This window comes from Strix uralensis, chromosome 17 (genome assembly GCF_047716275.1).
Source record: "Strix uralensis isolate ZFMK-TIS-50842 chromosome 17, bStrUra1, whole genome shotgun sequence".
NCBI classification, from domain to species: domain Eukaryota; kingdom Metazoa; phylum Chordata; class Aves; order Strigiformes; family Strigidae; genus Strix; species Strix uralensis.
Genome location: NC_133988.1, coordinates 6,861,561 through 6,983,456, shown reverse-complemented (window position 1 = coordinate 6,983,456; position 121,896 = coordinate 6,861,561). Strand labels below are relative to the sequence as shown.

The 121,896-nt window shown below is 47.3% G+C and overlaps 5 protein-coding genes and 1 long non-coding RNA gene across 13 annotated transcripts in view; 4 read left to right on the top strand and 2 right to left on the bottom strand.

Moving 5' to 3' along the window:
* The first annotated feature begins 9,963 nt into the window (after positions 1 to 9,963).
* Positions 9,964 to 32,170, top strand: GGT5 (gamma-glutamyltransferase 5). Its single transcript, XM_074887391.1, has 12 exons — positions 9,964 to 10,542; positions 20,317 to 20,447; positions 22,085 to 22,174; positions 23,234 to 23,423; positions 24,007 to 24,164; positions 24,605 to 24,754; positions 25,170 to 25,303; positions 25,888 to 26,090; positions 26,497 to 26,588; positions 27,410 to 27,519; positions 28,625 to 28,732; positions 28,969 to 32,170. Exons 1-12 carry the CDS (start codon positions 10,382 to 10,384, stop codon positions 29,113 to 29,115), a joined length of 1,674 nt encoding a protein of 557 aa, XP_074743492.1. The 5' UTR covers positions 9,964 to 10,381; the 3' UTR covers positions 29,116 to 32,170.
* Positions 32,171 to 34,398: 2,228 nt separating this feature from the next.
* Positions 34,399 to 81,346, bottom strand: GGT1 (gamma-glutamyltransferase 1). 2 transcript variants are annotated; one of them, XM_074887364.1, is made up of 13 exons: positions 81,296 to 81,346; positions 45,773 to 45,940; positions 44,991 to 45,118; positions 44,665 to 44,754; positions 43,457 to 43,649; positions 42,125 to 42,282; positions 41,081 to 41,230; positions 40,445 to 40,581; positions 39,389 to 39,576; positions 38,445 to 38,572; positions 37,512 to 37,624; positions 36,319 to 36,432; positions 34,399 to 35,247 (listed from the first exon to the last, which is right to left on the bottom strand). In XM_074887364.1, the coding sequence occupies exons 2-13, from the start codon at positions 45,934 to 45,936 to the stop codon at positions 35,104 to 35,106; spliced, it is 1,707 nt and encodes a 568-aa protein (XP_074743465.1). In that variant the 5' UTR covers positions 45,937 to 45,940; positions 81,296 to 81,346; the 3' UTR covers positions 34,399 to 35,103. The 2 variants fall into 2 exon arrangements, with proteins under 2 accessions (XP_074743465.1, XP_074743464.1); XM_074887363.1 differs by lacking the exon at positions 81,296 to 81,346 and adding an exon at positions 61,396 to 61,497.
* Positions 64,163 to 67,531, top strand: LOC141951313 (uncharacterized). Its single transcript, XR_012631322.1, has 2 exons — positions 64,163 to 64,393; positions 66,934 to 67,531. It is a non-coding gene; the product is annotated as an uncharacterized LOC141951313 (long non-coding RNA).
* On the top strand, positions 78,720 to 99,988 carry LRRC75B (leucine rich repeat containing 75B). Its single transcript, XM_074887366.1, has 4 exons — positions 78,720 to 79,117; positions 83,907 to 84,035; positions 87,202 to 87,314; positions 98,775 to 99,988. Exons 1-4 carry the CDS (start codon positions 78,860 to 78,862, stop codon positions 99,295 to 99,297), a joined length of 1,023 nt encoding a protein of 340 aa, XP_074743467.1. The 5' UTR covers positions 78,720 to 78,859; the 3' UTR covers positions 99,298 to 99,988.
* Positions 99,989 to 115,729: 15,741 nt separating this feature from the next.
* SNRPD3 (small nuclear ribonucleoprotein D3 polypeptide) lies at positions 115,730 to 120,033 on the bottom strand. Of its 5 annotated transcripts, none has more exons than XM_074887569.1 (4): positions 119,961 to 120,033; positions 118,676 to 118,825; positions 117,766 to 117,958; positions 115,730 to 116,897 (listed from the first exon to the last, which is right to left on the bottom strand). In XM_074887569.1, exons 2-4 carry the CDS (start codon positions 118,799 to 118,801, stop codon positions 116,836 to 116,838), a joined length of 381 nt encoding a protein of 126 aa, XP_074743670.1. In that variant the 5' UTR covers positions 118,802 to 118,825; positions 119,961 to 120,033; the 3' UTR covers positions 115,730 to 116,835. The 5 variants fall into 5 exon arrangements, with proteins under 5 accessions (XP_074743670.1, XP_074743672.1, XP_074743668.1 ...); XM_074887571.1 differs by having other exon boundaries at positions 119,969 to 119,989; XM_074887567.1 differs by lacking the exon at positions 119,961 to 120,033 and adding an exon at positions 119,640 to 119,786.
* Positions 120,034 to 120,079: 46 nt separating this feature from the next.
* GUCD1 (guanylyl cyclase domain containing 1) overlaps positions 120,080 to 121,896 on the top strand; it is a 9,414-nt gene continuing 7,597 nt past the window's right edge. The window contains exons 1-2 of one of the 3 annotated variants that reach the window (XM_074887566.1): positions 120,080 to 120,215; positions 121,707 to 121,791. In XM_074887566.1, coding sequence (XP_074743667.1) covers positions 120,179 to 120,215; positions 121,707 to 121,791 — 122 coding nt within the window. In that variant the 5' untranslated portion in view covers positions 120,080 to 120,178. Of the gene's footprint in view, positions 120,216 to 120,345; positions 120,958 to 121,706; positions 121,792 to 121,896 lie in introns of those variants that run through there. The other 2 variants (XM_074887563.1, XM_074887565.1) reach the window with 2 other exon arrangements.

The following is a 121,896-nucleotide window of genomic DNA, read 5'->3' as shown; positions in this document are numbered from 1 at the left end:
GCCACACTAAATGTCTTTACATTTGAACATTGAACTATTTCAGTTTTTTAAAAAAAATATTTTTTCTCTTTCTAAGCAATGTCTGGAGACAGAGGAGTTTTCCAACTATAAACACTTTTGCTTTCACTGAGTTTATATTTTCAAAATGGCTGTTTGTTTGGCCTTGAATAAACAAGTCTCCACAACACTGTGTTGGGCAATCTTGGCCACTGATATGTGTGTGGTGTATGTGTTTACATGTGTCCAACCCTGTTCAGTCTGACTGAATTTCAGTGTCAGGCAAGGACATACAAAATGTGTACAGTCTGCAGGGAGTCTGGGCTTGGCAGGCTTCTGGAGGCCCGCACAGATCTGCCCTTGACTCTGCAGCAAGTGTCAGACTCTGAGGAGGAAGCAGAAGAGGGGAAGTCCGACCTGGCTCCGAGACTGATAAGTGGCACCTTTTTAGCACTTGAAAATAGAGACTGACATGCAGGAACTGAGTATCATTTGTCCCGTCTTAGTCACCCCAGGTTGTGGGGAGTGGGAACAGGCGAAGGAAGGAAAGGAAAGTGCAGATTGCCTTTTGGCAAGAGCATAGGGCCTGCTGAGGGCTGAGTCCAGAAGTGGTGTTTCTTTTGGACGTGGGGTACCCCTTGGTGATGGCTACCTGGCACTGAAGGACTAAGTTTCCTCATTCCAGGAGGTTGTAGATGCTGGGCAGAGCTGCTAAGAAAATTGTCCCTGTGGCAGAGGCATGGTTAGGCTCTGCCATGTCAGGAGAGAGTTACCAGGGAGAGAGTGGCCCCAGGCACCAACTGACCAAGAAAGAAGAGAGATGACACTTTAATAATAAGGCACTGCCCATGCTTTTGGGCAGTGCAGAGGATTTCTGTAACCAATTATGGATTCCACATGGTTTGGGGACCAAATGCTTTATGGTTATGCAGCACTCAAGAGGCTGCACCAGGGATTGCCAGCTGGGAAGGATATGTATACATGATGTGGATCTCAGGAAAGAAAGCAGCACAGAGGAGGACAGATACTGTCTATGTGATGGGAACACCTGCAGTCACCTGATGAGAGAGCTGTGGATCTCAACCCTCTGTAATTCATCCTGGAACCTGAACTGACAGAAAGGTTGGTCACTACTGGTGTACAGCATCCAAAACACTCTGCCTAAACTAAACACTGAAAGTGGAAGTATTGTGAAAGATGCTGGTGCAGACAGGGAAGAGGAAGAGGGCCAGAAAAGAAGCCAAGATGCAATCAGTCCCATGGCTGTGGCACCTGGAGTTGGGTTTTGGTTTCCAGAGAGGATGATGTGTGAGGCTGAAGGATCAAGTCCATTTCCTTTTTGTTTCAGCACCATTCTGGCTGCTAGCATGAAGCTCTGGAGATGCACACTGAGATCATCTTTCTGTGTTTCAAAAGCTTTCAAATTAATTTAATTTTCATTAAAATTGGACACACTGACCAGTCACTGCTGGAAGTCCTTTAATCTGTAGCAGACAAAAACCAGATGTTTCTGAGTGCATTATTTACTTATGTCCTTTCTGCACTGACCTTGGTGCACCATGTAGAAACTAGTCTGTTTCTCTTTATTAAATGCTGCTGTTTCCATCTGCCCTTTGATATGGAGGCCAGTAGCTCTGCTTTTTATGCAAAAAAAAAGAGAACATCTCAAGGTTTTCTTGAGTCAACTTTTTTCCTCATGCCACTACCTTTCTTTTGATGACTTCTGTGGAAGTCTGTGCATTAGGGTTTGAATCCAGAGAAGGCTTGTGGTGAATAAAGCAGAAGTAAATTAAAGCAAAGAGATTAAATGTACTGTGCTACTGCCACATGATTCAGAAAGGGACTATGTCATTGTTGGGAACTTTAAATTTCTTTACCCAGCAGGAGCCTTGCTTAATGTTTGCTGTTGCACTGTCCCACTCCCCAAGAGCTCTCTCACAGGATTTGCAGGAGGTGGCAGGCACCAAGTTATATTATTTTACTGCTCTAAATATTTCTATTTTCCATATTTCTGCTTTTTGCCTTTGTACTACCTGTTGTTAACAGGTGTATAGGATCTTGCTGTCTCTGAAAGAATACTCAATACATATTTGTCAGCTCAGGTATTTTTGGGCATGTTCCAACATTGCCTTGGCAATCCTGTAGTACTATGCATAGCATCCCATACAGCATTCACCAGCCTAAGTGCTGCTCTGAGTAGCCTGTCTAGATTTTGGATATAAAAAAAGGAAGGAAAAAAAAAGACTTGGTTATGAAAATTGTAACTGTCTAGAATTTAGTGCTGTCAATAACTTACTTGCATTTTCCAATTTGATAAGCTGAAAATCTCTTATCCAATATGACAAGAAACCTAACCAGCTGTTGTGCAAAGAAAGATCTTAAAATTAAATATACAATGTAGAAAAGAAGGGAAGTATATAAATAAAATTCTGAAAACAGCTTATTCTCTATTGAAATGAAAATATCTAGCACTCATCCGGCTCTGCTCAGATAGTCTTACACTACATATCTAATATCAACAAAGATTAATATTCTAATTCTGAATGTGGGGAAGCAGGGTTTTTTCCATTCCCATTGCTCATTCTCATGAATGAGCAACAGTTGAATTTTTGCAATTTCTACCCCATGTTCCAGCTGAGTAAATTTTGGGACTATAATATCAGTGTGTCCCTAGAGGAAAGAGTGTAAAATTTTGAAGGAAGAAAGGAGACATTTACAGCGATCACTGTGTGGGAAAGTAGTTAAGGATAAATAATACAACAGCTCCAGAGGGAATTGTGCAAGAGCCTGGAAACACCATTTCTTGAAAGGATTTGAACGCGGGGGAATTTCCACAGTAAAACGGCAGTGAAAGATGAGCAGGAAAAAAGAAAAGGACAGAAAACAAACTCCAGAAGACTGAATTTTTCCCTTCCTGCATGCTGCACCTCCACTTCCTGGTGAAGAAAGCAGGCACTTTCTTGTAAAAAGGCTGTTTCACACGAGCTCCCAGGGCCATTCAGAAGGCAGGGAAGTTATTATGAAGCAATGCTGTTATCCCTGGGGCAAAAACAGAGTTAGGAGCCTTCATCTGTAGTTGCACAATCAGCAATAACCCTCTTTATTTTGCACCAGGACATGGCAAGGGCTGTTTGTGGAGCTACTTTTTCTCCTTCTGTCAGCCTTGCCTTGCAGAGAAGCTCAGCTTACACTGTGTTTGCTTATGTTCTGGTTCTTGTCAGATCCTTACTGACTTGCAGCACTCGCACACCTGGCTTGTATTTCCAGGATTTACCCTTCCCAAAGAGCTGGAAGTGCAGCAGGGAGAGGGCAATGGTGCTGAGTGCTTAGGCTGTGTTTGAGCTGGGACTTATGAGAGGGGAGTCTAAGGCAAGTGTGAGTGAGTCCAGCAGCTTGTGGCTTCCCAGAGGCACATCCTGGCCTATTCCTACACTTTCTGCACCAGCTGCACATGTTCTCTCTCCCTCCCCCTTTCCGCTCCAGCACTGATGCTGGTGGATTTCACTGGATTCCAGTGAGATGGTAGGAAACTGCAAAACTGCAGTGGGGATGCTGTGTGTCTGCTCTTGTTTCCCAGAAAGAGCTGGAGGGATAGGCAGAGAAGGGGCCTGCTGTCTGCAGAGGAAAGTGGGATCTGTTGGCTCCATTTGTTCTCTGAGCATTCCTGCTCATTTTAGAGAGCAGATGAAATCCAGATGCTAGTCCTGGTCTTGAGTCCTGATTCAAAGATTTCAATGTGATTAAGCAGTTTGGAAAGGCTCGCTGTGCACAAGCAGTACAGCTTTGTCATTTACCTGGGAATCCCAGAAAAGCCTGGCCTCATTTTCTTTTCAGTTACCATTTAGGGGATTTTTAAAGAATATTTCCCCTCCTTGCTCCTCTTTCTGAGAGATGAGGTTGTTTTCAGATGGTCTCTTAAGACAAAAGTCCCTGTTGTTTCTGTATACCCTTAACTAACATCAAGAACTTTAAAAAAGAAAAAGTTATACCAGCTGCACAAACAGCTTAATGCGGACATAGCATCACAGTTGCTTGGGGCTCAGTACGTGCAGCCTACGGAGTGTTTGCCCTCTATCTGTTGCATGGTGTTAGCATGTATCATCTGACTGGGTGAGGCAGGAGCATGCACCAGGGACCCGCAGTGTGTGGGCATGGCAAGAAGGGGAGAGTCCCTGCTTTGTAGAGGTGGAGTTAGGAGCCAGGTGATAGAGGCTGGAGGAGCAGGTAGAGGACTTGGGAGAGGACACACAGTCAAGCCTGAGGCCTTTGCCAGCATTTAAATAGTCAGTTACATGTGTCCGTCTCCGCCAGGAAGAACAGCCCAGCCCAGCTCCAAGCCCGGGTCTTTCAACCTCCCCTGGCATGGGTGTACTGAAACCAGAGGAGTTTCCAAAGCCTCTGTGTGAGGTTAAAGCGGACAGCTCAATCTGACCTAAGGATTCACCACTGCTGGTACAGGGAGGTCCCTCTGTATTTCCCCTCTGGGCTTGTTGCACCTCTTCTCACCAGGAATTTGACCTTTAACAGGCTCCTTTTGTTCAATTCTTCACGAGATTCCAGGGCTCAGCTTTTACGGCAGATAGCAGTAGTTCAGATGTTGCCTGAAAAAGAGGAGAATAACTTCCCTTGATTTGCTGACCACACTCCTGAAGGAGTCCAGCATCTGCCAGCCAGGTTTGCAGAGTGAGCATGTTGTGGTGCATGGTCAGCCTGGCTCCTGCTGCAAACCCAGGCCCTGCACAAGAGAGGCTGTGCTGAGCATGGTGTTTTTCTGCCCAGATGCAGACCTTTGCCCTGCTCTTTACCAAACTTCATGAGGTTTCTGTTCACGTTCATCAAGGTCCCTGTGGATGATGCTCTGCTGCTCGTCCTGTCAGCCACTCACTTTAGTTTAGTTTTAGCCAGAGATGTGCTGAGAGTGCATTTTTGTCCTCATTGTTTTCCTTTTTGACTTGCCAACTGTATTTCAACCAGCACACCTTTTTCTGAACATCTTTCTAGGGCTTTTGGGTTAAAGGGTTTAGGATTTGGGCATGTTGCCTTCTTCACTCTGTAAAGATCCCTGGCAAAACGACGCATTGCCTTCCCCAGCTGTTCTGCTTCCCTTGTATACATTCAGAGTGGCTCGTGCCACTTGTGCTGTGCTCTGTGCAGACCAAGGGACCTCCAGGCTGCACAGGACCCAGTGAGCAAACCCCACTCAGGGCAGCTCTTGAACTGAGCATCACAGTGAACCATTATTCCACTGAGTGTGACTCACTGAGAGATCTTATAAAGCATATGATGGCAGGTGTATAGGTTGTTACATACAGGTACATGTGCATTTAGCTATAAGTATGTTATATTTAATGCTTTCAGTGAGTTTAGTACTTTCATTGAGTTAAAACCCTCCACAGATATCCTTTGGGGTTGCTACCATAATACTTTGGCCTAATTTAGTCAATACAGGGTTCAGACAGAGTTTACTGTTGGTGTCTTTGGATGCACACAAGGCTCCCTTTTGTTTTCTAGTGTCCATACTTTCAGCTGCTATAGTAATTGTACTAATGAGGTTTAGTCTTTAAGAAAACTGCTGGATTTGCTCCAGAAGAGCACTCAAGAGTTAAAGACTGAGTCGGAAGTTTCCACTGTTAATCTAGTCTCAAGCACAGCTGCACTTTTATAGAAAGAATAAAATGCTGATGCTGTGCAGTAAACTGCACATCCTGGATATACCCATCATATAAAGTTAATGGAGAACAGTTTCCCTTGGGCAGTGGTCTGTGCCATGTGTCCCAACAAGTACAGCCATGCAAATAATTGACTTTCAATATGTTGATTGAACTATAGAATAGAGGGTGTTTAGGTTTGGGTTTAGCAGAGCATTTCTTTCAGGCATTTCTTTGTAACCAGCTGGAAAGGAAGAAGGAGGCAGCAGCTCTGCCTTTAACCTAGGAAAATTCAGCAAATGTATGGGAGTCCCTGAGATTCTGCTGGATCGTTTTTTTTTTTTTTTTTTTTAAGTGATGTGAGAAATGGTGCATGTCCTGTGACTGTCCTGTTGAAGTACTTTCCCTTAGCTCATGCTTGCAGCCCACAAAGAGAGGTCCCTCAAAGTGGGAAACTGAAAGCTTGGGTGGCTGATGAAAATAGTGCCAGAGTAGTGTTGGACTGCTGATACATGTCCCCTTCAGCATGTGGGTTTGCCCCCACTCAGTCACCCATCTCAGCCCTGCTGCACTCCTAACACATGGACTGCTTGTGATCACCCTCAAACCCTGTCAGGGCTTGTAGGAGGAATCTGTTTACCCATTACAGCTGCAGCCAGAAGTGTGTTTTCAAGACTTGAGATGAAGTACCACCAAGTTTATCAGCTAGAACCAGGAGAGTTGTTCTCTGGCATGCTTTGAAATTAACAGAAAAACTGAAAAGCCATGAGTAATTCTAGAGCATGCTTCCCTTTTCTGATTTGGGTAACAAAATCAGAAACAAAAGACAGAGTTTGGTTTTTGTGAGTCAGAGGATTTCACAGGCTTAACTTTCATCATGAATTCTGAGAAATAACAGAGGAAAGAGACATGAATGTGAAGTTCTTCAATATCAGAATTTCCGGTTTCTGAGTATCTGTTTTTCCATATGTCTGAAAACTATACAAACTTGATTTTTGTGGGAGCAAACCCATAGCCCTCAATAGAGAAGGTTAGTGTTTCTCAGTTTCTGAAAAATTGTACTGAGACAAATGGATCATAAGCACCAATATCTGTGGAACTCACAGCCTTAGTCTCTTAGAAGATTTGAGCAATGAATTCCCAGCATGTTGCCTTTGTTTTTGTAATTTGATTGTTGTATAGAGACAACTGATATTCCTGGGTTATAAACATGACTGGTGGAGGAGGTGAATGGTGTATGCAATACATCCAGTTTGGCTTTTGGTTGCATGCTCTTGGAAACTTTCCTAGACTCTTGTTCAATGGTTTAAACTTAATTTAGAGTTGGGAAATGCAAAATGCACTTCTTATTTATTACAAAAAGAGCTTGGTGACTGTAGATAGTGCTCTGCAAGCAAACACCAGCAGAAAGAGGCATCCTTTTGGGTATGTTGCAATGTAATTTGGACAGTGTAAAGACAAAGGCAAAGGAGGATGTTTAGGATACTAACATGAGAATGCCATTGAGTTTGGTGTATATTTAGGGTTCTTTCAGTTTATAATTTTAAAAGATGAGATGAAGAGTGGTAAATTGAGGGTCAATATCTTAGTCAGCTTTTCTTTGCTGAGTAGAAATGTCTGGCTTTCTGTCCAATGATGTACTTTTCTTCCCCTCAAACAATGGAAAGCAGCACTGAAGAAAAGGAAGCCTGGAGAAAATGCAATGCTTGAAATGGTTGTTCATGCCACAAATCTACTCTCTTGCTGCAGACAAGGCAGCAACCTGGTTTTCTTTAGTCTGGCCATGGACTGTCATGAATCCTGCTTCAGCATTGAGGTCTCCATCTTCTCAGAAGATGGCTCCTTGACTTGCATCTCCAACTTTATTCTGCTGAATGAAAAGCACACATACAGCATATGTAGATGCTGGTGCTCTTTGGGATTGTCTCCTCACCTCCAGGATCCTGAGGCCAGTTATGAGGGCTGGCTTTCATCCAGCAACTAGTTTTCCTCAAACATGCCTGATACCAATCATCATCTGAAACCAGCTTCACTGTCAGAGAAGAGGCTCTACAGATGGTAGCTCAGTGTGTCAAGAACTTGTTGGAGCTTGAGGTAAAATTACACTGGCTTAGTGCAATATACTGCTGCCAAAACAAGCAAAGGTGCACTCTGTCCCCAGCAAGGCTGAAGGAGAAGCTCCTGGTGCCTCCAGAGCCCACCCTGGTCCCTTTTATCACTAGATGATGGGATTAGACTAACTGCCCCATCTACTCTCCCCACTAACTCAGCCCAATGGCCGAGACTTTTCAGTACCTCTGCAATAACCTACCTGCAAGGGGAATTTCTTCCCAACTCCTTCACTTAGTATTTAGGCTCTGCTCTTAATATCTGAGGATTTCTATCCCTTGATGATTTCTTACCCTCCATAAGGAAGCTGTGGTGTTCACATCAACCTTATCAATGCCTGTACTTCAGATGTTAAATAATTTTTGAATTTGGTCTCTTGGTTGAAGATTTGGAAAAAAAATGTAACAGGACCCAACAATGTAAAGGACAATTTAAAGATACTGTGCCTGTTTATTAGTTAATAAATGGTGATTCTGCTAATAATTCTAATTAATCTCCTTGAGTGTAGCTTGGCCTGTAAGGGTCTTTAAATACCTGAGCTGCTTTTCATGCAGCATACAAAGCCCTTCATGCTGGCAGTAGAGGACCAGAGAGTTCTTGCAGTGAAGTGCTATGTGTGGAGATTTAGGCCAAGGCAAACTGTGCTCCCAGACAATGATGACAAATGTGAAAGTTTTGAGAAACAAACAAAGAGATAAATAGAGGTCACAGTCCTGAGCCCCAGCATGTGAACAGCTAAGCAGCCTCTCACATGGGAGGGTCAGTGCAGACTTTGTAGCATAATATGGTCAAAGTTGAGTGTTGCACCAAGAAGACTGTAACGGTTACACATGGAAAGAGAGAAGGAGGCTCAGATTTCATTTTTGGATCTAAAAGACAAATGGGTTTGCCTATGGGAGGCAGCTGTTAGTTGTAGTAAATCATAACCCTGTCTTGGCTTTCCCAGACATGGTCTGGTAGATGACACTCTCTCTTACTGTTCTTGCCTCTTTCAGGTCTCCTCCTTGGCAGCACAAGGGCAATTTTCCAGATACAGATGTTTGATGTGCTGAGTTGAAAACCAAATTTGATGGAAATTTGGAGGCTGCAGCTGAATTCTCCATAGCATTTGATGAAAACAAATGGGCAAAATCTACTTGATCCTTGAGTCTATTAGTACTGAGTGGTCAGGGTTTCCAGCCCTGCTATGAATTTACAGGGAAGAGCTTTCCAGGAAAACACCAGAATGATGATTCTTTACGTTTTATAGAATAATTTGTCAAAAATGAAACGTGAAAGTCATGTAGGGATTGAGAAATTTTACAAGATCAGCAAGGTTTTGCAATGGGGTGAAATGAAGAGTCACATTAGAGCGGTGGAGGCCTGTTACGCATTCCAAGTATATTTGCCAAGTCAGACAGAGATGTGGAGACCAAGAAATTATTCCCTAGGGACCATGGTTTTGTCTTGGACAAAACCATATCTTTTTCTTGGACTACTGTCACTTCCCCAAGATAACCTTACGGGAAGATACAACTACAACTACAAAAAGCCAGTCTAGTCTATCCAATCCATTTCTTCAGATATGATACATGAAATAGTATTACTTAGCTATGAGATGAGTTCAAAGTCTGTAGTGAAATACAGGTGTAAATCTACACAGGTGAATTCCCCTTCTCCCAAATCTAGCTGGAAAAGGATCGCAGATAACATCTTTCAGAAAGACAGCAGACAGATGTGGAACCATATCTTTAATTTTTTAAGTGCAAGAAGAACTGTATAATTAAGAGGCTCTTAAAGAGCTAGCTGGAGCCTGGTGCACTGTGTAGCAATTCATGCTGTTCATCGCGGCTCTGTTAAGAATCAGGTTTGGCCTTAACAGCCGATCACTTCCTGGGTGCTGTGGTTACTGAGCGATACAGGCTGGATCCCAGGAGTTTTAGCTGTGATGTTTTGCAGAAGTACAGAGGTGTGCTGCTTTATTCAAGGTATTCCACTATGATCATTTGCAGAAGATGTATGGTGTGGACACTGGCAAGATTTAATGATGAAAAAAGTAAATAAGCAAGATTATAATAAACTATAAGGTAAAGTAAGAGCAAATATGAAGGTTCCAGCTTTGTATTTTGTATTTAGCTTTTGCTTCTTTGAGTAGTCTTATGGAAAGAAAATACCTCAAGCAATGTAGGATTTATGTTATAATTTTCCCAGTGATTCACCATGTAGGCTGCCTTTGTTTAGTAATTTCCTCTATGTGGCAAGAATGTGAAGACAGGGAGGTTGTGTGAAGCCAATAAGCAGCGTAGAGATTTCACTTTGAAGTACTTCAGCAGTGAATGTGTTAAATGTTTTCATCAGAGACCTTAAAAAAAAAAAAAAAAGGGCATATGCCAGAAAAAGTTTACTTTATAAAAGAGAGTGAAAAGCCTCTCGTGTAGGAGAGCAGGAAAGAAAGAGTACACCGTTTCCTTTTTAACAAATTTTAATCTTAAAAAGAATGTGATTCTCAGTCGCAGGGGGCAGCGCCCACTTCAGTGAGACCTCCCTCCCAAAACTGCCGGGATCCTGTACTTTCACCCTGAGCAAAGCAGGCGCCTTCGCAAAAGGAGTAAAAGCCGTCAGCTGCTTCCGACAGCGTAGGACTAGACATGTCCACAGGGAAGATCTGTTGTCTGGTGCTGCTGACCCTGGGGGTGCTGGCGGTGGTTGTTGCGCTCGTGGTCATCCTGACGCAACCCAAGTGCGGTCCTCAGCGCTACCTGCATGGTGCCGTGGCTGCTGACACCGAGACCTGCTCTGTCATCGGCCGGTATGTGCACGGACCTCTTGGTTTTTCAGGTTACATGTCGCATATGTCGTGGACTCGAACTGACAGACAGGACACATAACTACGGGAGTGAGCTGGGTTTCTGTCCTGTCCCCGCTTCTGGGGCTGAGCAGCAATGCTGCTCCCTGGGCGCTCTCCATCGGCAGTGGAGCAGCTCAGAGGGCTGCCCTGCCTCTGCAGTTGATTCTTATTATCATTATCCAATGTCACAAAAATTTGCAGCTCTGCAAACCCATGGCCTTTTGGAAGGTACAAATATTTATAGTATACAAATACAAGATTGTTTTTAAGTGGGAAAGCAGGAAATTAACTGTGTCATGGTGGTATGTCTGTCAGATAAGTAACTTAGAAATAAATTAAGGAAGAAGTGAGAGCAGCTAGCAGAGAGCTGCAGCTGGGCTTCAGCAGAGGCAAGGCAGGCAGGCTGGGAGGGTAAGGGGGTATGGGCATCCCAGCCTTTAGGGTGTGTGTTTCCAGACTGAAGCCTGCAGCCCATGTGTCTGATGTGAAGAAAGACACTCTACTGGAAAGCAAAGAGCAGATTTAACTGAAATTCAGCCAAGACAGTATAAGTACAAAAGGCATACTTACATCACTTGAAAGGAAAGATGTAGGTTTAAAAAGTTCTTTACCTGCCTGGTTTGTAACACTTCTGTTTGTGTAACAACTCGCTCAAAGATTTTGCCTCTTACGTTATTATTTTCTGTTACTTCAATTCTTAAACACTTGTATACATGAAAGTAGAAGGATGTAACTTCACAAGCTACATGCGATGCTGGCTGTGTGCTCTACCTTGTGGCTGGAAGAGTGACATAAGGTGTGGTGCCATGACACCATCCTTGCCATGCTGCACATGTGGTTCTTGCAGTGATGTGCGATGATGTGTGGCATTTGTGAGTAGCTGGAGGAGGTGTGTGGCTGCACATATGTCAAGGAATGAGATGGGTTTTTTATGCTAAGCAAGCCACATGTTAGTTCTTCAGAGGGCAAAAGAAGTATCTTTTAAATCAGTACTAATGGAAAGGGAGGAAAATATATTACTGGATTACCCAAATGATCTGCTGGGAAAACCACAGCACTTGTTTTGCAGCTATTGTAATTTTTAACTTGAAGTAGTGTAGAATGAGCTGGAAGGCGCTGAAGCGAGAGCCACAGAAATCTGTGATCAGGTTGACAACTGAGAAGCTTTGGCTAGCTGCTACTGCTGCTGGGCTGTCATCTGTTTCCTTCCCTTCTCTCCACAAGAAGCTCCACCTGCTTCCATAGCCTCAACCATTGCTGTAGCTGTTCCTCCAGCACACTTGCTGACAAGGTCTGTGGTGTCCCTCCAGCCTGACAGACTCCCTTAATTTCCTACAAATAGTTTGCCAATGATCCCCACAAAAATCTGCCTTTGCCCCAACTTCCCATCACACATTATCCCCCCTTTTCCCCAGCCTGGAGCATCTGCACATCACGTCCTGCTGCTCCAAATGTATCATCTCTCTCCCCCAGCCCTGCCAAGCCCCTGGATCTCCCCAGTCAAGACTATCCTCCTCCTTCTCCTTGGCTCTGCACCACTCACCTCTGCCCCATGGTTAGCTCTACTCTCCTACTGATGCATGCTGTCTGCTGCTTTTCCCAGTATCCTTTGCCTTCAGCCATTCTTGGAAACCTTTGTGCTCATTTTGTGCTGCCCTTACACTTGGAATGAAACAAACTCCTGTGTTGTTCTCCCAGCTTGAGCTATCTGCACATGTTCTAGCAGTTGATCGTAATAAAACTGTTTATAAAAATATTCCTCTGCAACAGAGCTTGTGATCAGAAGCTTTGTATAGTGTTTGCCCTTTTCTTTGTGGTTGTCGTATTTCTCTCTTTGTCCCCACAGGCCCACAGTTTGTAAGGAAGGGACATTTTTTCATTGGAGGAAGCTCACTGCATGCACTGTACTGCATGTGATCTTGTTCATTTTCTCCCAGACATTTCTGTGATGTTCTATCTGTATATTACATTCTAGCTCTTAGCTATTAACACGTGATAGTCACTACTAAATTAATTCTCAGTAATCTCCAAAGTGAGAAAATGATGTTATCTCACCAGTATAAATAAGGAAGTCTAGCATGGTGGTTACACTGTGTGGATGCCACATCAGAGCTGCTTTGACCAGGGTCTCTGCCTTTCAGAGCAATCTGCGCTGCTCGGGGTACATCTCGCACTGACCCCCTGTGTGGCTCTGCAGGGTGAGGGCTTCCTTAAGCCTGACCCAGAGGTCTTGATGGGAACACCCGGACCTGAGGAGCACACAGTGGGCTCCTGCTTGATCTTTGCTGAACAAGATTTTAGCGTCACATAGGGATTCTGTCACAACAGTAGCAATAAAGTCCAGTTTCTCAGAGTAGTCTTAGCCATTAGGCCCTGTTGTCCCCACCTGTGAGCTGCCACTTCATTTGCCGCTTACCTTCAGCAACAAAGCAAGAGTTGGGCAAAGCCAAGCATCCCTCGATGCACAACCCTAACTCATTCCCAGACACTGCCCAGCCAGTCAGCTGAGTGTTTTTGAGATTACAACAATGCTGTTGACTTCTGCTGTTCAAAAATAAATTCATGAGACTTGAGAGAGGAAACAAGAAGAAATAATTAATCTTGGTGTTTTCTGTATCTTACTAAGTACTGTATTTAGGTCTTCACTCTTTTTCTGCAGTTATGCAAATACTTGCAAATTTTTATGCTGGCTGTTTGGACTTGGGATACTGCAAAGAGTTGAGGAGTTAGGTGAGCAATCATGAATGGCAAGATCCCAGTGGTGCAAGAGCTGGGGCCTGTACTGCTGCTCCCTTGCTGGGCCCTTTGCTGCCCGTGCTGCTGCTCTCTCCCTTCTGCCTGATCGCTGCCTCACCCCCCAGCAATGTGACTGCTCCTTCCCACATGTACCCATCTCCCTGGGCTGGTGTTTGAACTTCTGGTCTTCTCATCCTACCAACACACCACCACCACCCACCCCCCTGCTCCCAAACTGCTCAGTCACCTCATTCCTCTCCCATCTCCTCTGTGTTTGAGGCAGGACATGGCCACTTTCCTTGCTTGTGATCCAGCCTGGGGAGCACTAAGGATAATAATTTCCTTGTTTTCTCTGTGCTGCAAAGCCATGGCTGTTACCAGATGCAGTTTTTTCGAGGAAGCTGCGCTCAGCCTCTGCAGCTCAGGGTTGGAACAGGCTCATTTCCACTATAATTGCTTAGAAATCACAGGAGAATTAATCTACCAAAACTGGTTAATTCACTGATGACCACACACATACGCATTTTTGTATATATAAAGATAAGTAAAAAAAAATACATGATCAATATGATCAAATTTTTTCATTATCAGCTTTAGGGTTTTTTTTTCCCCCGAAGCAAACAACTTGGCCAAATTAGAGTGAATTGCTTGAACTGGAGGCAGACTACATCTCTGGCTTTGTACTTGCATACTGCAAAGCCTCCTAACAAATTTTCTCGAGAAGTTTAAAACATGTGAAATAAGGTAAACCAACAAATTTCCTCAGTTTAATTTTTTGGTAATTGCTGAATGCTTTTATTGGAAACATACAAAAAGGAAAAGAATGACCTCCAGCACCATGGAAAAAAAAATTAGGCTTGGTGGCTTGAGTATAGTAAAGCTACAATCAAATGAAACCCACATGTTGTAATTGAACCTGTCAGCCTGCCAGTTCACCCCACTGGTGAGAGCAGGAGTCATTGCAGCCAGTCCCTAAAGGCACACCACAGAGATTCAACAGTGCAGGTTTGTCCCTGCTCTCCCCCACTGACCCTGCAGACCCTCTCTCTGAGGGGACCCTGCACTGCACCCTGGATTTCATCCTGCACATCCCCCCCTGAGCTCCTGGGAACCCATGCAGGGGACGCTGGGAGAACCTCCAGTGCAGGATGGCCATGAAACCAGTTGCACTGGTCTGGTACTAAAAGTCTTGGAAGCTAAAAGCAGCACCTAATCTCTGACCTATGTATTAATTCTATTATTTAATTTAAAAGTCTTGTTTCCTTTTAAAAAAAAAGAAACTCAAGCCACATGCTCTGTGAGTTGTCATTAGCAGTAATGAAATTCCTGGGGCATTACATGATACTGCACTGGTTTAAGATGCTGCTGTTTAAGACAGGGTCTTTGTGTGCTCCTAATAGAATTTTCAGTTGAACTTATTGAGAATAACTGAACTGAACCTCTTGCCCAAAGAGTAATCTTGTGTTTTAACAAGTGAGATGGTGGGTTGGGGAAAATACCTCAGGGCCCTTGTGTTTCCCTCACTGATAGCTCAGCGTCAGTGAAGGGTCAGTGAAGGAACCGTGTGGCTCTAATTCGTTAGTACAAACAGGAGGTGGGGGACAGACTCACAGCCCCTGTTTGCTGCTCTTTTTTTCCAGTTGTGCTCAACTGTTATTTTCAGGCTTGGGTTTTCCAGCTCTGGAGACGGTGTTCATATATTCTGGGGCTGTGTAAGGTTGGACTTTCTGAAATCTTTATGCAACTATTTGGCTTCCTGCAGAAAGTGAGCAACCTCGGCAAGCCTCCAGTGTGCTGTCATCCTTACTGGCAGGTCCTGTGCTAGACTCGCTCTTAGCCATCAGTGCCCGGATCTCAGTGCTGAAAAAGGTTGTGTCTTTCGCTGCGAATGATTTTACTGTTGAAGACTGGGGACTGAAAGCAGTATTGTGCAGATGTCTGGTCCAGACAGGGGCCCTGTGCTGGAAAAAAACTTGTCCCTGAATGAAGTGAAACACTTTAATAAAGAGGGACTGGAGGCTAAAAGGAGAGTCAAAGCAGTTTTTAACCCAGGGATTTGGATTTGGTACCAAAGTTCACCTCAGTAATTTGTCCTCATATCAAGAAGCCATGAGGAAACAGGAGGCGATTGCCCTGGCAGTGAGTGGTACACAAACCCACCTTCACTTCCAACTCTGATCCTCTTGTTCCCTCCTGGCAATGGAAGAGGCTTTTTCCATCAAGCATGGAAAAAGCTTTATATTCCCTGTCAATGTACTGTTTGAGCTCTGCCATCCACTGCTCTGCATCTGTTTGTTTCTCAAATTGCAGAAGCGAGAGCCAGCATAAAGCCAGGGAGAGATTTAGGAAAAGTGCTTGTTCCCAGCGATGGGATTCACTGCAGCAAGACGACCTGACCTGACCTGGCCCAGCAGCCATCACTGATCCCGATTCTCCAGTGTAGCCTAGCATAAATCCTGGGAACTGGCTTTTCTGAAACACCCGCCTGGGGTCAGGGTGGTGGGGAGGGTGAGAACGGTGAGAACTTAACAGTCAGAAATTGTCTGTGGTCCTGGGAAGCTCAGTTCTAGGCAGAGAATCTGCTGCAAAAACCTTTTTAGTGATAGCCCAACAGCATTTCTGATGAATGTTTCTATCCCAAAGGACTTGCCTTGCCTTCTTCTTGTATTTTGACAGTTTTAAATTTGGCAACTGGCCCTTTTTAACAGAAACAGCTGTTGCTTTTGTTCTTCATAAATCTTAAGCAGGCAGCTTTCTTTAGCAGAAAAAAAAAGTCAATATAATTTAATACCTTAACATTTCCAGTGTATTTAAAATGGCTTCAGGGCTCCTTCTAGCCCAGGGCAGAAGACCAGACTTGGTCTGCAGCCCAGCACAGCCCATCATTGTTGTGAGGACTGCATGAGCGAAGTGCTGTCATTCACCCTTCCTGGGAGGGTGAATCCCTGTTTTGCTGCTGCTGGAGTGGGACTTGGTTGTTAACATACTCTTCTGCTCCTGACTTTAAGGAGACGCCATTAATGGCCAAACCATAAAGCTGAAACTAAGTGACAGGAAGGATATAAGACAAAACATGTTGTTATCAGATCTTGTCAGCTGTAGCACTAAGATATCTCTAGAGACCTGGTAAGGTACCACACTTTGATTAAGGGGTCACATTTCTCTCCAGGGTTTTGCATTATACTTAAGCTAGTTGTAGGAGTGAGCCACGTAAAGGGAGCAACCCAGCAGGACAGGGTGTACTCTACCAGTCTAGCTAGATGAGAAAGAATAGCCCTAAATTCCTGAGGCATCGCTTCCAAGGAAATGGCAAAGCTCTGGCTAAAAGCAGGTGAGCCAGGCATGGGGACCCAAGTGTGATATACCAAGAGCCAGCTCAGGGAGTGTTTTTTGTTGTGTTTCAGTCTCCAGAGAGGCTGGAGGGAAAGCTGTCGAGACTGGGCCCACTCTGCAGATAGCACAGAATGGCTGTGGCCCTGGACCCCACGCTGATGGTGGGGGACACATATCAGGCCTCCTGGGTAAAAGAGCAAAGCAGCTCAAAAGAAATCTTGTTATTAACCCTGGTCAAGATTTGATTTTACCTTTGCTGGGTTCAGTTGTTTCTGAGCTGAGCTACAAGCCTAACTGTAAGGCTTGTTTTTCCTTAGCTACTGCTGTGCCTGTCCTGTGTCATGGGACACCCCCTGTGCTGGGGCGCAAGTGAAAAACTTGGCAGGCACGTGCACCCCCACAGAGCCAGGGAAACAACATCAGTGTGGTGTGCGAGCCCTCCAAGATGTGTTTGTGAGATCTGGGGCTGGGAGTGCTTCCTGCCAGGTTGGGAAGAGCCAAGATAATGCCCAGTTTTGGGAAGAAATCTCAGCTCCCCTTTCCCCTAACCTCTGTCCCCCAAAGAAGCAATAGGCAAAGGACTGTGCCCAGCATCACTCAGCCCATCCCATACTGAGATGGTCTCAGATGCCGTGCACCGTGCTAGTGGCTGGGAAGCCTCAGCTCTCCATCCCATGGTGCTTACTGAAAGGCAGCAGGCAACTGGAAAGCCCTCTTTCCCTTGAGCAAGAAACAGGTCTCACTGTGTGTTGTTAGATGTGGTGTTTGCCACCAGAGGTGACAGTGGCCACTGATATAGACACAATAGACAGGAATGGAAAGCGCTTTTGGATGATCTGGAAATTCTAGTTGTCTTGTAATCTTGTTTATATTGCAGAATGTGATTAGTGAGGGCTGGCGACCAAGAATAAAGCAAAACATGCTTTACTTTTCCTGTGAAAAGGTGTACCTGTGTTGGCTGCTGGTGTTACTTTTGCTCTGTATTGTGTTAACACCAAGGAGTTGCAGCCAAGAATCAGGGCACCACTGTGCTAGGCACAGAGCAGGAACAATAGACTATTTCTGGCTTTCCTGCCTTCCTGAGGCACACACAATGTCAGTGTGTGTGACATGACCCATCTGAAAACTACTGGGTGGACTAGCAGGCTGGAGTAATCAGTGCTCATAAATAAGCACTTGATTTACCTTGGCCATGCCAGGCAGGATGTGTCCACCCTGGCAGTGCTGCTGAAGGCCTGTCCAGTGAATGTCCTCCTCCCACTTGTTCCTGATGCTCTCAGGAAATCAGTGTCCCTTTTGCCAGTGGCAGTAACAGTCCAGGTCTCAGCTCCCTGGAGAAGTTTGCTGCTCTCTTTAGCAGTTAGACACACCTTTTCTGCTGAGACTGAGCCCTCATTTGTCCTCCCTGTTCTCAGTGGGAGCCAAGGGCACAGCTACAAACTGGAGTTTACATGGCTTGTGTTATGCTGGCTCTGTGTCTAACAGGGAATGTTGGAGGGAGGGAGCATGGATAAGGTCATGCTAAGAAGCTCTCAGGTTTCTATGCTTTGTGCATATGGCACTACATTTGCCATAGTTAAAGCGTATTTAGCTCACAATGTCACTTTTATAAACAAGTACATGGGAACACCAAAGAGTCTTAGCGTCATCCAGAATCAGGCCATGTAGGTGTACAAATATTAAATTAGTAAATTGAAAGCCTGTGGTCACCCTTTAGAGCATGCTAAGTTGATGCAGTTTGAGTGCAGAGCATGCTGGCTTGGTGCAGATCAGTGATGGTGGGGGAACAGCTCATCTTTTGGAGCAGGTAGACGACCACCACCAGATGACGTAAGAAGGGATGAGGATCTTCATCAGGGAGTGCTCCTCCAGGAACAAGTTGAGGGGTGTATGGCACTGGCTTCAGAAGGAGAGTGCAGGAGGGTCCAGGGACAAGAGGTGGTGCAAGATGTGCAATGACTTACACAACTGTGAATGTGCCTGGGAACCTGGGTGAGAATCTAGGGCTTTTCAGGCTTTGGGAAAATGTGTCTGATGTTCCCTGTTAAGGTCTTAATGCATTGCATACAATCTCAAAGTTTCTTTGCAAATTATCTCAGAACCACGGTTTTCCTTGGCACCAGGCTTTGTGCATGCGTTGCCCCATAGCCCATAATTCAGGGGCTCTGCAGAGCACTGTCCTGGGTCTGTAGTGGTCCTTCTCCCCTCTTTCCCCAACTTTATAATGCTCTCTCATGAAGCCCTTGTGTCCTTCCCTTCTATTCTTAACAAGTAAAAAGCTTCAGTTTCAGAAAAACACCACCCTGGGAGATTTGTGTGGTGCGAGTCTTACCCCCTGCTGCAAGATGAATGGGTGAGCCTGAGCCTCTGTCTCAATTTTCAGAGCTACAGTCAGGGAGCAGCTTGCTGCTAGGAGGCTAATAGTCATGCAGACTCCAAACAGAAAGCCCGGTGGTTCCCTACCCTTTCTTTTCTCCCCAGTTGCCCACATTCCATTTCCTTACAGGCAGTGGTTCCAAAGGCTCTTACAGAAACAAAGGAAAGCCACAATCAGTGTGCCTGCTGGCAGCATCCTGTTCCCAGCCCCAGCAGGTCCCAGTCACATCAGTGGATGTAAAATAAACAGCAGTCCCTATACGTGCTCTGTGTTCCTGTCGTAGCCTCTGGGAGCAGTTGCACTTCAATTAATAAATTATTCCACTTTCCCTTCTGGCTGTGCCTTATCTAAGCAATATCCCAATCCAAACAGTCAGAAACCTTCCTAGCAAATACCAGTGCTGGCTACTGACAGGCTGTGCAAGGAAATCCCCGCCCCACCGAGTTTGCACTGCAAGGAAAAGATTTTTCTGCGGCTGTGCTTGAGGGAAGCATTTGTTGAGACCCGTTTCTCTAGCAGAAACTCATTGCTGTCAACAGCACGAGGCTGCCTTAATACCTGTGTGTTCTTTGGTGTGGCTGTGCCGAGGTAGAAACAGTTGAAGGGTTTTTCTCCTGTTTGTTTTTGTTTGTTTGTTTTGCCTTTGGGGATACAGGGAGGGGGTGGGATTTTTGTGCCGATATCACACAAGACCAGGAAGTCACATTGTAGGAGCCATGAAGTAAGGCCTGAATTTTGTGCTAATTGACATGTTAAGTCTCAGGAGTTTGCTTCGCATGGACCCATCATTCCTGCTTCAGTGTCCCTGTCCTGTTGACCAGCATATGCCTTTTTATTGGGAATGGTAGGTGGGGAACTAGAAATCAGTTGTTTGGTTCCCAGCATGTGGAAAGCTCTATCCTCTGCCGAGAGCATCCTCCTCCATGTCTGGCAGCTCCTTGCTGTCCCTTTTTGTCAACAGCATTTACAAGCGGCTGCAGTTCTCTCTGTCCCATCACTCTTTGCCCAGAGGAAGACCAGCCTTGCACAGGTCTGGCCCCTGGCTGCTCTTTCCTCCTGCAGACTCTCCCTTCTTTTCTACTAATTTTTCTTTCTAACTCCCACAAAGGAATGTGCCTTTCTGTGGTCTCACACCCCACACTGCTGCCAGCAGCTTTCTCCAACTGCTAGCTGCTCTTGTCAAGCTGGGGCTGCCTTGCAAGTGACCCAGGGAGATATTTTCATGTGGCTCCTCCATTCTGTCATTCCTGGATTTTAACATTGTCTTTTTTCCTCCCTTTCCACCACAGGGACATCCTGAAAAGTGGAGGCACAGCTGTGGATGCTGCCATTGCTGGCTTGATCTGCACCTCGGTGATGAACCCTCAGAGTTCAGGCCTGGGTGGTGGGGTCATATTTACCATCTATAATGCCAGCACAGGTATGGGCCAGCCCTGGCCTCTCCATGGTGCCTCATCTCTTTCCAGACACCCAGCTGCCGAGGAGAAGTCAGAATCCTTCATGTTCTCTCAGAGCAATTTTTTGAACATGAAAGCCGCATCCTCTGATCACAAACCATGCTTTTGCTCTTAACCCAAAGCACCTGTTGCAGGGAGGGCATCTTTTCACAGCAAGAATGTGTTGGGGGGGGAGGGGGAGACGGGAAGGAGCTTTGGATTTAAAATGAACTGACTTTGCCTCTCCTTCCCCCTCCAAAGCAATCCAGATTTACATTTCAAAGTCACATAGCTGACAGTGCAGCAAGGTGGGAGCGGTGCTGTCTGAGCTGCCGCTGGGCTGCTGTGGAGGCAGATGGGAGCAGAGTGAGGTGTGTGTGGGCAAAGAGCACAGCAATATGGGGCTGTCGCTGGCTCAGCTGAGCCCCTGGGCTGGAACGGCAGGCGCTCGTCCTGCCCCGGCAGTCCAGGCAGTGCCTGCCGACATGGGGGCTGTGTCTCAGGCTGCCCTCGCTGGCACGGGTAGGGCTCCCCAAAGCGGCGGTGAGACTTCCTGTCCCAGGAGATGCATCTTCACTTCAGAAATCTAAATCTAACAATGTTCAGGGCCTGCTGGGAAGTCTTTCTGTATTTGGCCTAACCCCTAGTGTTGTGTTCTTGCTTTTATGTTTTTAATGGGTTTTTTTAAGTGTCTTGGCTCCCAAAAGCCCCCAGAGCTTATAATCTAAATAGTAAAATCAACAATGAACACAGTAACAATATTGTAGTTTTAAAACCCCTTCCAAGTAGTCTCACAGAGTCACGAGTCTGGAAATGCTTGGGTGTATCTTATGCAATAAGCATAATTTGGCAAAACACCTATATTTTTCTTTCTTCCCTTTTGGCAGAGCCATGCAACTTTGTCTCCTATCAACAGCCCTCTTCTGCTACCTTCTGCTGCACAGAGCCACATGGCTACCCTAGGTAGCACTGTGGGCTCCTGTAGCACAGCTGGCTCTGTGGTCTGGGATAGGAAAAGATAAATACAAGGCAGAGAAGGAGGCGAAATAATAGGCTAGACCTGAAATACAAGTGTGTACAAGTGGGGTTTTTGGTTTGATTTTGTTTTGTTGTTTTTTCCTTTCAAGCTTCCTGATATGTAAAGAGTCATTCTGCTTATAAACATGATAGACATGACTCACCATTACTTGGAAGATGGCCCACCAAGGAGCATGAGCCTCATGTTATGTCTCTGATGTGTCCTACCTGTAGAGGAAGTGCAGGAACCTGCCAATCAGATGTGAAGCAGCACGTCCCAGCCTATGTCCCAGGCCCAAGAGCCCTTGGGGGAGGACCTTAAGGGGCTGGAGACTGGCCCTGGCCTTGTCCCTGTACCTGTAGGCAGGCACTGCTTGGTTTGCTCTAAATAAAAGCATGGGAGCAAATGGCAGCGTGTGCCATGAGCCGAGTGCAGCCTGACCCTGCCAGTGTGCTTGACACAAAAGGCTTCAGGCAGTTCAGCACAGTGCCACTGGCTCCGGGTGAGCAGCCTTAGCCTGTGCGGGGCTCACAGCTGCCTGAAGTGTGATGTTCACCTGCTTCAGGAAGACAACGTTATGCATTTCCCCCTTCTCCTTTCTAGGAACAGTGGAGGTGATCAATGCCCGCGAGACAGTCCCACGAGTGTTTCCACACGATTTGCTGTCTGGCTGTTCTGCTCGTTTCCTCATTGGTAAGGACACAGACTGGGCCGTGAAGGCTGTGTGCCCTCCTGGCATGCTGTGCACAAAGCTCAGGATGGGGGAACTGAGGACCTTGTTGACTTTATCTGAAGTTCTATTTAATTGCTTGTGCTATTCCTGGATTGATTTTTGCAAAACTAAAAAAAAAAATGCTAAGTCCATGAAATTCCCGTTTTGACACCCTGACCAGTGAAGGGGTGAGTAGCACAGCATGAGGAGAAATCACTATGTAATTTCTCTTCATAGGAACACTGCATTTCAAGACCAGATTTCCCAAAACACTCATTTCCCAGTAGTTCTTACAGAAAAAAATAAGGTCAATAGCTGCTCAGACTTTCTGGAAATGAAGAAATCAATCTAGTGCGCTTGCCCATGTCCTTACACTGGGGAGGCAACATGACAGCATCAGGAGTTGAGTTGCTGGGCTCCAGCTTAGCTCAGCTACCACCTCACTCCCTAGGCGACTCCATATCCATTTGCTGTTACTGCTTCGGCAGCAGGCACTCTCGCTTTAGCAGCACATCTTGGATCTCTCCACATTTCTTGCTGCATTCATTCTCCTTCTTTTTGGGCATGTCCTAGTTCCTGGAGGACATGTTTTATCCTTGGGAGAAGAGTCTGAAAAGCAATCAGGAACAGCTCTGTTTGGAAGGGACAGTTGGAGGTCTCTGCTCCAACTCCTGCTCAAAGCAAAGTGATATCAGAGTTAGCTCAGCCTGCTTGGGACCTCACATTTTTTAACTTTTCCAAGGATGGAGAATTTCACAGCTTTGCTTGTTCTGGCATTTGACCAGGCTCCACATGAGTGCTTTTTCTCTTCTGTTGCTTCTTGTGCTTTCACCGTGCACCTCTGGCTCCAGCTTCTCTATACCTCTCCTATTAGGTAGTGGAAGAAATATATGAACAGATAAAGGAAAGAAAAAACAACAACCCTGCTTTCAGAAGCCTTAGTCCTGCCTGTACAAATCCACACTTCCATTGGAGTGCTTTCAGAGAGGTGGAACAGGCCGATGACTTACTGGGTGTGACACTGCCGTTCTGCCCTTCAGGTTCCCGCTGGATTGCTGTACCAGGAGAACTTCGTGGGTATGAAGAAGCCCATAAGCGATATGGCCGCTTACCATGGAAAGCCCTGTTTGAACCAACTATCAAGCTCCTTTCAGAGCCACTTGTCATTTCCCCAGTTTTGGACAAAATGATCCATCACCCAGCCTTCTCCAGCCCAGGAAAAAGCCTGTGGTAAGACCCAGGAGTTAAATTGCAGTGTGAGGACCACTGTTCCCTCAGCTTCAGACGTGTCCTCTGACATGCTGATATGGAGCACAGGCTGCTGCTGCAGCCTCTGCTCAGTAAATACTTGCTATGGAAAGGGAGGGAATAACAGAAGTATGTTTTTAAAAAAATGTTTTCTGTCAGCTACATTTTTTTTGTAATTTACCATGGCTTGGCACAGCAAAACTGTCTGCTAAGCACATCTGCTCATGAGGAGGAGTGGCTTTATGTGGCCTGCCTCCATCTGTGTGGAAATCATACCCTGACAGCAGGGCCCTACAGCAGACATTCATTTGAGAAGCCCCACTGACCTGAGCCAGAGTCAAAGAGTTAGGTCCCATGGAGGAAACTTTGTCTGGGGGAAGAGTGCCTGGTGCTATGGGTAGCAATTGGCTGAGAAGAACTTTTCTCCTTGCAGCCTGCAGTGTAGCACTGCCTTGGAAAGTAAACAACATGCATAAACTAAATCCGCTTTGGGCAGGAAAAAGAGATTGGCCCTGAGGACAGAATAAGCACATGCTGTAAACTGATGGATGTTCTTCTTTAACAGCCCACTGATATGTGATGGTCAAAGGTTTCTGAAGCATGGAGAGACTTTCAGGTGGCCAGCGCTGCAGCAAACACTGAGAGCTGTAGCAGAAAACGGAGCTGCAGCATTTTATGAGGGACAGATAGGAAAGGCCCTGGTGGATGACATTAAGAAGGCTGGTAGGTAACAGTTAATACTAATAGCCAGGACTTTTCCCAGGCCTGTCTATTGGCTAACAGTGAGTTGGTACCAGGGGAAGACCAACACATGCCATTTGCTTGCCACTTGGGCTGGTACCTGGCATGGGAAGGGGCCACCCTTCCCCAGTTCTTATAACTCAAGCCCGGAAGTAGGGCTGGCAGCCACCTACTGCTCTGGCAGTTGCCCACAGTGCTCACACACTGGCCTCTCTGACCCCCTCAGGCTTTGTAATGTCCTGGGGTTTGGCGGTAGATGAGGACACACGAAGACATTGCCGTGCTTGGTGGAAGAAATCTGGAATATACAGGGATGGCTCTTTACAAGCTTTACCAAGGCTCTGATATAGCCTTGATATAGCTCCTGATATAGTAGGAGTTAATGTGCTAATGTCAGCTATCCACCTGGTTTTCTGTTGAAGGGTCCAGTATCTCACTGGAGGACCTTCAGGCATACAAAGCAGAGGTGTCCTCAGCTCTGAACATCACCCTGAACAATCACACCACGGTGTTTTCTCCTGGACCGCCCATGGGAGGTGCTGTGCTCATGTTCATCCTCAAGATATTGGAAGGTAAATTCCTAAGGGGAAAGGGGGAGCAAGAGATATGCAGTGTTGCTCTAGAGCAGTAGAAAAATAATGGGCAGAAATGGAGTTGGCAAGCCAGAACGGGCCCCAGAGCAGCAGTGTGACCGTGCTATGCACCAGGATGATGAACTGGATCATTCTTACAGTGGATCAGCATCACCATGGCTGCTGCAAAGGCCAAAGGTTACACGATTCCTCAAGGCTTCAAGAGGAACTGAAATCACAGCAGAAATTAGTACTTGGTTGTTTCTGTGTCCACATCCTGCTAAAGCATAGGGGAAACTTGATAAGAACTGGGATGGGAAAAGGAGGTTCCTTTCAACTCTTTTTCTTTTTTTACAGTTCTTGAAAAAGCATTGCCTTGGGTCTATTAACAAAATTATTTAATCCTGCTCCATAGAATATAAACTCCGTGAAGCATCACTGGCAACACCTGAGGAGAAGGTAGAAACCTACCATCGTATTGCAGAGGCCCTGAAGTTTGGCAATATGCTAAAACCCCATATGAGTGACCCAGCCTTCTCCGAAGCTCAGGTGAGCTGGCGTGCTGTGCAGGGGCAGCCGCAGACACCCACAGCACCTACAGCTTCTTCTACATTGCTGCTTGACAGAGAAGGAGCAGGGACATCGATTTCCTGCTATCTTTTCCAAACCTGCATTGTCACCAACTCATTTTAGCCTATGTGCTAAGCCCTCAAGCGGGCTACCTATTGCCCAGACTAGCCTGCCTGCCAGCACAATGCTACAGTACCACGTGATGCTCTGATGACCTCTGCTTTGCAGCCACAGAAGGAAAGAAAATACTTAGAACAGTGGTGGCTCAGTTGGCCAAGGCAGAGGCAGGATCAGGCCATTTACTTTGTCGGCAGTTTCTGTTCAGCTGTAGGCGGGCGCTCACTTGCTTGACAAAGGATGTGCATGTGCTCATGCCAATGCTGAGATTCCTCAGTACTGACCTTGTTTCACTTTCTGTGATGAGTGGCCTGGGGATACACGCTGCCAATGCGGGTCCCCAGGCTCTGACTATTGGGGCTGAATCCCCTAGGCTTCCCTGTGCCCACAGACAGACATGCCTGTGCTTTGGTGACACAAGCTCAATGGTCTTGCTGTGACTGCAGGTGGCGGTGGGGACCATGCTGTCTGACAAGATTGCTGAGCTAGTCAGAAGCCGAATAGATACCCGTGGTGACCACCCACTCAACCATTACAACTTGTTCGAGTCCCTCTACAACAACAGCTACAAAAGCAAGGGCACAAGCCACATCTCTGTGCTCGCTGCAGATGGCAGTGCTGTGTCCGCCACCAGCACCATCAACTACCCGTGAGTAGCCAAGGGGTTGGTAACTGAGTCACACAGGCCACGTATCAGGTTCACAGGGCACCTGCAAGGGCTGTTTACCAGAAATACAAAACCCTTGGGCTTCAGATTTAGGCAGTCTCTTACTTGTGAATGCCTTTTTCATGTGAGAGCAAAGGTCTCTGAGCATCAGCCCAAAGGAACATCACAATTCATGAAGATGTAACAACTTGCTGAGCTCCTGTGAGCTGGGCAAATCCCCACACGCACTACTAACAGGGAGCTCACAGACACCTTTTGGACTCTCTAGCTGGGGCAGCTGTGGGCTGGGAGGAGACAGAGGTAACCCACAGGGTGCCATGCTCAGTTAATGGCATCTGCAGCAGGAGGGCACTGACCACTGAAAGGCTACTTCTTTCTCCCCCTGCAGGTTTGGCTCCTTTGTGTATTCTAACCAAACTGGGATCATTTTAAATAACGAACTCGCTGATTTCTGCATAGCAAACAGAAGCATTAAACCAGGTGAGCATTCTTACCCTCAAAATAAAACACAGGGCCAGGAGATGGATATGCAGGCCATGTACAAGTCGGCAGGGACTATCTGTAAACTGCAGGTACTCTTTCCTTTCCTAGGCCTGGGTGAGAGCAAGCTTGTTTTAGACTAACAGAGGACAAAGCCCTGTAGTGTCGCTTGTCTACTCACATATGCCCTTATGTGGAAACATGGGAGCTTTGGTTTCTGACCAGGGAAATCAGAGGTTAAAAAAAAAAAGCTGAAGCTGATCATTGATTGCATTGATTGATGGGGAGGGGAGGGGAGGGAAGAAGTGAAGAAACTACTGCTAAAACAAGCTTGCTGACTTTTTAGGCTTATCTATGAAAACATATATAGTTGCTGCACAACCAGTAATGCTGTAGGTTTACACAGAGTTCTGTAACTCAGCAGTGTTGATGCAGAGACATTGCTCTGTGAAATAAGCTGTTCCTGGTGCAATCTCCCTTGGGTCTGCTAAGGGAGAGGACACGAGTACTGCAATGGCAGGATTGCTGCTAATGGCTCCTTGGCTGGGCTGAATGAGCTGCAGCAAGGCCTGAATACTTGTAGGATGCCCTGCACCAAGAGATGCTTCCTAGTTAGCCTGTGCTGTAAAGGTCCAGTTCCTTGTGAGGTGGGGTCTCAGCACAAGGAAGCTAGTTTGCTGGAAGACCCAAGCTTCTTGAGGAATGAGCAGCAGCTTGGTTCTCCATGGGGAATGCAGAAAGGGTGAGGTAGATAAACTTGTGTCCCTCCAACCCCTGTAAGAGCCACATGGGAGGAATCACACTCTCTGCCTCTGCTCTAGGAGAGAAGCCTCCCTCAGCAATGGTGCCTTCCATTCTCATCTCCAAGACAGGAGACATGCTGGTGATCGGAGGAGCAGGCGGGGCCCGGATCATCAGTGCTACTACTATGGTGAGTGAACAGGTACCGCACAGTGACACCTGCCACTGAGCAAGGGGAGCACATGCTGTCCTGAACAGAAGGAATTCCTTTGCTGCTGCTAGTACTACTGTGTGGAAGGCAGCAGTGAAGGGGGCCTGCTGCAGACTCAGCCTAGCCTCACTTCTTGTCTCTGGCATTTCTGTGACAAGGGCAGGGGCCAGCTTCAGCTGTTGAACTGTACTTCCACCAGGAGGGACCAGGAATGGAGGAGGTGGGAATACCCACAGCAGTCGCCAGTTTTTTCAGCCCTCCCAGATTTCCAGCCATGGTCAGTCCTACTTGCTCTTTCTACTCAGCCCTCCTCAGGTCTTGACTCCTTGGTGCTTCATTTTATTTGCAATTTAGCAGTCACTAAAAGGCTGCAGGTTGGAAGCTAGAGCAAGTGCCAGCCACCTCAATTCTTTTTTGAAAGGGAAGACGTTAGAATAGTCAAATAGCAAGCTAAGGAATTTATTAGGAAGAGAGGCATTGCCCAAAACCTTGTCGCCCAAAAAATAAACTGATAAGCTATGTGATGGAAAGAAACCACCACCAGACATACACACAGAATAACAAATCTTAATGAAGAAGAGCTTGCTGTAGCATGAAGTCTAACAAACATCTTGTTCAGCAATCAAGAAGTAAAAGCAGATAAGGCCACAACAGGAAAAAAGAAGTTTTTTTTTTTTCTTCCCTTTCGTCTTTCTTCAACTGGAGAGAAGCATGGGAAAGAATCCGAAAACAAAAAGAACAACCATCAGTAGAAAAATATACGATCCATCAGTAGCTGTTGATTTCAAGGATACCACTTTGGCTCAGGGAAAGCATTCTGGGAAGTATCATTGTGTGCTCACCCTGTTCTTATACTTGCCCTGCGCATCTGCTATTTGTCACCATGAAGACAGGAGACTAGGCTAGTGGGACTTCTGGTCCGATTCAGTGCAGCCTCTCTTACAGTCCAGGTTTGCACCACCCTGCAGGCAGGATTTACAGTAGAGCTGGTCTGGCTTTACACCAGTGCCAAGGATGGCAGCATGTGACCCAGGTGTTTATTCAGTATCTCCAGTCAGTCACTGTGGGAATCGTTTCATTGCAGGCGATTATAAACAAGCTGTGGTTTGGCTATGACTTGGAACATGCCATTTCAGCTCCCATCATGCATACTGAAGATGACAATATCCTGTTTGAGGAACATTTCAGTGAGGTGAGTGGCTTGTTGAGATCCTTGCTTGGATCTTCTTGTCTTCTTTTGGTGAGAAGAAGCTTGCTTCTGTAACTATCCTGAATAATCCATGTTTTGCTTCTAGCTAACCTCCTTCTTGCTTAAATCTCACTTTCTCAACCTGACCCCACATACGCATCCTTCATTTTCACACCTGCCAACACAGACCTCAGGCCCCTGCCCCATTCACTCCATTTCCTCTTCTCTCCCTGCCACAGGATGTTAAGAACGGCCTGCTGGGAAGAGGACATAAAGAAAAGAAAACTAAATTTGCAATGAATGTTGTGCAGGGAATTTCCAAGGAAGGAAAATGCATCTCTGCTTACTCTGATAAAAGGAAGCTGGGCAAGTCAGCTGGATATTAGCAGAAAGTGCCATCACAACTCACAAAACCACAGGAGATAACTAGATTCAGAACATGCTTTGGCTTGGACATGCCAATATTGCCTGTTCCTATCAGGATGCCTCCTAGAGTATGGGCAAAATTTGTGATTACACCTAATTCCAGTAGACTGCAAGTCACCCTCAGGCAATACAAGGACAGGTCAGCCAGCCTTGTTTAGAGCTACACCCTCCATTACTTACGTGATAGATGGAGAAAACGTATTTCTTGAGCACATCAGCTATTCAGAATAAGAGAATACAAAGTGGGAAAGGAAAATTGGTCCAAAACCCACTGTGAACACTGTGAAATGACCCAGCTGTATCTTCCATTCCTGCTGGAGAGTCTCAAGAGCAGAAGTGGTTTCTTTCAGGCTGTTGCCACAAGAAGCTTATTATTACTGGGGCTCAGGGATGTGAAATCAGTAACTATTTTGGTTATGAGGATCACAAGAAGTGTCTGCAGGGTCAGGATTTTAAAATCTTGAGCATCCAGGCTTAGAGGGTGGGTTTGGAAAGGGAAGAGAGCAAAACTCCACACTCCCCCTCTTGGTTTTCCCATTCAGAGAAATGGATACTTTTCCCAAAGGTGACAGATGAAATCAGCACATCATAGCACAAGCTGCTGCCCCACTACTCTCTGCCTTGGGGATGCAAAGGACCCCACAAGCTCAGAGTAACTGTGCCAAAGCTTCCTTCAACCCTGCACACTGGTGACTTTGAGAATAAGCCGCCCATGGGGCGATGTGAATTCCCTGCTCCTGGGATGGGCAGGCTTCAGCTGAGTTCCCCAGGGGCACCTCTCCTGGTGGCAAGAGGAGTCCCAATCTGTGCCATTTCTCCCTCCTCCATGCTGGCAGAAGAGAAGTTGTTTGGGAAGGCAGGTGAGGATTGCAGTGGAAGAGCTGTTGGTTTTGGAAGCTTTATAACTTTCTTCAGTATATTCTTCTACAAAAGGATACATGATCAGAAGACTTCATCTGTAGCCATGAGCTCAGCCTGGCCAGGCAAACACCAGAACTGCTGAGAAGTGATGCAGCACTAGCAGGCATTAGCAGAACACTTTTCTCCCATAACCTAAGGACATGTTCCAACTCCCTGTTTACCACAACTAGTCTCTAGTGTTTCCCTAAGATCACAAGGAAGAACTATCACCGAGAGAGAAAACTTCTGGAGAAGAGACCCGAACCCATGCACCTGGACACAAAAGGTCTTTTGCAGTTGTTCCATAACCTTGCCCTGCTCAAAATGGCCAAGAGAATCAATTTAAGAAAAAAAAAGAAAACAACCCAAAGCTCTTCTCAAATACCCAGGGGCAAGTTCCCACAACCCTCAACAACTCAATTTTCTGAAGGCTTATGAGCTGTACTTCCCTACGGGCACAGACGGTATTGTGTGTTTCTGAATGTGAGGCCAAACCAGAGCAAGGCACTAGCGGAGCCCTCCCCTATGCATGTTAGTTCTTACCTGACACACAGCCCATGATATTCCTAGTACACAAACAAATAAAACCCCTCTGTAAACACCATAACAAGTATTAGAGCACAAGCTATTAAAACAACAAACCAAAACAAGGCCATTACACACACACTTGAAAACAAGGCCAGATAGGTTTTAAGTCTATGTTCTTACCCACGAAGTCTGCTGAATGAAGTCACTGGTTGAAATCTCAGGCTTCACTTGCATTTTAATGATGGTCTGAGTGAAGCTGACTAGAGCCAGACATGTGTTTTCCTTCAGAAACTGTACACTAGGGACTGTAGTATGACTGCAGCTGGATCAGAGCTTAATAAAAAAGTATTCCTAAGTTACCAGATCATAACCACAAGCACTTAATCATGCATCTGGCAAGCCAGGTTACTTATGTATACAGCGAGCTCCATGCACTGCCCCCTCATTCCTTGTTCAAGTGGAATTTATCTTAAATCCCCTAGTTTGGGAAGGACTACTGGTTTCTCTATTAGAGCTGCTTACTCAAGCCATAGAAGTGGCACAGCACTCTGTTAGACAGCACTACAGTACTGCTGAATGTGAATAGAGAAAGGGAATAGGCTTAAAGTTTGAGAGGGGGCAGTATTTATGTTCATTTGGAAGGGGTTACGTTGGGGTTTTTTGGTAGTTATATTCAATCTACGTATCCTGAAGTTTTCCACTTTCATTAACTCCCTTACCTCAGCTACCAGTTCCTGGGTGCACTGGTTCTAACGTCAGAAATAACACCCCAACTGCAGAGTTGCCACAGGGGAAGCACCAGACACCATCTGTGGCTCACATTTCAGGACCAGACGGACTAACTAGAGCGGATGCTGGCTTTAGCAAGATCTGTAGTTATTTCTAGCTAGTCCAACTGAGCTTAGAGTTTACAAAAAGCAACCAAGGATGGCACTGGCTGGAGATGAGGGAGCAGTTCTTGCTTCCCTATTAGGCTTCAGGGCAGCCTTCAGCCACCATGTTTCGCTAGCACAAAAAACAAGTCACCAAGTAACCAAGCCTCCAATTACCTTCACTTCTGACATACCTTAGGGTAAAGCACACCTCAGTAATCCAGCCTATCGCCTTTCCAGTGCAGTATATCACAGCTACTTCCCACCGTGAAGACATGGGAATATTATCTAGTCCAGCGCTCACTGCAATTTACCTACTTTGCTACTAACATTGAAACTGAGCCAATTAAGCAGTTTTAAAACCCATCACAGCTTTAATTTACAAGACAGAAAGGAATGAGGGTGCAGATCTCTCACTGCAGCAGAGACTTCCAGTCCTGTAGTCATCACTAGCAAAACATCTGGTGAAGCTGAGGGATTCTACCTCCCTTTAGCACCTCTGATCTTGCCCTGCCATCTCCTCACTGCTGCTGTAATTTGCTTGGGTCAAAAGCCTCCCAGTGTGGTCTCCCCATTCATGCTCATGCCAACAGGAGAGCATTATTTTTGTATTTAGTCAACTTACACAGACTTGTAAAGCATCACTGTACAGAGGCTGCTCTATTTTCTAATGAAGTCTTTAAATTATATTTTTAATAAAGTGTTTTTAAAGCTATTTGGGAATTTCTCCTCTAAAACTGTTGCCTAGCCTAACACACAAGCAGTTGTTTGAGAGAGGACTTTCACGCAGGTATTTCCAGCAGTAACAGCTGTTCATTCTGGAGACTCAGTATGCTGCTGGAGAAACTGAGGAGCTGCGCTGAAGACTGCAGATGCCACTTGTCTCTCACAGCTTGGTTTTGGCACTTCCCTGTAGCCTTTCTAGAGGCTGGATGGTTCCCAAAAGAAAATTGTGGCAAAGTTAGTCTGAATAACAGGGGAAGGAGATGAATCCCCCAGTTCGTGATCCAAATTGCCTTTTAACAGTACAGCTGCCTTTCGAATCAGCTGGAATCAGTCATGGCAATGTGTCCTGTTCTCCGTGCCCTGCATTGTGTCAGGCAGCTTACACTAAGACATTACATCTCTGCTCAGAAGAGATGGTTTCATTCAAAGGGGTGGGACACGAGCAGGAAGAAGTCTTTTCTTGTAGCTGAAACATTCAGAGGAGCTGAATGGCCCACAGTGTAAAATCAGGAGGTTTTACAGTATGAACCACTGACTGACATTTGCCTATTGATACACAGACAGCCTCAATGGAGTGTGAGTAATGGAATGTGGTATCAAAGCAGAAGTGCATGTCCTATGTACAGATACGTCCAAATGAGGTGTAGATAATTACAGCATGCAGAAGTATCCATAGGTTGGGTTTTTTAAAAAATGTAGCATGTAAGTGCAAGCCTTAGCCCAGGTTAGTTTTAACAAAGCAGTCCTCTGTAGTGATACTGCTAAAACAAACAAACTAATCCATTTCTGCAGAGAGTCAAGAATTCAAACACATTTATAAGAACAGTTTTCAACAGAAGTGTTTTTAGCCATGGAAAAATCTGAGCTTTCCATAAGGGAACTTTTATAACATAGGTTATAAATAATAGGGGAGTTTTCTGACTAGCTAGAAGAAATTCGGGAACGTAAGGAAGACTGCTGTACCACGAACTGTTAGAAGCAGCCCCGCAGCAGTTACTCAGACTTGTTTCAGAAAGCATGTTTGTCCAGCAGTCATTTCCCAGAAAAGAGTTACCTTCCAGTTTCAGAACACAGGCTTTTTCTGTTGCAGTGACTGTAAGGTTTCAATAAGCTTATTTTGCTGTGCAATAATTTTGTTTATTTCTCAGATCACACTTGGCCAAGAAAGAGCTCAGCTAGTCCTAAGTCCAAAGGGCCAACAAATAGCAGCTGAAGCTCCATACACAAACTTGTATCAAAGCTTCCTAAAATGGCCTGCAAACTGGATTTAAACAGCAGCCTGCCACTGATTGGCATCTATTGTGGAATTATAAGGAGTAGAAAAGTCAAAGTCTCAGTTCAGCGATAAAAGGATACAGGTTTGGGCCCAAACCAATCTCATTCTTAAAGGAACACAATGACTCTAGGTTATTTATAAGGACTGCCTTGGCTGCATCTGACACATCATCAGTACCAGCTCGGGAAAAAAAAGAGCACAGAGCACATCCCAGGCAACTTTTGGTAAAAGCCACTCATTTAGTGGAAGTGATATAAGCGAATATATATGTCGAGTCACTGTTTTAAGCATGATCTAGCTATCACTTTATTCCTTGACGCTAGACTCTCCTCAATTCCAGAAACTGGTGGGAAAGAGAGAGTGCCGGATGTCTAAAATTTCAGCCTTTCAATTTTCTTTTCAATGCATTCTGTATTTTAAGGTTCTTACAAACTGACAGGAAGTTTCAACAAGCCAAATAGATGAGTTCAGTTACTGTTACTTGTGTTTCACAGATTTTATAAACATCCCTAGAACTTGACAACATCCCAGAACATTCAGTTTTGATCTTAGGCTAAGTTTCTCTGATGTGATGTATTAGTCCATTCTGGTAGGTAAACACCAAACCCCCCTCATGCATAGGTACAGAGACTCTTAGCCGTTCCATATCAGTACGGATTTCTGAGGGGTTATTAACTGTCTGATTAATGGTAACTTACCTTCAAAGGAGAGTAGCTGCAGCTCTTTTTTAGAGGTTTCATTTCCTCAGACTCTGGTATTTCAGGCCTGCAGTATAATGTGGTAAAAAGCAAACTGGAGAAAAAAAAAGCTTGGTTTGGATATTTAACTATTTTTCTTTTACTCATAGCTTTATCAAAGGAGTGAAGAGAAAAATCTCAGTGGAGCTTCTTTTGAGCAGACTCACCATCCGTTTTCGCAGTAGCAACTGTGCAGTCAAGAAAAACGTGTGACTCCATATTTATTTATTTTAGTTGTGCTCAGAGTTTTACAGGTAGCATCTTCCCTTTAGACCTTCTCAACAGAAATATAAAAAAGTTTGAAGCCATTTCCCTATTTACCCACTCATCTCCAATAATCAACTGAAGTGAAAAGCAGAAACATACTTTGTTAAAAGGAAGAGTGGTAAGTTTGTGAAGGCTTATCCCAGTCTAGAGCTGGGCTTCCTGCTATGGCACAGATCTACTAGTTTGTAACTTAGAAAACCCAGTCCCCAGAGTCCCGTAACTCCCACCTACTCAACAGGAAACAAATCTCTTCTCTAGCAGCGACAGGGACATTCCTGGTAGCTGACACTGTGCAGGGGAAACACTTCCTGCAGCTTGAGTGAGCTGGGCCTTCTTCAGAAACTCTGGATACCCAATCTGTCTTCATGGGATGGAGAGGAGGCAGGGAACAAACTCTTCAAGGCAGAACAGACTCTTCAAGTAAGTACTGCACGTCCTGGTGGACGTGCCTGTCTTAGCAGACTGCTGTGGCATGAGGCACTGCGGTCATGGCTGTAGAGAACTGACCCAGCTCTGTCAACAGAACCACAGGTAAATTCGTTCTCTTTCCTGTGAGAAGTCCCTGAGTTGCAGACCTAAAGGATCTTCCCCCCAAACACACCTCAGTGTCACTAGACCACTGAAAAAAGGAGCCGAGCCACGTCAGTAGCCTGCAGGGAAGCCACCTTTCCGGGAATCGGAGGCTGCAGCCCATCCTTCATCTGTTCGGAGAATGGCCTGCACAACCGCTCCGCCGCTCACCCGCGTGGTATCGTGTTTTCTCTTCTTCAGTTGTTCTTCTATACCCTGGAAGGCAGAAGTGAATGAGGACAGGACAGAGAAACTGCACACGTGCCGTAGTCTGCGACCTGCATCCTCCATGACTACCCAAGCGTTCAGTGTCTGTATTAGGTAGGTCTAAAACGACATGCTGTTTCTCCTCTTCTCTTTGCTTTCTGGGATGCCCTGCTTTTGAAGAGGTGGAATTGAGAAGATGTGGCATTTGTGGTGCTCAGTGTGGGTTACCAATCCTATTCCTGGTCACAGAGCATTCTGCCTCTGCTAGTCATATACCAACAGCCAGAACTGATGGATCCTGTTTGGGAATGGGGGGAAACATGGGACTCGTACAGAGCAGGGCATCTTCCCGGGGCAGGCAGTTATCTCAACTGTTGCCTTAACAAGAAGCTTATTAAAGGAGGATCTTCTGCATAGTTTGATGAAGAAAGCTGCCTTATGTAGGAGCATTTTCCCTAATATAGACAGGGGATGAGATATGTACAAAGACTGCATCTGTCTCGGGCCTCTGGGATGTGCAATTCCTCAGGGTGAATGAAGCTGCCAGCTCAGGCGAGTGATACGCAGAGCGAGGCAGATCTTGCCATCAGCTCACAGACTGACAGTGCTGCACAGAGACCTTTACTATGAAAATGTTTTCAAGTTCGTTCTTGGGTCCCTCTGTGCATCCTCCCTCGCTAGCTCTGTGCCAGGGCTTCAGGATTCATTGAGAGGTTGCACAATAGGTCAAGAGTTTCCTGAGGGTCACTGGATTTAGACTGCTCGATGGTTCGGGCCCTGATGAGTTTGCTATTTTGCACCTCCTTTGAGCCAAATCACACTGCAAGAAGATACATATCCTCAGTTTCAGATGCAGGCCACGCCTGAATGCACCAGGCCTTAAACCCATGTAACTGAGACTAAAGATACACTTCGAACAGCTTATTGTGAGCCAGTACTTGACCTGCACCAGCTTCAGTACTGCCCACCCAGGAACATTGGGCAAAGCTTCATGATTTTCCACAAGTGCATGCCTCCCCAACACTAGGAACCCAGCCCAACAAGGAGTTCGCATGCACCCCAGATTCTAGCTAGACAAACCTCCTCTATTTGCTGCTCAAGCTCCGTAATATTGGGAAACAGCTGATCGTGAATTCTGGGCTCTTCCACTGCTTTCTTCACATCAAAACCAAACCAGATGGAATTGATAATCGTCTATGAGAAGCAAAAAGCCTTAATGTTAGTTACTTGTCTTCAAAGAGGCCTGACTCTTGTAGCAACATAGGCAGAGGTGTCTGAAGGGTGTTCACAAGAGCACATAAAAGGCATAATTTCTGGTTCTTGCTGCTTTCAGTGGTCCCTCTCTTGGCTAAGCATAACACAGGTACATTGCAGCAAGTCAGCTTCTATATACTCAGAAGAATTCCCACGGAAAGAGACCATGACTCACTAACATAGTAAAAGGATCAGATCCTTAAGTTGTTGTAGTTGGGTTTATGCTGCTGTGATTAAGCTAGGGCTAGCTTAGTTAGACACACAGCAGTCGCCTCAGCAAACATACTGCTACAGCTTCCGGCTACTGTGCAACTAGTTTCCTTAAACCTGGCTCATCTCTACATGCTTAAACTGCAGGTTGGAGCTGCTGGCAAGTGAAAATAGCCTCAAGATCAAGGGCTTAGAAAGCTGCTTGTGGTAGTTTTTACAGAGACTTCTCCTCCACCTCAGCCAGAGGGCAGGATCCAGCTGTGTGTGCTGGCACAGGAGACAGCTTTCTCCTGCTGGTCTCTCTTTGGTCTAGCTGGGCATTTCAGTGGCTGCCACAGCAGGTCACAGAGAGCCTGCCTGTCAGATGGCCTGACACCATGCCTGACCCAAGTTCTTATTTAGCTTCTCCGCGTGACTTTCATCCAAAGTTTATGATGTCGAATGGGAAGGGCTCTAAACTAGATAAAGAGACTAGTTCGTGGAGATCCAGAGAACAGAAGTCAAAGCTAAACTGAAGTCACAAATCTTCTGCCAGTTGTAAGAACAGCTTGCCAAAGGAAAAGACCTGGAATCACTGAAGGAAGTAATTTAATATGAGACCCTTTGTAGCTCTGGTGGGAGTTGGCATTGGGGGTCTGGCTCTCAGAAGGCCAGGCAGGAACCTCCCTTTCAGGCCCCTGGCCCACAGCAGAGAGCCACAGCTGTGGTCACATCACAGGTGAAGACCTGAGCCCCTCACCCCAAACACTGTCTCTCCCCCACCTAGTTTTCCTCAGCCTTGTCCCCAGTTTGCTCATATCATCACATACCAGTGCTGTTGCTGTGGTTATTTTTGTTCCTCCAGAAGCACCAACCACCATCCTGACCTTTTTCGTTTTATCCACCAAGATGGAGGGGCACATAGAGGACATTGGCTGTTTACCTGTTGAGGACACAGATGCAACAGAGGCTCAGCTTTCCACCTGCAGCTTACAAACTGTCAGCTCCTGCTCCACGTCTAAACCCAGAGCCTCAGTATCCACCCTCCTGACTCAGCTGACGTGTCTTGTTCAGCCCTCGGGGATTCTACTATCCCCTGTACCCATCTCCTCCTTCCTTCTGCAATGCAAAGCTTAAGCCTGGTCCCTCATGCAGAGGCTGAAGGTGCCTCCCTCCGCAGTCCTGTCCCAGCTGGGGCTGTCTGTGATGCAGCTGCACCATGGAACTTCCCTTTCCGTCCTTTCACTTCCCTGTCCCTCTCCAAAGCGTGGGGTGCAGGAGCGCAGCAGAATCCCAGCCTGCTTTAGCAGCAGTGAGATGGCTCTGCAAGAAGTCGTGGTGGAGCAGGCAGGGTGCTTGGGTGAGGTACGTGAACTGGATCTATCCAGAGCTGCCCTACAGCCCCCAAGGCAGCACAGGGAGAAGGCTGGACAGTGCCATCTAACGCTCTGCAGTCAGCTCCTGCTGCTCCCTCCCTCCCCCTCTTAAATCCGTTCAAAGAAATCTTTTGCAGCCCCAGGTCATTTCATTTGACATGTACTGAGCTCCCTGGGAAAGGATTGCTGGTTGTTGGAAAGAGGAATACACAAGAGTTTCTCTTTAAACAGCCTCTTCTCCTTCAGGGTTGTGTGTTTTTGACAGGGATGCCAGGTGACTCGCTTTCATCTGCAGAAAGCCCCGGATCCATGCCTGGTTGCAGACACCACATGTTAGTATGCAAGACAGAGCCAAAAGACTGAGTCAGGAAGGTAGTTTACAGCTACCTGGTGCTATGAAATTTGCTGGAGAAGGAGGGATCCCAAATCCATTGATCAGGTAAGGTGAGCTGAAGTCATCCATCTCATCATTAAATATGATTCCACTCACGTTGGATCGTACATCAGAGCCGAAGCTAGACAAAACAAGTTGGCGCAGACATGTCAAAACCAGAGCAAATCCAGGAAGAGCTTCAGGTGAATTACTGCAATGTGAAACCTGGGATTTGATTGGAGTAACTTTCCACTCCCTCCTGTAGTAAAGGACATTCTGTCACCCCTTGGGGGAAGGAAGCAGTTTATACGGTGAGTACACAGCTACACAAAGAGGAAAGGCAGCCCAGAGCCCTGCTGTATAACTCCCCTGCAAGGACCCCAGGGAGAAAACCAGCACAGCAGCTAAGTCCAGCTATTCCCCCTTCCAGCTGGGCAGTACTGCACTCCGTTCAGCGGCAGCACAGCAAAAAGGCTGGCACATTTGGGAATGGTTGGGATTGTGCTTAGATGTGTCAAGCTGGAGACATTTTCTATGGACAAAAAGAACCTTCACCCCCCAGCTTCAGGCCATATGCACAGAACACAGCTCCTCCTGACAGCACTCAACACCAAACACTGCACTTCCAGGCCAGCTGTATTAGCTCAAATTCCTTCCAGAAGCCTGGGAAATCAGAGCCAGGAACGATACCACTGCTTATGAGAAGATCCAGATGCAGTGAATGTTTTCTTGGTGGTGGAACCCAACATGAGAGAGGACACATCTTGTCCTCTGACCCAGCCACACAAGCCTCAGTGTTAAGAACTGACCTGCAAGCTCAGCAGAAGGGCCCATGACCAGTGCTACCCATCACTACCCCGCTAGAGAGAGGACAGTTCAGTGATGTGTTATACCAACCACAGAACCGCCACTAGGGAGATGGCAAAGGCCTACACGGAAGTAATGTCTGAGCTCATACTATTGGTTGATGGTGCTGGTGGCGGACACAGCACTGCCATCATCAGCCACAATGGAGAGGTGGGATGTACCGGCATTATCTCCAGTGTAATATACTGGCTCATAGTAGTCAACGGGATGGGAGGTGTTGTCTGTGATTTTCCTCCGGAGACCATCCGCAAAGAACCCGGACGTCATGTTTCTGATCGCCTGTCAGAGAAATCCAAGGCGGTTACTCAGCAGGTTAAGTTTAAGAGACATGTAGTTATGAGGCTGATATCCAATACTTCAGACCACGGAAGAGTGGCAAATCCCAGCAGTGAGGCTATAGTTTTCCAGCAGGGGCTTTCCTCCTTCTTGAAAGATGGACATTGTACCAAAAGCATTTTAAGCAGCCACAGAAGCAGCTGTTACAATGCACCCCTTTATGTAGGAAGTTAAGCAGCATCCATTATTGCAGATCTATGGAAAGTTGTCCTCAACACTGCTGTAAGGTGTAGGCAAGCAGTGTTACATTTGCTTCAGAGATGAGAGGAGAGGGATCGGGTTGAGAGGACTAGACCAAGGCAAGCTCTGATCATTGCTCTGTAAGTTGCAAATTTGTGTCCATCAAGCTGGGCCGGGCTCAGATCATGCTGCTTTTGGAGAGTCACAGAAGTAAAAGAACAAAGTGTGAAGTTGGGAAAAGCGGGGTTCCTGCCTCACCCCTCCCCATCCGTTGGTCCATTTACTACAGGCAGGACTGTGGTTAGAGAGCCACAAGGATGCTGGAATGTCATCTAGTGAATAAGGCTTCAAACACTATGAAAACAGGGAGGGTTAGCCCTAAATATACTCAAACACTCCTGGTGAATTGAGGATTTTGTTTTTCCTTACAGCAGGAAGGTTTCCTCCCTTTATATCCCTCACAGCTCAGCCATGAATCACATAGGACTTCACGTTTTGATTCAGAGATATTTCAGTGCCTGTCAATAGGAGGTGGCACAGAGCATCCCTACAAAGTTTAGTCACACAAAAACTTTAAGCCATGATCCAGTCAACCTTGGTGTTGCAGAAAGAAAAGGTTTTTGCCAGATACCTCTGTGATGTTGACAAATTTTGGATCTCCCAGTAAAGTCCTCTTGGCGTAGGCAAAGCGAAAGGCCTCCAAAATGCGGTGGTAAGTCAGACCCTTCTCCTCCACGGTTTTGATGCTGTCAGCAGAGAAATTATATCCTGGCAACAGAAGAAAAATGATTGTGAACACAAAGGAAAATACATGGTCAATGGACTGCTAATAAATTGTGTCAAATGGTATAATCTTGAAGCCCAGTCTCTACAGAGATGCAGTCACTGGACTGTCCTCATCTCCCCACGGAGAACACAAGAGCTCTGGTAGTTTTGAGCGCTGTGGGAGTCATCAGCAGGATTTGTACTTGTAGAGAGGTTTTCCAAACAAGCCTCAAGTACAAGCTATTTTCCGTCTCATTTGGAAGTGCCCCAACCAGGAGCATATTTTTCCTCTCACACCTGTATTTCCAGTAGGAAGGTGACATCCCTGAGTTTACGGCAGAAGAGGAATGTTTCAGCATCTTTGATCCCTCCAGGGGTCTCAGACTTCTCACCTGCTGGAGGGCTATCAAGGGAGGCCCAGCTCCCAAAACAAAAAAGGCGTTGTCTTTGGAGTCCTCCCAGCTCCTGCTGCCCATGAGGCACTGCTCAGTGGCACTCTCACCTTTCAGGATGTTGAAAATGAGGGCTAGCACGGGGCCGCTTAGGGGGGCACTAGGCGTGTAGAGGGTAAACTCCCCAAGCGTGATCTGTATGGGGTCTTCGATCACTGTTGCATTGTAGTCCCGCAGGTCATCCAATGTGACAATGCCCCCTGGAAAAGAGAAGGAGACTACAGATGTGGGTTTATGTGATCTCTAGTGGGAAGAGGAGGTAATACTCCATCACCATGTATCACAGCAAGGACAGGAGGGAACACAGACAAATCCAAAAAGTTGCAAGGTAAAGAGAGCAAAGATGGGTGCACGGGAGATGAATTTATTCCTTGATAGATCCAGCTGAGGCTCAGATAGCCTAAGCTTGAAGCTGGGCTGATTTATGGCAGCCAAAAATCTGGTGATCCATCTTTTTTTACAAAGGACACCAGCAATGTCAGGTAACAAAACGTCCTTAAGAGTCCTGTTTATAGGAGGAGGATGCAGCTTTTGGGTGCAGATTCTTGGTGCTACCCCACAAGCAGAATAATTTGTATGTTCCATTGCCTTTCTTATCAGAAGGGGTAAGACAGTAATTAACCACCACAAATAAAGCCAGTGAATGACTTACGCATATGAGGTTCACTGAAGCTAGCCAAAGCTAGCTAGTAAGGACAGGATACTACCACCATCTAGTGGCATCGAGAGATTAAACAAGCTCAGAGTTTACAGGACCACGTATATAATGTTTTAGGTAGAAACTTGTTGGATTCAGGCTCTGTAAACAGCACGTATCTACTAAGCTATATCCAGAAACGCATAGACTTGCTAGACTATACGGTACAGAAATGCACAGTATATACTATCCATTTCTGACTGAGTTTCAAAGGCATCCATTAAAGCGCTAATGGCTTCTCTTGGGTGTCCTGTTGCCACAGATCTCAGAGGCAGCATTTCAGGCAGTAGGCTTGACCCGCTTCCAAGGCTTCTGCAGGTCACTGGCTCCTCCCTGGATGCTGAGCCGCAGCAGTAGGGTCACTCATGCTGTTTTGGACAGATGTCCTGTTTCTCACCTACACTGTGGATGTCATCGATGATCTGTTTTGCCAGGCTTCCTGTGTAAAAGGCATCTGCTCCTTCACTGGCTATAGTCTCGTATGTGTTGGCTAGTTTAGGCATCTTGATGATATCGCCCTCATGCAGAATTTTCCCTCCTCTGCAGAACACTTCGCTAACAGAGAAAGGAGATTGAGAAGATCAGATCTGAGAGACAAGTTCAACACTATGTGTACCTGTACCAGCTGACACAGTATTTGAGTGTTCATGCTAGAGGCTTCTTGGAGAGAAGAGAAACTGCCTGGGCCATGCCCCAGGGGTCCTGATATCTTGCACTGGGACATAAAAGTGAACAGTGGTTTCTGACCTGGGATTCCACATTGCTCAGAATTTGCTCAGTGAAGCCCGCAGGAGGGAGTGCTGATCTCTTTCACCAAGGCAGGCCACCCTCCCTACCTGCCCAAGGGGCCAACAACTGCCTCAAGATGCCCAGGAGGGGCCATAGTCCTTGAACTCAAGCAGTTCAGTTTAGAGCACAGACTATGAAGCTATGAGGCTCAGAGCTTCCAGTGAGTCCAGGAGAATGCGTTTCGATCCCTCTTTGTCAGAGCACTTTGAGGTAGACACTTTCCTCTCTAGCTCCCTCATCATGGATCATGAATGTGCTGCTGTGGACCCGCCAGATGGAAGTACAGGAGATAGGCCCAGGCTGTACATCCCAATTGGATTGGAAACCAACCTGCAGCTGGCAGAGATTTTAAGGAAAAGAGAGGATTAAGTATGATCTCCAGTAGGGCTGGACATAGTCACCAAGGGTTTGAAAGAGGAAGTGGAGGAGCATTTAAAACCCTTCATGTTCATAGTCATTGCCAGAAGTGGATGGTCAGAGGCATTGCTTGAGGAAGGCTGACTGCAGAGTAAGAGATGACCCAAATTCCCACTACCTGACAGCAGATGAGATGTTCAAGGAGACTCTGCAATTGCCCCAAATGCAGGTAAGATTAGCTTGGTGCACTTACAGCGTGAGGAAAAGCTGAGGATTCAGAAAATACATTGCTATCTCACAGATTAATCCCAGCATGTACTCTATTTCCACCTTTTCTCAGACAAATGGACCTTAAGAGCAGAATTTATCTCCCTTTAAAGGTCAGGACTGAACATTCCTAAAATTTGCCACATGATTTAGCACCTTCAGGTAGCTGGAATAACATCAGCAGGTACAGTGAGTACAGTCACTGGAGGGGAGGCACACTCCTCACAGACGCTACATTACACAAACACAGAGACTTTTCAGCTAGGATGCAGTTACCCCGAATTTCTCTGCACAGAACAGCAACTGCTCTACCTACCACAGTGAGGGATTTCTTTCAATTGACTCCTCTCTTGATTTGATGGCTGCTGCAAGGCCTTTCCCAATAGGGAATCCTTCTCTTGCCAACTTGATGCTGGGCAGAAACAGATCTTTCCATGCCAGTTTGCCATGACGTTTGTGAGCCAGTTCATACCCACGGATTTCTCCTGGAACAGCGATGGACAGTCCTCCTGGAGCAGATAAAGAATGTATTAGTCTTTCATAGCAAGAAAAGAAAGCAATTAATGGAGTAGGAGGTAGAGCAGGCTTCTCCATCAGCCCTGGTTTTAGGCAGGGATTACGTATGCTATGATCAGCTCAGTGTATGCATACAATGCTAAAAATTTTTCTGTCTGACATCTATGCCTACATATTCTGGACTGTTGAAACACCTCTGTCCTCTTGCTGATAACTCAGGTTTTTGGGTCATTTCCCCTCAGTCGGCTCTGTACCAGAGAAAAGCTGCTCAGAACACAGAAGCTATCATAGCTGCCTGCAGTTTCCAATCCTTCAGAGGAGAACACCCTACAGTAAGAGGACCCAGACTGTGTACATACTTAAGCCAAAAACTTTGTTGTAGCATTTTCATGACAATTGCAATAGATTGATTACTTGTAGTAATCAGTGGTGCAGAGTTTTGCCTTGATCCTGTTTTTATTGGCATCTCCCAGAAGCTCAACACACTTCTCAAACCCTCTCCAAGGTGCTGTTCCTCCTTGGTTACAGGAGTGACCATGAAGAGAACTAGTTAGTATTTCTTTCTATTTTTGATTAGAAAACACTTCCCTAAAAGGAAATTACTACTTCTTCTCTGGAGCCACTGAACCGTTAGTTGAAGCCACCCCAAAAGGTATTTAGGGAGAACACTTGAAATGACAAGAACTAAGCTGATCCACAAAGATTTATTCAAAGAGGTGGGAAGGAAAGATGGCAGATACGGAACAGGTCATACTCAGTGCTTTGGATTCACCTGCATTTTCATGACGTGAAAAGCAGAAAGTGCTGAGGTGACTGACTAGTTTGAAGGACATTATTTTTAGCTTCCTTGACAGGACAGAGTTTGCAGATTGTGTAAGTAGAGGACATTTCTAGGTGAGAAATCCTGTAGATCTGCAAGAACCTAACCATAAGAGATGTTCTTAATTTAGACATGTCAGTAGCAGCTAATGTTGGAGCTGTGTGGTCCCCCCAAAGCCTTTGCCGTACCTTTCAGAGAGAGCTGTGTGTTGTTCACAAACATGTCCTCCGATGCTCTTTTTGGAGCCACCTCTCTTGCATTAATGATTTCCACTTTTCCTTTAATGACAGAGCAAGGAAGATGATGTTTAGCTCTGGACTCAACACACAGGCATGGTCTCTGCTGAAGAAGTCTGATCAATGTGAGCCAGTTTCTTGGCAATTATTCTGAGGACAGCATGTTCTCCCAGAGGCTGTGAGAGTCAGTCTTTTACCTTCACTCAGGTAGGATAAATCACCTGCTTTAGATAAACAGTTCTCACACTGTTCCAGATGTGTATGGCCCTGTCCCTTACCTGTGCTGCTGTAGATGGTAAAGAAGAGGCCCCCTCCAATGCCCATGCTGTGAGCATTCATGAGTCCTACACAAAGCAGAGCTGCAATCGCAGCATCCACTGCTGATCCACCTTGCTGAAGGATGTCCCTGTGCAGCAGAAGAGAAGGCATCGTATGGTGACATGTTACAGTGTCTCAGCTACCTGTGAGCAGTGGAATCATCTTGTCAGAGCAGCTAGGACAGATCCTCTAATGCACATTTGTCCAAACCCAGTCTACAGGTTCCTCAGAAATAGGAAGTTTTGAGCTTTTGTCACCTTAGAGAACAGATCCTAATGGTCTAGGTGCAGACCAGAGCAGCCCTCACTAGAGACACTTCCAAACTAGCTTGGAAACAGAGATGTGTCCAAGTATGTGTGGGGACAGGCATCCCAGACACATTCATCACACATGAGAAATGACAACTCTCTGAGGAGCCTGAAATCTGCAGCACTTGCATCTAGAACTGGAGGACAGCTTGATAAATGCTTTTTAAAAGGAGCTTGAAAACCGTCTCTTGTTCCCATTGTTCATGCATCTAGGAAATCTCTGCCTGCTATATTGTCTTTGAGCAACTGCAGTAACATTGGTCAGGCACGGTAAAGACCAGGTTTTATTACAGCCTCCTCCTTCTATAGGGAGATTAGAGATTATCTGTGCTGGGCAACTGCCAGGCTTGCACCTGGACATCGGAGAAACAACAGTTTTGTCTTGTGCAAGAGCTGTCAGAGCTAATGAGAGTCACAGCACAATTAGCGGGTACCTTCCAATTATTGAGCACTGCCCTGCGTCTGTAGCCACAGCCGCCCTCTTATAAGTGTGTGTGTCCCCCGCGTCAGAGCGCAGCCCGAAGAAGAGTCCCAGGAACAAGACGAGCCCCAGCAGGGCTGCAGTGAGGACCCCGGCCACCACATAGCGCTTCTTCATCTTCCTGTGGGAAGAGACAGGATCGTCAACCTTGCTGCTTCTGGGGCACATGAAAACTAGGGAGCAGGTGATCAGGCACAAGAACAGTCTTTTCATATACCGTCTTTCAGATCCACTGTTTCCCCCTCTACGCCCAGCAGCCAACAGCTCTGCACATGGAAGGGTTTGGGAAGGAGTGGCCAGGGGAGGCTCAAGCCCAATTCTGGCCTCAGTTACATCAGGGCATGTCCTGTTTTGAAGTGAAGTAGAATACCAAGAGGGGAGGGGATGTTCAAGATGTCCTGCTACTGTTACCTTTCAGTGGCGAGAGGACAAATGATTGCTCTTTGTGACTTTATGCTCTGAGGATTTTAGACACTCCGCAAGCATTTAAATTACTGCTCTGCTTGGGAGGACAGGGGCCTGGTGTCAGACTGGATTTGATGTAGTTCCCAAATCAAGTCAGCAATACCAGAGACATTTTACCAGATTCCCCCCTCCAACACACACTGGCAGGCCCTTTGCCTCCTTTGTAATGTGACGGAGTCAAGGACTGCATCCTGCCCACGCCCTGGAGGCAGGCTGGCTTTGCCAGGTGAGCAGCCATCTGTGTTGACCTCTTCCTCCCTACTTCATAGCCACAGAGTGAGGCTATATAGATGACTTCTTCCCATTTTTCCAGCCCTCAGTTTTTATCAGGTTTCCATGAGTTCTGAGCTGTGGGCAGTGAACAGCTTCCTCCTCCCCTGAACCTCTCATGAAGAGGGTCTCCCGAAATATTTCCTCACTCAAATTCATATCAAGAGCTTTTCTATGGGCACTGCTGGTACCATTTCTCTATGTCCCTGCCATCTCCGTGCAGAACAACTGTTCTAACAACTCCAAAGCTTTTACCAGCTTCCCCTTTACCCATCACTGCCATACTATTTGCCAAGTGATCTACTTCAGTGAGCACCCCAGGGGCTCCTGGAAAGCCTTGGTAACAGCTCTGAAGTGTTACAGTACCAGCAATGAAAAGGCCTCAAACCAGCAACTATCACTTGGGTAAGAACCTGTCTTGTAACAGGCAGGTAACCTCATACAGCAATAGCAAATTCATAGATGAGAAGGGAAATCAAAGGAGCAGAATATAATTGGTGTTAGTCATGACTCACATCTTAAGAGGAAAATTTTTTTTAAATTTGACTTTTAAATTTAAACTATTTTAAATACCATGTCTGTGAAGGAGTCTCTGTCCAGAAGCTTGTCAGGGACCAGTGCAAAACACATCTTAGTCATTAGCCAGCAACCTCGGCCAAAGCTATTTGGCACACCCCAGTGTGAGCACAGCACCCCTTCCTGTTCAGGGCCCTTGGCCAGAGCACCTTTCCAATGAGCCCACCACTTCCAGAGAGCAATACCCAGTGTTCATGTCTCCATGTCTCCCAGCCCTGCACACAGTTGCTCTTGGGGTGCACAGGGTTACAGTCCATCTGTGAGCCATCACAGGACACCAAGATGCTCTCCAGCAAGCATATTGCAGATACACCTCAGGATGTGTCAAGAGCTACTGAGGGGATGCAGAGTCACTGCCACCTATGTTGGGACTGACAGTTATGAAATACAGCTTCAACAGCTTCTCTTTGACCCACTTCCTTTCCCATTACAGGATTGTTCCAGAAAAAAAGGACCGAAATTCATCATATTGCCTTTAGGGACTAACTTCCCCCTGTGTAGTGCAGCTTTGGTTTTTCACCGTGAGTACTGTACTTGTGCAATAGCCAAGATGCCCTTTACCTTACCGAAACATCTGACATCCTGCGAGACAAGCCAATCCATGGCATTCTGGGTGAAGAGTGGATCCACCATCCCCACCCCCTGTAGATATTCAACAGCCTAAAGTAGAGCAAACTCCAGCAGCGAGGGCAGCACTCAGTGCCTTGCAGCAGCAGCACACGCAGCATTAGGGAGCAGTGAGTGTGCCAGCACTGCGTGAACTAGAGGAAACAGGCCAGGCCAGCCAAACCGAAACTTTTCTCAGAGGGAGGAGATTAGCAAGCACTGTCCCCTCAACCTCGCCTTCACTTCTGTTATTTAAATTAGGAGATACACATTTGGTATCCAAGCCCCGTATCTGTGAGTCAGTCTGAGCACTAAAGATGTCCATCTCCGAGTAAAGCAGCTCAAACCAGAGTGTAAATCGACTGTATCTGCTGTTCTGTAAACAAATGTCAACTGAGGGTAGTAAAAGGTAAATGGATGAAACCTCCTTCCAGGTTCTAGAACTTGATTTACACTCAACTGCTTTTAAAAGAGATCAGTGGCGTTTGCAGAGCAATGACTGTGCAGGGAAACAGAGAAGCCATTGTGTCCCCAACAATAGCTCACACACAGCCTCAGAGTTTAAAGACAGTTTTGTTTGTTGGCAGAGAGAGTTCAGCTTCAGCACTGGCAGTCTCCTCCAGGCTTCACAAGAAATGCCATGGGATCTTTTATCTGTGCCCCAGCTAGGCAGAAGGTACTTTGTTTCATCTGAAGGCTGCTCTATGCTGGCTGTCCTGCAAGCCTGGGGTGACTCAAGCCCAAGGCTGATGTGTTAACCCATAGGCTCCTGGCTGGGGCTGTGCAGTTCTTCTCCACGACTGCTTGCCTCACTGCCAGGCTCCTGTAAAGATTTACTGCCTTGTCAGGCAAGTTATTCTGAGAGCAGGAGAGGAGAAGGGGAAACCTCAGATGGTACCTCTGCTCTCCCATCTTTCACCTCCTCTCTGGATTTGGATGACACTCATGAGCATCTCCTGTAGACCCCTAAGAGCTCCACGCGGAGTGCCCAGCTGTCCGGTGAGTGCACAGACCTTGAAAAGGGCCTCCAGCCCACTTCATATGCCTCAGGCACAGCTCTGGGCCTGCCACCAGCCCCCGGGGCGAGGATGAGACACGCACCGCTGGGGACAGGAACAAGCACACAGACTTCCGTGAAGAGACACCGATTGCTGGGCACTGCCCCTGCACTGCGTTGTGGTACTGGTTGCCCTCTGGGCTGGGCCTCTGGGACCCAAGTGGGGCCAGGAAGAGGGAATGCCCTTAATAAAAGTGCATCTGTACAATCTGTCAGATTGATCCTAAGGAAGAAGCAGATGTATGAGCTAAAGATCTGCAGCTTTCTCTTCTTCAACGGTACAGAGAGCAAACTCAGCTGAGGATAATCCTCTCCACCTTAACTGCCAGCTCAACTCCCATAAGCTCCTTAACCTGTTTCAGGCTGACCCTGGAGGGAAGCATCCCCTGCACAGTCCTTACTGCCTTCCTAACTGTGACACAGCAGAGAGCTGAACAGGCTTTTTGTTTGCGGTACAGTAATTGGGAGATGGATCAGGAGCCTGCAGATATCCATTCTCTAACCCACCTCTCCATACCTGCCCTGTGCCCTGGTAGGTGCACTGCAGGAACAGCTGAGTTTTTGCACCAATGGTCTTTTTGAGCCTCGGCTCTGAAGTCAAGTCCCCACAATGATTTATTGTTGGGAGTGGAGCAGCAGCTGTGGGCCACCACCTGAGCTGGCTTCCCAACTACTGTCTGCTGAGGCTGGCTTTAACCTCCAGCTCTCTGCCAAATTCAGCTGTTTGGAAGCTTGGCTAGCACTTCAGTCACACAGCACTGCTTGGCAGCAGCAATAGGTCTCCAGGAGAGAGGGGCTATAAAACCATTAAAAGCAATATGATTATTTCTCACTGTTATAAAGGTCCAACAGCCAATCCTAGTCATGGAATTTAAAATGTAGCCTGATAGTCTGTCTTAATTTATATTAGGAGAGGAGGAGGACCAGCAAGAAGCAGAGTTATGCTTATACGAGCAACCCCATTGAGCTGTATTCAGATATGTCACAACATTCACAACCTTATTTAAACATGGGGTTTTTGAATTAAAAGAACCCCAGTGCAACAGGCTAGCTAGCGTCAGGCAGGGCATACAGGGTCTGCCATCTCTGCCAAGAGGACTGGGGCACACTATAGAGGTGACCACACCATGGTCAGGGAAAGTGCCAGGAGAACCAAAAGAAGAGAAAGAGGAAATGTACAGCCAGAAAGCAGGGGAGAGAGAACAGTGGGATATCGGAGGATGACAGAGGAGTCCAGGTATGGTGAGGCACTGCCTTGTTCTTGAGTGAAGTAATAAAGGAAGCATCCACTGACAACGCCTAAAATTTTAACCACAAACTTTAACCCAACAGGCTTCTGCTTTAAACCCATCTTGCAACAGCTGCATACCTCAGCATCCACTCCTAAGAGTTCCTTGTGCTCCCACCCTCAGCCCAGGAGCCAATGCTTGACCATTAGCTTCGAGACATCCATCCTTACTTTCCCCAGGCAGCACATGTTATGCAAGGATAGATTGGACATCTTGTCACAGGACATAGGCTATGCTCTTCTGATAAAACTCAAACTCTAATCCAGATCAATAACATTTTCATATTTAAATAATTAATAACAAACAGTTGAAATAATGCTTTCACAATCTACTGTTGTATAGAGTGAACTGTCAGTGACTTTTGAGTGAGAACGTATGTAAAGTGAACAGCCACAAGACTGCCAAGGGGCCCCAGGAGTATAAGCCAACAGAGGCCTTGAAAGATCTTGGTAGCAGATGCCCAAGGGCTGTTCACACAAATGTCCCGTTACTGATCCAGCATTACGTGACAATCTAATGAAGGTGCCTACAACTGATCACACGGGTGGAGCCATCTCTAAAGTGTATATAAGACTGTAAGAGAGCTGCTTGCGCCGATGCCATACTTCAGGACTGAGTATGCAGAGTCGATCACTGACATCCTGTATTGCTACAGGTGTAGGCACTGTTTGACAGGACAGGCTACTCATTCCCAAGGGCTGTTCCCAGCATCCTGCCAGGGTCCCAGGCCATATTCAGAGGTCAAGAAAGAGTTATATCCATCCTTGTGCTAATGGCTGGGGGGGTCCATGTCAACTACCAAGCTGGTTCTTGTTCCCCGCACCATTATTGCCTTACTTTCCTCATCACTGGGAGCTCACTGAGAGGCAGCGTAAGGAAAAAAATTATTCCTTTATCTGTGGGAAGCCCTTGCACTCAGAGTCTGTGTGCACACCCAGTTAGCCAGAAGACAGTTTAAATTCCCAGGTATAATTGTGCTAACCATATCAGTAAGGACAACAGTCAGCAACTTCTGCTTTCATCTGCAAAAATATCCAGGGTCATCAGCCTCTGAGCAGCTAATTAGCTGGGGTTATCTGCTCCAAGAGAGCTTGCACTGAAGAAAATGAGGACAAAACCAATACAGAAAGTATACTGGGACTGTTCATGGCTATTTCTGGTGAGTTCAGCTTTTCTTCCACTTCCAAAAGGAGAAAAGTTTGCAAGATTTGTTTGCTGTTTCGAGTTATCCCGTTTGTATTTTGCTTACATACCTGTTTTCTAGCAGTTCTGTAAGATTTAGTATGACCCTTGCTAACTAAGTAGGGTCTTTGCCCCTTTCCTACTAAAACTGGTTGTTAAGCCTTCTGGGGCACGTTATGCCTTCTCACATGCCAGATCCAAAGCTTAGGCTGCCCATTCCCCATCAACCACTCCTCATTACACAATCTACAGTTCTTGGGTTCTGGCAGGCTAATATATGCCATGATTACCCAAAGGCCAGGGGATAAACAGCTTACACAACAAGGATTGTGTGAAGATTACTAACGTAGTTGTAACATTAAGCCTGCTTCCTGCCTACGAGGTGCAAGCTCTCCAATTGCAAATAGTCCCACAGTAGTGGTGGGTGAGCTGGTGCAGGCTGTACATATCTTTACTCTTGAGTTGAACTGGAATGGCTCAGATGCAATGTTTCTACCCACTAACATGTTTGTGTTAGCCCAGATGGCAGAAAACTTTGTAACTTTGTTAGCGATACGTTCACACTTGCTCTTCTATGGCATTGTTAGGAGAGACAAACTTCTTGAGCACTCTCTTTTTGAGAACAGTCCCAAAAGAAAAGGGTTTGTTTTCCTGGGCCTTCTGTCCTGTACTCACACACAAAGGTCTGGACCCATATAAGCCTTCCCATGCAGCCTTGCCCTGTAGTTACTACAGTAAGACATGAACTTAAGCCATTTGAGATTCTGCTCCACAAGTTTATGTGCTAAATATTTTTTTCCCCTCAGGCCTTTTACTATGACTGTCTCTGATCAGGACTCCGGTTCCACTACCAACCACGCAGGCAGACAGAATCTCCTATCAGGTACTGATCTTCATGGTGACTAGCAGGCATTTTTTCCGTAACTATTTCTACCTTATCCACACAATGCCTTCTAGAGACTTTAAACAAGTTATTAACAACCACCTCTTGTATCTAAGGAAATCATTTGCAACTCAAATCTCACACAGATTTCTGTAGAAAACTGTGACTCAAATATTGAAGTATCTGGCATTCAAAATGAGCAGATATTTTAAGTCTAGTCAATTCTAGGCCACACAATGAGACAGGAGATATGTTCTGGTATTAAGCTGGAACTCAAACCGATGAAGTTCTTGTACTTATCCATCACAAGATATTTAAGTTGAAAACTTATGTGATAAGGGAACTAAAGTAGAGTTCAGCCAAGCCATGAAGAAGCCCAAAGAGGCTTCCAAATTCAGATCTAGGCACTGGTCATGCCTGGAGCAGGGAGACAGAGCGGTCCCTGGAGAAGTACAGTAACTCCAGTCAACTCAGTTAAAAGCCTTCCTCATAGCTGGCGCCTCCATGTTGGTTCCTGTCCAACTGGCCTGTGCTCTCTGTGACTTGCTGCCTCCCTCCCCTCAGATGCAGGTTAAAAACCTTTAGCACATTGAGGGCTCATGTGCATACAGATGAATTTTAAGGAGACAGGCCTCAGTGCAGATCAGTGGTCCCTACTTATTGCTGTGATGTCAAGGCAGAGATAATTGGGCAAAAAGTCCCTGAATAAAGCAACCTGTTCCACCATGCTGTTCACAAAGAGAGCTACTGTAACCAAGATTTGCAACTCCTCCATAGGAGTTAGGTTTTCTGAAGCTTAATGGCATGTAGTGTTCTGTCCAATGTAAGATCCAAGTTCACTGAAAAAGAGACAATGATTTCCTCTTGAAGCAACTTTTTTCCCAAAAAAACTTTCATGTTTTCCTGCAAAAATTTTAGCATCAGATTCCACATTTTTTTATTTTAAGACACTTCAACATAAACTATGAAGTGAAAAAAGGCAGAAAGGCAAAATAAAGGCAGAATGGTTTTCACAGTGTATTCTAGTTGGGAACCTCCCAGAAATCCAGAACTGGAAAACTCAATCTCAAAAATGCAAATTATCAAAATAAAGTTTTATAAACTCATTCAGAACATCACTGTTACATTCACTCCCAATTTAAAATCAAAATGCTTCATTAAAATAGTTCTATTCTCCCAACTGTTGCAAAAGATGTTTTCAGATGCTCTCCTGCCATTAAACTACAAGTTGTTTATTAGACCTGAGCATATTCAGACTGGTTAGTCAGGTCCTATCATTCTCTTCTGGCAAGCTTTGATCTGATACATTAAAAAAAGTCACATTGTCCCATATTCTATTGAATAAGAAATCCCACACAGCACTTCCAGGCCAATGGAAATGGCTTAATGAAGGTAATTTCTAAATCCCCCTTACCTCTCGAGTATTTGCAAATCCATCCTGTCCTTCTGCACAGATCTTTATGTACCGATAGCCTTTGAATATCCTTTGTCAAGCAGTGAACCCCTTTCTAGGGACAATGTATCCTTGTAGCAGTAACCACTAATCTTCCCTTAAGAGCTTTTCAAAACATACCATACTATTTGATATTTGTACTACGCTGCTCATGAGATTAACCCGTTGAAACTCATTACGCTTGAATTCACAGTACCAGAGGAATGCAGAAGTAATCATTGACTAGGTGAAGAGTCAAGAACCCACACCTTTTAAAATGCATATTTTAGCATCCACAAAGGTTATGTACCACCAGCAGAATAATTCTATTGGGTTTGGTTGCTACGTGGTGCAAATGTGAGTTTTCCCATACCTCATTGCTAGCTCTTAAGTGCTGATTAAGCAGCTGAGCAAATATGTGGTCATCTTAAGTAGAAGCGCTCCCATCTCCCCATGGTCACGTACCCTCACACCCCTCTTGCCTAACCAGCTGGCACCCTGTGGGTCAAAAAGAGACTAGATTTTAAGTGTGTCTGTACCTTGCAGCTTAAACCCAGACACCCTGACAGATTCAGCTGTGCTTCTATTTGGTGGGAATAACCTCTCTGCCAAGTGTGAGCGACTGCCTGCAATGCAAGGGCACCTGATTGGCTCACATATCCGTTCTTCAGCAATCATGGTCACACACTACCTTAAATTGGTTTAGTTTGGATTAATACTCCAGCTGCATTAAGAAGACGCAATGCCTGTTCTGCCACCCTGCTCCCACAGCAGCACGCTCTGGCAGGAAAGATGGCAGAGCAGGAAGGTAGGGGTGAAGAAACCTGCCCTCCATCACTAAACCTCACTGAGGCTTTTAAGCAACAATCCTACATGTCCGCTTGTGCTAAGTCTAGAAGCACAGTTGCATCTCAAAGGCTGCAGCTCACTTGCTGTTGAACAGTGTAGCACAAACCCCCGTAGCAACCCAGACTCAAGGTAACAAGCTGCACGAACTGTCTTTGGACTCTAAGGACTCAGCTACTAAAGCTTACGCCACTGCTGCTGTCCATGGCTTGGTAGAAACCTCAGACCCAGCTCTGAACACAAGAGCTGAATGCCCATCCAGAATGCAGCACAGGAAAATCACAGCTTGCCTGTAACTTGGGCACAGCAAGAATTCAAGCCCGCATGTCCTAAGTCTGATTTTTAGCCAGAAGGCTGTCCTGCAAACGCAGGATGAAGCGAAGTCTGCCTGGATGCCAGTCAACACTGCTAGACGCTATCTTCTGACCTACCAGGATCAGTCAAGTGGTTAATGTCTCAATTCCAAACCTGTCCAGTCCCTCTGCCCCTCTCCAACCTTTGATACACTGGATCTTTACTTTCTTCAGAAGGATGGTAGCTATACTACAATGACTCATTAACAAACTTTGGCCTAGCTCCAAGAGTACAAATTTTTGAGAACACGAGCCATATTTCCTCTGCTTAAAAATACATCTTCTTTTCTGTAATAGCAACAAAATTGAGTTTGTTTAACATTTACATTTGGTAAAATCAGTATTATAAAACATGAGCATTCCAGCCTTGAGATATTTGGAAGGGATTTAGTATGTGCCCATCTTTCAAAGAGGACTTTTACATATCTCTTTCAAGACATTGCATCTAAAGGGCAGATTCCTTCAGTTATATTGCTATTGTTCAAGAAATCTTGAGCAAAATGAAAGCTTTCTGGAAAGTAGGTACTGGCACAGAAAATATTCTGCAGGCTCAGAAGGATTTGACGTATCAGCTGTTTCTACTGGCCAGTCTGAAGTACATATGCAGAGAGTCCAGGCCATATTCAGATAGTAACACATACCACTCTCACTGTATCTAATTTATTGATGGAAGACCCACGATGCTCCATGGAAAAGAGTGCAACAGGAGCTATTCCAAACCAACTATCCTCTGAAAAACCAGACACTGTGGAAAGGTATCTGCTTTCTGCCCCAAACAAACTGAACTGCATTTTCATTCTGTCACACCTTTAATATTAAATGATGAATATTTCATAGGGGAATTTAAGATGCAGTCTACTAAACTGAACCCTTTTCTTACTAAGCCCATAGGTGTGATGGTACCATGTTTTATGCTTAATAGCAACTTTAGAACTATAAAACTATGTCTTTGAAGTAAGTCTAGATCAGAAGAGTGTCTCCCTGTCACCACATTTGTCTCAGAGGGTGCAAGGTGACACAGAAAGGCTGCCAGCTGTAAGAAACCCCTGTTCTAAATCATAATTATCCAACTGTTACTCTTTGCCCCCACTGCTGAAAGGCAAGTTTTACAACAGTAAGCCACCAAAATTAAGCAAATTCCTACGTCCTTCTACAAGGACAATGCAGTCTCATCTGTGGCATGTTCTTACCAGCACAGAGCTGGAACAAGTTGGGTGCTCCTCAGCAAGTTACTCTTTCACTTATGCACAAGTAGAGTTAGGATGGGGTCATAGAAAGTTATGAAACCTGAAGTTAATGTTTCTGGTTCTGATAGGTTGCTATGTACAGGTTGTACTATGCACAACTACCTCATTTCAGTTGTACATAGTCTTTGGGAATTGTCAAGTATCTCTGTCTAGTCATTAATAGTCCTGTTATAACTCAGCCTTGCCTGTTTCAAGCAGCAAAGCCACACCTCAAACAGTAATACCATGTTGAACGCAGGTTGCTGCCTTGTTAATCTCAACATCTCAACCCATTACCAAAGAAAAAAGAAAGAAGTACTTCTTGCAGGGCTTGCCACCTCTTTCCGTTTGTGAGGTTCATGGCATGGTCATTTTTAACGTTCTCCAGAAATGAGCTTGCACTATCACATTGAAACATGAGCAACAGAGTGAAATCTCCATTTGTTCCATCTTCGAAAGGAGTGCATCCATCAGCGTGTGAACCAACGCCTTCACAGCTCTTGCAATAGAACTTGCAGATACTGAAAAGCATCAAGCAACCTGAAAGCACTTCCGGATAGCTTTTCTTTTTGCTTCTTCCTCCACCTCATATTGATTTTTTCCATAGGTATTTCACGAAGCAACACTAGCAACGACTCACATAATGCAGATTACACAACTACATCTATTGTTCAGACCCCTCCTTTTCATGTCAGAACATGAAATTCAAGGTCTCCATTTCCTGATGTTTTAACTAACGCATTATTAAAATAGAAGCTGTTACAAGATGTCCTCATTTTGCAGGTTAGTTATTTTTTCTATGAGGAAGTCTTTCCCCTCTAATAGAGCAATGTTGCAATCCAATACTACCTGAATGTAAGCATCAAATAGTATCGAGTGCCCAGTAACATAAAGATGTTAACAAGCATGTGAGGCTTCTTGCCACTAAATAAGAGTTTCTTTTCTGACCCCTTGTTCCACTCTTCCGCATTTAGGGCAACCAGTGAAAGTTAAGTACCAGCTGCACAGGTAGCAGGCAGTTCCAATTTAAGCTAAACACCACATAAAAACCACTGATACAAAAAAGATCACTGCTGAAAAAGCCCTGGGAAACAAGTTACTAGGTGAGACGCTTAAGAGAAAAGGTACTTTAGGAACTGGAAAAGTTGCCCAGAGTGCAACAGGTCAGATTGACTAAGAGCAGGGACACAACAGCTGACTTTCAGAGCTGAAACTAAATAAGCAGATGTTTGTCCACGGCCAAAGCACCTCCTTCCCCTCCAGTGAGAGTTGCTTCCACTGTAACACACCTGCTCGAAGAGGAGAAACCCACTAAACCCACATGCTCTCATTTTATGAAGTCTGGTTTCCCATAATCATCCACAGAGGTGCACACGCCTCCCTGGGGCAAAGGTAAGTGAAATGAAAGATAACTGGTAAATGGGGAGGTTTATTAACCATTTTTTGCCAGCCCAGGTCTGGTTATATTCTTCTACCCACACAGGTAACTTGTCATGGTTGAACCCCAGATGTCAACTAAGCTGCTCGCTCACTCCCCCACAGTGGGATGGGGGAGAGAATCCAGAGTGTAAAAGCAAGAAAACTTGTGGGTTGAGATAAAGACAGTTTAGTAAGTAAAGTAAAAGCCATGCAGGCAAGCAAAACAAAACAAGGAATTCATTCACCATTTCCAATTGGTGGGCAGGTGTTCAGCCATCTCCAGGAAAGCAGGGCTCCATCACACATAACAGTTACTTGGGAAGACAAAATGCCATCACTCCAAATGTCCCCCTCCCCTTCCTTCTTCTTCTCCCAGCTTTATATGCTGAGCATGACGTACTACAGTATGGAATATCCCTTGGGTCAGCTGGCGTCAGCTGTCCCAGCCGTGTCACCTCCCAACTTCTTGTGCACCCCCAGCCTCCTTGCTGGTGGGGTGAGGAGCAGAAAAGGCCTTGACTTTGTGTAAGCTCTGCTCAGCAACAGCTAAAGCACCCTTGTATTATCCAGCACAAATCCAAACCATAGCCCCATACTAGCTACTATGAAGAAAATTAACTCTATCCCAGCCAAAACCAGCACATAGCTGAAGTAGCGTTACTGGGACGGTGTTGTGGTGTGACAGCTGATGAGGCTCCTTGGTGGTTGGAGGCATTGCTTGATTGCTGTGCAGAAGGAACAGTGATTTATCTTTGACAAAGACCACTGGGATGTGTTCAAAGAGGGAAAGTTTCGATAAGGCCTTTTGAGGTTGTATTTTTCTGACATCAAGGATTCAGGCCACTGGCATATTAATAAAATTGTTATCATCCCAATGGATTCTGATTGTTGTAAAGCAATTATAATCCTAATGATATTCCAGATATAGAAGAGAGATAAATCCAAAAGAATATGATGATTAGACAGTGGTATAAGATACTCAAATGGATTAAGACAGGTACACTGATACGCAGATTATATAGCTTAGCTTATAAGAAGGGTCAGCGCAAAAAGCTATTTCCTGAGCTATTTCATAGAAATAAGCTCTTTTGTCGAACAGGTATTCCTACATCTTGTATTATCTTGTTCTGCCAGATAAAGAGGATGTATGCATGAAAGAAATAATGGCTTACTAGTGGTATTCTGGTTTGTAAGAGCACTTTCTTGATTTTGATAACAAAGGATGTTAAGCCTTATTTCCTATTTTCTATTCAAATTACTTTCTATAATAACTCAGTATGCCCAAGTGAGCATAATGACAGTAACAAGGACCAATTCATTAAACCTTATCTCATTTCAACTCCTATCTGACAATAAATGCAAGCCTTCCACTCCTCCCTTCCAGAAAAGGGTGACTGTCCTCTGTTCAAGGCCTGTTTTCTTTTATCCCTTTTCCTCAATTTATTATCTTTCTGCTACCTAGACTCGGTATTTACTCATAAATTTTATGTCAAGCTCCACAGTTTCCAAAACTGACACCAATCTGTACCATTTATTCATCAGCTTTATGAAGCCCTGTCATCTTTGCAAAGCCTTTCTGCCAGGCCACCAAAGGGACTGTGTTCTTGCAGCGAACAGACCCGCCTTTCCCCGCAGCAGCCAGCAATTGCCTCAGCACCACAGTCCCACACAGCTTCCCCTCAACCTCATCATCCTGGAATAAAAGAGGGAAGAGGGATACTGAAGGAAGAGGTGGGGAAAGAAGAGGGAATAATGTGGGTGAAAGAAGAAAACCTAAACTGGTAGAAGGGAAAAACAGAGGAGGCAGATAGGAGGAGAAAAAAGACTAAAGAGTAGGAAAGGGGGAAAAACTAAAGGGGAAAAAAACCAAATGATGCCCACTCTCAAGGCTAGAGGCTTTCTTTAGTTTAGCCTGACTGCTGCAGTTGGACCTATCCTTCACATGCATACTGAAGCTCCCAGATGAAGTTTGGACTTTCTTGGTGCTCTGCAGAAGGGTTTATTTAATGTTATTGCCATAGCAGGTAACTATTTATTTTATAGGCTGTAGAACATCTGGACAGGGGGAAAAAAACCACCATACCAAATGAAAAACCTAGATTCCAAAGTAATAAATGAACTTTAGATTGCATTCACTGAACACATTTCCACAGATTTCAGCAGAACTTGGACCTCAGTTTCCAACAGAAAAAAATTTGTAGCTACCTGCTTAAATTCACCTGCTTTTGCTAAACCAAGGCTCTAGAGATAGATGAGTGTCTTAATTGCCATGGAGCTGGTTTGAATAACTTTACCTCTCCTGGAGTAGCCATGGACTGACTCCTGCTTGTTGTGGACAGCTGGATCAGGAAACACAGCCCAGGACTCGGACCTTGTGCTGGATTAGAGAGAAGAGCCCTGGTCCCGGAGAGCCCACCTTTGACATGTTAGAAGGGCTTCAGCACAAACAAACAGCTATATGGGGACTGAGTGGATTTTCAGTGGGGGATGTTGTACCTCTTCCACTAGAGAGGTAACCAGAGCTGTTGGATTTAGCTTTAGTAATCAGCAGGAGATGGAGATACTGTAGCATAAGAAACAGCCAAGAGCAGGAGCAGGCCTTTGTTTTCCAAGCACGCATAGGAGAGGGCCATTGTTTTCGTTTGGGTAATGAGTACAGAGTCTCCTGGATGCTGTTCTGGTCCTTTATGTGTCTAAATATTCATTTTCCTGGGCTGAATTGGTTCCTTCTCACACAAATACAGTTGCCCTTAATAGTTCCTTGGAACAGAAATTTCTTTACAAAGAATTAAATGTGGCCTGCTTGGTTTATTTCAGGACTTTTTTTTCTGCTTCACAGGCCAGTTTCCCCATACATGATTAATCCCCTGACATGCGATTTGCTGAGTGCTCTCCCTGCTCTGCATCGTGAGCTCTGTTCTCTCCCACAGCATTGCCCTTTCACTTTGCTTCTGGAAGACACCCCCTGCATCATCCCACTGTCCCTGCAGCTTTTCTGGCTCTGCACCTGCCTCCTGGCCTTCCCCCTTGCTGCCAGGTAAGAAACCTGCCAGTGTTTGACCTCCCTTCCCAACAGGGTCTGCAATTTCCAGGTTACCACTCAGAAGCACAGAATGATGTAGAAAGAGGACCTATGCAAGGTCTGTGGATTTCAGCCCACTCCTTAGACCTAGCTTTCTCTGAAGAGGACTACTTGCCAGCAGGACATTGACTTACGTAAGAATTTCTCATCTCTAGGACCCCATGAAATCTGCCTTCCAGTGTTTGTATAACTCTGACCTCTCTGGTAGTTTTGAGAGTCTTTCCTCTGTCAGACTGCTAAAGCAGCACTTCTCTTATCAGCCTGCCATGTCACTCATACTACATGCAAAACCAGGGTCAGATTGTGACTCAGTCTTACGACCCTACGTACCAACCTTTCCATAGACCTTTTCAACCCAGTAAGGAGTGAAGACCAACATCAAGTTGGGTGGTAGATAGGATACCTTCAAAGGGTTGGATGGGCCACGCAGAGTGAAATATCTTACCCGATGACCTGATTGAGATCCCAGGTCACTAGAGTCCCAGTTCCTTTCTCTGATCTCAGTCTCTGTCAGAAAACCCAATTCCTTTTGAAGCCATGAGTTCACGTACTGCTGACCCTATCAAGCCACAGTGTTAAGCAGCTCCCCTAAGGGGTGAGTCAGTGGCTATTCAGATTGCCAGGACAGAGACCCTGCTGCCTGTGACCTGGCCTTCATTAACTGAGAGAGTTCAAAGTCAACACAGTAGATCAAGACCTGGCAATCCCTATAAAAGAGAAACACTTTCTTTTCAAACCTGAGCCTGAAGGCTTGTGAAACAAACTTTAATAAAGTATGATTAATGAGCTGGAAAAGTACGTGATAAAAGGAAAGAAACAACTCCTCTATTTCACACCCCAATCCAACCAAAATATGGAGATGATAAGATAAAATCATGCTGTTTACTCACTACTTTAAAAGCTCTGTTCTCTCTGGGTACAGTTCACCTTCAGCTATGACACCAAAAGAAGGCGCTTCTGCCTTGCTCTCTTGCCCCTTGTTCCCCAAGGGCTCCCAGAAGCAGGGATTTCAGAAGCAAGATCAGTCACACAGATCTGAGTGGCAGCAAGGCTTTATACATGGGAGTGGTCAGAAGGGGAGGGTGATGTAACGAAGTCGAAGTCGTATCTTTGAGCAGTAAAGGCATGCCACCCTTCCCCCTCCCCATCCCTGAAGAATTGCTGGCTCAGAGGGCAAGCTAAGAACAGAGTGGTCAGATGCTTTCCATCTCATACTTTCTCACGGTAAAGGGAACAGCATAGAGGGTGGAGAACAAGGAAAGATCAGACCTGAATGGAGACAATACTTTGATGTTGTGTAGTCCCAGGAGTGAATCTGTACTGGCAAAGTTGTTTCTTTCCTTTTCTTCATGCATCAAACAATACTCTGCCAGTTGCTGGTTTTGCCCGTGGCCCAAGCCCTGACAGCAAGGACACCCTCAGCATTAGAGCACTGTTGCCCCCATACCCACCCTGTTAGGGAAAATCCCATTCCTGCACTCTTCGAAGTTAGCTGATACTGGAGCACTGCCCAGCTCCGTGGCCACAGGGGCTGGCAGCAATGTGGAGGAGAAGGAACGTGCATCCCATAAAAGGTGGTGTCCTGGACACTGACCTGGGAAGCTCTTGATAGGCACATCCTGCCCTTCTCCACCAGAGGAAGTCTTGTAGCCTGTGAATGGAGAGGAAATCTCTCAAGGATGTACCATTGCTCTCCAAAGGGAAAATAATTCATTTTCAACTTCCTTCAGTACAGTTTTGTTGATCTTTCTCTGAAGGGTTTGTTTGACCATGAAAAGCCATGTCATGCATTAGAACAAGGTTTGACTGATTCAGAGCTTATAAATTATTGGTCGAGTCTCTCTAGAATAGCTGTATAAAGGAGATGCCAAGTCTAACAGAAGATGTGCGTGTCTTCCCAGCTGAGGCAACTAGAAAAGGCAGGAGCCAGCCCAGGCTTTCACAAAGTGGAATTCATAGAGTTACTGTCACCTACCAGCCACAGCACCAAGATCTGCAGTATCATGCAGCAGCAGCCAAATAAAATGCCACCAGCTCATAGCATCAAAATCCCGCACCAACAGGAACCTCCATGGCTAGTTCTTAGGTTTGGGCGTGGAAGGGAGATGTAGGAATGACTCTTGCAAGCAGAACTGCTTGTGCAATGCACAGTGAACCAGACTGGAGAACGATCTTACTTTTCCCCCTTCCCAGATTTTATTTTTCAGCCAGAGATCTCCCCTATCCTCTTCACATAACACTGTGCCAGCCTAAGTAAGGGAGCTATTTAAAACACTGTAAGGAGTGTTCCTGTACACCAAATCATGGTCTGAATCTCATTTACCCTAAGGAATGGGCCTGCTTCGATAGTGTCAGGGGACTCAAAAGCAGATACGTATCTGAGTCAGATCGCCTTCTAACTGCTAGGAAGGCTGCATAAGAGGTTTTTGTCAGATCTAGGACAAACTAGCTTTCTCTTACATATGTAAGATTTGCTCACTATATTTGCACTCCCCTGCAAATTACATAAACATGATCTCAGTAAACTACTGCCTCTTGTTCGGTTGCTTTGGAGGGGGCCTGGCTTTGGAGCCGTTGGGATCAAAACAGAAATAATTAAGATTGAATTGTTCTGATATCCTTATCCAAAGAAGAAATCTGCCCCCCTGGCAGGCATTTTTCAGTATGACCACAACTGCAGCAGACCCTGTCCATCCCAAGGAAAGCTCCCTATTTGCTCAAGGTGCTACATGTCCTTTACAGGATAGTTTGGAGACAGCCTAAATGTGCTAGGTGGGGGACAGAGTGAGCTCTAACCAAATTGTAAGCACAAAGAGGAAGAACAGAGTCGTAATAGGTCCCTTCCCCTATTTCTCCACTAATACTCATGGTAAGAGAAGGAGAGACACAGGGGAGACTGTGTAGAGCTGCCTGCCACATAACAGCCTTCAGTACTTGCCACACCTACAGGAAGATCCCCAAACTCCACAACTTGTCCAGATTGTCAAATTCTTATCATCATCACCACAAAAATTTTTACTGCTTAACAGCATTTTTAAGCTCCTGCCAGGGCCAGGGAGCCTTACAGGCCATCATGAGAAAAGCATTCATGTCCTCACTTTAGAGACAGGGCAACAGAGACAATCTTGCCCAGGGCTTCAGAGCAGGTCAGCGCCCAGGCTGCAATAAAGAATCTTCCCCCCAGATTCCTTTAAGCATGTTGCTAGACATCACTGCTCTTCCCTGTCTTGTGTCCGATATATACAGTAAATCCAGACGCAGCTGGAAGCGACAAGTGCAGAGGCTGACAATGATCTAACCGCACAGGGCCTGGAGCGATGTGGGCTGTTGTTTTTGCTGTTTCTTATGGCTTTGGTTTCTCCCCCTTGTAAACAGGAAATGAATAAAACATGAAGGTAACTCCATCTCCTTGTGAAAAATGACAGCCGATTAGATTGCTGCAGAAGGGCTGGGGAGAAGTTCAAAGTGTTTGCCACTTAATGGAAAACTTGTGGATTATTACAGAAAGTTGTTGGGTGACTAATTGCTGTTAAAGTCTAACCAAAGCAAGAGGGCCCTAAAACCAGAGGAACAAGGACTTTTCCCAGGAAGAGCCAAGGTCCACTATACAGACCTCCACAAATCTTTTTTCCATTCAGCCTAAGAATCAGTGGGACTCAAACGTGAGGCTCAGAAGTTATTCCTGGACATGAATGAACACTGACCCAAAGCTCAGCCCCACGGAGAACGGTGTGTGCAGCCCACTCAAACTTCGCCTCAGGAGAGCCACGCTTCTCAGGAAGCCTCACAACTTCTTGTCCCTTTCTCAGCAGTTTCTGCTGCAGGATCAGCTCTACTGCTCTTGGAGCAACAAATGAAACCTCTCAGCATAAAATCCAGCACATCCTGGTAAGCCAGAATCAGTCCTGAATTACCTTAGTATGGCAAGTTTTCAACCGGACTACTTAGCTCCTGCCGCACAGCGGGGTCAGGGTTGTAACCCTCTAGAGAGGGATGGGGTAAAGCAGCAGAGGCAAGAAGCAGTGCAGCCATCCCCAGATCTGCCATCCTCACCTATCAACCTGCACCCCCAGGCCTGTTGGTGCCTGCCTCCACCACTGCACACTGCAGGGCCACTCAGCTGACATGGCGGTGGGAAAACAACCCATCTCCAAGGGTGCTGCAGGAGCAAAGAGCTGCTGATGGCTGCTCAGGTGCTGCACGGGAGTCCCTGAGAAGGCTTTAGATAAAATGCTAATTTGCACTGAGCGTGCAGGGGCTATGTACTTTCTGCTTACACCTCCACCAGTCTTCAGAGGGCAAACCCATCTCTGGGATGAACACCCAGAAACAAAAGTTTCATGGGCTGCAGAGCTCTGATTTACACCAGGACCCTTTTCCCTGCTGTGGGCAGATGAGGAGGGTGCACAGCAGCCGTACAGATAATTCATATAGCACTACTCGGGAAGGTCACATACTGTGCCAGACAGCCATGCTGTAAGTGAGAATCTGGACTTAGGTCTGTTTTATTCCAGTGGCTCTCAGCCCCTCGCACTCTCTTTGCTCCCCAGAATGACAGCCTTGGGAAATAAATGGATTTTCCTTTCTAAAGATGTCATCCTGCAACTCTGAGTACTCCCCCCTAGTCCTTCAGGCTCCCAGTTAGTCCAGTTAAGACTTGGGTAATACAGGTCATCTCTGTTTGGCCATTTGCAACCCAACAGTTTTGACCTTAAGAGGGAAATGCATGTACAGATTTAATCTTGGTGAAAACATCCTTGAGCCATAGCCCATATGTGGGATGGGTGCTGCCGTGCAATGGGGCAGGCTCCTGTCACAGCCCATGCTTCAGCAAAGCAGTCAAGTATATTCATCTTCAACCAGCCCAAGGGTATACACTGAAATCACTGGATGATTCTGTGCTTTCCCAGGATGGTGGTCACAATGTTCATACAAAAGAAGACCCCAGAGACAGGAGCCTGTCTTGAACGGCCTCTGCATCTGAATGTGGGAACCTGGCAGGTTTGATGCTCGCAGCATCTCCTCCTCTGGGCAGAGCTTAACCTAGGCCTGTGAAAGGGATAAGTGCTCAAACACCAGCAGGTCTCCTGTTCTGAGAGGCAGCCTGCTGTCAGGAGAACAAGACTCAAGGACAGGTCCCAGAGCTCTAATTGGGAGAAAAGCGTCCCACTCTGGTTTATCTGCCCCCCTGCCCAGCCTTCTTTAGGCTTGTTTATTTTGGTGCTGCAAAGGGTACCAGAGATGGCCATTGCTTTTGAGGTATCACAATCACAAGCCTCTGCCTCAAAGTACTTGCAACCTACCTTGAAAATTGTGAATGGGCGAGCTGGGCTGGAGGCAGAGAGGCAGAGGCTGCACCAGCACGGCTCCTGGGAAGACCCACTTGCCACGGCTTTGTGAGGAGCGTGCATGCTGCAGAGGCTGGACACGCAGCACTGCACAGTGATCAAGCCTGCCCATGAGCTTGGCCCCATCAGCTCTCCCCCTCTATCCCACACGGATGGGCTGCTCTGCGTTTGTTCCACAGTCTCTCTGTGTTGGGATGGGGCAGATGCTGGATGTTTTCCAGCCTGCTGAGCCCACACCTGCTGCCATTTCCACCACCAGTGGGAATCACAGATCCCTTTACCACGTTTCAACCTGATCTCTGGGGAGGGCTTTGTTTGTTTTCCCAATGTGCCAGGGCTGCAATTAGCTGGCAGAGCAGGCAGCAGGCCAGTCACACCTGCACAGCCCAGCACAAAGGGATATGAGTGAGCAAGCTGCTTTTAACCCCCCCTTATCAACCTGGGACCCCTGACCACTGCTCCCAGGCAGGGAGAAACGGCAACGGATGGGAAATCACAGGCATTTCTCTGGCTCTGCACTCTCAAAGATCAGGGTGTCTCCCACAGGTCGAGAGGAGGGGTACTACTAACATAGGCACCCCCTAAATTACAAGAGCTGCAGTAGCCACTGCCATCAGGCACAAATGGCCACTTGCAGGGGGGGCAAGTGGCCTCCCCAGGGAAAGTCCCTCACCTTCCCCCGCAGATGGAGGCAAAGGGGCTTCCCACAGGCTGGGGTAATATTCCCACTCTCCTTCCTCTCCCCTATGTCAGGTGCACATCCCTGGCTCCAGCCCTCTGATGTCTGGGGAGATGATAGAACCATTTTCTGATAGCTGTTGTGCCTCCATTTCCCACCTTGTCCCCTGCACAGTTGCCTTGCAGCACTGGGGAAGAGGGATGATTTGCTGGTGAGGTCAGCCCTGGTGTGTAATGGGGATTTGGGGGAAAGACACCTTGGGGACTCCATGGGGCTGCTCCCCCATGAGAGCTCCCATGGCCAGAAATCAACTTTGAACTCCAGCAGGGCAGGGCAGGCCTGTGCAGAGACAGAAGACTATATGAGAGGCTTCTTTTTTTTTTTTTTTTTTTTTTTTTAAGAGAGCAGGAAGGAGCAGGGAAGAGACACCGAGTCCAGGGCTCGTTTCGGCTGTTCAGATCTGAGGCTACCAGAAGTGCTGGCTGCTCTTGAAAGGGCTTCCTGCCTCCCCTGACACCACCCCGGCTGCCTCGCTGGTCTCCGCCACAGAGATCCCACCAGCCTCGAGCTAATTTGGGCTCATGAGGGAGAGCACAGAAACACAATGGTGACAGGAATGAAAAGCAATGGGGAGGACAACACCCAGGAGACTTCTCCTTATCGAGGAACAACATTATATCAAAGGGGAGCTGTGAAGACTGGGAAGAGCCTTTTGTAAAACTCACAATTGAGCCAAATCCTGCAGTTTTTACACGTTGGTCCCCCAGGAACCCCATCATGAAGACTGCCCCAAAGGGGGACCCCTGTGCAAGGTCAGAGCATGTGCCAGACACGCTGCATGTACAGCAGTAACGCACCCACTGCACAGTTGCTGTTTGCCCTATTTGTGTGCTTTTTAATTACAGTTTTTGTTTGCAAAGCATCTCTTCTAGAAAAGACAAATTGCATTACTCTCAGCTTATTAAAATCACACTCAGAGTTTCTCAACTGCTAATTACACCCAGGCAGTAGTGTCACTGTAATTAAAGCTGGGACGCACGTTTGGGGAGCTGGGAGCCCAGCTGTCACACAACCCCTTCCCTGCACTGCTCTAACCAGACAGGCTGGCCAGAGCCAGGCTCAGCCACCGCAATGAGCTCAGCCCTGCCCAGGCCTCGACCCCCCATGATACCCAGGCACAGCCACGGCCGTGCCACAATGGAAGACGATGCATGTAAGGCCAAACACCTCCTCAGCACAGGGGAACGAGTCCCCTGCACTAAACCTCCCCAGGTTATAGCTGGGCACCCGCACTGGCTCTGCTGCATGGGCAGCAGCTGGGCAAAGGGAAATGTGTAGCCTTGGGGTTACAGTGCTAAGGCTTGGGGAGTGAAAGGGAGTTTACTCCTGTTTCTGCTGCTAAATGAGTGCAATATATCACATTGCCTCTCTGAGCCTCCATTTCCTTGTGTGTAAAACAGAGATTTTGGGCTTCCCTGATAATTAGGGGGCTCCAGGGACAAACCACAGAAAAGATTCTTGCTGGCACCCATCTCACACAAACACTTTAAAGCCTGCGTAGACTGTGGCACACCAACAGACTTGGGATTGAATTACATAAGGGAAGGTGTGAAGCCCTAGAGACTATGAGTCCTAAAGAACAGCAGTAAATGAGTTTACAGACCTGTGAGAATCCAGGAGCTTGCTGGAGAACCAACCCTGCCTCTCCACTGCTCGGTCTCAGGAGAAGAGCAACTGCAGGTGTGCAAACAGCCGGGTGGGCAGCACAGTGAAACACCTGCCCTGAGCTCAGGCACCTCAGAACTAAAGCTCTCCAGAGCACAGCTGGGACCAGTTAAGCTTCAGGCAAGTGGGGGCTTGACACCAGCACTGGCCTCCCGCTGCTGAGGGGATGCCTTGGAGAATACCACCTCCAGGAAAATGAAGCACTAATTAGGGAAAGCAGATAAACACTACATCTGTTTCAAGATGAGTTTCCTTCCCGCTGAAATCCTCACAGTTTCAGTGCTCAGCAGGATGCAAACACATCCTTAAATGACTTCCTGGAGCCCCAGTTTCAAAGATCAGTCCCTTCAAAAGCAATAACATGCCAAGATCAATAGCAACCGCAGGAGAGCTCTGAGCCTGCCAGCTCCAAAACCACTGAGCTATCACTACAGCCATTTACCTATCAGATGCTAAGGGGCAATTCTACCTCTTCACATTTGAAAAGGCTACTGAGACTTCCTAAGCACCAGGCTTACTTAAGTACCAAGAAAAAAGTAAATGACTAGAAAATTTACATTTCAGAAATAGCATAACATGCCTGTGTAACATAACCTGGAGAGGCAAATCTGCAGAACTTCATGGGGAGCAAACCAGCAGATACAGTTCACAAGCAAAGTGGAGCAGAGCTCAGAGACTCCTGGATGTGATCCTGAGAACAAGAATATGTTCATCTGCTCCTAGAACGATTTTACTACTAACTCTCTGAAGCTACTAATAAGAAGTTCTGGAAAGCAGATATCAGATAATGATTTTTAATCCAATACAAGTTGCAAGCAAAGAACGAATGATCAAAACTTCATGTGAAAAAAGCTGAGTGGGGTGCCCTATGGATGCTAGAGGCAGCATGTTCAATATATTTACTTGTGGCCCAGTAATGAAATGCAGAAGGTAACATATGGAGCTAGCAAAGGATATCAGGAAAATTTCAAAGAGCTTGTGGAAAACTTGAAAACATCTGTGAAACAGGGCAAATAAGAGCAGAAGAAACTCAATATAGAGAAATATGTCAAGCCTGGCTGTGATAAACTAATATGAAGGATAGTTATATACTGATGGGTTTGAGTTAGCAGCTCTTTTCACCACCATTAAATATCTTACACAGATTTGTAAAAAAAATGCAGCAAGAAGGAAGCAGGAATTTGTTAGCTCCCAATTCATCCCCTCTTATTTAGAGCTTATAAATGAAACTGGGTCTGTAAAGAGGAAAAGTATTCCTTTGAAAAGGATAAATAGGACAGAGGCAGAGTTAATCAAAGCTGGCAAATCAAGCTACAGCTATAGAAGCTTTTTGAAAAATAGTAACTTAGCACAAGGAACTTACCTAAGAAACGGCGTAACACAAAGATTATGCCCAACAACACATGCTTATATTAAAAACTAAAGTGTTTTACAGTTTAGTGCATTCACTTAAGTAAAGCTAACTGTAGCTCCCCTTGGAACAGCACTGAAATCTATCCAAATAGGAGAATTCCAGTTCTGACAGAGGTCGGTATTTTTGTCCCTTAAAACACGTGTGCAGCGTCAGAACATGCCACGGCAACGCAATGCCTGAAAAGCAAAGGCAGGATTCCCGAGAGCTTCAAGCCTTCCTGACCCTACCTGGAGCCTCTGGCAGAGTAATATCACGCAGCCTCATCTCACCTCCAGCCTCTGAACAGAGTCCCTCTCCCTGCTCCATCCGCCCCACAGACACACCTGCGCGCTGCGATCCTACCTGGAGCTAAGTGGGATTTTCCATGCAGGCGGTGCGGCATCTCAGGGGTCCTCCCAGCACATCCCTGCCTGGCCCAGGGCTTGGCGCCTGGCCCAGGGAGAGGAGAGCCTCTTCTCCAGAGCAGCCGGGCTGTTCCCCTGTGGGTGAGAGGCTGGGTCAGTCCCAGTTCTTGTACTGGGCACTAGATGGCACAGATGGGAGGAAATTCAAAGGTAGCCAGCCTGCAATCTGCGGCGCTTGGGACAAGGGGGTCTGCCAGTTGTCCGAAGGAGGTGGCTGCCATGGGGGATGCGCTGCCAGCAGCAGCAGCATCCCACGGGGTATCCCCTCCATGGGGTGCACCCCTTGCCACTGCCCTGAAGCATCCCCTCATCATCCCGTCTTGCCCTGTCGAGCCAAAGGGTCGCCTGTACCGCACCGAAGCGGGATGGCCCTGCAAGGGCCCTGGCCTGCAATCGTGCCCCTGACTCCTGGACACGATTCCTCACCAAGCACAGGCTCACTGCCTCAGGCACGCAAACACCTAGTTCACAGGGCAGCCCTGTATTTGGCTCAAACTGCATTAAAAAGAGGGGGGAAATCCTCCCTGTGATTTGCCCTGTTTCACTGTGAGGCTGCACCTTGGCCATCAGCCTGCAGGATAACAAATACTACCTGACACCACAGGGAGTGTGGGGAGAGACGCCGAGGGCTGGGTACCCCCTCAGCTGTCCCGCTGGGCTCAGGGTAGGTCTGGGAAATAGCACCCCAGCACCTTTCCTTTGCCCTGTGGGATGATGGTGCAAAGGAAGGAGGCACTTGGTCACTGCTCTTACAAGCATCTTTCACAAGGTAAGCTCCTCTAAAGCAGCTCACTTTTCCCTCTGGCTTGCTTTCTTTTTAGCACTGCTGCTTGCAAGCCCTGAGGCAGGACCTGTGCCCCGGAGCCTTCCCAACCTCATCTTCCTCAATTTCTTTAAGGTGTGGATGAAATTCCTTACAAGTGAATTGTGTGGACTGACGCGATGAGGCAAACATGGACTAAGCCATGCAAAACTGCTGTGGTAAGCACGGAAAAGGCCGAAGCATTATTTATGGTGAGAAAAAAAGTAGGGGAAGGTGGAAGGCTGTACGTTGGCCCCTGCTGTTCTGACATTAGAAATTCACTTTACTTTAAAGGTTAACACAGTTAATGCATCTGGTGAAGATCATAGGCTCTGACAGCCTGTCTGGAAAGGCTCCATCTGTAGCGCTGCACGAGGAACAGCGTGTGCAGGATGGCACTGAGGCGAGCAGCAAGCTTTGTGCACGAGGCAGAAGTGGCACACATGGGTGTTATCCAAACCAAACCTGAACCTGGCAAAGCCTAAAAGAGCTTTTGTGCTGAGCAGCTCAGTGGTGCCAGGTATTAATGACACACGCAAGACTCCTAGGAAAAGCCTGTTTGCTGAAGGGAGCAGCACTGGACAGGCTACGCTGCAGCCTCCTGGAAAAGATCAAGGTGGGCAGCACTACCCTTTCCTGTCTGTCTGCTCATGGCACTGCCCTGCAGACTGAAGTGGGTCTAGGGATCACCTAAGTTCAAACCCCACAGGTTGAATCCCTCAGGGTGTGTTAGGTGGGAGACAAAACATAAATCAGATGCCAGCAGTGTAAGATCCAAATTCATCAATGGTATAAACAGGGCAGTAGGTCAGTTTGGCTCAGTGGCTCTTATCTTTCAAAGGCTGGAGCGGTGCCACCACTGACCAGGGCACAAGCTGGTGGGAGGCTCAACGCTATCTCCTGAAGGCAGCTCCAATCCACTGTCCAGAGGCTGGCTGAGCAGTATGGAGGGGCCAGAGATGCCCCTTCAACATCAGGCTTTTCACCGACAGATTTAGAGACCTCATCACCTATTTAAGTCTAAATGCTGGGTCACTGGCATGTGACAGCCTGGCTCTGAAAGGTTCCTGGGCAGAGAAGGAAATGCTTCAGAGAAGGCTTTTATGCTCCAATTCCCACTTCGAGCCCTGCTTCTTGTAGTCTTCCACTGCTCTTTAAGTACTTGTGTTTTTTTAGCCGAGAGATGTCTTTTTATCTTTGAATATAGATGGAAAAAAACTAGTCAAGCTGGAAAGAAATAAAAACAGCTGGTCACTTTTCCAGGCCTGCGATGAACTGTAAACAAGTCTTCAAAAGTTTTTTAAAAAGTGCTGAGGTCTTTGGAGAACATGAAAGTCTTAGTCAGTGGTGTCATCCTCCTCAGCAGGAAGACACCTTATGTGTCATCCTGGTGGCTGGACTTGCTTCACTCTGGCAGAGCCAGCGATGGTGAGAGCACTGAGCTGCCCATGCAGACACCACTCAAACCAGCCACCAGCATTTTCATGCACTGTGCCTGCTCAGATCAGACCTCCACAGTCTGGCTGTCTGGCCTCCAGCACCTGGTCCACACACTCCCCTGGAGGTCTGTGGTTGCTCTCAGCAGTTTAGCACTGCTGCTAAGATGCTTAGAGACAATATAATCTGTGCACTTAGTGGTTTCAAACTCCAAAAGAAGCTTAGCAGCACTAGGCGCTGCCTTCAGCCTCTCCTGTACAGGCTTAAGTTGGTTTAATTCTTTTATGAAACTGTAACTCCAGCCCATACCCTTAAACTGTGGAGGTCCCTTCTAAGCCAGGTTTTCTAAAAGCTCTTTAGAAATACTTTAGTGAGACACAAAAAAAAAAAAAAAAAAAAGATCCCAGAGGGACATAGTACAAGAGCAGATGTTTCTGCCTCTTAAAGGCTGGAATTGTGAGAGCCCCAGGGCAAGGCGAATTTTAAATCCTTGCAGGGCTTTCCCCCACTGTTCCTCCTGTCTTAGATCAGCTTCTCAAATGATCTAATGTATGGTAATGCCCGGAGAGGTCCCAGGCCCTTCCCCTACACCTCCCATCAGCCTTGTGAAAACATCAGCAGGGAAGCCGCCACTGCTGTGCCCCAAAGGCAGGTGGCTGAACAGCAAAGCAGCCCCCTGGGACCACAGGCTGCCCCTGGAGGTGCCACTTCCCAGCGTTTGCTTCATTAACTGCATTTGCTCTGCTTTTCCTTACTTTACTGCCACCCTTTACAGACTGATCAAAAGCACAAGGTGTTACAAAGGGGACCTTGTGCTGTTGCCTTGAAAGGCCTCCTGTGGGTCCCAGTGCCTCTCCCTTCCCTTTCTGTAGGGACTCTTGTGGGTCTGCCAGGGGAAAGCAGGCAGGACCAGGCAGCAATGAAGAAGTGGAGAAGGTGGAGGGAGAGAGTGGGGAAATGGAAGCCTGGGGCAGAATGGGAGAAGCGTCAGGGCTTCCCACCACCTCCCTCTGAAAGCCCACACAGGGCTGGAAGAGATACCCCGCACTGGAGGTGTGTGACACACTTCCTGAGTGGGACAGGACAGGGCAGGAAGGGTAAGGCCTTTGTGCAGAGCCTGGCTAGCCCCAGTGCTTCCAGAGCTGTGACGGATGTCTCTGGTGGTGCGTTCAGAGCTGCTTGCTCTGCCTTTCTGCCAGGCACTACAGCTGCTGCAGCAGTTCAGCGCAAGACTCTGTGTCCAAACCTCACAGCATCCAGCCTCACAGTCCGGCTTAATTTAACCAAGATAAAATTAATCTAAATGAAATGGGTGCAGCATGCTCCCAGAATGGAGGTAACAGGAATCCTCCATGTACCTCAGATACCTAATTAATTCATCATGAAAGTAGTGGAAGCTCAGAATTCTCCTGTGCTAAGAAGTCAAGTTAATGTCATGCGTCACTGGAGCGGACTGGTGACCTTCCCTGTGCTTGCAGCAATGTTGTCCAATTTAACTGTGACCACAGATCACAAGTTGTTAAGATTCTCTATGCAGGCAATATACAGGCCAACAAATCTGTTTTTATGGGCCCTGCTAGAACTTGATTAATTTGCCCAATAATGACCAGACCAGTGTCCATAATTATTTAGCAGAACTCTGCCATTTTTAAAACCCATCACTGTACAGATGCATGCCTCAGACCCACAACACCACCAAGGGCCTCACCAGCTGCAAATAGAGCCTCAGCTGCAAGAATCAAAAGGCTTAAGACCTAATTAATATTACCTGGGCTATTGCTACCATTTCTCCATCAAGTGCAGAGTCTCTGCAGTGCCTGTCTGCATGCAGTTGCTACTGATGCTGCAGGACTCCCTAAGACCACAGCCCAACTGGTGCTGCGTTCATCTTTTATCTCCCCACCTCCATGTACTCTGCACAACCATTAAAGGGATTTATTCCCTGAAACTGCACTGTCATGGACAGGTGAACCTTCTCCAGGTCTCTGCTGCTTTGTTCAGTCAAGAGTTTACAGGTGTTTGGGCTACAAAGCTCCTCCCATACATTTCCCCTTGAACAGATCATGACCAAACAGCAAGTGCATTTGCCTCCCAGATATAACGGAATTAAATCTGGAGCCTGGACTAGCTCTTTGCATGTATCTCTCCAGGGCTACAGCTCCCTTCCCTGCAGGAGGCTTGGCTTTGCGGGATCTGCCAACAAGCTCAGAGCCATGTGAAATAACAACTTGGGAGCTCAGACAAGCTGGTTTGCAGGCAAACAAAAGCTGAAGCTGTGAAAGTGTGAGGCAGTCAATGCAGCGTCTGGCAGCACAGCCTCACCACCGCCTTAATCCTCTTTCCCTTCTTAAGCGCTAAATTAATCAATTACATTTCCAGCCCAGCAACAACAGTCAAAAATGTAACCTTCATCATATACAAGACAAACATAATTAGGATTGTCATTCGAATCCAGCTTGACCAGCATACAAATCAGCACAGCCTCAGTGAGCGCGCGGGTGTGTGAGTGCACGTCTGCGCGTGTGCGCCTGGGTCCTCCCATCCAGGGGCAATTGGAATTGCAGTCACACCGTGAGCACCACGGGGTATTTCAAGGAAAAGGGCAGAGGCACGAGCTCTGGTTGCAGCGATCCAGCTCTGCAGTCTCTGCAGGGAGTGCTGTGGTGCTGAGCGCTGCCCAGACAGGGCAGAGGCATGTTATACAGTGCAAACTCGAGGCAACCCTCCAGTTGTGTCTGGGGAGGAAGCCACAACCTTCCCAGTCACAGCACACGAGCCCGATCTCCCAGCCTAGTGCTGCATATGCCACAGACCCTATAGGGATGAGACAATACAAAAAAAAGAGGCCTTGGCAATCTCTGACCACAGTTGCCAGTGTGAATTCATAAGGGGTGAGCAATTACTATCCCCTCCCCAGTCTAATGATGGGTAAAAGTTGTGCGGGACTAAGTATGCTGTGCAATGGCAAGAGCAAGCCAGGAGTGCTCAATGAAAGCATCAGCCCAAGGCTCAAAACCAATCCAAAAAGCCAAGTGAGTGCTAGGAGACAAACAGCAAAACCACAAACCTTACTGTGCTATCAGGTAGCTCCAGGGCACATCTGCATGCCCATGGCTGTTGCACCAGTTCGCTAGAGGCTACAGCATGACTAGAGGAGGGGCAGGGAGCTACTTAAGGATGATCTAAGGTCTGAAATGGCTTCTGTACGAGACCAAGACTCTTCAGCCTGGGAAACAGAAACCTGAAAACCTGAGAGGAGACACAGCAGAGGTTTATCATTCGAGAGTGGCTTAGAGAAAATGAATAGGGAATGACTGCCTGCTGCCTCTTCCAATATTTAAGCTACAAAGCATCAAACGAAAACAGTAAGTGACAGATTCAGAACAAAGTAATTATTTCTTCAAACAACACACATTGAACAGTGGAACTCACTGCCATAAGATGCTGTGGATGACCAAAATTTGCTCAGGCTCAAAAAAGGTTTAGAAAAAACCTGTAAAGGACTATTAAATGCAGAGATCCCCACCCCAGGAAATTCCTGAACTACAGATGGCTGATGGTAAGGAGGGCACACCAACCTATGTCCCCCTGTTCTTTTGCTCCTCGCTAGGCATCCTCTATTAACCACTGCTAATCAGGATCCCAAGGGAAAGAGACCTGCGGTCTGATCCAGTACAGCCGCTCTTCTGTTCCCGGCACTGACCTGAGCTCTCCTTACTTGCCCTAAAGGCCAGGAGCTGGGAATGTTCCCATTACTGGACACTGGGATGACAATAAGGAGATGTGCTTACAGCAGAGAATTTGAGTGAATAGCGAGAGGATCTCTGCTTTCTATTTTTCCCATTTCTCATTTTAGGAGAGATTTTTGGTACAACTCTAACTCAGCCATGCTGCACCCAACTAGATGCAGTTGGCAGCACCGCATACACCTGTGTTCAAGTTAGAAGCAAGTTAATATCCTTCTGAGGGGTGCTAATATATCCACTGGGATGGGGTGGAGGAATTCTCTTTCCAAGCCTCAAAACCACAGCCTGTGGTTGCTGTGAGAGGCCCTGCAGTCCCCTCTCTGTCCTGCCCAACAAGCTCATGAACTGATCTATCTCCCTGTGGAGTTTTCAGGTGCCCTTGCCACTGCAGCAAAGAGGAAAGGGAAGGTGGGGACACTCCTGTAGATTGGTATTGCCCAGGTCTTGCATCCTCACCTACTGGCTCAGTCTCTCGTAGGGCTGCATAGGACCAGAGGATGCAGTCTCTAACAGAGTCTACTCTTCCCAAGCAAACTCCTGTCTCCTCCCCCTATATGCACCAAACCTTGTTGACTATTTTAGCTACAGAAATACACCCACTTGCTGTCATGTGCCCTTTGAAAGTGCACACACAGATAGGGCAGGATTATCTCTTAGTCTACAAAGAGCTGCCAGCCAGCCATTCTCCTTCAGTAAAACCAAGTGGAGCATTGGTGTGTTTCTTATTAGTTCCCATTATTCATGCTATTGTAGTGTTTCCAGTTTTAAAGCATACAGACGAGAGACAGCTGAACTGCTCCCTCAACTGTTTGTTTGTTAAGAGGATTTGATCCATGGTGGGATATTTTCAAGTCACACACAGGGGAGAAGGTATCCTGGTAACAGTGCTATCCTCTGAGCCGCTTGCTTGCCCTGGTTCTCCCACCACCTCGGAACAATGCACACGTCTCATCCCCGCCTAAGTGTAAACTGCAGATTATGTTTCCTTCTCCTGACTCTTGGAGATAAGGTGTGAGACAATTCAGCCATACAAAGCCATTCCGCTATTAAACTGATCCTTTGCTTACAAACCCTGCTATTGCTGCTTCTCCTTTCAGCCGCACCCACAGAACAGAGCAGGCAGAAGCACAGATCTAAGAGTGGGGAAAGGCCACTGCACAACCCTCCATTGACACCTTTACCATCGCTCTCAGCCAGGCGGATTTTGTCCGTCCCTTTGCTCCCAGTGACATTCCTGCAGCCATAATGCTGCACCCCATACAAGTGATTTTCTCTTGACATAGCCTCTCTCAAAGCTCTCCGACCAGATCCTGAAGTCCTTACTCAGCATCTACTCCCTCCAAATGGGATTAGCCTGAGTCAGGCTCAGCAATCTCTCAGGTTCTGTTGATGCTAATTTCTCTCTTGCAGGTGCTTAGCTAGAACAGGGAGGGGAATAACAGGGAGATGGACAGTCAGGGCTTTTTTCTGATCAAACACTGAATAAAACTCTGAGAAGGGCTGTCAGAATTTGGCCTATGGTGGTTAGAGACCTGTGTAAGCACTGTGACAAAATTGATGCATTGGCCAGGCTGTTTTACAGTCCAGCCTCATTTTGTCCCTGTTTCTTCAGGCCAGACTCAAGTCACCCGTAGAGTATTTGAAGGAGGCTGCAATGATGCAGACCACCCACATCTCCATCCCCGTTCACAGCTCTGAGGAATGCTGAGAAGGAAAATGAGCCTTGCTGGCTCTGCACAGCAAAGACCCATGGCCATCCCCGTTCCCCCCAAGTGAGGACCCCATGGCAAGAACAGATTCTTCTGCAGATGCATCAGATGATACTTATCTAGTGGATGCACAAGGCAATGAGTACCCCAGGCTGTTCTTACAGCTGTGTGCCCTCACATTACAGCGACCAGACACTCCTGCTCTGTGGGCAGGACTTGCGGTCCGTCCTGGGCACCTGACTTCAGTGTGGTGACAGTCCTGAACAGAAGTGAGCCCATGGCTCCAGTTCCAGAAAGGTCAGGTTGAGCCACTGGTTATACTGGGGACATGACTCCACTGCCTGCAAAATCTCAGTGGCTGGAGGTGGGATCCAGGCTTTGGTTTTTACCATCCTGTCGGATGGCAGTGATTCTGTCTGAGGAAAAGCATGTGCTAAACTTGCAGTGCACTGCTGGGGGAGGGAGGGATGCACACCAAGAAAACACTTCTACCCACAGCAGGTAAGGAACGGTGCCAGCATCGTACTATCAGTTGTGGACGACTGGTGGTGGGCAAAAATCCTGCCCACTTTCTAGATTCCTAAAAACACCTCCTCTGGGTCCAACAGCAGACTGATAGAAAACACAGCCCACAGAAGCAGTCCCAGCCAGATGGCGTTTGGAACCACTGTTAATCTTGACAACCTTTTGTAGTGTTCAAAGAGTTTACCCAGGAAAAAAAAAAAGCTCCCCAAAATGCCTGGATGCAAGGAGCGGTCCCGGCAGCATCCGCTTCTCTCTTTGTCTTCTCCACCAAGCATCTCCCGGCAGAACAAACCCGGGAGGAGGAGGAGGAGGAGGAGGAGGAGGCGCCTCCGGGAGAAGAGGCAGCGGGGGCTGCCCAGCCGCTGGGGAGGCGGGTGCTGGGGCAGGGACCCGACCAGATAAAATATCCCTGGGGCGTCGCTGCTCTGGGAGCGCCGGGAACCGCCAGTCGGGCAGCCCGGGGAGCCGGGGCGGAGCCGGCCGGGCGGGGCGGCCCGGACCCCCCCGCCTCCCCCGGCCCAGAGCCCGGTGCCTGCCCGGTCCGGAGCGCGGCGGCATCGCGGCCATGGGCTCCCGGCTGAGCCGGCAGAGCAGCCTGGAGGAGGAGGGCACCGAGGAGCCCTGCGCCGGCAGGCTGGAGGGCGGCCGGGGCGACTTCCACCTCTCCTCCCTGCTCCTCCACCCGCAGAAGCTGCCCGGGGTGCTGCGGAAAGCCTCGCCGGCACCCTACGTGCGGCGGGTGGGGTGGCTGCGGGAGATCCAGGCCACCATCCGGGAGCACAAGCGGGAGCACGCCGTGCACATCCTCCGGCTGCTGAGGAAGGTAAATGCTGCGGGCGAGCCGGGCCCGGGGCCGCCCCCTCCGGGCCGGCGGCGGGCAACAAAGGGCTGTGCGCGGCGCGGGCGGTGCCGGCCGGGCCGGGGTCTGCAGCCGTGTGCCCCCTCCCCCGGCGGCGTGGGGCAGGGGGACGGGGTTTACGACCCCCCCACCACCTTCTCCTCGGGGGTGCGGGTTTGCAGCCCCCCTGGGCGGGGCGGGGCGGGCGCTTTGTGCTGCCTTTGGCCGCTCCGTGCCCCGGCGCTGCGGGATCGCCTCGCTCGGTCCCCGCCGCGGCGGGCGGGAGCGGCTGCGGGAGGCGACACCCGCCCGGGCTCCCGGCCGCCTCCCCGTGTCCCCGCCCGGGCGAGGGGCACCTGGGCGGGCTGCCTGGGGGCAGGGAGCGAGGGGCTGGGAGGGAGGAGGGCTCTGCTGCGCGCAGCAAAAGGGGTGTCCGAGCCTCAGCTGTCCCCATCCACACCCCTCCCTGCCAGCCCCTGGGTGCGCTCGGGACCGATGCCCCCCAGAGAAAAGCCACTGCCGTCGCACTGCCACCGCATCCCATTATACCCACTCAGCCAGACTGGCCAAGGTCTGGCTTTGGAAGGACTCAAAATGGTTTTGGAGAGCACCTCTGGGACAGCCTAGGCTGAGAGGAGAGGTAAAAGGGGTCAGTGTATCAGTGGGAGCTTGTTTCTGTCTGCCGCCATTCAGGAACAGAAAAGCCAGTGTGCAGACAGCGTGGTGCCAAACTGATGCTGAGGACAGAGCCCTGCTGCTGGAACAGAGCCATCTCCTCCATCGCATAGGGCTACCATCACTTTCCAGGCAAACTCAGCTGCCCCAAACTGCGGGCAACTGTGCAATCATTAGCACGGGAGACAAATCCTCCCTCTGATTTGGACAGAAAACACCATCAGTTTTTAGCTTATGATGTTACTTCATTAGATAATGACCTACTTCATCTTGGGAACATACCGAGTTTCTCGCCATAGTGGCAAGTAACCTTTGGGTGTGAGTATGTTGGAGCAGGGACTGGCTTACTGGGGTGATTGTACAGCCATGCTGCCAGCTGCAGGGAGCTGCATTAACAGCCCCATCTCTGCTCTGAACTTCCTGCGTTTTACAACACATCCAACAGTGGTGGTCAATGCCCCAGGCTACCAGCAAGTTGCACACTCATGAGTAAGAATTTCCAGGACCAAAAATTAGATCTCTATTTCTCCTGTCCACTGCCTTAGCATGAGGATTGTTACCAGCACCACAAACCCTGTTCTTGCCAGGTGTGTAGACAGATAAACCCTGAGCAGAAAGCCTGTATCTGTGCACTAGTATGGCAGACAAGGGCTGAATAAGATTTCCAAGGCAGTTTCGGAAAGGCACTGTTACAAGAAGCTTGTGAAGAAAAAGAGGCAACCACTCACTTCATGAACATGGCGATGTAACGTGATCAGACTTCTGTAGGGTATGCCAGAGACCAGAACTACAGAACGTCATTTTCTATAGTGCTCAGCACCTCTCCTTGAGACTGAAGCACTGAAATCCTCCACAGACCTTGGAGGTCTCCAGAAGGTCCATCTGTGAACAGCCAGGGTTTGAATGCTAAGTCACGGGGCCATCTGGAATGGAGGGTCGTTTCTAAGCCCTCCTTTCAATGCAGCCTGCCAGCTCCTTTCAGGATCAGTTAGACACTTGGCTTCCCCTCATCTGCGCTGAGAATTACCATGTCCTGAACACTCACATTTTGTCCACTGCCTTTCCTGTTCCCCTTGTTATTCCTGGTCCCCATCTCTGCCTGTTCATGTCGAAATGGTGACCCTCTCTTCATCTATCTGCTCATGACAGAGCAGTGGGACATGCATCCCATAGTCACAACACAGCCTTCCTCTGCCAAGTAAGATGGGAGCCCATCCAACACCACCCCAAAGCCTCCAGTTCATTGTGTGCTCAGAGGTTTCAGAGACAGAGGGCTTCACCACTAACATACCACACCCTTCCACAACTCAACTGTCAGCCAGTCCGAGGTCATGTAATCAGAACCAGTCCTCCTCATATGTCCAGTGTCAGCTTCAAAGAGTACCAAGATCAGCCTTTTTTCTCATTTACAAATTTTCCTCACTCCTCAACTAAATTCAGCCCTTAGCTCGGTCCCCAGCATGTCCTTCCTTACACAGACTGGCTTACCTTGGCAGTAACACGCTCTCAGGAGTCACAGATTAATACGTCCCAGGTGAGGGTCTGTTTGTTACCTGTAAAAAGAGAGATACCTTGTTCACTCTAGTCAACAGTGAGGATATTTAACACCAGACCTCATCACTGTGCCTTGGGCCAGAGTGCAAACACCCCAGAGAAGGCAGCGCAATGGTGGGACCGGAATCCCAGCCTCCTCCAGTGAGCAGACACGCTCAGCCAGACCAGAGGACACGGGCTCCTGATGTGTGGCTCCTGCTGCAGACACAGACCTTGTCCAGCCCTGCAGATGTACCCGCAGGATGTAACCGTATCTGCCAGTGGTTTTTGACCTGTGGTCTGCAGGCTCCAAAGGCTGTGGGCTGCTCCTAGGATGTCGGGAGAGTTTAAAGCAAGCAAGCCATGCAGAAAGGGATCCAGTAACAGAGATGCAAGATCCCAGCATTTTAGAAGACTGCACAGAGAACTACAAACCACAGGTGTAGTCTTGTGCATGCTTGCTTTGTAAGGAACACTCGGACAGCTCCATTGTGCATCACCTTACCAGTCTCAGAAATACCCACCTACAAAAAACAGACCAGCTTCCCTGCTGGTCTAAGTGGGCATCGCTCAGCTGAGGCCAGGGGAGACATTAGACCCACACCAGCAAAAAGTCTGGTACAATCTGATTTCCCTGTGCTGAGACAGTGGCCAAGTGTCATTTTTAAGATAACAGCACTAAGCCAACTGAACTGGCAAGACTTATAATATTCTGCTGTCTTCAGCCACCCTTTAGGTGGTACAAAATTTTCCAAGAAATGAGAGAGAGAGGGAGGGAAATAAGATGAACCAGAAAATGCCCCTGGGCTAAGAATTTATATACTATCAATGTGAAGTGAATATTTACAGCTATATTATTTATAAAACCCTTGCAGGCAGGATTTATAATGGGAATGCAGATTCATCTTAATGGTATAGCTCCAATTGGGGGAGTTTAATTACTGCTTTGACATCCACTGCTGCATGCCCAGCCATGCCATCCTCTCGGCAGCTTTCTTCATCTCTGCATATTACACTTGGCGTAGGAGGCTCCACTTCCCTGAAGCCTTATGGTTAAGGGAGACATTGGCATGACGCCTTGGTACGCTCCTGGCCCACATCCAGCTGTGTGCTGTGTGTCCTTCAGGACTGATCCACTACTTGGGTTCCTTCGTTGCTTCTGGGTATCATCTGCGTACACAGAGTGATGGGGCTGTAAAGCATTTGATTTATTCTCCTCTTCTCCACCAGATGTGTAGCCAAGGTCTCTGGCATTGTGCTCTCTGCTCAATCCAAGTATATCCAGAGCAGGAAAGAGTGGATACAGTACTGGCTTTGATTGCTGCTTAGGGTTAAGATCCCACACCTCTGCCAGCTATGGCTCCATCCCTGCTGATGATGTATCTGTGTACACCCAGCTTTTTTTTCCCCTCTCTTTTTTTTAGCTCTCAGTGCATCTTTCACTGGGTGGTGCCTGAAGCACACATTCAGTGGAGCAGCACGAACATATGGGGCACCCATTTGCTTATTCATTTCTTCTGACAGCAGCATACAGAATGGGCATAGGACTTGTTTTCTTCCTCAGCTGAGCCCTCCATGTCAACTGAATCAAATCAGCACATCCCTGTTAGGGAGATATTTTCTTCTACATTTCTACTCCTGGGATATTTTTTTTCTGCCCTCAGGGTATTTTCATGTGAGTATGTGATTTCTCTTTCCCAGAGAAAGAGGCATTTTTTTTTCACAGCTCCATGGTACCTCCTGACTGTAGTAACTGTGTCATATATTGGGTCTTAGCTTTCCTCTTAGCAAGAAGTAGCTTAGTTCTTTGCAGTGTTGCCCATCTGGCCCCTGAGGAGGCTTTTTGTTCCCAAGGATGCTGAACTTTCTTCCAGCATGTCCAAAGGTGCCCCATACCTTGGTCCATGTAGGTAAGTTGCATGGACCACAGATGTTCCCCTAGCTCACACTGTGGAAGATGACTCCCCTTAACTGCTGTGTAGACCTACCTATACATTTACCATTACACCCAAAAGACAATACTGCCAGTGCTTAGTACTTACTGAGAAATTCAAAGCACAGCTAAACTCATACTCATGGGCAGGACTTGTGCTCAGCCAGCCACCACCAGGGTGTAGGGCAGTATCTAAATACCTGAGAAATGTTTGATTCTTCCAGAAAAGCTGAGGTTGGAGAAGCGGGTTTAGAGCCATTCCTGCTCAGCTTTTTCAGCAGATTCACACATAGAGGCTGACAAAACTGTGAGTTTCTCTGGAGCTAATTCTCTCTGGGCTCCAGCCAGCCTGGAAATGATACTGCTCTCACCTTCCTGTGGGAGGTGGAAACAGGGTGGTCAGCCCCGAGGCTGACTAGCTCAACTTAACACTGCATCTCATTCAGCTCTCTGCCTGTCCACACCCCCATCACAGTAATGCTGGGTCAGACACAGCTGCTTCACCTTTGTTGGATAGTTTCCTGTATTGAATAACTAGCTGGCACCTCATCAGATTTACTTTCTGGTTTCGAAACACATCATGATTATAGCTCCAGGGAAGTCCGTGTATCTGACTGACTGTTTTTCTTGTAGGACCTGGGACTGGAAGGAACATTCCTCAATGAAGTGCTCTACAAAAATGCAACTTTCCTCAACTTGGTCGATCCCATCTCCCATGACTTGCTGATGAGCCTCGCTAGAGATCTGCAGTGTCCCAAAAAGGTGAACCCTTTCGTCAGCTCAGTGAATACTTTCTGACTTAGCACTGATGTAAAGAGAGCCCTAATGGGTTGGCTGGTGCTGCGTGGTGCTCTGCAATCCTTCAGAACCAGCCAGTGTATGCCCTTGGAGTGGTAGCATATAGATTGTTGTGCATATTTCTGTAGAAATCAGTTAAAACTACTTCAGAACATGAACACAACTGAAGGAGGGGGCAGTTATGCGCACAGAAATCAGGAATTTACTTTTTGTGCCAACAGTAAACTTGATGACAGGTAAAAATATATGGTGTGGAAGGTGGTGCCATATTCACTGGTATGGCCCAGAGGTTCAAAGCAGCTAGCTTATGGGGCCGCAGTGGGGAACAGAGATCTCTGCCTCTGCAGGCAGAGGAGAGCTGCTCTCTTCCTGGGCCCTCTGCCACACATAACTACCCTAACCCGGCATTACATCCCCACTATAATCTCCCAGATCTCTGAGTAAAGAATGGGGCTGTAGGAATATATTGCAACTTGGGATTCAAGAAGCAAATGTGTTATGTGCACAGTATCCCTGCACTGCTCCAGCACTTTCCTTCAGAGAATGAGGAGAGCAGAGGCAAAGAAAGGCAAAGCTGAGTGCAGACAAACACCACAAATACCACACTCCCACTGCAACACCAGCATCCCCTTCTGTTACCCTTTGCCACCACAAACACTTGGATTTGCAATACATCCGTTTGCTCATCAGGTTTGGCAAGTGTCATGTTTGCTTTATAAGGAGAGCAATAGAGTGAATTTCTTTATTCAAAGAGAGATATTAAGTACACACAGCTCAGAGCAAACAGCAGCACCCTAGGGAATACACTGAATGCCTGGTGTAGATCAGTGGCATTTCTAAACTTGTTCTGCCATCTCCTGAGGCTCTCTGATAACAGTTAACCAGTCAGGTCTCAATAGACAAACTACATTTAGCCAAAGTTTAATCATCATCATTGGGCTGCAATGCAGCCTGAAAAAAAAAAGTATCTTCAAGTGTAAAAATTCTAGAAGCATCTAAAAAGGAAGGGGATGGGTTGCAGCAGTAGTACCTCTTAACAGTATTTCACTTGACTTCATCTCCACCTGTTCTACCAGACCGTCTCCAGCCTCACACTGTGCAGCACCCTTCAGGGGAGGCAGCATGAGGGGACATGACCCTACTCCAGTACCCAGGTGCCTAGCAGATAATACACTACAATTTTCATATACCTGCATATACCCCTCCTCCTCTGTTTTCATGTCTTACAGATGCACATGGTTATCTGCAGACACATGCACCATTATATAGATAAGATTTTCCTCATTCCCAAGGAAGATGTTGAGCACCTGAGCTGTCCTTCAAAGCCAACAGGAGTTTAATTAAGGGCTCGGAGAGACTCAGTACCCTACAGCACCAGCACCCTCCCCAGCACAAGCACTGGCAGACCACATCCCCTCTCCGACCCTGGCTGAGCAGCTGGTGGGTGTAACTGCCTTACTGGCAAGTAGGCTGAGTGCAATTCCCAGTCTGTCACTGGAAATTAAATCAGTGAGGACACGGGAAGGAACAGGAGAGTAATTCTCAGTTGTGAGCCAACAAACGTTTGCAGAGCATGGTGCCAGCTTCTGTGCTGAAGCCTGGTGTGCACGTGCACCCACTTGGAAAGGTTTGCTGTTGTAGGTGACAGCAGGGTGCCAGATGCAGCCTTGCCAGCACAGTAGTAGTCTAGAACAAGGCACCTAACCCAAGGGCACAGGCCAGTCCTGTGGGGTTCCTGGGGAAGCTGGGACGGGGATCAGGGGCGCCCAGCTGAGCACTGAGGCTGGGATCCCTCTCCACTTGGCACAGCAGGACGGCCACATGCTGGCAGCGCATCCCTGGGGAGTTCAGCTGATTCAGTGACTGCTTAGAAAAGTCACAGTGCAGCTGTTGGCCCACAGTACAGCACTTTAACCACTTCAAATAAAGAACAAATTAGCCTATTCCCTGACAGCTTTAGTATGTGTTTACCTATCAAATCCCTAAATGCACATGTTGCACCACAGCTGGAGGGCTGAGGAATGGGAATGCAGGTGTCTGTCAGCATTTGGAAAATATGATAGAGGGGGCAGAAATCCCAGCCTTGAGCAGCTGCCATTTGCCATTCTGCTTCACCAGAGGAAGAGAGGTGCTGTTCAAAGTCATGGTGATAGAGAACACATTCAAAAATAAACCCATGAAGGTAGCAACCACCTTGGTGCCATCTTTTCCGGATGGCAGGGGCTGGAGGGAACTGCTGGCATTGGGAAGCTCCCAAACTCAAACCTCCATGAGAAGAATGGACTGCAAGGAAGTAAGATGGAGTCTGGGGAATTCACTGGTTCCCTGTCCCAGCATCCCCCAGCTGGAGCACAGGAGGGAACAGAGTTGGGGTGCTGCTGCAGGAAGAGCAGGGATGTCCCAGGCACACCTCTCCCAGCAAGAAGCACCTTGGGGATGGGACAAAGGTGCTGACTGCTCAACTTTCCACATCAGGGTAACAGATAGTCCAAAGACAGTATGCAGTTAGAGTTTGGGAAGTATGGTAACAAGGTCATTGATAGAAGTTGAGCGTAGTCCTGTAACACAATGAGTTGGCAGCTCGTCTGCACAGCTGGGCCAGGTGCTGCTGAGAGTACAGCAGTGAGGAGCTAGGACCCTCATGCTATCCCTACACTGAGCTTCTTTGAAAGTGGAGATCTTTTGAAGAAAAGGGTGTAGGGGGTCCCTGCACAGAGCCCTTCTTGCATTGTCAGCCACCCCTGCTTTCCTGGGTGTTGCCTGGCCTAGAGCCAGACCCCCTGCCACAGCTCTTAGAAAATAATCCCCTCTTCTGAGCTCCACCTGCTCCTGGGTAGGGTGTGAAACTGTAGACCCATTCTGGGCAGGAACATGCCTGGCTGTGCTGGGGTGCTTCGTGGCAGTGCAGAGCTCCTACTGTTCCTTCTCCACCCCAGGAGGAGATGGCATGTGGCAGAGGCAACTCAGGCCTTCTCGCCATTCCCTCTTCATCTTCTCTTCACCTCCTCCCTTATATACATGCCCCTGCTCCACTACCATCTCTGTTCCTTTCTCATCTTCCTCTGTCCTCCCCCTTGCCTCCTGTTCTGCTGTGGTGCAGGCAGAGTCTAAGCTGTCCGTTTGCTTTCAGGAATATGACCCCTGGAAATCCTCGGACAGGATCTGCAGGCAGCTGATTTACCACCTAACCCCCCACTCAAAATGGCACCGACATGGCATGCCCCGGAGGAAGTCCCAAGTGTGGTAAGCAGCCTGGTGGGGACAATGTGGATGGGCACAGAGGGGCATCTGCCAGGAGAGGCTGTGCTGCAGCCAAGCACCATCCCAGTCTGCCACTACTGCCCTTCTCAGAGAAAGGCAGGGCTGAAAACCTGCATGGCAGCTGCTGCTCAGTCTCCTAGAAAGCCTCAGCCAAACAGCAAAGGGTCAGTACCAACATCCCTCTCCATCTGGTTTGCTATTTACTCCTTTTTATGTAGTCTTACATTTCCTCAATCTCTCCCAAGAGCATTGAAATCAATCCCACTGATTGCACAGCACAGACAACCCTCCTGGCAGGGCTTGCAGGGTGCTTGGCCCTAGGAGGATGACCAAAGCTGGCAGCCTTGCAGACACACACACCCATGTGCTGAGGGGAGCCGGCCCCCAGCTCTGCATCCCACTTTGTCCTTGTTTATCCCAGTAAAACTTCCCTGCTTGTGGGGAAGGTCTTCCATTACAAGGCACTACCACAAACTGATCACCCCATTCAGTAGGAACCACTCTGGGGTGGCTGGCAGAGGTGACCGTCCTTACTTACCTCCCGCTTCTCTGCCAGGACCAGGAGAGGGACCTGAGACAGCACAGAGCCTCGCACACAGGGAACCCAACTCAAAGCACATTGGCCACTGACAGCTACTGGGTGGCAGCTGCTTTCCACTACTACAAACATATTCAGACACCCACACTTGTTCTCTCCTTGACACTTGCTGGCTTTTCTAACCAGATAAAGAGCAATCCCTACTTCTTTTAAATCCACCCCTTCTCTCCTCATTTTCTCCGAGCAAAGCCTGTTCCTGTGACAGGGATCACCACTGCTGAAGAAAAGACAGAGAAGTGACTAAGAAAAGAGTTCATGTCAGCTCCATTAGCTTCACAGGAATAAATGCAGGATTTGGTAAAAAGAAATGCAAAATTGGCAGCACTCTGAGAATAGCCTTGGGCTTTCCTGAGACTTTCGGAGTCTTTGATGCATGTGCCAGCACCTTAAAATCCCCCATGGGAATTGACATTTCCATCATACCTTTCATTCTGACTCAGAGGCAGATCCCCACTGCATCTTAAGGAATAAAACCCCTAATACCACGATTTCCAGGCCATCTGCCTCTCATACCACAGCCCCACTTTGCCACCAAATCTAGGTGCTCTGTGAGTCTCGGTGCTCTCATCCCCAGCACCCCACAGGGCAGGACTGCTAGTGCCAGTTTGCAGGTGGGAACCACAGCACAGAACAAGACTGAGGGACCAGAGCTGAGCGAGTCCTTTTCCAGACCCACTCAGTTAGATGACATTTTCCATGTGGCATCCTGCAGAGCACTGGAGATGCAGGATGTAGAAAGCAGGTCTGACCTCGTCCCCATTCCCTTCCAAGATAGAGAGGCTTCAAGATAAGAAGTGCTGGAGACGGGGAGAGCTCTATGGAGGGTGGCTGTCTTCATTTCCAAGCTCCCTTTTGCTGAAACTCAGCCTCATTCTGGTTTTCCAAGTGAAAAATCCCTCCCTGCCGCTACCTAACTCAACCCTCTTCCCCCACACTCCTGTTTGCAAGCAGAACAAACCTCCAGTTGGACTCCAGACTGGAGAGTCAAACTGGAGGTGTTCCCTCTGATTGCACAGCCTGGGGAGAGCAGAGGACTGTCTGCTGCAAACTCATCTCTTAGTAACAACAGAGAGCAGGTCTGTGTCCAGAGGAAGATCTCTGGGCCCCATGAACCCAAATCCCACACAGAGGGGTCAGGCCCAAAGTACTGGCAAGGTACAGAGCATCTGTGAGCACAAGCAGGGAGAGGGCAGCAAGGCAGTGTGCGATGGAGGGAAATATAGGTCTAAAATGGGCGGCCCTACCTGGCAGCCAGGCCCAGCTGCAAGGTGTTACATAAGGCAGAAAGTAATTTTGATTAAATATTAAACAGCAGAGCTTCCTCTTTTAAGACTAGAGAGGAACTGGTTTGCAGTTTGCGGCAAAAGGTGCCTGCAGAGTTGGCATCTGAGGCCACTGCAAGAAAATGGATGTTGCCAGTAGCAGGAAGGCAAGAAATAGCTGCTTCATCAGGGCCTAATTTTGTCCAGCCAGGCTGTTTTTACCTGATCTGAATTCTCCACTTCCCTCTGTCTACTAGTGGGAGTATTTTATTATAATCTCTGTCCCTGAACCCATGCCCTTGGCTTGTATCCTTCCTGCCTTCAAGGTTCCATAAAAAGCATGGGTGCAGCAGCAATACTTTGAAGGCACTTCTAAAATCTAGTAGAGATTTGGGACAGCAGGGAGGAATCAGTGCATGGAGACCACATTCAGGAACTGAATTCTCCTCTTGCTTTTGCAGTCTCCTGGGTTTTGGCTTCTGGCTTTCATAGAGCTGATGCAGAACCCCCTTGATCTCTTCTGAAATGCGATTTCCGCTTTCTGGCAGCATGTCAGATGGGTCCAGGAGATAATTAACAAGCCCAGCCATACAGAGAGCTTAGAGCATCTGCCAGGTTTTAATTATGTTTGGGCTGTTATGGAGATGTGGTATGGGAGACAGAAAGGACCTGCTAGAGCTGATCCTAGTTCCTATACTGGAGCTAGATCACACATCAGATGTTCCTCTCCACTACTCAATAGCAAACCAGCGGGTTAGAAACTAACTGTAGTTACATCCCCATCTACTCTCAGTGGGACCCAAAACATCCAGTGAGTACAAACCTGAGCCAACCATGAACTGATACAGCAGAAAGGATAAGATACATTTCTTCAAGCACTCCTGTTTCAATACACAACAATGCCAGAACAGCTAGAACTGTAAACTCTAGTAAGAACCAATCACACTTCCACCAAGCAGGAACAGTATTATGCTATTCATGCTATAGAGCCCAACCAGATACTAAATATTAATAAATAGACTAAGTTAGCAAAGCATCAAACATGAGAACCTGCAGACACACACAGGTATGTTCCTCTAGACCTCCTTAACCACAAACCTGCTCCCCACTAAAACCAGAGGTCCCACCTGCTTCCACTACCACCTTAAATTCTGATGTATTCAGCCCAGCGCTATGACTGCAGCAAAGGTGCTGTGTGCCTTGCACAGGACACAGTGGGCTGCTGTTTATCCTGTTTAGCCATTCCTCTAAAGAGCTACTGACAGAAGTGACTGTAACGTGGCACCTGGCCCTGAGTCTGGGAGAGAAGTCAGGCTGCATGGTATTATCAGCTGAATGCCCCAGGCCAGAAGCAGAGTCATACAGAAACGTGGAAGGAGAAAGTTTACAGCAGCACAGTGGACTCAGTGCAACAGCAGCTGAAGCAAGTAGATGAGATCCAGCCCAGTGTGTGTCTGGTTTCTCTACTTGATTAAACTGTCAAAGGTGATGCTGGGAGGCAGTTTGCCCTCTGCATGCTAGTAGGTTCTTGACAGTGGCTGTCTGCCTTGTACAATGAAGGGTTAGCAGTGTCCCAGCTGTGCAGTCACCCAGAGAGATGATTTCAGCTGCCCAGGTGATAGATACCTGGGCAGGTTTGCACACTGAAAGCAAGGGGTTCAGTTCTTTCCTGAAAAATCCTGTCTCAGGTCTGCAGCTTCCAGCCATCAACCTGCACCCCACCTTGCAGCTGACCCTGCTTGGGTTGGCTGCCTAACCAAACAGGGAAGTCAAGCTTTTGGAAGATTTACTGGGGGTTTTAATTTTAAAAACTAAAAAGCTGGAGGATAAGATTTTCGCATCAGGGACCAGAATGACTACTGCACAACTGTCGGTCCCTTATATCCTAATAGGAATTCAGTTTTAGCACCATTTTACAGTTGTATAGATCACTCACACTTAATGAGGAGAATACATTCTAGAGTGTTGTATAACCCCAGCTTTGCTTTCTCATTAAATTGACGTTTATAGCATAAAGGGTAATGGATAAGAAATGCTGCTCTCCGCAGACATAGGCTTTTTAGGCTATCAACACCACTCTGTGGTATTTTGACAGATGCAGAATTTTTGGATGTTATTAATTTTTGTTTTCAGAAGTGTTGAGGCTTCCTCAATTCAGCATTACAGGAGAACTATGTGTTCTAGTACAAGTGCCACCATCTGCATCCCTGAATCCAGGGGGTTTATTACTTTTTGAGGGTAAAGCCATACTGGACTGCAATTCAGAGTGGAGAGGCAGAAGGGTACCAGGTGAAGGCAGCCTTTGTCTGGAGAGCTGGATTGCAGCCTTGTGCTGCGATCAAGAAGCTGTGGATTACAACTGAGCTGTCTTGGGAAAGCCATGTCAGGGAACCTTTTGTATCTTCCACTTGCATCATTCCCAGAGCTGGCTACTTCAGTGTAACTACTTCCTTTCTTGAGTGCAGAGGATCAAACCTGAATCCACAAAACCTGCAGGCAGTAAACACAGAATGATCTTTACAAGCCAGGTGTTCCTGACACAGAAGAAAACCCAGATTTTTCACAGTAACAGGTTATGGAAGAGCAAAGGCAGTTGTGTGCGTGGAGTGAACTCCCAAACTGCATGGATCTGGGCTTTCCTTTTCACAAGTCTCACCACAGTTTTACTTTGCTCATCTGAGCGAATTTCATCTTGGCTAATCCAAAACTGGGTGGAGAATAGAGTGTCCCTTCTGGGCTCATTGCTCTGTTTCCGTTATTGATGTGCATTGCTCAGACACTGCAGCATTAGGTGTACTTTTAAAATGCAGTCGAAGCGCTTGTGTCTAGAAGACTGCAAGGAAACAGCTCTAAAGGGCTTTGGATCTTTTTTTTTTTTTCTTGAAAACATCACTCAGGTCTGCAGATGACAGCTCTGGCAGATTAGATCCCAGCCTTCACATGACATGAGGTGAATATTAACTACAGCTTCGTGTCACCCTTATGCAACAGGGTAAATAGGCACCATCATTCCTGCTTTAGAGATAGGAAGCCAAGTCAGAGAATACCAGTCAGTTAACTAAAGCCACATGGTAATAGTCATATGGAAGTACAGGAACTGCCCCACACAATGTTTTCAAGAATCTCCTGCTCACAGAGATGTCAGCTGAACAGACATGAACTGGTGAACAAATTGTGGAGAGAGGCAGGAACTGTCCCCTCCCCTCATCTTTACAGTGCAGAGAGACCCAAACACTACCCACGATCAGGGTTCCCAGCAGCATCAAGAGGCAGGTACATCTGCAGATGCTGTTGGAGATGGCAGAAAGGGTCCAGCAGCTTGACACTGCCCTGTCACGGATCAGAAGAAAAAGTCCCAAGACTGAGAGGCAGGAGAAGCAGAACACTTTGATAGAGATAGACAATGAGTGAAATAATGGAGGCTGGGTGGCGGATGGTAGTGAAAAGGAATCAGCAGAGACCTTATATTTCATAACTCTTACACAGTTGAAGGTCTGACAAGGACATAGGCTGATACATGACATTTATAGTGAGGAAGTAGCATTATTCCCTGCTTTGCTAGGATAGATCTAAATAATGAGGGGAAAAAACAAGAGGTCTTGGATGGATCAGGTGGCAGCAGGAGGAAGGCCAAGGGTTCACAGCTCTCCTGAACACACCTTCAAGTAAAGATGACAGCAAAGCCAGGAGGAGGAGAGGCGCTTGGCTGCATCATCACCTAGAGATATCCATGTCCCACCCCAGCTGCAGAGGGAGGGTGGTAGGAGAAACACTGCCTTTGCACTCCCTTCTCTCCACAAGTGAGGGACCTCCCCACAGCTGATCAAAAGAACTTGGGTGCAAGGATGGAGATGTGACTAAGGGACTTCTTCTGGAAGTGGCCTGTTTGTGCACTGCCACCATCTTCACAGAGGTGCTGGGCTCAGCCTCAGAACAGCTTGCTCTGGGTTAGTCTAGGTCAGTGCTTTTGAGGCTCCTCTTTCCTTTTTCATGTCTCACTAGAGGCAGCTAAAGCCAGCCCTGCACAGTAGCACCCGGAGCTGCAGGGAAGCAAAGCAAGCAGATTATGCTAAGTCGGCAATTAAAAGCCCAGAGTCCATCCCCTAAATCACTGCTTAAAGCAGAGAAGCCATCCAAACATGCCTGTCACTAGGTTCTATGCAAGGAAGAGTAGCCAAGAGATACCTGACTTATGGCTGATTAGCCACTACTGGCAGTGCCTGTTAATGAATGAGGGAATGCACAGTGATGGGAGTCTCTGGCATCAGGAAAATTTCACATTTGGAGGCAAATTAAATGTAAAAGTAAGGGTGGAAAGGGGGAGAAAGTTGTTAATTCCCCAGACAGGCAGGGACTAGCTGGCATCCTTCATTACTGAAATTCTGACTTATCTCCTCCCAGCCTCTCTCCACAGTGCGGAGACAAGGAAAGGAGGCTGTGACTCCAGGAACCTGAACATTCTTGGGCTGAACAAGCTCCTCCAAACCCCACAAAGCTAACATAAGGTCAGGCACCGCTGTGGCTGCTGCAAGTCCCACCAGAGCAACAACCAGGAGCCATTACACCACTTCCCTGCAGCCGCCAAAGAATTTAGCTGATGAGCAAGAAGTTGAAGGGATTCAGTGCTAATAAGTTGTGCTGAGCTCTCAGCTTCATGGGCTCAAAGAAGCACCTGAAAGAGGGCCTAAGGGTTAGGTCCCTTGGGACAGGTCCCGGGGACAAACACCTAGCAATTAATTTCAGGTCTCCTAATTGTTTCATCTCAAGACAGCCCTGAATTTGCTTATATTAGCTGAGTTCCCAGGAGGCACGAACAGTGACCGGGCCTTATGTGGGGAGAGGGAAGATTTTTATCCCAGAAAAAAGCCAAGGGAGGCACAAGATGGTTTCATCCCTTTCCTGGCTCACATTTCCAATTGTGAGATAGAGATCCTTCTTCCGACACCTGCAGGTCCCTCAGACCCGTACACTGTCTGGACTGGGTGGATCTCACATGGCCAGGCTCGTGGTGCAGCCTGGGGACAGCTGGCTGATGCCCGCTGAAGAGCAGAATTGGCACCTAGGGAAGAGATGAGTGGGAGGAAGGCCAGACTCCAAGGAGAGAGTTGGGAACGACAAGGAGATGTACCTAGAAGCGCTCTCATCCCTCAGGAAGGCTGGACTAGGATTGCAAGCAGGGCAGGGTGGGCAGGCAGGCACCATTCCCCAATGGATGCTGCATCTAGCTCCAGGCAGGCAGCGGTGGGGACAGGCTGCTGATTGCCCTTGCTTCTTGCTCAAAGTTTCACAGAATTTCTCACTTGCAGTCATTTCTCCAGCATCTGAGGGAGTGGGGGTTTGTTTCCTCTCTGAGCTCGCTGCAGATAATACAAACACAGTCTGCTTCCCTGCATCCAGGGTCCAGATCCTTGTCAGATGCAAATCCCCACAATTATAAATCTGCACACAGCACCAGTTGCAGTAGCATTAGGTTAATCCAGCCTCCAGTGCTTTGCAGTCCTCTGCCCACAAGTCCCATGGGCACCAAGAGCCACGTCGCTAAGTAGCTGTTTTGTCTTGTAGAAAGAAAAAAAAGCTTCTGCAGCTGAAGCGATCTTTAAGCCTATTTTACTTGCAGAAATTAGGGGATAATAGATGACCCATTTCCTTGGAAATAAACCTGGCATTTTCTCAGCTGCTGCACAAGTGTCTGAGAGCTTGGGATCCTGTGTATCGTGCCCTCCCCCCCCAGAGAAACAGAGCTTAGCAGAGCTCCAAAAAACCACCAAGAGTCAGATAATTCAAAGTAAAGCATCTACCCACGTCTCCCTGTCCCTTCTCTGACAGCAGATATATTTACCTCTAAAGCAACTAAAGCAACAGAGGAGGAGGAGTGCTCAGCTATTCTGTGCCTGCCCCAGAGATGGTATTTAGCTGCACCTCTTGGAGCTGCACAGAAACACCAAGCAGGAGAGCTGCCAGGGTTCACAGCATGCGTGGAGCATCAGGTCTCATGCTTCAGCACTTACCAGAGAGCTGGGGGCCTGGCTGCAGCATTAGGGCTATGTCCACCAGGGTGAGGCTTCTACAGACACATCCCTACAAGAGGCATTTTTATAGGCAAGAGAGCAACTTAAACACAGGAGGAGCCCACAGTGCTGAGACAGGAGGCCAAGAGTCACCCTGGCAGGTACTGCAATGAGGGCAAAAGGAAGCAGCAAAAACACAGGAAAGGAAAGAAAAAAGAGCCAGCAAAGGAGGGAGGGAGGGCCCTGGCACAGCACAGGAGGCAGGAGGGCTTAAGCACATTCAGGCAGGAGCAGTCCAGTCTGGAGAATCAATTATGGGAAGATAATTTGTCTGCTTGATTAAGGCCTCCTTGGAGTATTGGCTTGTTGCTGGGGAGAGCAGCAGAAGGTACCGGCTCTGGTCAGAGCACGATCCATGACTTATTACTGCAGTCCCTGCATAGCAGTCAACAGGAGGGGAGGCTTAACGGGCAGAGACAGACAAGCACATTGCTTTTGTCCTTCTGACATTTCCCCTGACTTATCACTGCCTGCACTCTGAGCCAAGTCACTCAAAAGGGGACCCCAAGAGCCATTCAAACTTGCTCCCTGTTAAGAAAGCTGCTGCTGCCGACACGGCAGGAAACACGGCACCTGAATGCTGAGGCCCGGCAGAGGGAGCGGTGCCGGCTCAGACGTGCCCTCCAGTGGTCCCCACTCCAGCCCGGTTCCATCCCCATATCAAACTGGGAGCACTAAGGCTTGTTCCTTCCAGCTTTACAGTAGGAATGTCAAAGGAGGGTTTGCACAGACTCAGACAAGGCTCGGGGCTGGGGTGGGGGGAGGTGTTCCTATGTTTATGTTCCCTTTCTGTGACACCACCCCCCCACCCCCCCCGGATCTGCCATGGGTTGCAGTGCTTGCAGGACTGGGGAAGAGAATTTCCAGGAGGCACAGGCTGCATTTGCACAAAACAGGCACTGAAGTAATCACAGGCTTGCTTTTATGCTTGTTTGTCCTGTGTTCCCCCACACCCCCAAAGTCTTACTCTAAACCAATACAGACCAGAGAAGGCTTCTGTCTCATCACTTGTACCAGCCCCTACCAGATATAGGGGACTATTTCCCCTGTGCAGTCAGGTTCACACTCAAGATTCATTTCTCCCTGCTTAATCGGACCAAGATGAACACACACCTCCAGTGTGCATTCGATACTTGGTTTTGCTAGAACAACAAGTACTCCATATCAAACACGCAGATAAAACATCTAGCACAGCTAAAGGGATAACGTGCCAGGGGAGACCTGAGACTCTACCAGCTTTGAGGTCAGTGTCTGAAAGATTTTATGCAAGTTGAACCCTCTTTTGTGGTAGATCGTGCTACACCACTGCCAGTGGTTGGTGACAGACTATACAAAAAAAGAGCACACATTGTTTTTCCAGGAGAGTTGAAGAATTACAGCTCCCAGGCAGCCTGGGCTCGTATCAAGCATCCCTTGGATTAGCAGGAGAAGGGGGACTAGCCCAGTGCCATCCAGACTGCAGCATGCACAGTTCACAACTCCTACTGCTATTGCAGCAGCTAAGAGAACTGCACCGCTGCTACAAGCAATGTGGTTGATTAATTCTTCACAGTCCTGTCTCTGGGGCCCTGATATTGGAGAGATATCAAGTACCATCTTCAAGTGAAGGCCCTTTGAAGAACTCACGTCTGTGCTTTCAGATCAATTAAAACTTACCAGTACATCAGGCTCTGCTGTTTGACAGTACAGACAAGCACTGCTCCCCTTACCCATCCCATGATCCCCTGAGAAGTAGTCTGGGTCATCTAAAGGGCAAACATTTAGTAAGTAATACATAAGGCTCTTTTAAACCTTTAGGTCTTAATGTAAGTTATTCCATACTGTTATTACCTCTCTACCATGAGAGCTCATTAGCTGAAATGCGTGCTTGCAGATACAGCCTCAGCCTTCACAGTGAATTCCCACGGGAAACACAAGGACACAGAAGTAGCCCGAACAAAATGCTGCGAAACCCAGAGCAGGAGTTTGTGGGCTTGAGAATTGGCAGGGCAGGCCACAAGGTCTTTTCACCTCACGCTCCTACAAGGAAGCACAGTTTGCCAGTGTTGAATGTGTCCATGAAGGGCTGTTGCCTGCATTGATGCACATTTATTCACTTGTATTCTTGCATGCTCATAGGGGTTATTAAGGACTGAAATTTCCAGGATGCCATGAACTGTGTATGTAAAGCAAAGCTATAGAGGCAGCCCTCTCCACAACTACAGAAGGGCTTGGCAACACTAAGGCTCGTAGGGGCATTCTCACCTGCCATGGGAGCTCCTGCGGTGCTGCAGCCTCCTCCGAGGAAATTGCATGTCCCCATGTACCCATTGCTCTCAGGGACTGGCTGTGCCACAGGTGTGCAGGACACTACAGAGAGCCAGATAGGAAGAGTGGGGACCTTCAAATTGGTGGTTAATTCTTAACCCACCCTGCTTCTCCCAAGCTCAACAAGGCACTTACAGACCCACTGAGCACATGACTAATAACACTAGTGGGTTATCTACATCTACAAGGGCTCCCATAGCCTTAAAGCTAGATGTGTCTGAAAGGAGAGCAAGACTAATATCATCTACACTAAGGGATTAGGTTCTCCTGTGTTACACCAACGCATGTTTCTACTCAATCTTGCAACATATCCCCACCAGCTCCTATAACCCCACAGCTCCCATTTCTCACAGCACTCTCAAAAACCCACAGTCCATCATAAAACTCCACATCCCACTCCCTTCACATACCCAACAACCCCATTTGCCTGCTGTACAGTTTGCCTACCTCCTCCTCACTGCACTTGCCAGGCAGACGGCAAAAGAAAGGGCTGAAACCACCTCTCTAGATTTCTTTTAGCACCCTTATGCTCTCCGCACCTCCTCACAGCTGCAGCAGATCCCAGATGATCTGCTGACCACAGAGACCCACATAGGCAGCCACTGGTGCTGCTTACTGAGTAAGTGCTGCTTGGGAAGGCTTTTAAAGGGACATGCAGTAAATCTACTCCTGGAGTGCAGTTTGCCTATAGAATGTTTTCCTGATAAAATATCAATTTCTGAGCTTTTTAACACTGCTCTCCTCTGCAGTAGCCCTGCAGCACAGTCTGTTTGCAACAGACCTTGGCATGCACCTGGAGAGGTGGCACACAAACAGCCCACACACAACGCAAACCAATGCACTTGGAAAGTTTGCTTGCCTTGGTTATTTTTGCTTTCTATGCATGAGCGTCTGTACAGGCACATACAGACAATCCCTTTGAAATGTGCTAGTGGAAGACACTTTAGCATCCTGTGTTTAGCCAGTTCTGGCAAAGTTTATGTGTAAATCCTGAGAATATACAGGCAAGCCCCAGGACACAGTCTGCCCTGAGGCATGGTGCAAACCTTGTGCTTGCTTCCCCAGTGAGCTCCATTAACCCTTTGCTTAACGTTCTAGCCCATGTTCTTAATGAGTTTTCCCATCTCAAGTGCTCTCTCACTTGGGTGAGAGATGGATGAGAGTGGTCCCCTTAATGATCTCTCTCTCTACCCCTTTCCATCATCAGCCTGAAGACCAGCCTGCAGAAGAAAGTGAGCCAGGACTCCATGGATTTGTCAGGGATCCCCCTGACCATGCGGGATGTCCACCGCATGGCCTACTACCTGCAGAACAACGGGGACCACCTCACCTCTGTGGACCTGAGCTTCACCGAGCTGAATGATGACATGGTGCGCCTGCTGCTGCCCTTCCTCTGGGCACTACCCAAGCTCACTCACCTTTCCCTCAATGGCAACCGACTGACGCGGGCGACCATGAAGGAGCTGACTGACACCATGAAAGACATGAACAAGTTCCCTTGCCTGGCCTGGGTTGACCTCGGCAACAACGTGGATGTCTCCTCCATGCCACAGCCTTTGCTCGTGGGCCTGCGCAAGCGCCTCAGCCAGCAGACCACGCTGCCTACCATCTATGAGGCGCTTGACTGCGACTCGGAGATCTCCAGCGGGCACGAGGGCAGCCAGCCAGAGGACGAAGCAGCAGGAAGCACCCTGCCACGTGCTTTTTCTCAGCAGGGCTGCGAGAGGTGACTGGACAACGGGCCGGCGCTGGCACACTGAAGCCACCCCAAGGAGAAATCTTGAGTACAAACATCAAGCAGAGGGCCAGCTTTACCGGCTTCCTTTGGCTCTTTTCTCTCGCCTTCCCTGACATCTCCCCCCCACTTGCTGTGAGACAAAAGCCTGTCGTCCCCCCACAACGTGCTCCGCTCCCTCCCCTCACTGCCAAACCCATCGCCCACGTTCCAGAGAGGAACCAGTGACTTACAGTGAACCTGGTCCCCAGGCAGGGTCTCACTGGAAGACGGGAAAAGACCTGTCGGAGTCAAGAATATCCTCCAGCAGCCATTGGGTTGAGGGAAAGGGATGGGGGGGAACCTAAAACAGAAACAGGCTTGTAGTTTACTTCCTTTCTTCCTTTTCCTATGCACCTTGGAAACCTTGGGACCTGCAGCCTTGAGTGTGAAAGGAGGTACCCCAAGAGCCTAGCTGCTGTGGAGCTTAGTTGAAGGGCTCAGAGGCCAGAGCTGGAGCCCGGCAGTGTGTCTCCCTCTTGTGTCTGGCTCCTTTTGTTTTGTTTTTTTCCTATTGTGTGTTTTGTATTAACGTCTGAACAAAGGGACTTGGTCAGAGACCATTGGATCGCGTAGGCTGGGGCGGACACATGGCTTGGAACTGCAGCATCAGGATATTTGCTGTGTGACCGGGGTGAGAGGGAGGGGAAGGAGGTATGTGTTGGTGGGAGCATGGGGGATGGGATGAGTTGGGATGGGATGGGAGGAGGGGGGAGGAGAGGGAGGGGGAACAGTCTTGTGGATTAGCAGGATTGGTTTCAAAAACTGTGCTTTTGTACTAAAATTACAAGTTCCAAGTGAAATTGCGGAAAAGCAGACAGCTAAGCGCATAACTGTGGCACTAGAGGAGCAAGCAGTGAACATGCCAGAGGTGGGCACTTCCCAAACTAAAGGGCAAAGCTTTGGCTCCTCATGGCATATTGCATACCTCGTAATACAGACATGACATGAGCAGCTGCATCGCCATTTCCAATGCTGTCCAGAAACCAAACCACTGATGCAATATTTCTAGTGTTTTCCACATTGCTCATGCTCTATGTAAACATAATAAACGGTTCTCTTGGACATGAGCGTGAAGCACTACAGAGTCTGAGTATCTGGGTTGTTCACAAATTGAGCCAGAATATGGACCTGGAGTCCTCATGCAGTGCCTGAGCAGTGTGGGAGAGGATCAGCAGGTACCATTTACATTGGTGAGAGTTCATTCCTCTAAGGAAAGAGAAACACGGATGTTCATTTGTGGTAGGCTGCTGCCCTTCATGTTGCAAGGTGCTGATACAAATCAGCTGATCAGACTTTAGCTGTTAAGTCAAGTCCTCTCAATTATCTGTCTCCCCAAGAATTCAGAGAGCAGATATGGTTTTGAAAGAGTTAAAAGTTAAAGAAATCGGACATATTAAAAAACACATATGAACCCTTGCCCTCCTAAATTAACAATGGTAACTTTGCCTTCCTCTGCTGATTCTCTCTGGGAGTCTCAACACATGTAAGCAACTCTCATAGACTAAGCCACACAACTCCACATGAAATAGATATAGCCTTCATGCTCCTTGCTGATTTTACAAGACATTGCAAGAAAGAAATCGGTGATACTTTTCAAGTGATTTACCTCTGGACCAAGGGTGTGAGCACACTGGAAGGTGTTTCTGATCAACTGCCAAAGCCCCCAAAAAATCCAGTCCCCTGAGGAAGAGAGCCGGGTTTAGGGACACTGTGCTGAGTATTACAACCTGACTGCAAATGCTGGACCCAGTCCTGTTCACACTCCGATCACTGGGGCAGGACCTCATAACCTTCATGTTGTTAACTTGCAAACAGAAATGGTGTAAAGTCTCTGTCCTGCTGGCCAAAAAGAGTAGAAGGTACAAGCTAAAGCAAATATAGCTAGGGCCAGGTGCTAGCTGCCTGTCCCAGGTGAAAGCATTTGACATGGTTATGATTTAGTAGTAATTTAAGATTTATGGTGCAAGGTAGATCAAAAGGTTGAATTTTAAGATTAACAAGGTGATTTGGTAGGATATGTTATTATTAAAACGGTGACTTAATTACAGATTCGAGAATGACAAGAATCACACTAGTATCCTAAATCAAAGTATATATATGTCTAAACAGAAGACATACACACACACACAAACAGCATGGAAATAGTTGGATATCCAGTGAAATATATAGACGTCCACACTTGTGAAGGCAAATGTGCGTATTTATGCACATAAATAGGCAAAAGATGGAAGAGGCTAGCCTATAGTTAAAATTTCTCTCTTCCTGAGTCTGGACTAAATGCTCACAATGCATCGGTATTTCTCAATGGGCAATAATGGAGTCTCGAGAAGAAGTCTGACTTTACCCTGGCCTTTCATCAGCTTTGCGGGCAGATGATTAGGAAGTATTACTCTGGTACTTTCCACCAGTGCACAGGCCCAGAACTTGCTAGATCTTGAAGTTCTGGTATCACCCCTTTGGGCCACGACCCAGGTACGGATGCAGTAGGCTGTCAGGAGGTGATTTATTGTCATTACCGTTCCCAAGCAGTAGGGGAGGCAGGAGCCAGGTGCATTAAGGGGGTGCCTTAATGCTCTGGTCACTGCCTTTCCCAATTCATCTTGCGGTGGCATGTGGCCCAGGGAGGGGAAATGGCACGAAGCAGCCCAAGAGAGGGGGTAGTTGCGCCACCACACTGCCCCATCCCAGTGGAGGTGGAAGAGAAAAGGCCCTGAGATAGCCAGAATATGATGTTTGGCCAGGAGGATGGGGAACAGGGCGTGCAAATGTAGCCAGACCCCAGCACAACCCAAGGTGGGAAGGGAGCATGTGCTCCCCTGCACAGTTGTCACCCAAACCCACTTTTTAGCCCTTCTAATGAATCTGGAGAAGCAGAGTCATTTCTATGGCAAAGACTGTATTTGGGGAGCATGAGATTGTTTTGCAAAAGGCAAACCAGAGCTGCTCAAGCAGCCATTCCCATTACTGGGGGAAGGGCCATGCTGCTTCCAGAGGTCACCACCTGCCTCTCTTCTCACAACTCGTTTTTCCCTTATCAGTGTAGTATCTGTTTCCTCCCCTGCTGTGGAAAGGATGGTATTAATTTTTTCTTTTTCTTCTTTTCCTTCCAAAATACCTTTCAGCAAAAATGAAAAGCATTTCAAATGTCAGCAAGATCTGCTTAAACTCTTACAGTTTAAACGGAGCAGCACTCTGTGCCAAGACAAAAACTTGGGCACGAAGCATTTAAATGAAGGCTTGGAGCCACCTGGTGAGTCAGTGGCATATCTAGAAAGAGGAAGCAGGGGTGCTGAGCATGCAGTCTTTGGCTCTGAGCACTGTCTCTGTAAGACTCTGCATCAAGGCGTCTTCACAGCTTTTCCATAACAGTGGCACCCCGCCCAAAATGAGGCAAGACCCCCAGCGTGCAGCCCACCACTGACACAGCTCTTCCCTGCAGACCCCCTGGCCCAGCCCCAGGGAGGATCTGTGCAGCCTGTTTCCAGCCCTGCTGAAAGTCATGGGTTTGGTCTGAGCTGTGCTAGTCAGCAGGACGGAGATGAGACATTCAGCCCCTTGCAAGGGAATTCTGTGCTAATCACCGGCGATGCCTGGCTGCCAGTTGGCAGCTCCAGGAGCTGGAGATAAAGCATGGCTTGAAACAGACTGGTTCATCTGAGCAGCTGTGGGATCCACGTTTATTCCTCCATACACACTTGGTTGTTTTGCCATAGAAACCTCCCCATGGAGAACTGGTGGTGAATAAATACTTGCAAATGCAAATTATGAGGTCCTGGCTTAGGAAACTGCCACCGCTTCTCAGATGAACTCCGATGGGTTGCAATTTAGCTGTGGAGAAACTGTCACAGCACACCCAGCTCTTTGTTCTCTGCCAGCTCCTGCCCACATGGACAGGTGAGGGACTCTGTGGGAGCACAGTGGTGTGCATCCAGCTCCAGAGCTGTGAAATGCCCCCAGAGGATCTCCTGCTCAAGGACCAGGCCCGGCGGCCCCAAATCCAGAGGAAGCTAATTTCATAAAAGCTGAGGTCACAAAGCAGAGAGGATGACACAACCCAAAGGAGCCTTTCCTTGCATTGAATGAGGAAGCTCAGGGCTTTCAAAGGGGATTAAAGGGATGAGCTGCTAATTCACGTCTCCTCACTGGTACCCAGAGGGACCAGCTTTGTTATGCTCCTAAATCAGGGGATGCCTGCCCTGAAATGAGCCTCTGTCTCCTGCTAGATAACACAGCAGGAGAGATGGATCCCTGTCACACTGAGTGCTCTCTCTCCTTCTTACCATACTTGCTGGTGCAGGGCTGTAACCTCAGCTACTTAAAGCAGCACATGCACCTCAGTATTAAGACTCATACAGCAGGCTATCTCCACCATTTGCAGTTTCCCAGTCTCCCTCCCTCTCTCTCCGTGACCTATGTCATGTAGCAGAGAGGAAGCTGCAGCTGCACAGCGTAGTATCACAGCCCTTTCTCCACCCCTCATCTCCCACCAGGTGCTCAGTCTAACAATACATCTTGAAGTGAGACATTTAAGCACACCCTTCAAAAGTAGTCTTCTAGAAGGAGAGGTCATCAGGTGCAAAGCCATGCCACACCTCCCCACTGTCTTATTTTTCCCAGGCATTATAAATACCCTGCAGAAAACCCTCCTACTCCTCCTGGGGTTGCTTGGTCCCTTTTCAGATCTACAATCACATAGTGGCAGGGCATGAGACAGTGAACTCCCACCTCCACCAATCTGTGCCCACAGCAGCTTCCCCCCCAGCACCCCTCAGAGCAGGCAGCTTCCTACCTGGCACAGCACCCCCTCTTGCATGCTCCCAGGGCCACCTGCAGCATCTCACTTGAAAATGCTGGTGAGCACCATAAGCTGGGGCTCTGCGTGGGGTCAGGCAGGCAGCAGAGAGCTCTAGCAGAGCCAGCCCCCAAAGCCCAGCCACAGCGAGGTGCACACATGGGGGGACGTGGAGCAGCACTGCAGATAAGGAGGCCATCGATGCCAAATAGCAGAGGGAAGAAGGAGCAGGCCAGACCTTTTCAGTTACTCAAATGGAAATGCACTTGTTCCCTCCCTACCTAACTGGACAACACCTTCCTCACTCCTCCATTCTGTATTTTACCCCAGCATCTGACCACAAAACCCAGGGTGACCATCTTAGCATACTCCAGGTAGCAATATGCCTGGCACTGAGGCCACAACAAGGCTCCCTCATTCCTGTGACTTTGTCTAAATAACTGGTAATCATTAAGGATGCAAAAAGCAGCTGGAAGCACAGGCTTGTCTGATCTATTTTTATTTCACACACTTCAAAACCTGTCAAGGCCCTTCTCTTCTACGCTGCCAAGGCTCTTTTTTCAAATTACAATTCATTCCTCATCGCAAGCACTTGGAAGATAAAGGAGTTTGCACTGTTTGGAGCAGGCTGACAGGCTCCTTAGTGGACAGCTGCTAACAAAGATGCCAAAATAGAAATTGTTTCATCTTAAGAAAGCAAACAAGAGAGGATTAAACATTTGCCTTTGCAGATCACTCCGTCCACCACCCGATCACGTTTGTTTTACAGCTCAGAAGAGGCAATGGTGTGTCTCAATACAATCTCTTATCACTGCACTATCTTGACAGTGCAGCAGGTGTAACAGCCCACAAGGGCAGCTGGCAGAAAGCCCAGCCACCCCAGCTCCGAGCAGTTGGGGTCGACTATCAATGGACAAGAGAATCTGTTTTGCAGTTTACTGGCATTAAACAAGTGCTCTTGAAATAGATGCAATAGCTGTTTTAAGGCTGCCAAGAGGTAGTTCATGAAACAAAATAAACCGGAACACTCTTAGCTGAGGCCAGCACTCCAGGAAGCCATGACCGCATCTTGATCTACTTTGAGACACTAAGTACTTGATTATGAATCTCTTCTGTTCCTCTCCGACTTGATAGTATTCCAGTTCAGTCATGCTGATTCAAAACCAGAATAGCCACAAAACACAATAACCACACAGTAACTCTTCCCCAGAAGAATGAGGAGGAAAGTCAGCTTTCCTTCCACGTGTATTTACTCCTTTTTCCCAAAGCCCATCACTCCCCCTGCTGCACCCAAACTGCCCTCAAAAGCAAGTGAACCACAAAAACACTGACGTTTCTTTCTACAGCATCAGGTTTATTCAGCTTGAATGCAGGCATGTCACAAGGGTGGAGGATAGATTCTTTGCTGCTTACTGATCAGCCAGTTCCTCCACTTCTCTGGAGGAGATGTCCACATTCCTTCCAGTCCATTTTTGAGGCAATCTGCCCCAGGTTGGATACAGCAATGGGATGCATTTGGAAAGCTATCAGACAACTACATGGGCTTTATTCAACCTGTGTAACTCCCCTGAAACACAGTGGGTCTCATCAAGAACAAACATGGCACAGAAATCTGGAAAAAGGCACTTCCCCAGGCTAGCTAGCAGCTGCCTTTGGGTCTCCATGTCAGACTTCTGAGCAGAGCTTTGTTCTTGATCCCCTGAAATCTTTTGGTTTGCAGAGCCAACAGTTTGACGTGTGCACCTTTGTCTGAACTCTGCTGCAACTGAATAACTGCATAAGTCAGTACCAAACTGCTCATTTTACCAACAGTTTTTTTGGGTTTTATTTTTTCAAAAACTGCCATTGAAAGAGAGTGAAATAGAGGACACCAGAGGAACAGCTTTGACGTGCAACCAGATACTCAGAGGTAACAGCCCAGGGAGTCTCCAGCTGTAAGGTCCCCTCGCCTGGGTCTCAGCCTTGGACCGGCCCATCCCTCAGCTCCAGTATGAATGTAAGTATTTTAGAGAGGACTGCTCTGCGCCTGTGCAAGCCTGTCACTGGCAGCCGCCAAACCCCCTGCCTCCCCAGTGCTAATAGCATGAGGACAACAGGAGTGATCGGCCATTTTGTCACCTTCTGAACCAGAAGGTCAGGAGCAGAAAAGGTGGCAGCATTGCCTCAGTTTTTGCAGTGCTAATGCCAGTGCTGTTCCTGTCCCTTAGCAATATCACTAGCTCACTGAGTTGCCTCTAAATCGGCACTCTCACTGACTTTCCAGACTTTGGCTGTTTTCAGAATACGGTAACAGAGACTGCCTTGTGGTGACACACAGAAGGACGCTCTTTAAAGCAGGAGGAAGGAGAGCAATGCCTGGCTCCTACCTGCTGTTCCTGTTGTCCCTCACTAAGCAGAGATTAAGCCAAGCCAGAAAAAATGCGATCCCTAACCACTAACCTCAGCTGCCCCATAGGAGAGAAGCCATTTTGCCATCCTGGGACAGGTGCTCTGAGGCTGGGAGGTCACTCGTCCCCTACAAGGGCGCTGCTCTGAGGAGAGGTCGAGGCTGCCCCTGCTGGGCACGGCCGGACTGCAGCTGCCCCACCTCAGGGCACAGCTGAGCCCCACTCCAAAGCTGGTGGCACCTCTGGGAAAGTGGATTTAAGAAAGGGCAAAATGCTGTACGGCAGTGAGGGGTGAGGAAAAAAAGCATGAGAAACTGTCCTGCAATGCTAAGGCCAGAGGAGGAAGAGGAGGAGGTGCTGAGCAGAGTCCCTGCAGCGCATGGAGTGACCACAGTGGAACAGGGGAACAGCCCTGAAGGAACAGTGACCCGTGGGAAGGCCCCACGCTGGAGCAGGGGAACAGCGTGAGGAGGAGGAGTAGCAGAGACAACCTGTTATGGACTGACCACAACCCCCCATTCCCCTGTGCAGCGTGGGGAGGGGAGGTAGAGAGGTCAGGGATGAAGGAGTGAAACTGAGCCTGGGAAGAAGGTGGGGGTAGGAGGGTGTTGTTTTAATTTGTCTTTCACTATCCAAACCTATTTTAACAGGCAATAAATTAATTCTCCCCAAGTCAAGTCTGTTTTGTCCGTGACACTAATCGGTAAGCGATCTCCCTGTCTTGACTTAGGAGCATTTCCATCTTATTGTCTCTCACTGCCCTGTTGAGGAGAGGGGAGTGAGAGAGTGGCTGGGTGGGTGCCCTGCGCCTGTCCGGGGAGAACTCCACTTGTTAAAATGGCTGGAGCCATCACTGGGGTTGGGGTTCAGAGAAAGACAGCCAAGATGTAAAGCAGGACTGGGGATCAGGGTGCTGAAGTAAAGCTAAGGCTGCTACTAGAATTATCCCCAGTGTAACCCTTAGACTGGTTAGACCCTTAGATTGGTGTGTCTCATGGCATTAGTTTCAGCCTAAGGATAGGATCATGTTCCAAAAAGACATAGTTGAAACACACACTAAAAGCAAGGCTCAAATGGGGCTGCAGAGGTAAAGTGAGGGCTGCTACTTGGATCCTCCCAACAGTCTCTAGGCATGTTCCATGGTATAAATCTCTGCCTCGGTTTAGGATTAGACTTCATGTATTTAGAGTCAAATTCTGACATGTAAAACCTCTAATGAGTTCCCTAGAGCTTCATCCACTTCCTCCATGTCAAATTTGGCTCATTAACTGGAAAAAAAGGTTGTAGTGAAAAGACAAAACAAAGAGAGCACATCCTAACAAATACCCAGAGAAAAGGAAGAAGCAACATTTTCTCCCTGTGCACTCACTCCTGCTTTTCCCAGACCACAGCACTCCCTACTGCTGTACCCAAACTGCCCTCAAAAGCAAGATGTGAAGAAGACTGCAGGGAAAATGACGTACTCCTGTCTGGTTCTGAAGATGTCTCTGATGTGCACTTTTATATAGGGTTCTTCAAAGAGGAACAATATTAGCTAATGACTGAGCTTTGCAAAAAAAGGTTTGCTGTGAAGCTGTTCCAGAGACACATGGTACTGACGCAGAGAGGAGCTCATTCAATTGTGAAGCAACAAAAAGCAACACCTTGTTATAGAAGACTAAAAATCTCCACACTGCAGTTCTGTTTCTCAGCCGGATATTGTATCATGGAAAAAAACAACCTATCCACCCTGCAGTTGAGATTTTAGAAGACTGTAAAGATACCAATAAGCAAGGTAAAATGCTACCACATGGGTCTATGCATTATGTCTGCTGAGGGCCATCAGCTGCAGTACTCCAAAACCTCTAACGAGGCTGTGGGCTCATAACAGTTGTGGCCTGACTTGTCTCTCTAATGCAGGCTAAATACTGCCAACCTCCCAACAATCTCACCCCCTCTCCCCAAAAAGCCCAAACACAAAAACCTTGACAGTGCCTACTTTTGGACAACAAATATCTTCTTTGTTATTTACAGACGTAAATTGCACTCAACGCATTCAAAATTGGAATACAAAGCCAATGCACATTTGTGTTGCAGAGGTCTGTTCTCTTCTGCCAAGCGGAGTGGAGAGGCTTCTACCCTGAAAACAGAACCAAGTCTCCTGAATGGAGGATTATAAATAAATCTAATCCTCTAATCCTCATCTTTGGTTGCACCTGGACAGAGTGATTTGCAAGGTGTTCTTACCACAGTAACCAAGATCATTTGATCACTGATTTATATTCCCCATATCCTTGCAAGGAAAGTAGTACGATTACCTTGTCAAGCAACTTACCTGTAAACTTCCAGAGCAGAGGCAGAGGCTGTAACCTCTTCAGATTCACAGTCTCATGTCCTTCCCTGAAAGCACTTCTCCATAAAGACATTTTTCACTTTTACCTACAGTGAGCGAATATGTTTGCCAGAAGCACAGGAATCCACAGCAGGATCACATCTGCAGCTGCTATAAACTTACAGGTAACGTTCTCTTATTCTCCAGAAGGGAACATCAGTCTGTGTCCTTTAAGGATGAAATCCAGGAAGAAGGATGAAAATAAATCAAGGTAGCACAAGTTAGGAATTGCCTAACAAGAAGGACTGATGCTTGTTGCAGGAGAGCAGAGAAATCAGAAAAGAGGGTACAAAACAGCTCTAACAGCAACAACAAAACTGCACTTTTCCAGATGCCACTGAGGGACTTCCAGCAAAGCAGCCTGAATATCCTAAGAAGTATCCACTCCACTAAGCCACCACAAAGTGGCTTACTGTTCAACAGGAGACTGATGCAGGAGGCAGTGCTCAGAGACCACCACTTCTGGGATGATCCAGCAGTTAGAGCACTTGCTGGGCCTCTGGAGACTTTGTCCCAGAGCTCCAGGGACACTGTTAGGCCAGTCACTTAAGGATTTTTCACTTGAAAAGTACTTAGGTGCCTTGGCTCATTGGTTTTAGCAGGAGTTGTGTGCCCAAATCTGTCTTCAAATCCTGGTCTGAACCTCTCTGTGGCTTGGTCTCCATCTGCCTTTGTGAAGTGACAATGTCTTTATACCCTGTAACAGTTTTGTAAAGAAAAACACATGAAAGCAACAGTTGGGCACTTTACAGCATGGAGCCACGAACAAACTAAAGGGACAGTTCCATCTCCCTGCAAATCCAGGCATTCCCATTGCCTTCCCTTTGCATCACCAGCCTGGTGTTGTTGATATTCCCACTGAGTGCTCTGTCCCACTCCTGTTAATGTTTTAGGCACTACAGGACAAAATGTGAGGAGTTTTGCCTCACAACAAGCAGTTGTGCTCTGAAGTAGATGTATTAGCATCTCTCCACTGAGCTGGAAATAGAGCAAACCCGCAACCAGAGAACAGATTTTAAGTCCCTAGGCAAGGGAGAATGAAGAACAAATTAAATGTTCACTGCAAGCAGTTCATTAAACAAAAGAACAATAATAGTGTTTTTCTGCCATTCTTTTCATTTCTCCCAGCATAACTACACATCTTCTGGATACAATCTGTTTCTTTGCCAAGGCTTCAGCATTCTCCCCTGAATTAATGATGCTGGAAAATCTCCACTTTTCATAGACTCCGATAGTCTCTGCTGAGCAGCAAAGGGCTGCACAATACTCGCTTATGCAATGACTGGTCCTGTGCCAGGAATAATAGCCTGTCTACTAGGAACAACCAATTCACACACAAAACTAAAATGCTCTTCTCATTAAATGTCTGAACTAGGTGGAGTAAAAACACCCTGAACCTACTGGTCATACTGTACGCTAATGTCAGCCTCCACACTGAGTTAAATAATCCCACACCCCAGTCTTTGAGAAACAGTTAGCATGAGCAGAGAAGGGTGGCACTTCCCAATTCATTACCTCCAAAGTACTCTTGACACTATCAAGAACTATTATTACAGGACCAGGCAACAACAGGACACCTGAAGCAGTTAAAATGCAACTTGATCTGGGAAAGTACTTGCAGACAACCACTGCTTTGGCTACTTCAGGCACCAGCATGCTGTAGTCATATGGTAGCTCTTCTGTCCGCAGGCATGATCTGTCCCTGAGCGGATGAGGCGGTGAGCAGTATCATCTTACTTGCAAAGTAATCTGCAGCACACTGCCCATATCAGCATTTGTTTCAAGGCTATTCTGGATCATGCTTTAAAGGTAGTGTATCTGTATTTCCTCCCAAAGAAACACTGGAGGCAGGAGGGTCCCATAAAGTTAGCTTTATCTAATGTGAGAGGAGGATGACCAGGTCTTATTGTCTGAAATCAGTTTAGCTGCAATAAGGTTCAAGTCCAGATCTAAATTTTTGCCTCTGTCAGGATGGAAACATCAAAGAACCTTGTGAGAATCCTTCCTCCATTTTGACCCGTGGCTGAGAAATAAACCACCAGATCATTGACACTTTCTTGTAAACCTCAGAATTCCACCCTTTGCTACCTTACCAAATCATTAATACACTGGGATGTCAGCCTTCCATCCTTGCTCACATTTTACAGAATCACAGAATCATCTAGGCTGGAAAAGACCTTGAAGATCATCTAGCCCAACCATTAACCTAACATTGACAGTTCCCAACTACAACATATCCCTCAGCGCTATGTCGACTCTACTCTTAAACCCCTCCAGGAATGGGGACTCCACCACCTCCCTGGGCAGCCCACTCCAACGCCCAACAACCTGTTCTGTAAAGAAATGCTTCCTAATATCCAGTCTAACCCTTCCCTGGTGCAGCTTGAGGCCATTCCCTCTTGCCCTATCGCTTATTACTTCGTTAAAGAGACTCATCCCCAGCTCTCTGCAACCTCCTTTCAGGGAGTTGTAGAGGGCGATGAGGTCTCCCCTCAGCCTCTTCTCCAGACTAAACAACCCCAGTTCCCTCAGCCGCTCCCCATCAGACCTGTGCTCCAGACCCTTCACCAGCTTCGTTGCCCTTCTCTGGACATGCTCGAGTCATTCAATGTCCTTTTTGTAGTGAGGGGCCCAAAACTGAACACAGTCATCGAGGTGCGGCCTCACCAGTGCCGAGCACAGGGGCAAGATCCCTTCCCTGTCCCTGCTGGCCACACTATTTCTGATACAAGCCAGGATGCCATTGGCCTTCTTGGCCACCTGGGCACACCGTTGGCTCCTGTTCAGCTGGCTGTCAATCAACACCCCCAGGGCCCTCTCTGACTGACAGCTCTCCAGCCACTCCTCCCCAAGCCTGTAGCGCCGCTGGGGGTTGTTGTGGCCAAAGTGCAGCACCCGGCATTTGGCCTTATTGAAACTCCTCCAGTTGGCCTTAGCCCATCGCTCCAGCCTGTCCAGATCTCTCTGCAGAGCCTCCCTACCCTCGAGCAGATCAACACTCCCATCCAACTTGGTGTCATCTGCAAACTTACTGAGGGTGCACTCGATCCCCTCATCCAGATCTAGATTTACTGGCAGGAGGAAATAGGACATCTCTACTTTAAAGGAAAGCTCACTGTGAAGCTTAACTAGCAGAGATACACACTGGACAGTTATTCTGAGCACCAGAAATTCATGTTTTCCGCTCCATTCTACCCTTCTAGAAGAGGTTTTCTGGAGGGCATGGGAGATCTAGGGGCCACATCCCTTTACTTCTGCCTTTCACTGGCAGAAATTAAGAGGCTGCTGCCTCTCCTGCAATTTTAAGAGTTGGTATAAACCAAGTTCTGAGACTCTGGAGAACAGGGCTTTTACAATGTGGCATGTAATTACACTCAGAGAAGAGACACCATAGTTTGCGACTTATCTACACGGCATCCCTTTCCAGCCTCTCTCAGTCATAACAGACTGATATTTTGCAGGGTACCCTTGGAAAATGAACTAAAGAAAAGTACAGCTTTAGGATCAAATATAAGTTAGGCACACCTGGAGAGCAGAACTGCATATGTATGCGATGAAAGCACCTGATCAGTGAGGAAAAGTCCTACAGTTCTGTGCAAAGCAGTTTTTTCAAGTGATACTTTCTCCAACCATTTAACTCTTCTCTGCTGTTATCAGGGTCTCCCCTGGTTTTGTACCAGAGCACAACCTTGGTGTTGACTCAGGAAGACTGGGTGGATTTCTACCTGCACCTCTCCACACATCATTTTGCATGGCTGCAGCACAGCTTTTCTGTCCCACATAAGTACTTCAAAGGCACCTACACTAATGATATCAAAGGGGCAAGTTCATGTCAAAGATTCAGGCCTGTAGCTTGTCTCTCTCTCTGTCAAAAGCAGAAAGCTATAGTGAGCCCCGAACTCACGGAACAAGGAAAGGTTTACAAACCCACACACAAAGCAATGGCAAAGGATGAAAAGAAATGCTGCAATCTGTGACAAAAGAAAGGTGACAAATAAGGGCAGATGTTAAAAACAGACAGCTGCATCTATCATAGTATTCTCCGTCACAGAGAAACAGATTGCTTAAGTTGCTGAACTCGAGGATTCTGCACGACCTACCTAAGTGCACATGCCCAACTAGCCAAGTACCAGGGAAACACACAGCATCAAGCAATGGCTGGAATAACCTGGGTTATCCCAGCACTCTGGGAACACTGAGGAGGAAAGAAAATAAGGTGTATTTTTATGCTAAAGTTTGTAATAGCACTGAGTTGATGGATTTTTTAGCAGAAGTCACCTTTCTTGCATTTTTTGCTTCCAGAGGGTTCCGGTTTCTTTATTTCATTCTCTTATCGACAGAGCCATCTAGTGGATGAGGCATCATTTGTTAGAAGGAAATTTTGATTTACCACGCTGTAAGGATAATACACACATCGCATGTAGGCTCTTCAAAGCAGCCTGTAACAAACTAGCATATTGGTTAGTCTAGTCAGAAATTGCTAAGTGATATGTTTGTCTTGGCTGGGGCTTAAATGCCCACTTTTCAACATTAAGTCACAGTATCTTCCTGAAGAGGGTAAACAGTTCATCCTAGACTCAGACTTTACCTGAATTCATAGTGCAGAGCTTTTTGTTTATGCAAAATCCAGTATCTTCTTCAAAGCTGATGTGGATTAGAGATGTTACATGTTTTAAGTAAAGCTTAAAAGCTAAGGCAACACTGGTTGGAAAAAAATTTTTTTAGAAAAGTTTCATTGCTGTGTGCTCAGCGGACAGTCACAAATACAGAAGGTGAGAAACATCAGAAGGGGCAGACACTTCTTAAAGCAGATACATTGCAGAGTTTGTTCTATCAGCCCAACCTACTGGGGAGAGTTATTGTTTCTTTTCTGAAATTCATGGCTGTCCCCCTGCCCATCAGCACTTTCAGAGAGGAGATTGCAGTGGAGGGAACAGAAGCTTGGCATTGCACAGGAAAGACGAACAGGAACTTTAAAAAGCAATAGACAAGTAAGCCAATTATCATTAGTGAAAACAATCCCCAACAAACCTGCTACTGCCAGGCAGCTTTAATTTGCTTAAATAGGATTTAACCATTATACTCTTTAGGGTTCCCCTTAGTGTTTCAAAGCCTTTGCCATTCCAGTAGCTGTCTGTGGTCAAATGTGGCGCCATTTCTCCCCTCTCTCTGCAAAAGCAGCTAACATCTAACCTTCAGAAAAGGCTACATGCTATTCTACAGTCGGAAGGAAATAGTGAGACGCAAAGCCAACGGGCCAGATTTGGAGTCTTGCCAAAATGTTGAATCTCTTCCAAAAGATAGTTTTAGTCAAGTCCCCCATCTGTGGCTTACTTCCTTTTTCACATATTAATAGCTCTTTCTGGAGGCTTTACAGAAAAAGAAAGCAGAGCTTTGATGGGTAGGAAGTACCAGACAATCCTGGCAAAAAAGATGTGGTAACCCTCACTATTTCCTCAAGAGGTTACAGGGAGACCCCATAGAAGCCAGACCCAAAGGAGTTTTGGCAAAGTGATTTCTCTTTGTTCAAACTGTGAGAACACCTCTTGTCTCTCGTATTACTAAACAAGGTAACTGTAACTTCGTCACGCACTGCAAGTTAGCCATGGCCAGGATGACACCCTTTAATCAGAACAGTTTACCATCCTTCAACACACACTCCATTCTATACTAGTTTCTATTTATGGCAATTAACTGTTGCACTAATCAATCTCAGGTTCCTATTAGGCGTTTGCTTTGGAAGAGAAGGCAGTTCCAGCTGCTGAAGAAACATCCTATAAAACCTTGCAGCAGATACTCAGACAGAAAGCAATCATGTATTGTGCCACTCCTGTTCTGCCTGTTGATGGTAGTGTAACTCCATTGTACGAAAACTCTGACTTGATTAGCAACACAATCACAAGCCTGATGTATTAAAAGCAATAAAAAAGTCAGATGTCTTATTTGCAGTGTGCTATTTCAAATAGTCATACTACTACCTACTAGGGAAGTGATCATCTCACATACCACCATACAGCAACACACAAAGCCAGTGGCTGTCAACAGAAATGCCTAGTCTTACCTCCCACCCCATTTCCACACATCCCAGGCATTATCATGGGATACTACAAGCAGACAGTTCGATTCTTACCATGAAGCTCATTGGTACAGCAACAGGATGAAATTATCTTCTTTGTGTTAAAAAAATGTCAGTCTCAGAGGGCATCTAGTATAATGACTCAAAATAGACTTCAGCTTCATGTTGATTTTAAGATGGTCTTTCTCAAATCAGTCTTGTGAAATTCAGAAGCCTTTGCTTAAGCATGAGGAAGAAATTCTGTTTCCTCTCCCACAGTAAGAGCTAGAACCAAACTATTAAAGAGTTCCAAACACTACAGCTGTTACTCCTAGGGATAAGGTTGTAGTTTCTATATAGATCAGTTCAGTTTTACTTGCCTGTATCTTACACAGGTACACACTCAGAGGGATGTGACCTGATCAACTGCTATCAGTCACGATTCTCTTCTGAGTGACTGTCAATTTGAAGAATGACACATTTTCACAAGAAAGTGTTTAGTATCATTGCTAAAACCCCAAATTGCTCATTTTAAGTTGGAAACACTGTCTTCAGGAAAGCATTACTGCTACATGAACATGACTCACAGGCCCTGTTTTGAAGCACAGGGATCTGTGAAAACCATCTTGTCTTTTGGACAAGTTCCTTAGTCTAGTCATAAGATGACACAACAGCACTTTCATAGCTAAGCTCAAGTGTATCTTAAACACATTTTAAGGAGGTTTCTAATGCAAATATTTAGGGTTGCTATCCAGAAGAACATGTTGCAGGGTTCTCCTATTGATGTGAGACCAAATACAGCTTTATTTACAGACAATTCAACAAATTAATACATTAGTTCAACTTCCATGTCTGCACACAAGGGAGTCTTCACAGCATCAGAGCAGGAAAGCATGACTAGATATTTTGTAGATGTACAGACTGATGATTGTATGCAAATATGTGATTAGGTACAGAAGTGTTACATTTAAACATTTCAACCATTTAAGTCAGTAAGAACAACCACACCATACTTTTGGCGAAATAAAGTTACAACTACATTTGGCTTCCTGCACATCAGCTGATGATCTATATGACTGCGTATAGATGTTAAGACCAAAAGATCAAGTTGATCCTAAGTTTTGTTCAAAAGATTAGCATTTGTATTGAGTTGTATTTAACGCATAACCATTTATAAGACTTTCCTCATACCTCTGCACTACCTTTCAAATTTACAATACATTTCAAATTCATCCTTTCAAATGCCTATTTTGTATTGTCTTCTTTTCCCAGGCAGAGGGAAAAACATACTAAGAGAGTTAGAACAGAATTTTTCACTGCAAATATAGACTCAGGCTATCAAAGTTTTGTGTTCCTAATGAAAAATTGTCCCTGTATCCAAAAAGAATAAGAAATGCAAGAATACAAGCTCAATGTACAGATCTGAAGATAGACCTCTACCTGTTCTAGGTCCACATAAAGCAAAAGAACATAGTGCTTTGCTTCTCCGGAAGCTGCATCTGTTTCACTGTATTTTCCATAAATGCGGCTGCTAATATGACTTTAAAACACACTATTCAAAAATTCTTCATCAAGAATGCCTTATAATTCTTTAGAGAATGAATGACAACAGGACTAAAGAAGAAAAAGGAAACATGACGATCTTTAAAGGTCAATGCATCACACAAATACAAAGTAGTCAAATCTAGATATAAAGTCCACTACTTTCCAGACAAAACTCTTTTAAGTTTGAAATCAATCTATAATGTATTTGCCCAAGAGGAGTTCTGTCATGTAAGAGCAGACAAGTTTTGTCAGAAACATTTATTAAACAAAACTGATACCAATGCACATGTAGTCAAGTTAATACTCCCTAATAAAAAAAAGCATGTTGATCAAGACCAAAATTATCTTCGCTTCTGGAAGATGTTGCCACGGCCCATACCACGGCCTCTTCCTCTTGCAGCCACTGAAGAAAGAAAACATCAGGGATGAATTTGACATAACCTCATATTTATCTCAACAACTGACAAGCAAAACAAACAACACTCGAAGTCTCTTGCTTAGAAGCAAAGAAATGAAGCTATCCTATGAAGTTCAGAAAGTGATATGACAGCAAGAAGTTTTCTGCAAGAACCAGAACTAATGGTTACAGTCTTGCTACTTAGAACAGATGCAGTGAATACTCATACACTTCGTGTTCCTAAGCTGACACACAAATCTGTATAGCCCAAAAGACTTAAAACCCCACACTCTGCCAAGGTTTTGCAACAGAACTCAGTACATTCCTGCAGATGTTACTCCCCCACATAACTTTACTGCATTTGCTAAAGTTAACCAAGGACTTTGGGTCCCGTGATTGTTACTCCATCTTGTTATAACTAGATCATTCCCCTGAGAAAGGTACAGATGACAGTGAACTACAGAATGGCTAATAATTACAGCTTCCCAGTAGTTGGAAGATATTAGATAGATATTAAGTACCACCTTAATATCTGCATTTGTTTTTCCACAAAAGCTTAACAAGAACACCTGAACCCTTCCAAACAGCAAGTGCCCACAATCACTGGAAAGCAGAAGATGAACTTTTATATAAAGCCTCAGTTTAACAAGACAACTCACTGTATCTAAATTACTGTAGCATCAATATTACACATTCAGATAGTTGGACAGTTTGAGTCCTGACTCCCACCATAAGATGAAATACATAGAAAAACATATGAACCAGCAATCTTTCAGTTTCTTACAGCTTGCACTTCCTCAGTGACAGAGATGCCAGTTTTCCCGTTTTTCTACAGCAAAATAGAGGGGGAGGACCACAAGCAAATTGTACACACCTTGAGCTTTGAGAATAGCTGCTTTTCCTCGCCCAGCTCCAGAACCCTGGTTTTTATTCTTCATGCTCTTTAGCATAGGGGCATTCTTCAACATATCTGGTAAAATAAGAAACCGTATCTTGCTACCTCTGATGTACACCTGCTCAAGCTGTGCCACTCGTCCATCTCTGTACGTCACTGTTATGTTGGACATCTGGAAAGCAAAGATCAGTCAGTTCTCATAGAGGCCTCTAACACAGTTCTGTATTCCTATTGCTCTTGCCTGCAGAATATACAGCCAAGATTCGAGTATCAAAGTCAAAGACTTTCCAAGAATGCTGCTTTCTCAACTGGAGCTGTAACACAAGGCACCCAGGACCATTTAAACATACTGCTAAGCCTGCTACTATTCAAGCAGCCCCAGGACTTCTGCTTTCTCCCCAGTTTGCAAATTACTTTTATTAGCTTTTTTTTCTCATATTCAATCAGTTTTAATAAAGCTGTTCTAGTCATAACTATTAATTTTGATTCCGAGAATGACTTGCCTAAAGTCAATACAAATTAAGCACTCTTGGGATGCCTAAAGTAACATGCATTAAAAAAAGCTTCAATTTCTTAAATCAAGGTTTGTTTATTCTTCCATTCAATGACTTTAAATAAAGAACACCAGCAGAAACATTGTTCATGGAACAGAATCTTAAGAACCTGATATTATTGACAGGAATGTTCAATCCTATTCTAAAACTGGAAAGAATAAGCTCTGGCCTCTTTGGAGTGCTCAGTAATCCTGAATTCATTTCACCATGGTAAGGTAGTAGTACAGTACTACAGCCTTCTTTATCCTAAGACTAAAAAAAACCTGTCTTTCAATCACGCTGCCAATAAGCTAGCTATCAGCCTTTCCAGGCACATCTTTCTGAAACAGGTATACCTGACAATTCATGTTGTCTTCAGCTTCAATAAGTTTGCCTCGGTAAACTTCTCCTGTATTGGTCTCACATGTCACAATATGGCCCTCAGCCTCGTGCAGGACTTTAATTGGCACTCCAATTGACATGTTTGCAGTGCTGTGGCTCTACACCTGAGACAAGAAAAAAACAAAACATAATCACAAAGAAAGTTGTAAACTAGGTTTTATCTATGCAATCTGTGATCTTCCCCAGGGTAAAGCACCGATTTTCTCTCTTGCCCAAACACACCATATGCTTTAACAATGCATTAATAAAACTCCTCTAGAAAGATACCCACGGGGGGAAAAAAAAAAAAAAAGTTAAAATAGCGAAAGTGAGTCTTTTCCAGGTCTCTCCTGACCTTGGAAATTCAGTTGTAAACACCAGGTAACAGACCACTTATATAGAGAGGTGCACCTCAATCACAGATAGCCCCAGGCGCACACCTTAACGTACAGCCAGCCTCACCGCCTACGAGCTAAGCCAGACCTGCGGGTAGCACAACCGCACTCGCAGACCGCATCACCTACGCAACAGGCCTTACTACCAGGGACCCCAGCCCACACCACACGCCGCAGCCCTGGCGAGTGCCCCGCACGACCCTCCCTCACTTGAGGGCCCCCCCAGCCTCAGCCCTGCCCCAGAGGCAGAGCAGGGCCCGGGCCCAGGCCCGGCGGTGAGGCCCATCCCCGAGCGGCCGAGCAGAGGCCCCGAGGCCTGCGCAACCCAGCGGCCGCCCCACCGCGGCTTCGCCCCCTCAGGCCCGGGCGCCCGAAGGAGCCCGCAGGCCCCAGGGGATGCGGCGCAGCTCGGATGCTTCCCCACAGCGCGCGGAGAGCGGGAAGGGCCCTGCCGCTCCCGCGGACACGCAGGCGACCGGGGAACCCCCCTGGGACCCAGCACCGCCGCCACTCACCAACCGCCTTAGGCCGGGCCCACGCTCACCCCTAATGGCCTCCTCCAGCTTCCCGCCGTGCACCGCGCGCCGGAAGCGGAAGTGGGCGGCGGGCGCGGCACGGCCCCTGCCCGCCCCTCCCGGCCCCGCCACCGCCAGGGCGCCCGGCGCTGCCGGGCCGCGTTGCCTCGGCACCACGGTTCCGCCGCAGTCTTGTCCCGCCGGCCGGGGGCAGCCCCGTCCCGCCGGCGGAGCCCCGCCACCGGGGCAGGGCTGGCTACCGGCACGGCCCGCGCTTCCCCGCCCGCCTCAGGTCGCGCCCCGGCCCTCGGTCCCGCGTCCCCCGCCCGCCGTGACATGCCCCTGCCCACCGGCGCACCCGACCGCCGCCGCCCACACCGCCTCGACGGCGCGGGGCCGGCGCCCCGGGGCCCGGCCCCCCGCAGCCCCCGCCTCCGCCCCCGCCCCCGGGGCCGGAGCCGGGAGGAGCCAGCGCCGCGCCGAGGCATGCCGGGCCCCTGGGCCGCGCCGCCGCCCGGGCCGGCTCGGCGGGGCCGGCAGTGAGCGGGCGGCAGGCCCCGCCGCCGCCATGAAGAGCCCCCGGGAGGCTGGGGAGCCGCCGCCAGGTCAGTGCGCCCCGCCGCGGCAGCGGGGCCGGCCCCGGCCGTCTCCCGCAGCCCTCCCTCTGCGGGCGGCTGCCGCTCGCCGCCGGGGAGCGCGGGGCGCCGGGCGGAGCCCTCCTCGGGGCGCCCCGACGGCGGGGAGGGGGCCGGGCTGCGGGGCTCCGCGACGGGGTCCGCCCCGGCGGAACGGGCTAGGCGCCAGCTAGGGGGAGGGAGGCCTGGGTACGGCCCTGCCCGCGGCGGGGGGCTCTGGCCGTCCCCTCGGGAGGCCCCGGCGGCCTCGCCGTGCTCCCGGAGCTGCGAAGCTGCCGGTTCTGCCACCAGCAGCAAAGTGGAATGACTGGCTCCGTCTGTAAGTTCGTCGCGCCGAGGAGCTGGCAAAGGGGAGCGGTGTTTTCGATGTTATTTGCAGCCACAGCGTATACGGGCTCGTATCTTATCTGAGGACAGCTGACAGTCATCACTGAAAAAGTCAGGGTGTGCTGGGAAACAGGATGCCTGGAAGCTGGACATCCAAGAAAATTAAAGTTGTTACCCTTTGAAGTCTTCACGTAGAAAACATGTACCTCTTCAGTTAACCTTGGGACTTGACAGAGGCCCTGGGTATTAACAAAAAGGGAACAGAATCATCATATGCCAAGAAAAAATGACAACAAAACAGATCCTGGTTTGAGGAGAATCTGGGAATTGGGTTTTCTTTGTTTCAGTATCAATAACAGGCACAACACTTCAAGTCCTTCAAGCGGTAAGGGTGTTTCTGACAGTGAAACCACCCCATTGCCAACCCTATAGAAATAAAAACTGAGGCAGAGGGATGGAGTTAGTTGTATTCTGGGCCTTTTTGGTAGAGATTGTTCTTTTTCCCTCTCCCTTTGTTGAGTTATTGAGGGAGTTAATACAAAAGGCCAACTGGTGCCATTTGTGAGCTTTGTTACCTGAAATTACTCACATAAATTACAGTCCCTGAGGAAAAAGACATCTATAGAAGAGGCTTATATCTGTGGAGCTTGTAAGAGATCGATGCCTAGAGATCTTGGTTGTGTCTGTTTTCTCACAGTTTGGTTTAACTCCTTTTGTGGCACAGAAATACATTCAGGCACAAGAGGAAGGATTAATACCTGTGCCTTACCTGCTATTATTTAGGAGGGGATATAGCTTACTTAGGGGCTGACGGGTATGTCACCCCACCAAAAAGAATAAAATGAAACTTCCAAGGAAAAGGGGGTGGACCATACAGCAGAGCGATCCAGGTATGGAACATTAAAGAAGTATGACATTAAACCAAATGCTTAACTGTATAAAAATACCAAACCTGTATTCCCCTAAGAAAGAAAAAAATACCTGCCAATCAGATAAAGTAAAAAATCGTTTCTAAGTTTCCACCACTATAGTGCTGAGGAGAAGCTGACTTTTAATGCTGAGGTATGGAAAAAACATTCCTGTATGGACTGACGTCTTTCGTGTTTTACTCACAATGGGATGTTTTCACTACAGTTGACTGCATCCAGCTGAAAGTGCCAGTCATTCAGCAGTTGTACCACTGGGACTGTGGGCTAGCCTGCTCCAGGATGGTGCTTCAGTAAGTGACTGTTTTGGTTTGAATGGGTGGGAAATCCCATCCCATGGGAGAGGGGTAGCAGGAAGCAACGTCCGGGGAGAAGAGGTGTGTTGAAGCAGCTGTGAG

Coding starts and splice junctions, on each gene's coding strand:
- GGT5 (XM_074887391.1), top strand. CDS start 10,382: ATGTCCACAGGGAAGATCTGTTGTCTGGTGCTGCTGACCCTGGGGGTG. Junction 24,165..24,604: donor GGATGACATTAAGAAGGCTG/GTAGGTAACAGT, acceptor TTTCTGTTGAAG/GGTCCAGTATCTCACTGGAG. Junction 26,091..26,496: donor ACCAGCACCATCAACTACCC/GTGAGTAGCCAA, acceptor CTCCCCCTGCAG/GTTTGGCTCCTTTGTGTATT.
- GGT1 (XM_074887364.1), bottom strand. CDS start 45,936: ATGAAGAAGCGCTATGTGGTGGCCGGGGTCCTCACTGCAGCCCTGCTG. Junction 41,231..42,124: donor CGATGACATCCACAGTGTAG/GTGAGAAACAGG, acceptor TCTCTTTTCCAG/GGGGCATTGTCACATTGGAT. Junction 40,582..41,080: donor CATTTTCAACATCCTGAAAG/GTGAGAGTGCCA, acceptor TTCTGTTGCCAG/GATATAATTTCTCTGCTGAC.
- LRRC75B (XM_074887366.1), top strand. CDS start 78,860: ATGGGCTCCCGGCTGAGCCGGCAGAGCAGCCTGGAGGAGGAGGGCACC. Junction 84,036..87,201: donor ATCTGCAGTGTCCCAAAAAG/GTGAACCCTTTC, acceptor GTTTGCTTTCAG/GAATATGACCCCTGGAAATC. Junction 87,315..98,774: donor CGGAGGAAGTCCCAAGTGTG/GTAAGCAGCCTG, acceptor TTCCATCATCAG/CCTGAAGACCAGCCTGCAGA.
- SNRPD3 (XM_074887569.1), bottom strand. CDS start 118,801: ATGTCAATTGGAGTGCCAATTAAAGTCCTGCACGAGGCTGAGGGCCAT. Junction 117,959..118,675: donor AAGACAACATGAATTGTCAG/GTATACCTGTTT, acceptor TTTGCTTTCCAG/ATGTCCAACATAACAGTGAC. Junction 116,898..117,765: donor AGCTATTCTCAAAGCTCAAG/GTGTGTACAATT, acceptor TTCTTTCTTCAG/TGGCTGCAAGAGGAAGAGGC.